General features: G+C 31.0%; 8 protein-coding genes, 1 non-coding gene and 1 pseudogene across 9 annotated transcripts in view; 9 read left to right on the top strand and 1 right to left on the bottom strand.

The window, feature by feature from the left end:
• The window catches only part of LOC117921781, a 427-nt gene extending 53 nt beyond the window's left edge, over nt 1–374 (bottom strand). Inside the window, exons 1-2 of the mRNA XM_034839742.1 lie at nt 345–374; nt 1–259 (exon numbers count right to left, since the gene is read on the bottom strand). The exon at nt 1–259 is cut by the window's left edge and continues 53 nt beyond it. Coding sequence (XP_034695633.1) covers nt 1–259; nt 345–374 — 289 coding nt within the window. The remainder of the gene's footprint in view (nt 260–344) is intronic.
• A 10,345-nt stretch (nt 375–10,719) lies between these two features.
• On the top strand, nt 10,720–11,241 carry LOC117921780 (probable carboxylesterase 11). Its single transcript, XM_034839741.1, has one exon. The coding sequence runs from the start codon at nt 10,720–10,722 to the stop codon at nt 11,239–11,241; it is 522 nt and encodes a 173-aa protein (XP_034695632.1).
• An 11,530-nt stretch (nt 11,242–22,771) lies between these two features.
• On the top strand, nt 22,772–24,430 carry LOC117921779 (putative UPF0481 protein At3g02645). The gene has a single exon (XM_034839740.1). The coding sequence runs from the start codon at nt 22,772–22,774 to the stop codon at nt 24,428–24,430; it is 1,659 nt and encodes a 552-aa protein (XP_034695631.1).
• Nucleotides 24,431–42,232: 17,802 nt separating this feature from the next.
• On the top strand, nt 42,233–46,087 carry LOC117922652. The gene is made up of 9 exons (XM_034840826.1): nt 42,233–42,394; nt 42,580–42,767; nt 43,525–43,706; nt 43,806–44,090; nt 44,188–44,246; nt 44,350–44,386; nt 44,503–44,574; nt 44,857–45,190; nt 45,404–46,087. Exons 1-9 carry the CDS (start codon nt 42,268–42,270, stop codon nt 45,788–45,790), a joined length of 1,671 nt encoding a protein of 556 aa, XP_034696717.1. The 5' UTR covers nt 42,233–42,267; the 3' UTR covers nt 45,791–46,087.
• Nucleotides 46,088–83,798: 37,711 nt separating this feature from the next.
• Nucleotides 83,799–84,816, top strand: LOC117922325. The gene has a single exon (XM_034840436.1). The coding sequence runs from the start codon at nt 83,887–83,889 to the stop codon at nt 84,496–84,498; it is 612 nt and encodes a 203-aa protein (XP_034696327.1). The 5' UTR covers nt 83,799–83,886; the 3' UTR covers nt 84,499–84,816.
• A 13,775-nt stretch (nt 84,817–98,591) lies between these two features.
• TRNAE-CUC lies at nt 98,592–98,664 on the top strand. The gene has a single exon. It is a non-coding gene; the product is annotated as a tRNA-Glu (tRNA).
• A 10,921-nt stretch (nt 98,665–109,585) lies between these two features.
• LOC117921778 (F-box protein At5g07610-like) lies at nt 109,586–110,820 on the top strand. The gene has a single exon (XM_034839738.1). The coding sequence runs from the start codon at nt 109,630–109,632 to the stop codon at nt 110,818–110,820; it is 1,191 nt and encodes a 396-aa protein (XP_034695629.1). The 5' UTR covers nt 109,586–109,629.
• A 5,045-nt stretch (nt 110,821–115,865) lies between these two features.
• Nucleotides 115,866–118,902, top strand: LOC117922563 (expansin-B15-like). The gene is made up of 4 exons (XM_034840709.1): nt 115,866–116,108; nt 116,208–116,320; nt 118,132–118,331; nt 118,422–118,902. Exons 1-4 carry the CDS (start codon nt 115,916–115,918, stop codon nt 118,753–118,755), a joined length of 840 nt encoding a protein of 279 aa, XP_034696600.1. The 5' UTR covers nt 115,866–115,915; the 3' UTR covers nt 118,756–118,902.
• A 9,196-nt stretch (nt 118,903–128,098) lies between these two features.
• On the top strand, nt 128,099–134,504 carry LOC117921418 (quinone oxidoreductase 1-like). Its single transcript, XM_034839257.1, has 5 exons — nt 128,099–128,307; nt 129,228–129,369; nt 131,172–131,398; nt 133,435–133,692; nt 134,122–134,504. Exons 1-5 carry the CDS (start codon nt 128,266–128,268, stop codon nt 134,446–134,448), a joined length of 996 nt encoding a protein of 331 aa, XP_034695148.1. The 5' UTR covers nt 128,099–128,265; the 3' UTR covers nt 134,449–134,504.
• Nucleotides 134,505–143,952: 9,448 nt separating this feature from the next.
• LOC117922224 overlaps nt 143,953–144,179 on the top strand; it is a 52,553-nt pseudogene continuing 52,326 nt past the window's right edge.

The following is a 144,179-nucleotide window of genomic DNA, read 5'->3' as shown; positions in this document are numbered from 1 at the left end:
TGTCTCGCTTCAAATCATCTTTTCGAATACTAAATTCGGCTACTTTTGCTAACATGTTGTAAAATGTTTCAGCCTTATCTATGCAATCGAATTGCAATTTGTATACTTCTTCATTTGAAATACCCTTCAACACTTTCTCTTTCAAACCGTTTCCACTCAGGTAGTAAGTGCCACCGATATATGCATTGTCATTGACGACGTCCTCCTCCTTCACTTCAAACTCCCGCTTGATTGTTTTCTCTTTCACCGATTGCATCAGCTACATTTCATAAATAACGTAAAAAAGTGCCCCAATAATACTTTAACAAATTATCGTATCACTTTTGTATCAATTGATTGCATACTTGAAGATAAACCGAATTCGACAACGTCATCTATTCTCATTTTTGGATAAAAATTAAGAATTTGAGAAATTATAGAACCGGTGTAGACTGCACACGTGATAATTTTCCCATGATTTTCAATTTAAAAGGTCATATGTTGCAAAATTGATACTTGTCTGCTATAGAAAATCATAAGCAAAACTTTTTAAAATCATTAAATATCACTTAAAAATCATTATGTTGAGGAAATAACTTGTGAAAATGCAAATGTGACACCAATACCCTAAAAAGATGGCGTTAGACAATGATCGACGTCTGACATCTATATAGAAATGCACCATAATTTAAATTGACCTTAGACAACCAAGTGAAGGAATAGTTAAGGTCAACTTGCTAGACATGGTTCTGCTGTTGAGGCTAAGGTTGTAGTGCTTTTGGAGATCCTTGTGCAAGAACAATATTTCAGATTGTCCAACTTTTTAGTGGTAGGGGATGGTGTTGTTGGTCTTGATGAGCATAAAAAAACAATCGGTTCAATTGTTTGGTTCCTCGTAAACCGAATCTATTCTCTTCCCTTGCTCTATGCTATTATAATGTGGAAGAAAGTGGTTGACCTACAAATTAACCGGATGCATTTTGGTGCTGCTTAAAAAATTTGCTAGTGTCTACCGGTTGAGAAAATGTATCAACTGGTCTTATTTAACCGGTCGACCTCTACATGTTCACTGTTATAATATGTTAACAGAGTAGCTAATTGTTTGTTTTCGTTGTTCATTTCATTAAGGCCTTCATTCCTTATCAGAACGTTAGAATGTTGCCCTATTTAGGCATACTATGTTAACAAAAATTTCATCATTAAGCTTAGTTGCCATATTTAAGGAGTTTGGCAGTCACAATAATTAATACCTCTCATGCACATTCTTTAAAAACATGGAAAATCACTTTTATATAATTCTATCTAAAAGCATGGAAGCTTTTGGGTACGCCTCCAAACTTATTCCAAACTTACCCCATATTGGGAGTCAATAATACACATTTCTTAAGGTTGATTCTCTCCTTTTAAGTCAGCTGAATATGTATTACCCTATAATTTTGATGATAGTGTGATTTTTAAAGCCAACATGAATCACTTATATTAAATAAATTAATGTCAATTGTTCTTCAATATCAGATAATAATGTCATTGTGCTGGAATCATGTCTAATTAGGGGAAAGCCCATAAGAAAATTATTTAGAGCTCTCTTTTGGTAGTCTTGCCTTAATCTGCATAGCCTCAACATTAACTTTCTATACATCTCAAGTCAACCACACGCATTTCCTAACTTCAATCTTATTAAAATCCATCCAATCATTTGAAATTAAACTTGCCATTCCTTGTAGATTTTCACCTTGTTGCTCTGACGTTGTTTAGGTGTATGGGAGCTCAATATTGTCAAATATATAGTTGTACCTTTTCTTAGTTGAGCACAATCCTAATTGTCAAATTATGTCTACTAAACCCGATTGGTGAAAACAATTTGTCGAAGGTTGTCTCTACGCATAATGAGAAATTATTCAACCACTACACACTGATTCAACAGATCACTGATACATATTACTAACAATGTGTTATAGACAATCAAAATCCAAACTCTTTAACATCATTACATACCATTTAAAAATCACTATTAGGTTTTAGGAATATTTCCTCATCCATTTGAAAGATGAGGGCATTCAGCTTAAAAAATGTATTATGGATTTGTTTACCTAATCTTTATTGAGTTAAAGATCATACCGTTAAAATGGAAAGTCCAAGTGCAATGCAGCTTAACCTGAAGATTTGTCTTCTGGATGTTTTTTGTAACCTGTTCTCCAACATATAGCAGACCTCATTCAGTCTCCAAGCTCTTTACAATATGTTCCCTTCCAAATATATACTAACATATGTATGTGGTTGGTTGATGGAGTTATTACATTTTTTAATAGGTTGCCACATGTTGAAAACCAACCACCACAATGGTAAACTTGGTGGTTGATAGTTTGGATATTTGCATCAGTTTTTTAGGTGCCATTAAATATAACATTTATAGCAGGTGGAAAAGTCAGTCTAATGTGGATATTTTTTACACCCATTTGAAATGGATATATGTATAACTTAACAAAATATAAAGGGGAGATATGGACTTAATTGATAATATTGACATTTCTTAATGTTGTTTAGCCTATTTATTGTAACTATGTTTTCATACCGTTTCCTACTTACTATATTTTTTCATCAATTAACATGATTTATTTTTAATTAATGCTTCCTAATATATCCTAGATATGAGAAAGGTTAGTTAATTAGACTTAATTACGTAAAATGAGATATGTTATGATATTCTACTTATGGAAATTTTAAATAAATTCAGATTCATTAATTTATTTCACTCACCATGGTATATCGTACTTATTCGAACAATTTGTCATACAACCATAATTAATTTTAATGCCCCTATGGTAGTATATGTTAGTTAATTAAAATTTTAATCTAATAGGTGTGACTATATATTAGTAAATTCATTATACTATATTTTTTCATCAATTAACGTAATTTATTTTTAATTAATGCTTCCTAATATATCCTAGATATGAGAAAAGTTAGTTAATTAGACTTAATTACGTAAAATGAGATATGTTATGATATTCTACTTCTGAAAATTTTAAATAAATTCAGATTCATTAATTTATTTCACTCACCATGGTATATCGTACTTATTCGAACAATTTGTCATACAACCATAATTAATTTTAATGCCCCTATGGTAGTATATGTTAGTTAATTAAAATTTTAATCTAATAGGTGTGACTATATATTAGTAAGTTCATTATACTATATTTTTTCATCAATTAACGTAATTTATTTTCAATTAATGCTTCACAATATATCCTAGATATGAGAAAGGTTAGTTAATTAGACTTAATTACGTAAAATGAGATATGTTATGATATTCTACTTATGGAAATTTTAAATAAATTCAGATTCATTAATTTATTTCACTCACCATAGTATATCGTACTTATTCGAACAATTTGTCATACAACCATAATTAATTTTAATGCGCCTATGGTAGTATATGTTAGTTAATTAAAATTTTAATCTAATAGGTGTGACTATATATTAGTAAGTTCATTATACTATATTTTTTTTCATCAATTAACGTAATTTATTTTTAATTAATGCTTCATAATATATCCTAGATATGAGAAAGGTTAGTTAATTAGACTTAATTACGTAAAATGAGATATGTTATGATATTCTACTTATGGAAATTTTAAATAAATTTAGATTCATTAATTTATTTCACTCACCATAGTATATCGTACTTATTCGAACAATTTGTCATACAACCATAATTAATTTTAATGCCCCTATGGTAGTATATGTTAGTTAATTAAAATTTTAATCTAATAGGTGTGACTATATATTAGTAAGTTCATTATACTATATTTTTTCATCAATTAACGTAATTTATTTTTAATTAATGCTTCATAATATATCCTAGATATGAGAAAGGTTGGTTAATTAGACTTAATTACATAAAATGAGATATGTTATGATATTCTACTTATGGAAATTTTAAATAAATTCAGATTCATTAATTTATTTCACTCACCATGGTATATCGTACTTATTCGAACAATTTGTCATACAACCATAATTAATTTTAATGCCCTATGGTAGTATATGTTAGTTAATTAAAATTTTAATCTAATAGGTGTGACTATATATTAGTAAGTTCATTATACTATATTTTTTCATCAATTAACGTAATTTATTTTTAATTAATGCTTCATAATATATCCTAGATATGAGAAAGGTTAGTTAGTTAGACTTAATTACGTAAAATGAGATATGTTATGATATTCTACTTATGGAAATTTTAAATAAATTCAGATTCATTAATTTATTTCACTCACCATGGTATATCGTACTTATTCGAACAATTTGTCATACAACCATAATTAATTTTAATGCCCCTATGGTAGTATATGTTAGTTAATTAAAATTTTAATCTAATAGGTGTGACTATATATTAGTAAGTTCATTATACTATATTTTTTCATCAATTAACGTAATTTATTTTTAATTAATGCTTCATAATATATCCTAGATATGAGAAAGGTTAGTTAATTAGACTTAATTATGTAAAATGAGATATGTTATGATATTCTACTTATGGAAATTTTAAATAAATTCAGATTCATTAATTTATTTCACTCATCATGGTATATCCTATTTATTGTAATAGTTTGTCATACAACCATAATTAATTTTAATGCCCCTATGGTAGTATATTTAGTTAATTAAAATTTTAATCTAATAGGTGTGACTATATCTTAGTGAGTTCATTATACTATATCGTACATATCAGAAAGATTAGTTAATTTATATGATTTAATTAACTTAAGTTGTCATATTTTATTTTCCTTAATATAAATTTAGTGAAATTAACTTCAATTAATTTATTTAAGGTACATCAAAAGATTTATTCATTTAATCCATTATAGGTTAAATGAGTTCATATGGAAACTATTAAATTAAAAGTGTAGCAAAAATAATGTAAGACATTAAGTTAATTAAATTTTATTAGTTCATAAACTGGATGTCTTTCCATATACTAGGAAGGTCGACCGATGTTTAAACCCAACTTGTAACCCTCAGCCCCTTTGTCTTCTACTCCATTCTTCTTCATCCTCGCGTAAGACCTAAACCCGTCCGTCTTCCACTTGAGTCTTCTTCATCCTTACACAATACCTGAAGCCCACTTGGAATATTCATGGCTCCAAAACGAGCACCGGCTGAAGCATCCTCCACCGGTAGGAAAGGGAAGAGAACGACGGTATCAAGGATGCGCAGGACCAAAAAAAAGACCTCCGACCGACAACAACCCAGCGACAGCAACCAAAACACCTCGGATGGAGCACAACGCACCACCAACAAAGGAAAACGACCGGCCGTCGAAGCAAGTGTGGAGGTTCGTAAGAAGGCCACCTTTGATCGATCTACGTTCACAACCCTTGACCTAGCACAAAGATTTCATATTCATTTTGCCAATCGAACCATAATCCCGGGTAGGAACATTGATTTTGTAAAGCTCAATTATTTCCATTTTGACGTGCTTTTCGTGAGAATGGGTTGGCTTCCTATTGTCTCTGTGAAAGAGTTTGTTTATCCTAGGATTGTCAAATGTTTCTACTGTAATATGAAATTTGAAGATGAAGGACCAATTACTACGAGCATTAATGGTGTACCGATCAATTTTGATGTTGCTGAGCTTTGTAAAATTTTAGAAATTCCAAATGAAGGGGTTTGTTTATATGAAGGAAAGAAGTGGCCACGGGTGGAAGGTTTCAAAGCTACAGAAGCTATGCAGAGGCTATGTGGTTATCCGAAATCTGGTAGACTAACTTCTCATTCATTGACCGTGTTGAGTCGCATCCTACAACACATGATATCGTACATTTTCATCCCTAAAGGAGGCCATCGAGACGATGTATCTTTCTTGGAGGCGTTTTTGGTTGACAGCATTCTCACAGAAAGAAAGGTTAATATGGGTTACATATTTTTTCGGCATATGAAAGCTTCTTCATTAAGCGAAGATTCAGTGCTCCCATATGGCATGTTTATCACAAAGATTATCAAATACTTCAATGTCAATTTGCGGAATGAGACCGACGAGAAGCAATTGAAATCATTTGATACATATAATGTAGCTTCACTAAGGCGCATGCATTTTGTTAGAAAAAAAAATGGTTCATGGGCAAGGAAGTTGGTTGTCCCCCCTTCAGAGGTGGATGTGTCTTCGGACAACGGGTCCTCCGAAGATGACGAAAATGAAAATCAGACTGTAGAGGCAAGAACTTTTGAAAATGCAAATGTGACACCAATACCGTCAAAAGAGGGTGTAGGAGCTACGACGGATGCATATCATCCTTCACATATAGGTCGGAACGAGGCTGAGGCTTTGGATAACCTGACAACCCAAATTAGCTCTCTTGGTACCCGCTTAGAGGAGATGACCTTAGCCAATGATCGACGTTTGACATCTTTGGAGACTCACATTGATGGCTTCCAAGAGGAATTCAAAGTGGGTATGCAGGTTATACGAGGGCAGCATGATGAGATGATGGCATTCCTGCGAGGCCACTTCCCACTTCATGGCCGATACCATATTTGACCTCTTTTACATTTTGCATAGAAATATATTAAGTAACGTTTGGGGATTTTTTTTTTAACATTTGGATTATGTAATATGTTTTTCTATTTATGACTTCATCTTAAGACGTGTTTTGTTACTTATAGGCCATTGACAAAAATGGCATTAACGTTTTCCCTCTATGCTAGTGATGGGATATGGATGATGTACTTGCGTTTAGATTTATGGATTAAATTATGCATCCCTATATTGTTATTACAAAGTTTTTTTTTTCATTTCCATTAATTTCATATTCGTTGTGCATCTTATGGAGTAAAATGAGTACCTTCCTTCATGGAATTTGACTAAAGGGTTTTCGTTTTGGTCAAATCTTTCTTTGAGGTGTTCCTCCCAGGAATTTTGCTGCTTTTCTGACTATGATGGTTTGGTTTTCAAGCTTTTCATCTAATGTGTGTTTCTTATGGAAGACATTCTTGGTTAAAATCCTTATCATTGACCGATTGATGAAAAAAGGGCATGTCCTGAAAATGGTGTTGTTTATGCTGTTAATGCCAGTGTTCTACTAGTTGTAACTTACTTCATTGCATTGCTCTCCATCTTTGGGAGACTATTTATGCTTTGCTTCATCAAGTGAAAGATTCCCTTTTTAGTTATATGCTAGCTTTATTTGAAAGAGGAAGCAAAAATCTAGAAAGCTGTTGTCTAAATGTTGAAAAGTATATTCCTCAGGTCTTTGGTTTAATTGTTCAATGATTTTTTAGGGAGGTGGATTTTTTTCCTTAAAATGTTTTGAATAGGCTGTTATTGGATTGACTTAATGCTTGGGGATTTTTATTGCTCTTGGTCTTCTCCTTTGGTTCTCTTGTTCCTTTGTGCTTCCTAGGATACCCACACCCATCCCCAACCCGTGTTTTATTGGGTATGCCTCCTTTTGATGTTTTTAATATATATACTTGCTTAAATTTGTCAAGATGGAAGGCAATTGAGTAGAAAATTGTAATTTGGATTTGGGGGACTAGGAACATTGAATTTATCAAAATCATTGAGTAGAAGTTGGATCCTTGAATTAAGGATTGAAGGAAGGATATAACTGGAACCGTTTTAGAGGTGTATAGTTCACTGTTAGAGTTGAATGGGAACAAGGCTGTTGGACCGGATGGTTTCTCTTTGGATTTTTGGAAATTGAGTTATGATTTGGTGAAAAATGAGGTGATGGGTTTTATTGAGAAAGAAGAAGATAAGAGAAAAATATGACATCTCATTCTTATTGATGATGATGAATATTTATATACAAACACATTTGAGTTGTACTATAATTCAAACCTTATCTTCCACTCTAATTGGTTTTGTGTTATGAATAGAATAAATAATTTACAAACTTTAGCTTTAGAAACTTAAAAAAGATTTAATGAGTTGCATTGTCTTATATAAAGGAGTGTGGATGACTTTGGTTACTTTAGCTTTGGTTACTTAGATTGATAAGGATAATCTATCTTCCAGGAATTATATTGGTTTTGTTTGATTGCAAGCTAAGGGCTTCGCTGGTGATGATGCATAGTTACTCTTGATTGGCACAACATTTGTATGCTGCATAATCACATTGGCAATGTCTACCGGTAGAGATAATTACTCTATCGGTAGCACCTTACCGGTCAACCAGTACACCCTTAATTTTGTAAGTTGCAATATGATGTAGTGAGAAGCAACATGTGTTTGTGCTGAAGGCTAAATAAGATTTATATACATATTTCCTCACTCCTATGAGCCCTGCCTAATTAGGCATGAATGAAGCTCATGTTTTCATGCTCTATATTTGTTTTCCTTCTTACATATTTGTCATGTCATGAGTTTTCTCTTAAAAACCTAGAATATATCTAGAAATCCTAAACTTAGTGTCTCATCCATTTAGAAATCCTATCAATATAAAGACTTATCTTCTTATAAGAAAACCTTAAGACAATTTCATCTTCTATAAAATAACTCTAAACTATAATCCTTAACAAATAGAAACTGAAACAAACTATGAATTTGAGGGACAGTCTAACAATATTGATTTTTCCATTAGTTATGCAATATGTAATTTGTTTTACTTAGATTACTTGTATCATCAAATTCTTTTCTCTTTATTCATAAAAACTTTTCTACGGACTATATGAAATAAAAACCATAATCTTTAGAATTTTTTATGGCTAATGTGAACATTTTGAACCATTGAACCCTGCTTTATAAAATTGGGACACCTTCTTTTAATTGAAAAGCCATGTAAAATGTACGGCATTGAACATATTTCTGATGATGTTTCCTTGTAAATATGAGGCTCCTAACATTCAAAGAAGTCTACATTGCTTGTAATCTTAAACATAATATGAACCTGTAATAGTCCTTACTAGTTGCCTTGGTATTTCTTTGCTCTTCCATGTTACATGTAAAGGTTGTAGACGTCAAGGAGTCTACATTAAACCTCTAAAGTATTTATATTAAACTATTTTTAAGTTAAGAACTAAACCACTTTTAAGTTAAATATCATTGATAAATAGTGTTAGTATATTCAATAAATATAAATTACCGAATTTTTTTATTCTTTAATATTTACCAAACTAGACAAGTAGTCATCACCAACTTTGATGTATGCATTGTATCTTGCGGACCTATCATGTTATTAATGTGCCTCATGTGTCAAACTATTTGGTGCTAAGCCTAATCCAAAATGATCTCACTCTTTTAAGTTTGATTGGCATAGTTAAGTTGGAAGAAAATGTCCGAAAGAGTTCTTGTGACTGTTAGAATTATGTAATGAATGTAAGAATTATTTTCTATTAATTTTAAGAGTTCTTGTGACTGTTTTTTCCTACTTTCTTTAATAGCAAATGTTCTTAATATGGAATTTTATCTCATTATTTCTGTTATTCAAACCTTAAGGAAACAATTTTTTTGATTGGTAGGATGGATTTCATTCTGTCATCACATTTTATCGAGAGGCATGACTTCTTTTATTTATGAGATGGCAGAATCTGAATTCTGAGAAATTCATTAGGTATTTTGCTTCAGAAGACTACATAAGAGGAAAGATAATTACAAGTAAACTAAAAGAGGAAAGATGCTAAGAAGATTAAAATTCAATCCACATCTATTCTTTAAAATAATGAACATGAAGAGTGATGAGTTTGATGATGTTATCAACAAAAGCAATCAAGATATATTAGAAAAAAATGTTGTGTTTTGCATCATTAAAATGTGGTAATTGAACCCAAAGAACAATTGAATCTTCAAAATCCTTGCAATCAGAAGCCATAGAATGAAGAAATCAATTGAGATTCACCTCTATGGTTTGTTATTGAAGAAATCAAGGATGTAAATTGGTCTGAATCTCATGTTTGCTTAGAATCACACCAAACTCTAAAAATGGCAGATGCTGAAATAAATTGCTGAACCTCCAATTGGAACAAATTTAACAGTGAGAAGCCTGAGGAAGATGGTTGTGATGATGAGTATCCCTTGAGGTGACAAGTGCTGATGGCACTACCTCACTTCACCATCCATAAACTAACATTAGCAGTTGCTGACTTTCCTGGTCCTCCCAAAAAAAAAGAAACCTGCTCTGGTTTTGCATGGCCCCACTACGAAGTTGCCGATGTCATTAAATCCAGAAAAAATAGAGAAGGAAAAGTGGTGCTGACTTCCTTGCAAACTGTGAGTGGCTATTCCCACATTTATTAAAACTAACAAAAAAAATCAATTTCATATTGATGATGTGATTAGTCCTCACTTTTCGTGTTGTGCATTACTAATGTATAAATGGCTCATTGAATTACTATAAATTCATTAACTTCTGAAGCACAATTTGGGATATGCTGGTAACCAAGTAAATGCCTGTAGGTTCTATGAATTCATTAACTAGAAATTTCTTTGGTATTTTTCAATTTGGTCATGCCAAACAAATGATTGTGAATCAATGGGGTCAACAATTCTCTGTACTCCATAAGCTATCATTATAATTTCTTTGGAATTTGTCAATATAGTTATGCCAAACAAATGATTGTTAGTCAGTGGGGTCAACCATTCTCTGTATTCCATAAGCTATCTTTGTACTCATTATGCTTTGTTCTGTAAGCTATCTTTATAGTCATTGTACTTTGTTATTTTGTTTTACGTGTAACAATGCATCTTGAAGATCACTAACCCGGTCCTGCTATTGAAACAAGTGTGTTCTCCTTGGGATGAGCTGTGGTGCAAATATTGTAGGCTATGTGGCTTGGAGGTCTGTAAAGGCAAGTAAGCTTTTAGACCCTGTTAAGGTAGTGGCCCAAATTCTGATGTACCCTTTTTTCATTGGAACTGTCCCCACAAAATCAAAGATTAAACTAGCTAACTCTTACTTCTATGACAAAGCTATGTGCTTGCTTGCATGGAAACTCTTCCTACCTGAAGAAGAAGTGAACCTAAACCACCCAACTGCCAACCCTCTGATTCCTGGGAGGGGACCACCCATGAAGTGCATGCCTCCAACACTGACAGTTGTGGCAGAGCATGACTGGATGCGAGACCGAGCCATTGCTTATTCAGAGGAGCTCCGGAAAGTTAATGTGGATGCGGTCCTTCTTGATTACAAGGATGTTGTGCATGAGTTTGCTACCCTTGATGTGCTCCTCAAGACACCACAGACCCAAGCCTGTGCTGAGGACATTGCCATATGGGTCAAGAAGTATATTTCACTAAGAGGCCATGAGTTTTCTTATTGACTATGCTAACAAAAAGGGGAATAAGAGTATTCGTAGAAGGAAAGGAATATGGTTAAACACCTATAGGAGCAGTTAGCTGATGTAAGTAGAGCTTTGCATAGTATCCCTTTCAGTGGGCTGAATTTTAAAATGAGAGAGTAGTTTACTTGTTTATATCAAAAGTTTGTAGAGTATAGCATCAGGCTGTTCAATTTATCTGGTTTTCTCTTGTCATTACTGTAAAGATAAGCAATTTCTTTTTACGATGGTGCAATTATTATGATTTGTGCGAACGATCATTTATTCTTTTATTCATGTTCTTTATGTCCATGTTGAAATGTGTTATTTAACTAAAAATTGCATCAAATGCATTTCATTTCCCTTCTTTCTGATATATCTCAAAGGAGTATACTTTTACGAACAATTTGTAATCCCTCTGTACCCTGATTCTCCATGGCAGAATATACATAATGTTATCTTGATGTCAGTAACCCTATATTGGCTGCTCTATGCACTATTTGATGCATTGTGCACCTATATCAACAGCTTCTGAATACCATGGAAAGACACACTTACTACATGGCAAGGACAAAATTGCCTTCCCTTGGAACCCAACAAGTCACACAAGAAACAGTGTGGTTTCATGTCCTGGTGTGCCCAGGTGAAAGGAAAAAAAAACAAAGCAAAACAAGAGATGCTTACCGTAATTCAGAAAATGACAGTCATGTATAGTTAAAAGTAGTGTCCTAAGCTGAAGGGAACATGGGGAATGTTATTAAATTCTGAAATCTTAGGGATTCCACGAAGATGGCAAGGCATATCTGTGATTGCTCTATGCCCAACATTGCTCTATGCTTTGCTTGTAGCAAGAGAACTTTCAACCCATTTCTTTTTGCCTCCTTTCCTCAGTGTGTGTGTATTTCAAAGGTACTCTAGTTATGATTTGCCATATTTTAACTATCTCTCTTTGATGCTTCTAAAGGAGTGTTCATATATGTATTTGACAGGTTCTGCATTTGTGAGTTGTCATCTCTAAGGTAACCTTAGCAACACATGAACATTGAATTAGAAGAGGTGCTTCATTTTATTATTTTCCCAAATTTCTAATTGAACAATATCTTGGCCATTTTATTTTCTCAAGCATCACTCTTTATGTAAGTTGGTTTCAATCAAAGTTACAATGTTTTCCAAAATATTTGTGGGCAAGTTGTGTGACATTAAGTTTAATTAGTCTTCATAATCGTCTAAGGATTTTACCCTTTTTATAGGTCTCCAAAAAGGAAAGTAGACTTGTGACTAGTTCCTTAGGGATTAGGTAGTTTAGTCTTAGTGGGTGAACAATACTACCTTTTTATTTGGGAAGGGCTCAAGGTTGGATGGTTGGAGGGTAGTACTTTGGGATAGTCTGTTTGTGTCCACTTCATCGCCCTTTAACCTTCGCTTCTTATTAGATAAAGAGTTTGAAGAGTGGATGTTATTTTTAAGGAAAAGGGTAACAAGAAATGATGATTATTTGAGTGCTTGTTTATTGTCTTGGTCCTCTATTTGAAGGACCAAACTTCAAAGGTTAAGTTGTTTGTTTTTTATGAATTATCTATAGTGAAGTAGTTTTCTATAGATGTTGAGCTTGCCGAAGCTAGTTTAGTATGAAGAGTCATATTAGGGTGCGAGGCATAAGCAAAAGTTAACGTGGAGACCTTGGTTGTTAAGGGCTTGGTTCGTGATTATGCAACTCTTTTGAGATCTATACATGATAAGGTTGGGTTTTTTAAGGATCACAAGATCCATTTGGTGTTTGATGTGAGCTTGTCTGTGGGTAAGCCTATGTCTTGATCTATGTTGGGAATAGTAACAAAGAGAAGTCATTTGTTGTGATCTCATCGCCATATCACATACCTAAATGAAAACAAAATGAAGTATATTAACCGGTCGACCGGTTATCTTCTACCGGTTGCATACTTATCTCAACCGGTAGCCATTGCCCCTTTTGGTTGCTGCATTGTCAAAGGGGCAGTGGCTACCGGTTGAAATAAGTAGGCAACCGGTAGAAGATAACCGGTCGACCGGTTAATATTTCCTTGTATAAGTTGTAATTTGCTTGGATTCCTCCATAGATTCATGTATTGATAGGTCATTTGGTATTTTGCTACATGTAATTGCTCTTTCTTTGAAGAGACATCATTGTGGTAAACGAACATTCATATAAACCAACCTTTAGTTGCGTGCAAGTGGTTATATATTTTATGAGAAGGTGCGTTAATAATAAAGGTCGAATTGAAGGCCTTAAGGTTGAATTTTTGTCCTCCTAACACGGAAGTTCAAAAACAGTAGCACACAAGGTAGGGATAATCCAATAGGTATAATGTTAAAGACGATGGTCAATGCAATGACACTCGACTAACATGGTGGTCAACTCTATCAGGTAATATATGCATAGGGAATAAAATTTGTTTGGTGTAAGTGATATGAATTTTATAATTGAAAATGTATGTATAGGGATGAGTATAGCTGAATGTTTACTCTTCCATATTTAAAATACATTTACACAAACTAAGGATTATAAGCATTAGAAACCTCTTAATCCAACTTCAAGTCTTCAAATTGTGATCTTGTAATGCTCGAACAATCATCTATTGAGTAATCATGACATCCTCGTACATTGTGATGAATAAGAAGTCAAGGTCTATACAATTTGGGTTTCAATCCTCATAGGTTATCCATACAAACTTAATAAATGAGTCACAATGATTATAAGTATTTAAAACCTCTTAATCCAACTTCAAGTCTTCAAATTTTGATCTTGTAATGCACGAACATTTATCTATTAAGTAATTACGACATCCTTGTACATTATGATGAATAAGTAGTCAAGCTCCGTAGAAATTCGATTTCATTTCTCGTAAGTTTAAAACACACTTGGACATGTCAAATGAGCCAAGCATCCTCCATTGATTGGGTGCAAAATAATTATTTAAAAATTCATTTATATAATTCTTGGTATATATGGAATATCATGTCCTTTTCATGGCATTCCATGATATTTACTCTATTTAGGAGCCTAACATGACAAGATGAGAAATTTCACTTACTTCGAATAAAATGAGAGCGGAATGAAATTAATAAATGATAAAAGGAAAGGAAATATTTGATAAAATATTAAATTAATAATAATTAATTATATTTATATTAAATTTAAGTGAGGTGAATAAAATTAATCTTAGAAAATAATGATGTTGAAATTTCCAGGGTTGGATTGAGTTTGGGTTCTTTGTATTAGACTTGAGCAAATTGGGTCTATATGATTCAACATGTACTTATATTTTTTGTAAAAAAACATTTTTTTTTTTTTTTGCATATTTATACTAAATTTAAAAATAGTTTGGGATGATAATTAAAATGGCAAAAAAAAGTTATGTATCTTTGTAAAAAAGGAAAAAAAAAATTATAATTTGATATTATTATTGTAACATCTACAAAATTAAATAAAATAAATTTATTAAATAAAATAATTTAAACTATAAATGTTATAAAAATATTAAATTGGATTTGGATTAGGTTTGGGTTGTTCGAATTTTTATTTGTATTTCACCTTAATTAAGTTTGGAAATAAAAAATTGTACCCAAAGATTAAAAATAATTGTCGAACCTTATCCAAATTAAGGTTGGCTTAAGTAAGGACAACTTGCCTAAATTGCACCTCCTAATTCCGATTATCCAAAAAAGACTTGATAGCCTATTGAGGAAAAAGAATCAAATCTCAATAACCCCTTAAATGAGGATTCAACATAAGTTCAACATTTTTTAAAGAAGTCAATTTTGGAAAGACTTTGTGGGATTGAAAGAAACTAACAAAAACAAACAAAGGTACAAAAACTGATGCATATGGTGGTAGCATAAGGTTATATAATTCATTAGTTACTTCCAATGCTCATTACATCTTAAAGTCACCGACATCACCATTCAATATTTTTTGCCTCACTTTTGGTCAAATTGCTTGACCACCATGATACAATTTAAATGTTATCTATTTTGGATTTAATATAGATAATATCTATATAAAATAGACCGTTATAAATAATTTCAAAGCAACTACATGGTGTTTACCTAGAAGATGATTGATTCATTCCAATAGGGTATGTTAAATCGATGCAAGAGAATATGTACACAAAAATATTTTAATGAAAACATTCATATTGCATATTATAGTTGTGCTAATTCTTATGAGAATATGAGATCGTACAAGATGAGTATTAAATTGCTTGAGACACAATGGTTCAGACCAATCGATGCTTCATCATACATGTTTGTAGTCACACTAATATATTTGAAAGGTGCTTTGTAATATATTTTTTTTTTTGTGATTTTTTATTTGTAATGATAAAATATATTGCCCTATAAAGTTCAAAAAACCCGCTTAATCTTTGGTCTCGTCGTCACCCCTATGTGTCATTATTTTTTCCAATTGCCCTATATCCGCTAGGCTAAGTAATGCGCATGGGTGAAAGTAATAGTGTCTTATACATTATGAGGTGGGGTGATATCATCTCATGACTGATTAATAAGGTTATGCTAGGACATATGAAAAGCCAACGCATTGGTGGTAAGAAAAATGTATTTTTTTTCTTTAATTTTGTTTCCTCTTATATTCAAAACTCGCAGCTTCATTCCCTACAAATAATTGGTCAATCTATGTCATTATTAGGTAATACAATTTGAGTGTATGAATGACCGGATCAATAACATAAACAACATGTGAAAGATATTCGCATACCGGTCGACCACCATATGAAGCGGTTGAAATTTTTTTTACGACCGGTACACACTGCCCCTTTTGGTGCTTCAACATAAGATTTGGCAGTGGTTACCGGCTAAGACTATAGGAAACCGGTAGCACTGTACTGGTCGACCGCTTATTAGTTAATGAAGTATGGTGGTAAAATGTTGGATTCATGCATAGATTGTTCTCGACAAATTCAAAATTTTTTGGACATCATATGGTTTGGATGTTGTTTAAATAGGTTTTTTACACTTGGGAGGTGGTCAAATGATATCTAAAAAAATCCAAATCCAAAAATACTAAAAAATTCACAAGGGTCCGAAGAATGTGAGGAATCCTCACATTCTTCGTACCCTCCCAATTCTCCACTTCTTTGGACTTTTTAAAATTTTTTGGGACACCATATGGCTTGAATGTTGTTTAAATAGGTTTGTTACACTTAGGAGGTGGTGAAATGATTTCCGGAAAAATCCAAATCAAAAATTACTAAAAAATTCACAAGGGTACGAAAAATGTGAGGAATCCTCACATTCTTCGTACCCTCCCAATTCTCCACTTCTTTGGACTTTTTAAAATTTTTTGGGACATCATATGGCTTGGGTGTTGTTCAAATAGGTTCGTTACAGTTAAGAGGTGGTGAAATGATTTCCGGAAAAATCCAAATCCAAAAATACTAAAAAATTCACAAGTGTACGAAAAATGTGAGGAATCCTCACATTCTTCGTACCCTCCCAATTCTCCACTTCTTTGAGTTTTTAAAATTTTTAGGGACATCAAATGGTTTGGATGTTGTTTAAATAGGTTCGTTACACTTAGAATGTGGTCAAATGATATCCGGAAAAATCTACATCCAAAAATACTAGAAAATTCACAAGGGTACGAAGAATGTGAGGAATGCTCACATTGTTCGTACCCTCCCAATTCTCCACTTCTTTGGAGTTTTTAAAATTTGTTGGGACATCATATGGTTTGGATGTTGTTTAAATAGGTTCGTTACACTTCGAAGGTGGTGAAATGATTTTCGGAAAAATCCAAATCCAAAAATACTAAAGATTTCACAAGTGTATGAAGAATGTGAGGAATCCTCATATTCTTCGTACCCTCCCAATTCTCCACTTCTTTGGACTTTTTAAAATTGTTTGGGACATCATATGGCTTGGGTGTTGTTTAAATAGGTTCATTACACTTAGGAGGTGGTGAAATGATTTCTAGAAAAATCCAAATCCAAAAATACTAAAAAATTCACAAGTGTACGAAGAATGTGAGGAATCCTCACATTCTTCGTACCCTCCCAATTCTCCACTTCTTTAGAGTTTTTAAAATTTTTAAGGATATCAAATGGTCTGGATGTTGTTTAAATAGGTTTGTTACACTTAGAAGGTGGTCAAATGATATCCAGAAAAATCCAAATCCAAAAATACTAGAAAATTGACAAGGGTGCGAAGAATGTGAGGAATGCTCACATTGTTCGTACCCTCCCAATTCTCCACTTCTTTGGAGTTTTTAAAATTTGTTCTGACATCATATGGTTTGGATGTTGTTTAAATAGGTTTGTTACACTTCGAAGGTGGTGAAACGATTTCCAGAAAAATCCAAATCCAAAAATACTAAAAAATTCACAAGTGTACGAAGAATGTGAGGAATCCTCACATTCTTCGTACCCTTCCAATTCTACACTTCCTTGGACTTTTTAAAATTGTTTGGGATATCATATGATTTGGGTGTTGTTTAAATAGGTTCGTTACACTTAGGAGGTGGTGAAATGATTTCCAGAAAAATCCAAATCCATAAATATTCAAAAATTCACAAGTGTACGAAGAATGTGAGGAATCCTCACATTCTTCGTACCCTCCCAATTCTCCACTTCTTTGGAGTTTTTACAATTTTTAGGGACATCAAATGGTTTGAATATTGTTTAAATAGGTTCGTTACACTTAGAATGTGGTCAAATGATATCCGGAAAAATCCAAATACAAAAATACTAGAAAATTCACAAGGGTACGACAAATGTGAGGAATGCTCACATTGTTCGTACCCTCCCAATTATCCACTTCTTTTGAGTTTTTAAAATTTTTTGGGACATCATATGGTTTGGATGTTGTTTCAATAGATTCGTTACACTTGGAAGGTTGTCAAATGATTTCTGAAAAAATCCAAATCCAAAAATACTAAAAAATTCACAAGAGTACGAAGAATGTGAGGAATCCTCACATTCTTCGTACCCTCCCAATCTCCACTTTTTTTGAGTTTTGAAAACTTTTTGGGACATCATATGGCTTGGGTGTTGTTAAAATAGGTTCGTTACACTTAGGAGGTGGTGAAATGATATCCGGAAAAATTCAAATCAAAAAATACTAAAAAATTAGCAGGGGTATGAAGAATGTGAAGAATCCTCACATTCTTTGTACCCTCCCAATTCTCCACTTGTATGAAGTTTTAAAAATTTTTATGGACATCATATGGTTTGGATGTTGTTTAAATAGGTTCGTTACACTTAGAAGGTGGTCAAATGATTTCCGGAAAAATCCAAATCCAAAAATACTAAAAAATTCACAAGGGTATTTCGTACCTTCCCAATTCTCCACTTCTTTGGACTTTTTAAAATTTTTTGGGACATCATATGGCTTGGGTATTGTTTAAATAGGTTCGTTACACTTAGAATGTAGTGAAATGATTTCCAGAAAAATTCAAGTCCAAAAATACTAAAAAATTCACAGGCATACGAAGAATGTGAGGAATCCTAACATTCTTTGTGCTCTCCCAATTCTCCACTTCTTTGGAGTTTTAAAAAATTTTAGGGACATCAAATGGCTTGGGTGTTGTTTAAATAGGTTCATTACACTTCAAAGGTGGTGAAATGATTCCGAAAAAATCCAAATCCAAAAATACTAGAAAATTCACAAGGGTACGAAGAATGTGAGGATTCCTCACATTCTTCGTACCCTCCCAATTCTCTACTTCTTTGGAGTTTTTAAAATTTGTTGGGACATCATATGGTTTGGATGTTGTTTAAATAGATTCGTTACACTTGGAAGGTGGTCAAATGATTTTCGAAAAAATCCAAATCCAAAAATACTAGAAAATTCACAAGGGTACGAAGAATGTGAGGATACCCTCCCAATTCTCCACTTCCTTGGAGTTTTTAAAATTTGTTGGGACATCATATGGTTTGGATGTTGTTTAAATAGGTTCGTTACACTTAGAAGGTGGTCAAATGATATCCGAAAAAATCCAAATCCAAAAATACTAAAAATTTCAGAAGGGTACGAAGAATGTGAGGAATTCTCACATTCTTCGTACCCTCCCAATTCTCCACTTGGTTGAAGTTTTTAAAATTTTTTGGGACTTCATATGGCTTGTATATTGTTTAAATAGGTTCCTTGCACTCAGGAGGTGGTGAAATGATATCCGGAAAAATCCAAATCCAAAATACTCAAAATTCACAAGGGTACGAAGAATGTGAGAAATCCCCACATTCTTCGTACCCTCCTATTTCTCCACTTCTTTGGACTTTTTAAAATTTTTTGAGACATCATATGGCTTGGATGTTGTTTAAATTAGTTTGTTACACTTGAGAGGTAATCAAATGATATCCGAAAAAATCCAAATCCAAAAATACTAAAAATTTCATAAGGGTACGAAGAATGTGAGGAATTCTCACATTGTTCATACCCTCCCAATTCTCCACTTCTTTGGAGTTTTTAAACTTTTGTGGGACTTCATATGGCTTGGATATTGTTTAAATTGGTTCATTACACTTAGGAGGTGGTGAAATGATTTTCGAAAAAATCCAAATCCAAAAATATTAAAAAATTCACAAGAGTACGAAGAATGTGAGGAATCCTCACATTCTTTGTATCCTCCCAATTCTCCACTTCTTTGGAGTTTTTAAAATTTTTTAGGACATCATATGGCTTGGGTATTGTTTAAATAGGTTCGTTACACTTAGGAAGTGGTGAAATGATTTCCGGAAAAATCCAAATCCAAAAATACTAAAGAATTCACAAGAGTACGAAGAATGTGAGAAATCCTCACATTCTTCGTACCCTCCCAATTCTCCACTTCTTTGGAGTTTTTAAAATTTTTTGGGACATCATATGGTTTGAATGTTGTTTAAATAGGTTCGTTACACTTCGAAAGTGGTCAAATGATTTCCGAAAAAATCCAAGTCCAAAAATACTAAAGAATTCACAAGTGTACGAAGAATGTGAGGAATCCTCGCATTCTTCGTACCCTCCCAATTCTCCACTTCTTTGGACTTTTTAAAATTTTTTGGGACATCACATGGCTTGGATGTTCTTTAAATAGGTTTGTTACACTTGGGAAGTGGTCAAATGATATCCGGAAAAATCCAAATTCAAAAATACTCAAAAATGCACAAGAGTACGAAGAATGTGAGGAATCCTCACATTCTTCGTACCCTCCCAATTCTCCACTTCCGACTTTTTAAAATTTTTTGGGACATCATATGCCTTGGGTGTTGTTTAAATAGGTTCGTTACACTTAGGAGGTGGTGAAATGATTTCCAGAAAAATTCAAATCCAAAAATACTAAAAAATTCACAAGGGTACGAAGAATGTAAAGAATCCTCACATTTTTCGTACCCTCCCAATTCTCCACTTGTATGAAGTTTTGAAAAAATTTTGGGACATCATATGGTTTGGATGTTGTTTAAATAGGTTCTTTACACTTAGAAGGTGGTCAAATAATATCCGAAAAAATCCAAATCCAAAAATACTCAAAAATTCACAAGGATATGAAGAATGTAAGGAATCCTCACATTCTTCGTATCCTCCCAATTCTCCACTTCTTTGGACTTTTTAAAATTTTTTGGGACATCATATGGCTTGGGTATTGTTTAAATAGGTTCGTTACACTTAGGAAGTGGTGAAATGATTTCCGGAAAAATCCAAATCCAAAAATACTAAAAAACTCACAAGGGTACGAAGAATGTGAGGATTCCAATTCTCCACTTCTTTGGAGTTTTTAAAATTTTTTGGGACATCATATGGTTTGGATGTTGTTTAAATAGGTTCGTTACACTTAGAAGGTGGTCAAATGATATCCGAAAAAATCCAAATCCAAAAATACTAAAAATTTTAAAAGGGTACAAAGAATGTGAGGAATTCTCACATTCTTCGTACCCTCCTAATTCTCCACTTTTTTGAAGTTTTTTAAAATTTTTTGGGACTTCATATGGCTTGGATATTGTTTAAATAGGTTCATTATACTCAGGAGGTGGTGAAATGATTTCTGGAAAAATCCAAATCCAAAAATATTCAAAAATTCACAAGGGTACAAAGAATGTGAGGAATCCTCACATTCTTCATACTCTCTCAATTTTCCACTTCTTTGGACTTTTTAAAATTTTTTGGGACATCATATGGCTTGGATGTTGTTTAAATTAGTTTGTTACACTTGGGAGCTGATCAAATGATATCCGGAAAAATCCAAATCCAAAAATACTAAAAAATTAACAAGGGTACGAAGAATGTGAGGAATTCTCACATGCTTCGTACCCTCCCAATTCTCCACTTGTTTGAAGTTTTTAAACTTTTTTGAGACTTAATATGGTTTGAATATTGTTTAAATAAGTTCATTACACTGAGGAGGTGGTCAAATAATTTCCGAAAAAATTCAAATCCAAAAACTAAAAAATTCAGTACATTTTGAGGGTGTGAAATGGATCGAAAAATTCAAAATGGAAATTTGCCGAAAAAATCTGTGAGGTGTGAGGGGTTTGGATTTCCATATTGTTAGTAATTATACATTTTTCGTATTTTCAATATTTCAAACAATTTTTTTGAAAAGCTAAGAAATAATTTAATCATATATTCTCAATTAATAATTAGTACACAACTAATTTAATTTTAATTTAGTATATATTTTATAAAATTTAGTTCTAGTTTTCCCATTTTTTTAACTTCATAAACCAATTATATTGCTTTTCACACTTCAAATATTCGTCAAATTTTGTCAACAAATTATTTGATGTTAAAATAAATTAAATTTACTTTTCCTTAATTTATAAATTATATCACCAAATTCTTTATTTATTTTTTTTATTTATTTTAAATTTAATTTTTATGTGGGGTTTAATCACTTTATAGTACAAAAATAAATAAACTGTAATTTATTTTTTCAAAATTTTCTTTATTTTTCTCTTTCATAAAAAAAATTTCCTAAACAAAATAATTACATTAAACAAATTTATAATTGGTTAATGTAATAAATGTAACAATGTGTGTTGCATGGGAACCGGTTGGGTGACTTGAAGAAATGGTTTTGTTTATTTTTTTTTTTAAATTTAGCATGCCATGTGTCTCTACCCTATTAACCCAAAAAAATGGGTATGATACTGAAAAGTGCTTTTCGGTCCCCTAGCATAACCCAATAAAAAAACAAAGTGATATCTTTAAAATTCATGTACCTAACTTGTACTCCACTCATGTACTTTCCACGGCCCTCAAAAACCTTCAATTTGGGGTTGCAGAATACATTTCTACGTCTCCTTTTTTTCACATTCATACCACATGCTGCCTAACTGCCCTTCTGAACTAAGTACTTCAAAGAGAAAAACAAAACATGTGGAAAACGCATTCTCATTAAAGTCCATCAATCATATCCCCTACCAAAGAGAAAATCGCTTCATTCACGGCACGTCTCATAATATATATAATAAAGCCTCATTTTCCTAACTCCGTCATACCTAATACACCACATTCAACTGCCAACTCCACCAAAAGGCAAAAACTTCCTTCTCTTCAATCCACCATGACCTCCAACTCTAACCCAAGCTTTGATGAGCTCAGGTGGGTGATTGAGATACGTAGGACTCTATATGAAGAGCTAGAAGAAGATAGTGAAGTCCCCGTGAACATCTACAATGTGCCCAAAACCCTAATGGCTGCTAAGCCGGATTGCTACGTTCCTCAAGAAGTTGCACTGGGGCCTTATCATCATTGGCAGCCGGAGCTCTATGAGATGGAGAGGTATAAGCTTGCAGCAGCGAAAAGAACTCAAAAGCATCTCCAAAGAGTGAAGTTTGAAAGCCTTGTTGATCAGTTGACCAAGCATGAGGCAAGGATTCGAGCTTGCTACCACAAGTTCTTGGAGTTCAATGGTGATACCTTAGCGTGGATGATGGCTATTGATGCCTCTTTCTTGCTTGAGTTCCTTCAAGTCTATTCCATCAAGGCGGGTTGGTTGCTGAACAGAGTTTCCTCCAGGATGTCACACCTAGTTGATTATGCCGGGACCAAATCAGCTCATAATGCGATTCTTAGAGACATGGTGATGGTTGAGAATCAAATTCCATTGTTTGTACTGAGGAAAGTGTTAGAATTTCAGTTCCCGACTTTAGATCAAGCTGATGATATGTTGCGTTCAATGTTAGCCGGGTTTGGTGAAGATCTTTGTCCGTTTCGGATGAAGGAGGACTTGACCCAGGTCCACGTTGAGGAGCAAGCCCACCTGCTGGACTTTCTGTACCATATCATCGTGCCAAGATCAAAAGAACCATCTGAAATAATTGAAGTAGAGAACGAAGATGAATCAAAGGAGGGCCAAGAAGGATCTTTTGGCGACTCCAGTTATGTGCAACAGCTATTTCAGATAATTTGGAATCTGCTCTCAACATCGAATCAAGGCCCAATAAGTCTTCTCAAGAGACTTTTATCTTCCGATCCAGTAAAAGTCATACTGAAATTGCCTTGGAAAATCATCTCCAATCTCCCCGGGTTTTCCGTCTTGAAACGACCTGTCGAATATATCTTCTTTTCCCAAAAAAAAGAAGAAAACAATCCCGAAAACGGGAACTCCAACTCCAACAGTAACATCATCAAACCTCCGCTGATAGAGGAAATTGCCATCCCTTCAGTGTCGGAGCTCTATAAATCCGGTGTCCGCTTCTTACCTGCTAATGGAAGCATCTCATCCATCACTTTCGATGCTAAGACGGCCACTCTTTACCTCCCTACTGTTAGTTTAGACGTAAACACAGAGGTCACTTTGAGAAACTTGGTTGCATATGAAGCATCAAATGCATCAGGGCCACTGGTTATGACTCGGTACACTGAACTAATGAATGGGATAATTGATACCGAGGAAGATGCCAAGATTCTGAGAGAAAGAGGTATTATTTTGAACCGATTGAAGAGTGATGAAGAGGTGGCCAACCTGTGGAATGGGATGAGCAAGTCCATAAGGTTGACAAAGGTGCCCTTCTTAGATAAGGTGATTGAAGATGTGAACAACTATCACACTGGCATATGGAAGATTAAGGCCGGAAAGTTTATGAAGCGTTACGTGATTGGTTCATGGCAGCTCCTAACGTTTGTCGCCACCGTTTTGATCTTCTTGTTAATGACATTGCAAGCATTTTGCTCTGTTTATAATTGTCCTCGAATGTTTCGTGTCACCACCGATCTGTAATGTTTTGGTGGTTATTTTTTTTTTAGCAAAACAACCATGATTTTAAATTTATTTTTTATATTCCCTATAAATTTTGAACAAAGGTATTTTAAATGGTTTTAGAGAATACTAAAACTAGTTGAAGTATTTTAATTTGTAATAAAAAAATTAGTATTCTACCTCGGTATTTTTTTTCTACTTTTCTATTTTTTATAAGCAAATATATGAGTCGGAGCTTGGTTACTAGTTTGTTACGATTATCCGAGCAATTCTATATATGATCTGCTCTCTCTCATTTTTTTCTTTTTTTCTTCCCCTTTTCATTTGAGGGCTCGAGGAAATCACTGGAATGCCAACAGTAGACAGGTTATTGGTACCTCAAATACTTCACTAATGAAAGATTCTGGTAGCCCCTTTTATCTGCATAATGGTGATAATCCAAGTCTGGTCTTGGTCTCACACAATTTGACTGGATCTAACTACAACACTTGGAGTCATGTCATGCTCATGGTGCTCATTGTGAAGAATAAGGTTGGATTCATTAATGGAAGCATCGATCGTCTAGCCTCTAATCTTCTCCTTGATGTTTTTGAACCCGTTGCAATAGCATGATAATTTCCTGGATTCTCAATGTTGTCTCTAAGGAAATAGCAGATAGTCTCTTATACATTGAAAATGCTTTTGACATCTGGATCGATCTTTGTGATCATTTTCACCAAAGCAATGGTCCTCAAAATTTTCAAATAAAAAAGCAACTTATTGCTCTTAATCAAGGATCTCTTGATGTTAATGGGTCTTTCACTAGATTGAAAATTCTTTGGGATGAGCTCAAAGAATATCAACCTGTACCTATTTGTCAATGTGGTGGAATGAAGTTATGGATGGATTTTCAGCAACAAGAATAGTTATGCAATTTCTCATGGGACTTAATGAATCTTATGCTCAAACTCATGCTCAAATCTTAATGGTGACCTCTTTGCCTTCTCTATCGAAGGTGTTTTCTCTGATCATTTAGGAAGAATGTCAACACACTATTAATTTTATGGTCTTAACTGAAATCCACTATTTTCTAGTGACCTCAAAACGTTTGCAACAACATCTTCTATGAGTTCAGCTTCCAATTCTTCTACAACAACCTTGGCCAACAATTACAAAGCCAAACCCAAGCGAGACAGACTTCTTTGTTCTCATTTTGGTATGCAGGGCCACACCATTGACAGGTGTTATAAGCTTCACGGATACCCACCTGGTTATTATAATCCAAAACCCAAGTCTACATTAACCAAAGCTCATGTGAATCAAGCACCTTCTACCATGAATGAAAGTTCAACTTCGTCTGAAACCTCTCTTAGTTAATTAACTCCCTCTCAATGTCAACAGCTCATTACACTCTTAAGCTCACAGTTACAGGGCAATTCTCACGTTTCTTCTAAATCGTACTAGCCTAGACCCTCGATTTGCAGCCTCAGTAGTATTGTCTCTTCTTCCTCTTTTACATCTTCTCATTCTTCTATTTCCTCCAAATCATGGGTTTTGGACACAGGAGCTACTCATCATGTATGTTACTCTTTGAGTTCATTTACTTTTCCATTCCAGCTACTAATTCATACATAAAATTGCCAAAATGGTCATTCAGTTCCTATTAAGTGCATAAGTTCAGTCCAACTGCTTGACAATTTGCTCATATCAGATGTGTTGTTTGTGCCTGATTTTCATTTCAATCTCATCTCCATTAATGCTCTTACTAAAAATCGTCAATTCTCAATCAATTTTCTCACTAACTCTTGTATTATTTAGGACCATACTCAAGGCATGGTGATTGGGATTGGTAGAAGATAAGCCAATCTCTACAATGTTTAATCCTCAAGCTCTAGTTTTAAGTTTGCATATGTTTTAGAAAAGTGTAATAAGATTTCACTGTCATAGAATGATCTCTGGTATTTTCATTTCGGTCATCCCTCATATGTTAAACTTTAAATTTTAAGAAATGAATTGAATGTTTCCAATTTGTCTATTAATCCTGATCATTGCTTTATATGTCATTTAGTAAAACAACGAAGATTACCTTTCATTTCTTTAAATAATTTGTTTGCAACACCTTTTCAACATATTCACTATGACATTTAAGACCCCTTTCATATCCCCACTGTTGAAGGCTACCAATATTTCTTAACAATAGTTTATGATTGTACTCGTTTTACATGGATTTATCTTTTGCATACAAAATCTGAAGTGATAACAGTCTTTCCCACCTTCTTTTCTTTAATTCAAAACCAAGTTGAGGTTTAAATAAAGTCCGTTTGATCTGATAATGAGCCTGAATTTCTGTCTCTGATTTTTTCTATAAAGAAGGCATCATGTCTTTTCATTCTTATGTGGATAAGCCACAACAAAACTTAGTAGTTAAACGAAAGTACCAACACATTTTGAATGTTCCCAGGGCTCTACACTTCCAATCACATTCATTTAGGTAATTAGGGAGATTGTGTACTCATTGTTGTGTATCTAATCAATAGAACACTATCTTCACTTTTAGCGAACGAAACACCTTTTGAATTACTATGGAACAAGAATCCTTTCTTCAATCATCTTCTAACATTTGGTTGTTTGTGCTATGCCTCCACTCTGCCTTATTATCACACAAAGTTTTCTCCTTGGTTTACATAAGCAATTTTCCTTAGATATCCTACTGGATTCAAAGGATATAAGTTGCTTGATTGGACCACTAACACCACATTCATTTCTAGAGATGTTTTTTTATGAAAGCATCTTCCCCTTTTAGGAAATGTGTCAAGATCCTTCTCTACCTTTTTTTTTTTTCTGATCGTGTTTTACCAATTTTCTCTTCCATTGAATCTAGTGTTTCTTCTACCGATGTGTCCTTTAATCTCTCTATAATTTCAATTCACCACCTGTCTTTACTTCTTGTTCTTCTCATGTCATAAAGCCCCCATCTTATCTTAAAGATTACCACTACTATTCCATTTCCAATGGTTCTCACTCCACCTCTCATTCCTTGTCCAATGTCCTCAGTTATAAAAAACTAACTCCAAATCATTGAGCCTTTGTTCATGTCATTTCTTCTCATGTTGAACCAACAAGTTTCTCCCAAGCTACTACATTTCCAAAATGGTAATAGGTTATGTCAATTAAACTACAAGCTTTAAAGAGTAATGTCACATGGACCTTGACCACCTTGCCACCTAATAAGCATCCAATTGGGTGCAAGTGGGTTTATCATATTAAATTCAAAATCAATGGTTCCATAGAACACTACACATCTAGTTTAGTGGCAAAAGGACAAGAAGACATTGACTACTTTGACACTTTCTCTCTAGTGGCCAAACTAGTTACAGTCAAAAAGTTACTTGCCTTAGCTTCCATCATTAGCTGGAGTTTGACCCAATTAGATGTCAATAATACTTTTTTGCATGTTGATCTTAATGACGAAGTGTACATGAACTTGCCACCTGGTTTCTGTTGTGAGAGAGAGCTCACTTTGCCTGTAAACACTATTTGTAAACTCCATAAATAATCTTTGTATGGAATTAAGCAGGCCTCAAGGCAATGGTTTTCAAATTTTTTGGTATGATTATCACCAAGGGTTTCAAGCAATCAACTACTAACAACTCTCTTTTTGTGAAATATAATCGTAATTCCTTCATGGCATTGCTTGTATATGTTGATGACATTATCTTAGCTAGCAACAATCAGAATGAGGTGGATGACTTAAAGAAGTTTCTTAATGAATGCTTCAAGCTCAAATATTTTCTAGGGTTAGAAGTTGCTAGATCTTCTAAAGGTATTTATCTTAGCGAAATACACTATGCTTTGCAGCTCTTATCAAATTCAAACTTACATAGATGCAAACCAAGCAAAACACCAATGGATCCTAACACCAAGGGATTTGCAAATTCTGATTGGACCTCTTGTCCAGACAACAGAAAATCTGTTGGTGGTTTTTGTATTTTCATTGGGGATTTTTTGGTTTTATGGAAATCAAAGAAATAACAAACGATATCAAGATCATCAGCTAAAGCAGAATATCGATCCTTGGTAAATGTAACTTGTGAACTAGTGTGGCTTCTCACTTTGCTTAAAGATTTGCATATTGAACATACACAATTTGCCTTGCTATTCTGTGACAACTAAGCAACTTTACACATTGCAGCCAATCTTGTGTTCCATGGATGTACTAAACACATTGAAATTGACTGCCATTTAATGAGAGAAAATGTACAAACTGGTGTTATCAAAATGGTACATGATTTCTCACAACACCAACTTGCAAACCTATTGACTATACGTCTCTATTCTACTCAATTCATTTATCTTCTTGGCAAGATGGAAATTCACAAGATTCATTCTCCATCTTAAGGGGGAGTATTAAAACTAGTTGGGGTATTTTTGTAATAGAAAATAGTATTAATTTTACCTTAGTATTTTTTTTTCCTACTTTTCTATTTCTATGAGAAGTAGATATCTAAGTCGGAGGTTGTTACGAGTTTGTGACAACCCATTCTTCAAGCCACAAATATAAAAAGACTGTATGTACTGTTCTTTTAATAAACAAAAAACAAAAAACAAAATGCTCTCCCAATTATCTTTTCTTTGATAGAGACATTTTTTCAAATAAAAATAGTTAATTTCATCAAAATAATAATTCTAATGCACTTAATTTCAAATTGATGATATCTAATTTAATATGAAAAATGAAAAGTAAGAAGGAATTTAAGTTTCTTATTTTTGTAATGAATTAGTTATTTTAGAAAAGTAATTGTGATCTGTAAATTAAGTTAAATTTGTAGTTGACATGAAACTAAGCAATGGAATATATGTAATTGTTTTTGTTGAATAATCCATTTTTATTTTAAAGAAACTACAATTTTGTTTTTGAAAAACCAAAAATCCAAAAGGGAACACCTAGGGGTTGAATGGTTGTTTTTAAAATTTAAAATATTTATATGTATTATCCTCAATTTTTATCCAAAAGTGAAAGGTATTAATCAAGTGGTTTAGGAAGGATTGGTAGGATTGAGTTGGGTAAAACCTTATATTTAGTTTTTATTATTCATAATGGACGTTTTCGATCGGTTATATGTCCATAGTTTTTTTTTATCTCTTTGGAGGTTTTCCACATTAAAATTTGGTGTCATTGTCTATTTCTCTCAATCTACTCTTTGACTTATCTTCAGTTTTTTATATCATTGGTTAATTGGGCATATATGTTGAATAGAAGAAAAATGAGTTGAAATTGGTGTGATTATCCATTAGGTATCTTGAATAATTTTTTTGTTCATTTTAGTTAATGATATTTTGTAATAATTGGAAATGAGTTAAGGAGATAATTGTTTTTATGAATTAATCTTGGTGAGTGTTGAAAAATTTGCATGTGACTTGTATTTGAAATTTGTTAAGGAAGTGTTGTTGCATTCATACTTGCTTGTGAATTTTATGATTTGTTGAAAAGTTGGAAGAGAAGTTCATAGATATTGAGAAATTCCAAGATTAGATAATTTGTTTTGGGAGTTTTTTTGTTTTTTTTTTTAATTGTTCAACAACACTTATTGACCTCCCTCCCCTCTCTCTTTCTCCCCTAGGTGTAGTCCATCATTGAGATTCATTTTTCACTACTAACCTAAATCCACTATACAAAATCAAATTACACAAATTTACTTGACCGCTTTACTTTAAAGATTTACTCTCGAGTACCTACATTTTGATTCACGTCCATAATGCAACAACCCTCGATTGCTCTAGTGGACCACTTCAACCTCATTGAAGGGATGAATGTCTTTAACCCAAGATTCAAATATCAAATCTTTGAATGAGAGATCGTGAATAGTGTGACGTGTTAGGCTTTCTCTCTAGGAGACCCTTTCTAAAGAATGAAAGGTCTCAAAATGATCTCAATGTGATCTCTTCTAAATCTCTCCAATCTCTAACCCTCAAATGATTAATAGAGAGGTATTTATAGGCAAAAACTTGAAGAGTTTTGGTTTTGGAAGAGTTCTAAATCAAATTTGCTTGAAAAATCTCAATAATATCAGCATCACCACTCGAGCCAACTAACCTACCCCTTGAGCGCCTCGAGCTTAAGCAATCCTAAGTGTTTCAGGCCGCCTAAGCGGTCCCACCATTTTCAAAAAAATCAATTTAAAATCATTTTAAGTTCAAAACAAAATTGATTATCTTTAAACCCCAACGGAGCTTAACTTGTCATAAGCCAAACCTTTTTAGATGTACCTGTGACTTCCTGGTTAGATGAACAACAAGTCTTGATCTTCAATGTAGAGTGAATCACTATCTAAAAAGACTTTTATGGACAAACATTAAAAAAAAATTAAAAATAACTAACATAAAAACAAGACTCAATATCCTAATAGTTTTAGCTTTTGGTATTATTCATGTGATAAATAACTTTTGGTATATTTTAGGATCTCAAAGTGTAGTTTAACTAAGTGAATATTTTTAGGAATTATTCATGTGATATAACTTTTGGTTATGCCATTTTAATAAAATCTCTCTCTATATATGAAAATTGATTTACTTGTAACCCTTATTTATTTGCTCACTTATTTATAATTTGTTCATCTATTTATTATGTTTATTTTGCTCATTTTCTTATTTCTTATTTATCTTTTTATTTATTTCAACATTTTATCAATGAAAGTTGGAATCTTTGATATTCATTACTTTGGATGGTTTTATTCTTGTAATATTTTATTTGTTATTGAAAAATTTAGAGTCCAATTTGCGGATAAATTGATTCTTTGAACAATTTTTAAAAAGATATTGCATGGTCTAAATTCATTTTTAGTCATTTTACTTGGATTATTTATGATTATTATAATATATTGAGTTCTGACATTATTTTAAAAGCTATTAACATGTAAATTAACATCCTTCATATAACAAAAAACTTATCAAGCACTGCATAAGTTATATCAAGCACCCATCAAATGTCAAGAGAGTTTGTGCGCACTAAAAATTGTTTGAAATATTGTTTTAAGTGCTTGTATCTTTTCTTGGTTTTAAATTTGTATTTTTGCTCCATTTTTAGATATATTGGTTTTTCTTGGCTTATTTCATTGTTCGACCTTTTTTTCACAAAAAAAAATGAAAGAAATCCACAAGTCTATTTGATATCTGATGGATTATTTCATGTTGATATCTTTTATGATATCTTATTGTTTTGCTAGATACATCAGATTACATGATTATTGAATAAATGGTTTGAGATTGATTTTTGATATTGAAATATGGATAAAATGATCATATTATATCATTTTATCTTCTTTTTTTTCTTTTTCCCACACATTACTTTTTATAGATATTATTGTTTAAGCGTGTGCAAAATCACAAGTTCTAGACTTTAGGAATTTTGTAGATTTGTATATATTGAAAATATAATGCCTTGCTCCCTTTTATGTAGATCCACTTTAGGCCCAAGGGCTTCTAATGGTTTTATACAAATTAAAAGGAACTCACTATTTATATAGTGTTAAAAACTTTTTCATTTATCTAAATGAAATATTATAAAATCTCCCCCATGTAAACATATTGTACTCATTTTGTCACAAGAAAGTCTCAAACTAGGGTCTAAGATTGGATTTGATACAATTTGTAAAGACAAATGATGCAAATATTGATAAATATGGATATATTGCTACTTGGATTTTATGGATATATAAAAAATATAGATAAAATATGAAGGGATATTTTAACAAAAATATAGGTAAAACGAATATTGTTCAAACTTCAAGGAAATGGTTGGAAATTTTTTAAAAAAATAATAAAATAAGCAAGAATGTGTATTTAAAAGTTATTTTCTAAGTATAATTGACATAGGTATGATTAAGAATAATATTTATCAAATTCTTTTAGAAAAAAATGTATTAATTCATTTTAAAAATTAAAAATAATTTTTATTAAAACATATTTTTTACATTTAAATAAAATAAATAAATCAATTTATATAAAATATTTTATTTGAGATTTAATTTATAAAATTTTATTATAAATTTGTAGTGACAACTTTTTGCTATTGACATTAATTTATTTAAATTATTTAAATAATTACAAATTATAGTAATAATTTATCTTATCAAATTAATATTTTAAAATAAAAACTTTTAAAATTAAATAAAAGTAAAAAGATAAATATAAAAAAATTAAAAGTGAAGTGATAGTAATTTTTTAAAATATGATTAATGAGATAAATATGAAAAATAAGTAAATATAAAAGGATAATTAAAATAAAAGGGCAATATGAATTTCAAATAAAAGATAAATTAGAAAAAATAATTAAAAAAACAAGGACGATGATTTTTTTTTTTTTTTTAAAAAACACGAATAAATATGTAAAAAAAAAAAAAAAAAGGATTGGCTATTTTTAAAAAAAAAAAATCAACAATTAATCACCAATTTTTTTGCTCCTCACATAGGCTATTTCTTGTTGCCGATTGTTTGAGGATTTATCAGTTAGAAACTAATATTTCACCAATATATTGGTGATATTGCCGATTTTTCTCCGATTTTTTGGCCAATCAATTTTTGGTGGCTGATTTCATTTCAATCCCTCCTAATATCTAATATTTCGCTGATATTTCACTGAAATATCCCGATATTTTCACCTATGGTAAAGACTCACTCCATTCCATGTAGATATTGTCTACTCTAAACTTAATGAGTCTTCACAACTTTAAAATACGTCTACATAGTTAAACTGAGTGTATATATAGTGTCATGACCTTTTTCCTTATTTGATATGAGATATTATAATTTTGTAATGACACACTTCCTTCTATGTAGGTATTGTCCCACAGGTCTCAATAAACCCACAAGACTTTAAAATGTATCTACATGGTTAAGACAAGTTCATAAATATATAATTTTAGGAACTTTTTTCCCTATTCAATATAGGATATTACATTTACCCTCTTATGCAAATATTACGGAGTCAAACAAACAATGAGAACTTAAATTATACATTGGGCTAGCTCTAAAAGAGCTTGTTTTAGTGTATTTGAGACACTCATATTAGGCCCAGTTCTTTAGTTTGATGTTAATTCCTTAGGAAAATTTATTTGATGTGTTTTCTGAGATTTTTGCAATGTTAAGGCAAGATTGGTGTACTTTCAACACTTCATGGAGAAAGACATACTAATAGCACACTTCAACTTGAGTAGGGTCCCCAATAGTACACTAAGTAGAACCTAATATAGATTATGCATCCTAAGAACTCCAATCCAAATCACTTAGAAAAGTACACTTTTAAGTGGTGGTTTGAATTGCACACTCAAGGGCTTGATCTATACTACATACTTCATATTGCACACTAAAGGGACTTAACTCAAATTGTGCACTTCCCTTAGGTGCTCCAACAACTTCACACTCGTCAAAACTTGCCAAGATGGAGGCGTACCACATTACCCCATCTTACACATAACTCACAAAGCCCACCCTAAGAACCATAAGTGTGTTATTGTTAATCAATAAGCCTAATGCACATCAGCAACCCTTGATACGTGATTTTGTTCAATATAGCATCATAACCCCCAGTAATAAAGTGTGTTCTCTCCCTTAACTATGAAGTACACCCCATATAGAAATTATCTCAACTTGTAGCCTTGATAGCTCCACCTTGCAGACATGCCACATCTTCCAATCATTTGCACACTCATCAAAGTTGTGTAGCAAATAATGCCCTTGTTCTTATTGATCCATCATTACCACCATGTTGCTATATTGAAAAGATAAGAAGTGTAACTGCCCAGTCCATGCATACATTTCTTGATTGATGGTTGAGTTGACAAATTAGACCACCAGCATGGGTAAGAGGTTTAGCTAACTAGGGACAACTTTAAAATAGTAAGGGATGGGAGATATTTTTGTCTATAAACATGGGAATTGTAAATAAACAAAGGAGAGATGGGATCAATAGGGAAATAAGTTAGATTGCTTTAGTGTTTCTTTTCCCTTTCTATAATTTTTTTTTTAGTTTAATGAATCTTTTATTTTTATTTTTTATGTCTTTTTTCCTATGTTATGAGTTTCTTTTTGTGTCTTAATTTCTTGATCAAAGGGGTGAAATGAGCTAAGATTCTAGATTTCACTTTAGTTCAAGATTGGTTTAGTTGTTGTTGGTTGAAAGGGACCTTGGGGCAATGGTTACAAGGACCACAAGGAGTTTCTATTGACTTAGGCCAAAGGTTATGAGGACTACAAGGAATAATCACTAGTGGACCTATAGACCAAAAAAAAAAAAAAAAGCTTTATGACATAAGCATAAACCCATATAAATCATTTGATTGCAAGGACCCAAAAAGAGCAATCAAACTGAGTTGAGCTTTTAATGAGGCAGTTGATGCTTATGTCAACCAAAACCATCCAGTTGGTGTAAACCCAAGACTTGATCCTAAAGCCATAAGCACAAGTTCAAAGTTTTGTCGTTGAGTTAAACTTAAGAGAAATAAATACAGTCAATTTCTACTCTTGGAGTTCATCATCATTTTTTTTTTTTTTCTAAGTTCCCTCTCTCTGCTAAATATATATATATATATATATATATGTTCCCTATGGAGATGACCTAATTGTTATACAACTGTTAGTCATTTTTATTTTTGGTTCAAGAACTAAGGGTTTCAATAATTAATTTGGTTTAAGTTTCGTTCTTGTAAAACTTCATTGAAAATAATTTTATAGATTTTGTCTTAAACCAAAGACACATCAAAGCACATTCCAAACTAAAAATTAGTGTTGTTGTTGAGGAACTTTTAGCATTAATGTGATAAAGGTATTTCGGCCCTAGCAATGCACCAAAAATATTGACAAGGAATGTTCTTATTAGCTATGTTAAAGGTATTTTTACATATACACTTGCTATTTTTGCCGCTTTGTAGGTATATTTCACCCATTATGCATCATCTTTTTATTTCTTTCTAGTTGCACTTACTTTATCCTTTGTTACTTAGTTTATTTTTCTTTTTTGGTTATTTAATCCAACACTATTAGTGTTCTTCACTACGGTGGATGATGTGTTAGGAAAGTATGATGACTAGGAAACCTAATCTAAACTAATAACTCCTTGTTGTCTACTCCCATAACACATCAATCAACAAATCATCCTGGGCTTTCAAACAAAACTAAATTTTCAATGGTAGTAGTGGAAATGCAATGAATGATGAATTTTGTTTTTCTTTTCCTTCTTTCTTCAAGAGAGAAAGAGAGAAAGAGAAAGAGAAAGAGAATATATATATATATATATATATATATATATATATATATATATATATATATATTATTTTTCACTTTTCTTACTATTTTTTTTTTTTAATCTATTGCTAATATTTTTGTTTTGTAGAAGTCCATTAGTTCCCAATTTCACTCAAAGCCCACAATCTTAATAGAAATCAGGTATGAGTTTCTTTTTGCTATTTTTGGATATCATCCTTCATAACAAAAGAAAATTGAGACCATAGTGTAGATACGATTAAGCACCCATAAAGCGTTACACCAACTATGCATCGTGAAAGTGTGGTCTAAATTGTGAACCAGGGGTAGACAATTCACATGGTGTACTTGGAGGAGTGGCTAAATTGCGCACCTTTAAGTGACTATTTGAAATGTGCACTCAAGAGCGTGGGGTAAAGCCCACAATTCAAATATGCAATTAGAAGTCTTACTCTTAATATGCAATCCCCTTCACAGGGAACCAATTTATTTCCCTTGATCACTATGCCATTGCATTTTCTAATAGCCAAAACTCCTTATTCCTTGACACAAACTTAGGAAGGAGAGACTCTTTTCCAAAATGAACTTTGAATGTTTCAATGACTTCTCACATCCCCTGTATCAATGCATTGGTTGAGATATAGAGGAGAAGTAAAAAAGTCATGATTTTTTTCTGTAAGGAAAGAACTCTCAAATTTGTAGGCGCTTACGCACGAAAACACCTAATAGTGCTCTACTTGATCTAAAGCTGATATGACCCAAATATATGAGGGTGAGGAAGAAAGGGAAAAGGGTTGTAGGTGTGTGTCCACGACAAACTATGAAGACCGAGGCAACACCACTAGCCTCTGTAGTGCCAACACAACCCAACTCAAGCTCAATATGCATTTAAGTAGAGGACTAAGTTGATCTAAGTTCTTTCAAGGCCAAAAAATAACTCCTTTGACACAGAGGGTGATGACAAGTTGACAAACAATTGTATAGAATATCACCCATTTGTGAATGCAATGCATAATATTGAGTCTTTCAATGAAGTTCAAGACAGAGATGTAATTTGTATGCGAATTGATTGTTAGGGGATTTGGATTGAACATTAATCATACTAAGCATGAATATTTTTTTGTATTGCCTTTTGTGACTACTAAGTGATTACTAAGTGTATTGTATTGCTAAGTTATTACTAACATACAATGATATGCTCACTGATGTTATGGTTTTATTATTTTATTCTTGAAAGTTTTATTTCTTCTATTACATACATTGTCATTGTAACCAAATACAATAACTTATGCATTTCATGTTTCTTTAATAGGTCGAACTTCTTATCTAGCTTAACTGATGTAGTTCAATAATTTGCTTATATCCACAATTTCAAAGGAAATTTATCAACTTTATAAAATAAATTTTAACTATGATGCAAATTATTTCATTGGTTAATCAAATAATATAAAAGCTAATATTTAAATAAGAGAACTCTAACAACTTACTCAAATAACTTTAATAGTAAAATATTTTCAAGTAAAATATTTTTCAGTGCTTTATTTTATTTGTTACAATATTTAAATTATTTTCAAGCACTAAATTATCTACTATAATAATATTGAAGCATCAAATATAAGTAGAGAAAATCCTAAAAAAATATAATGGACAAATTAACTACTATAATAATATGAGCAAATACTGGCAGGGGAAATCCTAGCAAATATAATGAAAATTAAATAAATAAATCCAACAAATAAAATTTCTTATGGCAAATGGCATATAGATTTAACAAGTCAAATTTAATTTAAGAAAATTGATTATGTAACCTAACTCTTGTCCTTCAAATTTTAGAAACAGTATTCCCTTTTCAAGTTTCAAATAATAATACTACTAATAAAGTAAATTAATTTACTGAATGGTGACTTTGAAAGGTAAAAATTTGTGAATTTCCAAAGCCTATGCCTTTTCATATAAAGGTGTCAAAGATCTTTATAAATAAAGTATATATAAGTATTAATTTATTTTATTTGATTTTTCTTTTATATTTGTATTTTTTTTCACTTATAAGGAATAATAACTTTTAAAACTAAATATGTTTTCTTACGTTCACTAAAACTTTAAAATATGAAAAAGTAAAAAAAAAAAATTAAAAAGAGTTAAGAAGAGGTGATCTGGTTTGGTAAGGCACATGATCACATATCCTACTAAAGTTGTTATTGCCTCCATGTTAAAAAATCAATAGTCACTCAAAAATTCAACCTCGATTATTAACTTCCAACAATGTCTCCTCTATGGGCACGTCTACAATAAGACTTTGAAGAACTCACCCCCGACCGAGTTACCCAAAAAATATGAAGATTTAATTGGAAAAAAAAAAATCTTTGTAATATTTTGATTTTTTTTAAAAAAAAAAAAAAGGAAAATCATTTAAAGAAATGAAAGGATGATTGTTGCCCGAGTTAGACACAAGGCCAAAAAAATAAAAAATAAAACTTATATCAATGGGGTTAGATCAGAGTTAGACAAGAGAAGGACAAGATTCACACAAGAACAATAAATATTCCAAATTGAATGTGAAGAGTCAAAAGACTCACATTATCATATTTGGATGTTAACTGTACCTAAATGATGTTAAATAAAATCCCTGGAAAATATATATGTAGTAAGTTTTTGGCAATACAAGAAGACCAAAAAACACATTATTGCCTTATAGAGAATGAGATTTAATCAAATTCCACATTTGAAAAAAGGGAGAAAAAATCTGCCAACAAAATCATTTAAGATTTTTTCTTAACAAATTCCTTTGTATTTCAAATATTGGATATTTTAATTTAATCGTTTTCCTTTATCTTCAGATCTCTTTCTTTCAAATAGAGTCTAAAAGCTTTCTTCTTCTTCTTCTTCTTCTTCTTCTTCTTAATTCTCTTATTCCTTTTGCTGTTAGTGCAATAGTAAGAATTAAGATACAAGATGGATTTTTAAAATGTTAAAATAAATTCCATTCTAATTCTGTAACTTTTGATGGAATGAAAATGCATTTTAAAATGCCTTCCAAAGTCCATATAATCCAAATTACAACCTTTAAAAGATGTGAACAAACTTGTTTATTATAATGGACAAGATTTTCTCTTTCAGGAAACTTTTTCTTACCCAGTACAGGAAGGGTCAATTATATGAATGAATTCTTTTCACATTTTCACTTAATAAAAAGTTTATATTTTCTTAAACTCCTAATTATGATATTTGTTGGACCGTAAAACCTAAATCAGTTTTATTGTACTTCACTCAGGATGTTGGCGGTGAGTTATCCGGTTAGCTCTCGGGGATCGAGCTTCCTGATGAGCTCGCAAGGATCAAGTTGTCCAATTAGCTTGCAGGGATTGAAGGAGGCAGTGCCCCCTGGAGATTTTTTTTTGTCTTTTTTATATGTTGATTGACGAGTTTGCCCTATTATATATTTAACCCTTTTATTTTAGGGTTTTGATTTTTTAGAGAGAGTATGACCATAATTGAGAGATTTTTTCTCGAGAGCTTCACCTTTGTAACTCTTTTCTTTCATTCTAATTAGCGTATTGTTAAGTGTTGGTACACTCTATGGATGTAGGGATCATACTGATCGTCGAACCATATTAAAAATCTTGTCTTTTTCTTTATTTTATATTCGTGTGTATGGTTTGGTTAACAATATCTTTGCTTGGCATATAATTTCCATTTAAATTTTTTATTTTTCTCTTTCAACTCAAATGAGCTCTAATTTGATATATTAATTATAACAAGTAGTGTATAATAGGGGTGACAATTTGTGTTGGTGGGTCGTATTTGTATCATGTCAAAGCTTAAGTATTCTACTACATAGCTCAATCCAAACCCAATACAAATAATAATTGTGTCAAAAATATAAACCTATATACTACTTAATTATTAAACAAATAACACATCTTATAACTCATTTAATAATCGGGTCCTCCTATTTAATAATCAAGTTAAGTTAGATCTTGTATATGTCTCTATGATTAATGTATCAACCAAGCATGTTTATGATTCAATTGACCTATTTATTTAAAAATAATTTTAAAATGAGTCAAATATGAGTTAAATGGTTTAAAAATATAATTAGGATAATAGCGGGATTATTAAATGAGTCAATATGGGTCAAATTCGTGTTATACAAGTTGACCTAAAAATTATCTATTTATTAAACAGGTTATGTTGGTTAATACAAATTTGATCAAAACTCATTTATATTCAACCCAAACCCATGAAAAGTGTATTGGGTTCGTATTGTATTCATGAATTATGTCAAACTTTATCAGTTGTAGTGTATATCGAGGATAAATGTTAACATGTGAATTCATATAGTTGTAGAAGTACAAATACAAAAACTCCTATTGTTATGATATATTAATGATAATAAGTGTCTAAGTAGAAGTACTAGAAATTATTATTGATATTATGCCATTCAATTCTTGGAATGTTTAAGCTATATTAAATAAACTTATAAAAATAAGGATCGTTTTCATTTTTTTATAAAATTATAATTTATTTTTGGGGGTAAAAACCATGAATCCTCTTATTAAACATATAAATATATTTATTTCTTTTAGGGAGAAAGCATGAATCTTCTCATCTTTTCAAAATATGGTGGATACTTGATATTTAGAGTATGTTTGATAGAGTTTATACTCAGAAGTGCTTTAAGTGTGTTTTCTTGAAAATGTTTTTAGAAAAATCACATATCAAGTGCTTATTTAGAAAACACTACAAGTGATTTTTCAACATTACAAATGATTTTTTTAATTCTTAAAAGTGTTTCTTAAATTTTGTCAAATACCTAGTTTTTTTCCAAAAATATTTTTTTTTAGGCTAAAAACACTTTCTAAAATCAATGCAAAATGGACTCTTAAAGTGGTGAGTTTCTATTTAGGTACTTTAGTATAATGTGTTTAAGAATGTTTCTATTCAAAGTGCTTTTAATGGAAGTTTTTTTTTCTTTCTATGAAGTGTTTTTAGGATAATCATCTATCAAATGTTCCTTTAAAAAATACTATAAGTGATTTTTCAATATTACAAATGATTTTTTAGATTTTTAAAATTGTTTCCTAAATTTTACCTAATATTTTCAAGATCAGACTTGTCATTCAACTAAAAAAGTTACTGATTAAAATAACTCATGACATCATAAATATATATTTTATATATTATTAAAATTATAAAAAATTGAAATAAAAATAATAAATTCTACCTAAATTTTGACATTTTCTACTCTATTTATTGAGCTTTTTATTTATTTTTTATGTTAGTCACTTTGTGAAGTATTTGGAAATGTATAATTTTAATTTTTAATTATTAATATAGTTAATAAAGGAATAAAAATATTTATTAAAAAATAAATATAAAGAGATTTTTTCCATAATACTAAAGATGAGAGAGATTTCATTTTTTGAATATTAAATATTATATTTTTATTTTAAAAATAAATTTATTTCAATTTCGGTTCATTTCATAAATCAAATAATAACATGGTATACATGTTATTATATATTTAGTTGAAAACAAAGGCCTATTGTGAGGACTAAATATAGGAATAGTTTGAATTAAAAAAGGAAAAAATAAATAAATTGCAAGATTCACATGGAAGATTTGAAATCCAATGGGTTCCTTGTTGACGTGCAGAGGCAGTGACTCTGGAGACGTCAGTTGCTCCGACATGGTGTAGTCGGAGACATGCAGGGCGGAAAGGGAGCAAGGTTGGGGGAGCTAACATACAAAGAAAAACGTCATTTTGATGGAAAAAAATTTTTTAAAAATAAAAAAAAATCTGTGAACCGTTCTGGTCATGGGAAACCGGCCGATTCACTGGTCTAATCATCAATTCCGATGGTTCAAGGCCAATCCAGCCTTTGGACGGTTCAAATCACATAATCAAATCGGAACGGTGATCAATCAACAATTGGACCAGTCGAACCAGCCGACAATTGAACTGTTCAGACTGGCGGCGTTGGACCAATCGGTCCGATCCGGTTTTTAAAACCATAATTTTACCAAACAACTAAGGGTTTTTAAAAATAAATTAAATTAAAAATGCTTCTTAAAATTACTACCAAACATTTAGTGATTCAAATAAAAATATTTTTAATATTTAGTGCTTTTGTCCATAACAATTCTACTAGAAATATTTTTAGAGAAAATAATACCAATCAAATGCTATTTCAAAAATCATTTAAATGATATTTTAAAATCTTTAAAATTTATTTTTAAATATTAGAAAACACTTCTAACCATTTCCAAGATATGTTTACCCGCCCTTAAACGTTTCTTTTATCAACTCCTTGGCATATTTATATAAATTGTTTTTAAGGACAAACTATGTTGTGAAGTTTTACAATAAAATATAGAATAATTCTATGAGACTGTTCTTGGCATATTTGGAGAGGGCAACTACAAATATCCACTCTTGGAGTGTAGTTGAAATCGTACCCGTCTTTGCCGTTGTTCCAACTACCCACTTCTCTAGTATAACGCCAAAAAGGGGTATTGAACGGCACCGTGGACCTCTCCTTTTCGCCAACACATTTTCTATATATTGCCCTCTACTCCACACAGAGATCCAACTAAGCTTTCAAAAGCAGAAACCATTAATCATGGTTTGTATCAACTCAAATTCATTTCTCCTTCTAGCCACCTTTATTCTTATTTCTTCATCCTTTTCTCCACGCTGTCATGGAGAGAATACTCAGTTTCCTCACCGACACGCCATGCACAGTGAGGGTATTTTTCTCTCTTTTCTCTTTTCCATCGTTTGATCTTCCATTTTCTTTCTGGGTTTTCTGTGCCAACCGTTTGGTTGGCGAGAAACTGAGGAAAGTACACGAATTTGGACACGCGGTCGTTGCTTCTTATCATCGAATGTTGTTTGTTTCTGGGAAATGTTTACCTTTTGCGTTTCTGCTTAGGGATGGCCGATTTGGGTGGACATGGTGTCGTTTTCTTGGAAACCGGGAGGTCAGTTCTTGAGAATGGCGACTCTGAACGAAACCCATCTTTGATATTAGCCGCAAAGAGAACGAAGAGGATAGACCCACTTCATCATTTCAAGTACTATAAAGGCGGATGGAATATCAGTAACAGAAACTACTTTTCTGTGAGTTCCTTCGAATCCATGATGCCTTGTTTCTTTGAAAAATAAATTAGTTGGAGTTCAAATCGTTTAAAATTCAAAATTCAAACCAACATTGATAAAATTTTCATCACTGAAAAAGTTAATTCCCAATATTTATGACGGCTGAGATTCAAAAGCCACACTCATCCATAAATTAACAGAGTAGAATTCAATTTCTTTCCAAATTCTTCAAGATTGCCATTCTTTCTTTTTTTTTCTTCCCTTCTTTCAAATTCTAGAGTTAATCATCTCACCAGGATTTTTTGTAGGTCTCACCCATGTTTGATGGCTTGTTGATTGATAGAGTGTAAAAAAAGGAAAGGAACTAAGCATTGAATTTTAGCTTTCTTTGTTATTTGGAACACCCTTAAAAAGACACCTGCACTTAACACCGGGTTTCAAGTACTGTTTGGCTTAATACAGGTGAAGTTTTCTTTTTTGGAATTTATATAATAAAGCATTCACAATTTTTTCTCCTACTCTGGTTTCTTACTAACCAAACAGAGAGGATGCTAGTTTAGGATTCTGACTTGATAATTCCATTGGAGTTTTTTGTTCCTGGCTTCTTCAACCTTCTCTCATCTGGATTATGCTTGGATTGACCTTTAAAAAATTGTCGTAAATTGTCACTAATCTCTGTTTTCCACTTGGCCTTTATCAATTTTTGGTTTTGTTCTTGGGTTGTTTGTTTCTTTCATTTTGCATTTTTCTCCCTCTAAATGTTTGTTTTTTTGTGCAGTCTGTGGGGTTCACTGCTGCTCCCCTGTTCCTCATTTCCGCATTCTGGTTTCTGGGATTTGGCATGTACTTGTTGATCATCTGTTTACGCCATTGTTGCAGCCAACGACAGCATTATGTCTATGAAAAAAAATCCAACGCTCTCTCCCTTAGTTTCCTCGTGCTTTTCACCACTGCTACAATGTTGCAATCTCTCTCTCTCTCTCTCTCTCTTTCTGTTGAACCTATGTTTGAATTGACCCAGTCTAACTCCAGAATTGTTTTTGATTGATCACATTTCAGTGTTGGATGCGTGGTTCTATACACCGGTCAGGGAAAGTTCCACAGTAGTACAACAAGTACACTGGAGTGCATTGTGAAGCACTCAAACAGCACTGTCCAGAATCTTAAGAATGTATCATACTATCTTTCTACAGCCAAGCAGCTTGGAGTGGACCAATATTTCATGCCTTCCAATGTCCAGGCCAACATTGACAATATCCAAATAAAGATTAATGCTTCTACCACCTTTCTTGAAGAAAAGAAAGATAGCAATCCAAATAGTATACAATATGTTTTAGATTCTGTGTGAGTAAAAAATTTTCAAATTCGTTCATTATGTATGTTCCTTACATGATAACAGGCTTAATTTTGATATAGAGTGGTCTATGGCTATGTGTTGCAGACAACTAGCATTAATTATAATTGCTGCTGTAATGCTCCTCTTGTCCCTCACTGGTTTCTGTAAGTGAATTGATCTGTTCATCATTCAAATGATCGGAGTTTTAAATTATATAAAGCCATTAAGGATTTTGTCTCACTTTGTTTCTGTGACCATTGGCTGCAGTCTGCTCTGTTCTCAACCTGCAGCTTCTCGTATACATGTGAGTCGCATAACTGCTCTTATTTCCAATTTGTTACCTTTTCCATGCTGTTTCTGAGGCGTATCAAGTTTTAGCTCTGCAAGCGCTAAATGCTTTTGGATTTCATATGATTGCAGTTTGGCAACCATAGCATGGATTCTCGTTGCGGGCACATTTATCTTGTGTGGCGTATTTCTTCTTCTCCACAAGTAAGTTCTGCTGGACCAAAATTATGTTACTGTCCACTTGTACATGTAATCACTTAGGCTTTTCACAGTAGTGGATCCACAAATGAAGATCAATTGATTCTGAGATAGAATATGATAGTTTTGTCGTAAGCTACTATAAAATCCCTTCTGTTTCGCATGAGAGTGTAAAGAACTCTTTAAGGTTCTGTTATCGTTGCAAAGGGCAGTTAACAAGATCAGGGCTATTGTTATTGTTTTTAGGCCAAAAGCCATAATCAGAACTGTTTCTTCTTTACATTCCAGTGTGGCAGCAGACACGTGCGTTGCAATGAACGAGTGGGTTCAACATCCCACAGCTCGTACAGCTTTAGATGACATTCTCCCTTGTGTGGACAATGCAACCGCCCAAGAAACCTTGGCTCAAAGCAAGGATGTGACCTTCCAATTGGTGAATGTGGTTAACAACTTCATCACTAATGTGTCGAACAAGAATTTCCCCACTCAAGTGAAACTGGAACCTTCGGTTTCCTACAATCAGACCGGTCCATTGGTGCCTGTCCTCTGTAATCCATATCAACCGAACAAGACTCGCCGGGTTTGTGAAGCTGGTGAAGTAGACTTCAACAATGCCGCACAGGTAAGCTGAAACAACATATTACATAAGAAACACAATGGTTTTTTTCCAAGGAAGAATGACTTGTAATTGAACCTCCTTTCAGTTTTTGGCTATGTATAATTGATTAAGTAGACTATTTGGGAGATTGGGAGAACCAAATTCTTTTTATCTTAATCTTGTTCTGTGGAAATTATCCATAACAAAATTGCAACTCTTTCATTGTATTTCAAGCAGGAATGGAACAAGTACCTCTGTGAAGTTTCAGCAGATGGTATATGCACCACTCCCGGCCGTTTGACCCCCAAATTTTACAATCAGATGAGTACTGCAGCCAATGTGAGCACTGCATTGTATCACCATGGGCCATTCCTTGTTGATCTGCAAGATTGCCCTTCTGTTCGAAGAACCTTCACTGACATCATTAAAGATCATTGTCCTAGACTGAGGCGGTATAGTGAATGGATCTACATTGGGCTGACTATGGTCTCATCTGCAGTATTGCTTTCTTCGATCATCTGGATATCCTATACAAGACTGAAGCGTGGTAAGGAATATATCAGACAATATGCAGATATGCCTTCTCAAGATTCTCTACAATTACAGAAAGGAATGAAGAAGTAGCTTTGGAGTTCATGTTTTTTACTCTCAAGTTGGACTGTTATTGTGGAGTTTGTTGTTTCCAAGTCATATATATATACATGTTAGTTGGATTTTAGGTTTTGTATGCTTATTCTGCTGACATCTCTTAGCTTGATAGTTTTGTAACATCACACCTTAGACCATTCAGACAATTAATGTTTTAAGATTATACCACCTGCAATAGGAGGTTGGGTCTGTATTAAGGTCCCTTAAACTTGTAGCATGTTTGTAGTAGATGTCTTGACTGTACATTAGTTTTTATTGGGTTTTATCCCAGAGTTGGCAATGCATCTAGTGTGGCTCTTCACCTAATCCATTCTGAATGAGAAAATTGTTTTGTTGCGCATTCTACCTCTTATAAGAGGTTTTTCCACCTGTTGTGCTCAATCTTGTTTTGGTTGAAGTCTCTATTTTCCATCACCAACAGGAGCTATTTTTATATTAGGGTATATTTTTGACAACCATGGAATTGGAAGACACTTCCACGTTCATAGTAAAATGATCTAAGAAGCTAGACTCATGGATACTAATGATCTGAAATGTTAGAAAATTAAGAAGCTAATTCCTACATTACAAAACGGATTGATACAACCTCGAATAGAAGAAAATGACTGAGAAGAAGAAAGTTTTCTACAGTAGGCAATGGATTGATACAGCCACCTGCACCCATGTAGTGAGTCAAACTAGTATCCATTGTTGGCTGTAGTTTCAACCTAAGAACAGAGGATGGCTACAGAAAGAAAATGGAAGAGTAACACCTGGAAACAGAGGAATTAAAAACAGTCCACCAAAAAAAAACTGAGAACCCTTTCCTATTTCACTTTGTATTTCTCGGTTCTGTTGTTTTGTTGTACAGTGTGCAGTTTTCAAAACCAAATGCAAAGAGATTTAACTTGAATAAATCTCTCCACAAAAGCATGACAACCACTCAAAACATAAAAACAAAAAACTTATTTTTACGTACATACAACCCAAACATAGTATACGCACATTATTTTACAATCCCATCCCCCCAACCCCCAACTAATGTGATGTTCCTCTACACCCAAAAGCTTTCGGAAGTGAACAAGCTTCTCCAAAGGCAATGCTTTAGTGAAGATATCAGCTACTTGCTCCTCTGTTTACACTACATCAATTGAACCTCACCATTTGAAATAGCTTCTTTAATAAAATGGTACTTCACTGCAATAAGCCTAGTCCTACTATGAAAAACATAGTTTTTTGCAATGGCTATAGTAGATTTGTTGTCACAAAGTAGATTTGTTGCTTCATTTTGCTTCTCTTTGATGTCTTCCAAAATTCTTCTCAACCATATGGCTTGAGAAGTTGCCAATGAAGCTGAAATGTACTCTACTTCAGCAGAGAAATGAGCCACTAAACCTCACTTTTTTGAGACCCAAGATGTTACACCTAAACCAAGGAAGAATGCAAAGCCCAATGTGTTTTTCATGTCATCAACACAGCCACCCCAATCACTATCACAATGGCCAATTAGCTTCATTTTAATATTCTTGAAATCTTTTATTTCAAGCTTTACCGTGCCTTGCAAATATCTCAAGACTCTTTTTGTTGCTCCAAGATGTAGATGACTAGAAGAGTGCATGAATCTACATGATGTCAAGTCTTGTTGTAGTAAGATATAGGAGATTTCCAACAAGACTTCTAAAGTGAGTTTCATCAACCATCTTCCCTCCACCTTTCAACTTTTCATTCACAACTAAAGGAGTAGATACATGATTGCAACCAGCCATGCCAAACATTTTGAGGATATGTTCATCATACCTCTTTTGGCAAATAAACACTTCATCTTCTTCTTGATAGACTTCAATTCCCAAAAAAATAATGCAACAATCTCATATCACTCATTTCATATTTTTTTCATCATTTCTTTTTCGAATTTTCAACCATCTTCTCATCATTTCCAGTAAAAATCAAATCATCAACATAAAGAGCAACAATAAGGATTTCAGAATTACCTTTGCTCTTCAAATAGAGGGTGGGCTCACTTTTGCTTCTAATGAAACCATTTTCAATGAAGTAGCTATCAATTTGAGTGTACCAGGCATGGAGAGCTTACTTCAAACCACATAAGGCTTTCTTCAACTTGTAAACTTTGTTTTCTTCACCATCAACAACAAAGCCTTGAGGTTATTTAACATAGATTTCTTTCAACTTTCCATTCAAAAATGCAAATTTTATGTCAAGTGGGTACAACAACCAACCTTTTTTAGCAGTCACTGCAATAATAGTTCTAATAGTATCAAGCGAGCAACTGGAGCAAAGGTCTCATGGAAATCAACACCCGGTTGTTGTGAGTAGCCTTTTGCAACCAATCTAGCTTTAAGCCTTTGAACTCTACCATCAAAATAGTATTTCACCCTATAAATCCACTTCACCCCAATGATTTCTTTGTTTTTTAGCTTTTCAACTAGTTGTCATGTTTCATTTTTCTCAATAACATCAATTTCTTTTTCCTTTGCTTTCCTCCAATCTTTTTCTTTTATTGCCTCTTCAAAACTTTGAGGTTCAATAATGTAAAAATTGCATCTCTCATAAATGTCACTCAAACTCCTCATTTTTCTTGGAGTTGAGGATGGTGATGATGAACTTGAAGTTGGAAACTTAGTTGAGGAAGATAAAAGGAATTGATCTTGGGGAGTCTTGAGGTAATGAAGTTGAGGTACTGTCATTTTCATTTTCAACAAGTCTTTTTTATTGAAGTTCACCAACAAAAATTGCTTTCTTCCAAATTTTACCTTATTCCCAACTCCAAGAAGCTTTTTCATCAAAAATAACATCTCTGCTTATGATCATCTTGTTGGTTTTCAAATTATATAGCCTATAACCCTTTGACTATGAACTATAACCCATAAAGAATCACTTTCACTTGTTGCATCCAATGTGCTCCTCCTTTCCTTTTATGCTTGTGAATAACCTAAGCACCCAAACACTTTGAAGTGTCTTACAAATGGCTTTCTTCCACCCCATGCTTCAATTGAAGTTTTGTTTGGCATCTATTCAAAAGATACATAACAGTGTTAACTGCTTCACCCCAGAAAATTTTAGGCAAGCCCTTCTCATATAACATAGCTTTAGCCATTTCCATAATTGCTTAATTTTTCCTTTTAACTACTCTGTTTTGTTGGAGTATATACAATAGTAAGCTGTCTCTCAACCCCTTCATCTTCACAAAAATTAGCAAATTGGCTTAAAGTATATTCCATTCCTCTATCACTTGTCAAGGTCTTTATGTAGCAACCACTTTGCTTTTCAACAAAACTTTTGAATTTTTTGAAAATAGAGAACATTTCTGATTTTTACTTCATGAAGAACACCCAAGTCATTCTTGTAAAATCATCAATAAACAATATAAAATACTTGTTATTGCCTTGATAAGGTGTTGACATGGGCTCACATATATCAGTGTGAATTAGCTTCAATACCTTCTTTACTCTCTAAGCAACTCCCTTTGGAAATGATTGTATATAATCCTTCCCAAAAGCACAACCTTCACATACTTCATTCTTTTCTTCAATGGTGTTAAGCAATCCTTGTACCATCTTCCTTTAACAAAGCATCTTCTATTAAAGTTCAAGTGCCCAAATCTTCTATGTCACAACCAAGCTTCTTCAACATTTTCCATTCTCAAAGACACATTTTCAGCATATTTGGAGACAATTGGAAAGCTTATATTTTTCTCTATATTTATGATTTTCTTCACTAAATTTCTTCTCTACTCCTTATCATAAATAATGCACTCATTATCTTCAAAGTGAAGTTTGTACCCATGTTCTACTAGTTGTCCCACACTAGTACAAGAAGAACATCTTTGATGTTCTTGGTTCTCACTTTAGTTTGGATGCCAACTATGTCTTCCCTTTGACATTCACTAATCACCACCTCTGGATGAATCACTTCTATTTTCATTACTTATAGTTTCCTTCAACATTTCTAAAGTTAAGGCTTAATTTAGATTGGAACGCACTTTCAAGTGTTTTTTCAGAATGACTCAATAATCTCTATTCATGAGTTTTTAAAGACCCAAATAGCTCTTGTACACTGAGCAATGAGAGATCTTTTGTTTCTTCAACCACAACCATAATTGGGTTATATTTATCAAGTAGGTTGATCAAAAGTTTCTCAATAATTCTTCTATCACTAATTTCTTCATCATATGACTTCATCTGATTTACTAACTCCATAAATCTAGAAGAGAACTCATTTATAGTTTTATTCTCCTTCATTTTCATATTTTCTAGCTCTCTTCTTAAAGCTTGAAGCTTTACTGATCAAGTTCTTCTATCTCCTTAGAACTCCTGTTAAAGGATGTTTCATGCTTCTTTAGCTTTTGAAGTTCTCGTAATTCTTGGAAAGATGTTACCAACACGTTGTTGAATAAATAAGAGAGCTTTTGCATCCATTATTTTCAACTCTTTCAACTGATCTTTTTCAACTCTCCACATGGAAGCATGACAACCACTCAAAACTTAAAAATAAAAAACTTATTTTTACGTACATACATACAATCCAAACACAGTATAGACACATTATGTTACATCCATGATCTCGGGAAAAAGTTGGAGGACTTAACATTTGAATAGAAAATTAACTATTTGTAATAAAAACATATTCTCAAAAAAAAAAATTAGTGGTCGATGCCTTAAACATGCTTTTCAAAGCATAGACTACTCATCATTATGAAAATTGTGTTTCATTATAAAATGCATAATTTTTTTTCTTGTTACTTGTTCAATGCTAGACAGTTAGAAGAACTTTGTTGTAACTATTAGTAAACTCATTTCAAATTGTTCACTATCAATTGAAGTTTGTCATAAAACTATTTTTTTCTCAATGAATTAAGAAAAATCAATTACAATTTTCTTTATGGTATCATGTCACTTTAAGGTTTTAAGCTAAGTGTAAACCACAAAATTTATCCCAATTTTATTTTTATATTATTTTTTAGCCCAATTTTACTTTTAAAATTAAATCCCGATTACATATGTTTTTTTTTTTACCCACTCACAATTTAAGTATTGGTTTTTATTATTTTGTATATTATTTTATTTTATTTTATTATTATTACTTTTTATTATTATTATTATTATTATTATTATTTCTTTTCTTCCTTTTCTTTTTTTCTTTCTTTTCTCTCTCTCCTCTCCTCTCTCTTCCTACCTTCCCAACCACCCCCACCCACTCTTTCTCTCTCATGCCCATACCCCTCACGTGAAACCTATACCCCTCTTCTCTTCTTTCTTCCCAATTCTCTCTACTTTCATGTTTGCTTTTTCTTTTCATTTTTTGTTCCCATTTTTTGGGTGGTCGTCTCCTCATCTCTGCTCTTCATTTTTTTTTTCTTTTTATCTTCTCCCTACTCCCCCAACTCCCACACACGGTAGTGGCCGACCCCTATTTTTTTCCCTCCCCATTCCACTTGCTCTTCTTCCTCCAAACACTACACTACCACACATCCCCTCATTTCCTTCCTTCCATTTCTTTTTTTCCTTTTTCTTTTTTTTTATTTTCTTTTTTTTATTTCCCAAAAAAAAACCCATCAATCTCTCTCACCGTCGGCAGGACCATTCATGACATTGATATGTACATGTATGTTTCATCTATATCCATCTTGATTCTCCTGCATATGATATAATATTAATGTATAGGTCATAATCCATATAACAAACAATCATATATAAAAAATGATCATCATGAATTTTCCTCCTTTTAATCATAAAAATAACAAAGATAGGGAAAGAAAGCAAGAAAGATCAATACAAGCAAGAAAAAAAATGTATTTATAGTTGATATCTTAATGTTTGCAATGGGCGGTCTCAATGGGTGTTTGAGCATTTCTTTATAATTTTCCTTTTTAAATCTCATTTTCTTACCCAATAAATTTATGCGACCATTATATGTCTTATTTATGTCACTATACTCCAAATAACTTAATTGTACTTATAATTTGTCTTATGAATGAATCAATCATGATCTTAAGTTTTCAAAACCATTGTAAATCTTTCATAGCATATAAAGTCAAATCTGGAATGCATAGAACAAAATTTTCAACTTAAACTAACTAGTCTAGTATACTAACGAATTTTAATCTTAGTTCCCAAAAGGGGGAAGTGGGTTGAATAGGCAAGCCTCTTCTCATAGCCCAAGAATTCGATTTTTAAGATATTGATTAGTTCTTTGATCAATATATATAAGCAATAAATAAAGTGAAAAACAAACTTACACAAGTTACGAGATGTGTACATAGAAAAAACACTTATAAAATCTACTAAAAACTCTATAGATATAAAGACTATAGATCCATCAATCGTAGAGCAAATTTATTAATTCAAAAAAAATGAGCACACAATTTTACCTTGGAAAAGGATCTTATACTAGCCAAAACATACACTAGCCTTCACATCTACAAAGCAACACCCACATGCTCCTTAGTGAATGCCTCATTAATTTGAGGAGATGCAATCAACCAACATGGGCAAATTTGAGCAAGATAAAAGCTTTAAAAGTGTCAAAGATTTGTAGAGATAATAATAGTAAACTCTAAAACATTGTATCATATAAAAATATAACCAATAGGTATATTTATGGATGAAAAACCCTAAAGAGTTGAGCAATGTGTAGTAGTAAAAAAAAAACCAAAAAACTAGCACAAATAGGAAAGCTTTGCAAAAAATATAGCATAGATGCTTGAGCACTCTTTATGGGCGCTTGAGCGCTCTTTATGGGTGCTTGAGCTCTATGATCATTTGAGCACTCCTTATAAGTGATCGAGGACTGCTTATTAATTTTGGCTTTTCCAATTTAATTGCAAGATTGTTATGAATCAAAGCTCATAATATATCTTATGCATATCATTACAAGCCAAACAACTTAATCATACTTATTTGAACAACCTTGTGAATCAATTAGCAATAATCATGTGTTTTCAAAGTCAATGTAATACCCGATAAGTAAATAAATTCGAATTCAAGAATATTTGAAATAGAGTTGTCAATTTAAATCTATTTGTCTATCGCACTAATAGTTTTCATAATTTGTTTTCAAATTTTCAAAGAAAATAAAGGATTTTGATGATTAAATTACATCTTTTTTTAATCAAATATGAATTTTTTTTCCTCTTTATGGTTTGCTTTTAAGAACTCATTCATATTAGTTTTGGAAAAGAATAGTGTGTTTGGTGTTTTTGAAAAGAATTAATTTTTTATCAAATATGAATTTTTTCCTTTTTATGATTTGTTTTTAAGAATTCATTTATATTAGTTTTGGAAAAGAATTGTGTGTGTTTGGTGTTTTGGAAAAGATATATTGTAATGAATTACTCTCAATTATGTAGATATTATCCACTTTATGTCAAATAAACCCTACAATTTTAAAATCTAAGTTAAAAAGAGTTTATACATATATATAATACCAAAAACTTTTTCTCCTATTCGAGTAAAATATCACAATTACCTCTTATGCAAACAAACATCCACAATATCCTTGTTATATCCTATGAAATTATGGGATTAAATAGATAAATAACCTTTGTGAGACCAAACAAACTCCCACATCGGGATGTGAGCCAATATCTTCAAAATGCCAACTTTCTACAAATAGGGATTAAAACATGGTCATTGCAACATTGATATCTTCAAAATGCTAACTTTCTACAAATTAACAACAATGTGGACAACGGTGAGAATAATTGTATGTGAAGGATGAGAGAACATGGTGGATTGGAAAAAGGAGTAATGATATTGGGAAAATTAAATTAAAAATGAACAATTAGACAAGCATTAAGGATGAAGAATGTAAATTGAGAAATTTCAATATTAGATTCAACCAACGAAACAGATAGGAATAAGAAATTTTAGGATTAGACTTTAAAAGAATTGTGGAATTTATATCATTTAACATTATTTAATGATTTTTATTTCATATATGAATTTTTTATATTTAATTTTATTTAGTAATTTAAATTTGTAACAAAAGGATGATAAGTAAGATTAATTAATTTAATAAAATTTGTAATAAGGATAAATTAAGAAATAATTTTTATTCCATAGGGTATTTTTATCATTTAATAGTTTTTAAGTTAATTAAGATTAATACATTTAATAAAATATAATTAGGGTATGATTTTTTTTTTATGTTATTGTATATCATTTATATATATAAAATAATTCGTACTAAAAAGCCTAATCCATAAAAATTTCGTACCATCCAACCAATTTTGGGCTAGCCGTTTTGGCCTATTACTTAAAATAGTTCTCAATCTTAATAGCAACAAATGAAGCCTTTATAATATTTGCACAACTCACTAGACAACATTATGGAGATTGAAAACCATGGCACCCATAAAAATGAAAACATCTACTACTTCACCAATTGTTTACTCAATAGCCTGAGAGGAATCAACATGGGAGGGGACAAGATCAGGAAACATGGTGGGAAAACGTGAGCACCACTCTCTGCCTTCAACAGAATCAACACCTACCACTCTTCTAATTCTATGTGCTCCCACCCCGTCAACTACTATGTACAAAACCACACATTCATCACAAAACTTCAAAAAAATGCACTTTGGTTTTGTCATTGGTAAAAGGAGCAAGAAAGTTCAACACCCAGATGAATCTATGTGCTCCATTTCTTTAGTATAAAGCTATGCAAAAGAATTCAACAGAATCGCCAGTCCTGTCTAATATTTCTATGTGCCCAAGTATTGTATAGTGTAATCAAAACCATGTAAAACTTCACACCTTCCATAAATAATGGTTCAAAGAGCACCTGGTTTTGTCATCGAAAATCTGGCGCATATATGTAGACCTTCCCTCCTCACTGTTTTAGTCAAAATATAAAGCTGCATGCGTGAGCAAGTGGAGGTCACATGTGTCAAGCTCTGGCTATGTGGTTATTAAATAAGGAGCTGCAATCACAAATCCATTAACCCCATCTGCGTGCTATGTGACAGACAAACAGGTCCGCTACAGGCCAAAATTTCCATGAAAATGAAGTACCTAACCTTGTGTTCTAGGGTTTTTCTTTTCATTCATTTCAAGGAAACAAAGGGTTTTAATTTTGAAACCAAGGGGTTGTCTTTCCAATCTCTAGAATTGGATTGATTTTTGAGATTTCCCCCTTGATTTTTGAGAACAGACTGAATCAACCCATGCATTGAATATAATGAATCCCAGCTGCAGTTGCAGTGATTTTATTTTCATGAAACATTGAAGGGCAAAAACAGCTCAAATCAAGCTTTGAACAACTTTTAGTTTATGTTTGGTTGCCAGGAAAGAAAAGAAAAATACAGAAGAAAATAATTTTTTTATATTTGGTTTTATTATAAAAAAAAAAGTATAAAAAAATCATTTTCATGACTTTTTCATGAGAAAATAAAAACAACAGGTGAGACTTTTCATGACTTTTTAGGTAGAGAATGAAGTTGAAAGTGACTTGCATGAATTTTGACCATATGAGTATGGTATAGAGAAACCACCCTTTTCATATTTTTTTAAAGAAAAATAACTAGCAAACGTAGGCCATCATACCTAGAAAATCTAAAGATGGTGCTCTCACATGCTTGTCTAAATTTGTCAAATCTGTCATGGAACCTTATATCTAGATTACCACAGTGGCTATGTTTGTATATAACCACCTCTTTGTGAATTGGGATACCAAATCCCAACTAATCAGAACCAACTGGTAGCCACTTGATCCAAACAAGACAGCCCAAATTTGTTGCAATGAAAGTGCTTTTGGCATACCCAACCTTCTAAGTTTAGTTAGGTTATCAAACAAATTTTAGAACTTCTATTTTCAAAATGTATGTACTTTGAAACAAATAGTAGCTTACGTTCTAAATAAGTGATTTTCCAAATTCCTTTTTCAAAGAGTTCATTGCATAAAACAACAAAGTATTTATGATTATAGTACTCATTCATGTCTCGCATGCCAGGGCATGTGAGGAGCCTTTTTGGATAACCCTTCTATTAATTTTCATAAATGAGCCAAGAAAATGACTAAAACCCCATTCGGACTTTAGTGCTACCTCGAAGAAAGCCAGGGCTAATTTGGTACAAGCATTCAAAGAAGCTACAAATATGAAGGCCCGTCTTTATCCAGGCTTAACACAAAAAGGAATCAAGGCAAACCAGTGGGGAACTGCATGCAGAAATGGCTACCAAAAACTCTTCTTCTTCAAGGACATGTCTTTGCTCTCCCACTGCCCACCCTGGCTCATTCCGGTGCAGCCTCCACAGGGGCTCTCTCAAACCTTGTGGCAGATCAACAGCAAATATTAACAGGTTGGAGCCAAAGACGGTTACAAAGGCCAATCTTCTCAAGGCTTTCCTCATGCAGATCATCAAGCCATCTAGCCATGATGCCCGAAGGAGGAAGAATTTCCAGCCCAGGCCGACCAGGTTTTGTCTCATGAATAGCAGTGGAGATGGGGTGGCAGTTTCTTGATCAGAAGATTCTCTATCTCCACCGATTTTTCTCTCATATTTTCTCTAGGGATCATAGGGTAGTAGATTTAGCTCTAGAAATTTAGAAATTGGAATCTTCAGTTGGAGATGTAGGATTATAATTAGTTCTGATTAGAATTGAATTTTTACTTTGTATAGATGATAATAAGAGAAAAAGTTTCCCACATGGGTGTTGTCAATATGGTGGCATTCATAGCCACCAGATCCTTGAGGGATCCATCTATTTTTCTTCTTCATTTTTTCCACCAGATCCTTGTTATTTTTCTTTTTGCTTTTTGACTTGAAGATGAAAATCATCTCAGGAGCGAGCCTTCTGCATTTCGCCATGGAAGGAAATACCACATTTTGGTGGTGCTTCTGTTGTCCCTTTCCCTAGCTGTTGAAACGACAGCCTTATTTATTTTGAGAAGTGATTCGCCATGGTAAGGATAAAACAATATATATGGCTATCAAATCCAATATGGGGCGTTTGGTACGTGGGAATTGGGAGTGAGAAGGGGTATTTATTTTTTTTCTCCCTCACTCCTAATTCTTTGATAACTTAAATGATATTTCAATTCATCCTGATTATGAGTATTTTGATATTTTAGTATAAATTATTTTTAAAAATTAAAAAAATAAAACAAATTCGATAATTTATTTTAAAAAATAATTTTTCATTTTAATTCGTAGAAAACACAAATTATAAATTTAATATATTTTAGATAAGTTATTTTTAAAAATAATTTTTCATGCCAAAAATTATAAATTTAATTTATATAATGTAAACTAAATTTAATTCATGTCCAATTAAAAACAAAAATAAATTTTTAATTACAAAAATTAAAATTAAATTGTTTTAAATAAAATATAAATATTAATAATATAATAAAATTATAAATTATACTTTTATAAATATTATAAAAGTATATATATTAACATTAATTGATTTATTTTGTTAAAAATGAATAATAAATAATTCAAAATTAATAATTTTTAATAATATTTATATGATTTTATATCTTTTATAAATATTATAAAATATGCATATTAACATCTTATAAAAACATAATTATTTTTTTTAAATACAGAATAATTATCAAAATTAATAATTTCTAATTCTATTCTATTTTAAATGAATTTAAAAATAAATAAAATTTAATTTTTTTCAGGTATAAATGACCCAAAATTTTTATTATATGCATAGATGTATTAATCAATTATGGAGATGACAATCTGAATTATTTTATTTTATTTATAATTAATTAATCAATTTTTTCTATTTCAAATTATTCTTAAAAATTACAAGATTTATTAAAGAATTTAAAACATTAATTATGTATATTATTTTTTATAGTCATTATATTTTTTTTCGAAGTTTTAAATTATTTTTTAAAATTATTAAACTTATTATTAAATTCAATATAAAGTCTCAATTTAAAATTCATTTTCTCTAGTGAAAAAAAAAAAAGAATAATTCTCTATTTTATTTTGTTTTTAAAATTATTTTTAAAGAACAACAAATAGTAGTATGAATTTTTTTTAAATAATTTTATTTTTAAATCACATGCCTAAATATGTTTTTATTAGTTAGCAAAAAAAAATCTTAAGGATATTTTTAATAAAAATTAAAAAAAAAACCATATATACTAATACTATTGGCGATTTACTTCTTTTTTTCATTTTCGTTTCTGGTTTTACTTAACATTAAAATGAAAACAAATTATTATTTCAACTTTATATTCCTATATGCATCCAAACATAAGAATGGAAATTATCAAATTCATTCATAGAAGAAATATGAATGAAAACAAAATATTTATTTTCATTTCTAATTCCCATGTACCAAACATGGTTTTACTATTTGATTTAAAACTTCATACTATGAACTGGTTTTACCATTATTTTTCAAATCTTTAGATTAAAATTTTGGAAATAATTTTTTAAATTGTATTTTCATCTACTTTTGTTTTTGTATTTGTATTATTAAAATTTGATTAAAAAAAATAAAGAAAGCATCAAAAAAAATTTAGACAATTATGTTCTTTCTTTTTATCCAACCTATTTTGAAAATAATTTTTAATCTGTTTTGGTTTTTGTATGTATATTATTAAAATTTGATTTAAAAAATAAAGAAGCATAAAAAAAAAATAAAAAAATAAAAAAAAATTAGACAATTATGTTCTTTTTTTTATCAAACTAAAACCATCAAATGTCTTTACACTAAAAAATCATAAAAACTCACCAAAAGCCATTAAAAAAATGTTTTTTATATTTGTTATTGTTATATAATACTAAACATCTTTTGATTTATTTTTTTTTTTAGAAGTAAAATACAAACTTAGAATCACTAAATGTATTTAAAATTATATAAAAATTTAAAATATAATTAAAAAAACATTTATGTTTTCCACCTTTAAATGATAAAGATAAGCTTGTGTCAAAATTAATTAGTATATTGCTTTTTCTCTTTAAAATAAACTCCAAAATGTGATTATATTTTTTGCCCATAGCAAAAAGTGAACTCATGACTTATTAAAACATAGGTGTCATGGGGATACACTTCTTGTTTTCAGTTTTTTTTTTTCACAAAAAAAAAAAATTAATAATAATAATAATAATAATAATAATAATATTGTAGACCCCTCTTGAACCCAGGGATTTTTCTCAGAAGAGCTGGCAGCACCTTGGAGGAGTGAGAGACCTCTTTCTACCAAGAGCAAGCTGCATGGACGTGTGGCAAAAAGCATGGCTCACCATGGTGGTGGTTGAAGGTGATAACATCCTCCTTGAACAAAGAGTAGGGAGCATGAGAAGCTAGCATGAAAAGAAAGAGCATGGGAGGTTGAAAAATGGGGGAAAGCAGCCTAGAAGCAGAAAAAACTGGCTAAAAATGAGTCAACATTGCTTATGAAGAAGACCCTCAGGTATGACTGCCATGGGATCCTTTGTTTTTCTTCATTGTTATATAGTCTCTTTCTCTTTTCTTGATGTTTTCTATGGATGGCTTGACTAGGTGCTTAGTTTTATGATTCCTATTTGGTTTATGGGTTTATTGTTGCTATCTCCTTCATTTTCTTTGGAGTGGTTTGAGAGCGACACAACTCCGTTTTGGCTTCACTGTGGATGATCTTGGAAGTTTTTCTTTTGTTTTCTTTTCCATGGGATGCATTCTGGTTCATTTTGTTTTTATCCTTTGTGCTCTGTTTTCTTATTGTTTTCCCCTGTTTCTGATGTCTGTCTACAGGGAGTTGGACACAGCAAAATATAGAGCATTAAGAGGTCGGGGGCAATCATGGGACAAGAATATTCATGGAACTTGTTTTGTGGGAAGGTTCTCTACCGTCTTGTTGCTGGGATTGGGATTGGTTTTCATTATAATCCATCTTATGAATCTGCCATAGATTGGGAAGAGAAACAAAACCAAAAAGGAAAAGGCATAGAAGTTTCACACATGAGTGAGATTGCAATTGGTAGTGTCTTCATTCCTCGCCACCACCACCCCTTCTCAAACCACTCCAATATATAAATCATTTTCATAGCCCAAACGGCTGTCTCTTGGCTTTCAGCTTTCTCCTCCATTGTTCAACTTCAGTTTCGCGCTAAAACAACCCAAAAGTGGCAATTGATTCTTTTTTATGTTTTTCCTATTTTAATTCAAAATGGTAAGCAGATTCGGATTCGGGGAGACCCATTTTTCTTTGCCTTTTACTTTTTCTCACTTCCCCATGAAAACAAATCGATTGGCTTCAAGTTTTCTCGATTTTTTTTTTCTGACCTACCAATCAAGCTATTTTTGCTTTCATGCTGGATTCGGGATTTTTTTAATTCTTAAAATATTTAGGAGAGGAGAAAGCTTATGATAGACTTTGTTGAAATTTAGAGTTCTAGAGAGAAAGTTTGGGCATTTTTGGTGAATGTAATGGAAGAAGAGAATCCATTAGATACACAAGGCAGAGAGATCAAAGATGATGGCACTGCTGGCAGCAATAACGGTTTTCCTAGTGGTGGTGGCAGCAACTTTGCTAGTGGTGGGGCTGATCAGTTGGGCACCAATGAGAGCAGCAGCATGGTTGATGGTGCTGGGGAGTTTTCTCCGGGTGAACCCGCCACAAAAAGAATTAGGGCAATGTCATTTGCATATATTAAGGAAAAGAAATATTATAGCATTTATTTATTTTAAAAAAGTAAATTCCAATTCTCAAATTTTAATTTTTCAAATCTTTAATTCTTAAATTTAATTTTCAAAATCTCATTCTTCCAAATTTAATCCTCAAAATTTCAGTTCTCAAAATTATTCTTTATCCTCACGTGTCAAAGTTTGATTTTTGCAAATTCTCTTTTAAATGATTCTCAAAATTCCGGTTCTTCAAATAAATTTGTCAAAATCCTAATTTCTTTCAAATTTAATTTCCAAAATTCAAATTTTCAAATTTAATTGTCAAAACTCCTATCTTTAAATAATTTCCAAGATTCCAATATTTATAATTTAATTTTAAAAAAAAAAAAAAAAAAACTTCAACTTTCCAATAATTTTCCAAAATTCCAATTTTCCAAACTTTCATTTTTTTTTTTTAATAATTTCCAAGATTCAAATTTTCATAATTTAATTTTCAAAACTCCAATTTCATAATAATTTTTCAAAATTCCAATTTCTAAATATAATTTCCAAAACTCCTATTTTCAAATAATTGTCCAAAATTCCGATCTTCAAATAATTTTCCAGACTTCAATTCCTTAATTTAATTTTCAAAACTCGTATTTCTTTCAAATTTAATTTTTAAAATCTCAATTTATAAATTTAACTTTTAAAACTTCCGTTTTTAAATAATTTTCAAAATTTTGATTTCCAAATTTAATTTCCAAATTCCAAAATTCCAATTTTCACATTTATTTATTTAATTATTATTATTTTCATTATTATTTTATTTATTTATTTATTTATTTATAAAATTCCATCTTTAAATAATTCTTCAAAATTCCGATTTCCAAATTTAATTCCAATTTCCAAAATTCCAATTTTCACATTTATTTATTTAATCATTATTATTTTCGTTATTATTATTATTCTATTTATTTATTTATTTTTAAATTTTCGTCTTTAAAAAATTTTCAAAATTCGGATTTTCAAATTTAATTTCCAATTTCCAAAATTCGAATTTTCACATTTATTTATTTAATCATTATTATTTTCATTATTATTATTATTTTATTTATTTATTTATTTATTTATTTATTTATTTTTAAATTCCATCTTTAAATAATTTTTCAAAGTTTCGATTTCCAAATGTAATTTCCAATTTCCAAAATTCTAATTTTCGCGTTTATTTATTTAATCATTATTATTTTATTGATTTATTTAAAAAAATCATCTTTAAATAATTCTTCAAAATTCTAATTTTTAAATTTAATTTTCAAAACTTCCATTTTCAAATAATTTTCAAAATTCCAATTTTCAAAACTTTAATCTTCAAATAATTTTCCAAAATTCCAATTTTCAAAACTTCCATCTTCAAATAATTTCCAAGATTCCAATTTTCATAATTTCAATTCTCAAATAATTTTCAAAATTCTAATTTCTTTCAAATTTAATTCCCAAAATTCCAATTTTTGAATTTAATTTGCAAATCTCCAATTCTCAAATAAATTTTAAAATTCCAGTTTCTTTCAAATTTAATTTTCAAAATTCCCATTCTTAAATTTAATTTTCAAAAACTCTAATTTATCTCGAATAGTTTTAATTCCGCTTTGGTTTTCAAATAACCTTCTATTTCTCTTGATTTTACATAAGTAAGAATGAATTTTTCATAATTCCAAAATAATGAAATTTGTGAGATCAATTCATTTAAGATAAATTGGGCTTTGGTGGGAGCCTTGCATATGAGTTTTCTCTTCTGACTGTCGAATCTTAGTCTTGCTCTTTGATATGCATGTAATAATTTTATACTTGAGCTAATATTGTTTCCATGATAGCACACCATTATTTGTTGTTAAAGTACGATCTCACTCCTATTTTGCTTATTTTGATGCATGATTCACTTTATTTTTTAATTATTTCATTAGTATCTATTAATTTCCTCATCAATTGCCACATCTGTCACATCCTATTTAGTAGAGACTCGTTTTTAGGGACTTAGAGGGGTGTTTTCGGTCTTTTACCATACCTTCCCAATAAGTAACTTGACATGCGGACCCGACTCGGTTTTTCACAGACCTGTTTTTTCCAAATAAGGAGTCACACTAAGGTTTTTTCTTTCTCATTTTGTTTTCCCTTTAAAAATAAAACAAAATTAAGTGACGACTCCAATCTAAAAAATAAATCATTTTTTAAATAAAAAGCGAATTCGTTATCGAGTGGGAACTCATCATGCAAATGCGGGGTCCATAAATATCTATATAAAATATAAGAATTTTTTTAAACTCGCTTTAAAAATTTTGACTTTTAAAATTGTTTTAAAGTTTTAGATATTAAAAAAAAATTGATATTGTTATAAATGTATCCGGGTAATTTTTACCCATAAAGACTTTTGCTTTTCCTCTACAGAAATAAAGATTACAAATGAAAAATACACCTCAAAGTTCTTTCAGCACTTTTATTTTTCATTTTTGTTTCTTTGTTTCCATATTTCTTTTTATTCTCTAACACGTTATTAGTATGAAAAGTCTTCATAAAATAAAACTCTTACAAGCTCTTGTAGAAGAGTATGTGCGGAAGATTAAAACACTAAGAAGAAGTAGAAAATTGAGCTACTAAAAGGATAAATCTATTATCAGAAAATCTCTTATTTCTTATATAAAAGGTATGTGATAAAATTCCATTTTTATTTTATTTCTCATTTAATTTATCTTATTCAAATGTAGAAACATGTGTAAATATCAATGTTTTCATAATTGAATCAGTCATTGAACCTGAACAATTACCGATTCACGATTCACGGGTCGAATCGATAGTTAAATCACAGAAGAACCAATAACATCATAAATATACAATTTATATATTATTAAAATTAAAAATAATTTTTAAAAATAAAAATAACATCATAAATTCATTTGATAATTGAAAACAGAAATTCAAAATATTAGAAATTTAAAGAATCAGAAATTTTTTATAAAATCAGGTTTTTTTTAAGTGAGAAATATGTTTGATAATAAAAAAAATTATTTGAAAATTAGATATTTATTTTAAAATCAGAAAATTATTTTAACATCATAAATTTTAAAATTTAGTTCTAAATGAGAAACTTATTTTAAAATCAAAATTTTATTTTTAATTGAATAAGATGATTCAAATCAAAATTCATAAATTTAAAATCAAAAGTATAAAATCGCAAATTTAAAAAATCAAAATTTATTTGAAAGTCAAAAATATATTTGATAGTAAAAAATTTATTTGAAAATCATATATTTATTTTAAAATCAGAAATTTTAAATTTTATTTTTAAATCAAATATTTATTTTCAAATGAATAAAATGATTCAAATTGAAATTCAGAAATTTAAATTCATAAATTAAAAATTAAAATCATAGATATAAAATCACGTATTTAAAAATCATAATTTAAAAAATTACAAATTAAAAATGATACAAATATCAAATAAAATAATTAGATAAATCAAATGATAAATATTTAAATAATGAACAATGGAGTCGAACAACAATTACAGCTCCCGTCAATGGAGTCGTCAGCATCCCAATCATCAGCATCAATGTCATCCATCGGCGTTGCGATCGTCCATCAGGTTCAGCGCAAGCCTACTGGCTGGAGGTGTCAAAGGTGACGGTTTGAGGGAGGCTCCTAGATAGGGCAAAGGGTGGTTGAGCGTGGGGCAGAAAGGGTTGAGGCCTGCAAAGGGAGATTTTTACCAAGACGAAACAACATTGTTTCGATGCAAAATGCATCAATATCGTTTTGGAGTTAAAAAAGAGAGGAAAAAAAAAACAATGAACTATTCGGTTCATGGGAAACCGCCCAGTTCACCAGTTTGATCGCTGATTTTGCCAGTTCAGAAGCGATTCAATAGCCAAACGGTTCAATAGAGTGTGACCCAAACCAATTTGATCACCAATCGACAGTTAGATGAGCTAGTCCGATCCCATTTTTAAAACACTAATAAATACTAACCAAAAAATATATATTTCTTTTAGTCATAAAAAAGGAAAAAAAACCCATAACCAAAAGTTATGAAAAAATTATAAAATCTCCATAACTAGAACTTATATGAGAAATTACAAAGTTATAAAAACATAGCCAAAAGATATGCATGTAATTCCTAATTCATTTTAATTATATTGTATAATCAAAAGTTTTACAAAACAAAATTGTCTAACCAGAAGCTATATAATGAATATTTTATAGTATAAAGTTATATGTAAATTTTCATATTTTTGTTGTGACAAAATTATTCATAGCTAAAACCTATTAAAAGCTATTAAGATCACCCAAGGGAATACTTTGTCTATTGAGAATACCTCTTGCTACTAACTTCCATCAATAGTGATCCAATTCAGAGGGAATATACAACCACCTTAAGGCCTCACCCATAAGTTAAAGTCACTACAAATTTTGGCACAAGCTTAGTATCCTCTCAAGGTTGAAAGTTTATACAATATAGCACCTTAGTGAGATTGATCGATCAAGACTACCTAATAGCCAATGTGTTATGATTCACCAAAGGTCCTATCCAATGTATAACCATACAATCTAATGCACTCACTAAGGGAACCTCATCCCAATCACAAAGACTAGTCATCCCTCTAATTAGGAGGTAGCACTATAACCTTAAATGGATTGCCCAAGTCCATGAACCAACAATGAATTAATCTTCTACTTATAAAAAACCCATGACTTAGATTTTTCATTCTATTTCTTATACACCCAAGTCATATACAATGCAAGATATGTCACGTTAGAATGCTCATAAGGTATAATGTATGAAATAGGATAGATAAATTAGGAAATAGGAATCGTATTAATAAATAATAAATCCAAAATTGTTACATCAATGTCATACTTCTTAAGACTCTATCCTAACACTAAATAGGACATTTTCTTTGTTGTAAGGATGATGAGTAGATATCAATCCAATCTAGGACTAGAGCATTGGACAATAGTCAAACATATACTCAAGTATCTTATGAGAATGGGGGATTATATGTTAGTGTACCATAGTGATGAGTTATTACCCATTAGGAATACAAATTCAAACTTTCAATTTGATAAGGACTCTCGTAGGTCTACCTCTAACTTTCTTTTTTCTATAGGTGGTGCAATTTGTTAGGATAAAACCCTTAAAAGCATGATATAATATAATAAACTTTTGAATTTTATTATTTATTAATAAATTTTTAGTTCACTTTTATCCATCCTCATTCTATGCATTATACCTTGTAAGTATTTTAACGTGCATCTCTTACAGTGTACATGACTTGGGTGTATTAAGAGTTGCACGAAAGATACAAGTCATGGATTCCTTACAAATGGATGACTTGTTCACAACCGGTTCACGAGCCTAGGCAACCCATTAGAGGTTATAGTGCACTACCTCCTAATTAAAGAAATTGTTGATCTTGGCTATTAGGATGGGTTTCCCATGGTGAGTGCACTAGTGTGTATGATTACACATTAGAAAATACCTACAATGAGTCATGTCATATGGTTATCAAGCTATCATGACTTCATAAAGCTACTACATTGTGTTATCTCTCAACCTTGAGAGAATACTAAGTCTATGCTAAAGTTAGTAATAGACTTGGCCAACGAGTGAGATTGTAAGTTAAGCATATATTCTCTATGGATTGTGTTATTGTTGATTAAAATTAGTACTAATAGGTGTTTTCAATAAAAGCATCATGATATCTCATGGGATTTAAACAGAGTATCCTCTTAGGTAAGGAGGTGTGTTCATGTGAACTATAATCATAATAGTTTCTTAAGTGGAACTTGACATAAGCTCTTAGAAAACTAAAATATGTCAATTGAACATATAATAGGAGAATCTATAACTTAATGATAGTAGAGTTAGTTTTAAAAGGTTTATAGTTTTCACCTTGTTAAACTATGGGCATAAGTTCATTGGAAAACTGAGCGCAATGGATAATAGATCACAAACCCGAACACTTAATGTCTCATTGTTATTTACATAGGGTACTAAAATGTAATTGATTTTCTATAGTGGGATGTTGAATCAACTTTAAAATTGAATTCTAAGGGAGTCGATACTATCCTATGGGTTCCAATGGTCTCCACTCAAGTTCATATACTTTGATGGCACAATTTATAAGGGTTAGATTAGCTCTAGGTTCACTTTTGTGCATAAGAGCATTTTGGTAATTATGCAATGCACGGGGGTAAGTGAACAAAGTCATTAGAAACTACAAAGTATATGAAGATTTGAAAATGATCTTCATTCTTTAATCAAACAGAAATTACATTTTAAATAGACTTAAGTTGAACAAGAGCTTACAACAAATTCTAAAACCTACTCCTAATATATTTGTATTTTAGTTTCTATCAAGTAACTTGCTTTATTTGAATTTAAAAACAAAAGATAAAAAAATAAACTGATAAGTCCTAATCTAGACAAATGAAAATAACAACCTAGAAAATTAAATAAAACATATTGACTTATTCAAATTCTTCCTAAAAACTAGATCTTATCTGCTAACAGTCCCTCTCAAGCTTGGCCATAAATGTCAATGAGCCCAAGTTTGCCTACTAAGTACTCAAACATTGGTCTTGAGAGACCTTTGGTGAGTATGTCTGCAACTTGTTGGTCTGTAGGAATGTACTACATGTTGATTATTCTTTTTTATAGTTTTTCAGTAATAAAGTGTTTATCCACCTCCACATGTTTGGTTCTAGCATGATGGACTAGATTGTGTGCTATGTTGATTGTGACCTTGTTGTCGCAATAAAACTACATAGAGAACTCACAACTAATCTTCAACTCTTCTAGCAACCGTTTTAACCAAATTGCTTCACCAATACATTGAGCCATGACTTTGTATTCAACTTCAACACTGTTATTTGCTACTATAGACTACTTTTTGTTGCACCAAGTCACTAAATTCTCCTAAAGACGTGTGCAATACTCAAATGTTGATTTCTTATCATTGATGGATCTTGTCTAATCTACATCTGTAAAAATTTTCGTTTTTTTGTTTCCTTCTTTACCAAAAAATAATCCTTTCCTCTAAGTCTTCTTAAGATACCTCAACATTCGATAAACGAAATCGAAGTGTGTTTGGCATGGTGAATGTATGTATTGGCTTACTACACTTACTGCGAAGGCGATGTCAAGTCTTGTGTGTGAAAGGTATATTAGTTTTCCCACAAGCCGTTGGCATCTTCCTTTATCAACCATATCTCTCTCAATCATTTTTTTTTTTTTTTTTTTTTGCCTCCTTGTTCAATAAGATTCTCTATTGATTTGTAGTTGAGCATATCTGTCTCTTCTAACAAATCTAGTGTGATACAGAAATATCATTCTGATTTCTTATGACTTCCATTCCCAAAATGTATCTCAAAGTTCTAAGATCTTTAATCTCAAACTCTATTGCCATCAATCTTTTAATTTTCTCCATTTCTTCAAAGTTGTGTCCAGTAAGTATTATATCATCTACGTATGCTATTAGGACTATGATTTTTCCATCTGATGAGTGTTTAACAAATAACATGTGATCATTTTGCCCTTATGAGTACTCATGGCTCTTAATCACCTTCAAAAATCTATCAAACCAGGTGCGCAAAGACTATTTTAGCCCATATAGTGATCTATTTAACTTGCACACCATTCTGTCTTTCTTATCTTCTTTAAAGTCATGTGGGAGACTCATATATACTTGTTGGTGTGAAACTCATATATACTTGTTGGTGTGAAACCTTTTGCAACCAGTTGTGTTTTGTATTTTTCAATCAACCCATCTGGTTTGAATTTGATAATAAATATCCATTTACATCTTACTACAATCTTGTCTTGTGGTAGTTTCACCAAATGCCATGTGTCATTCTTCTTAAGTGCTCGCATTTCTTCAAGGACTACATTTTTCCATTCAAGATATAGCTAAGGCTTCTTCCATTGACTTGGGAATATTAACACTAGATAGATTTGTGGTAAATGCACGAAATGATAGAGACAAGTTATCATATGACACAAATTTAGAAATCGAATGTTTTGTACATGATCTAACACATTTCCTATGGACAATTGGAACATCTAGTGTTTCAAAAATGTTTTCGAGATTACCTAAAGATGAGAGATTAGTTCCTAGCATAAGTTCGAATTCTAGATAGTGCATAGAGTTCATGAGCATCTTGTTTCCTTGAGAGTAAACATAGAGCTCTTGTTGATTAGGAAGATTGAGATCTCTCCCTATTTCATGGACCGGTATTGCTTGTGTTTGTTATGGCATATTCTTGAATGGTGGTATAGTTTTGGATAGGGTGAGCTTAAGTGTGATAGGTGTACGTAGTAGCAATACTCTCAGTCTCAAATGGGGTAAACTTGAGACCCACCATCAGTAGAACCCCCTATTTCTTTAGACCTACCTTCAATTCAGCCCCTTACCTTTTTAAACCCACCATCAGTACAATCCCCTACCTCTTCAGACCCACCATCAATGCAACCCCCCTACTTATTCAAACCCACTATCAGTACAACCACCTACCTCTTCAAACCCAATTTCAGTGCCTACTACCTCATATGTCAATCCCTTTTCATTGTACCTAGATGTTTCCTTATCTACTCCACTAAGACTTGAGTTTAGGACATCAGTTCTACCATCACCAAAGCCATCTATATTTGTCCCTATACCTATGCAGATTGACACATCTACTCAACTAGATTAACCCCCAGCCATTTTGAGGGGTAGGTAGGGCCTACGTCAACCTAGATTGTTACCTCCACCACCACCTCTATTTCCAGCTCCATCTCCATCACAGACAAATGTTTTTCATGTGTCACATGTAGTACCTGCTACAATTAGAGAGGAGCGACCAAAAAGAAAGAGAGTACCAATTACACATAGGTTCTCTCCTTGTGGAGGCATGTAGAATTATATGTTTTTTTTTTTCCACTATATAAATGTTTACCGGGTATTTTTGTAACTTTGATTAAACTACTAAAAGTTATATTTTGTAGTAGACTTTTTCTAATTAATTTCATTAACTAATTTTGTCAAAAAAATCTATATATGGCAACTGCGACTTAAGAGTATACTATTATTTCGATAAAGATAATTTTTTTCATAATATAAATAAATTAATATCTTAAAAAATAACAAATTAAATATCTTAAATTAATAAATTATACAATTTTATATATTATTTATATGTTATATAAATTTATTATTTTAAGATTATTAATTTATTAATAAATAAAATATTCATTTGTAATATCTTGTATTTATCAATTTATGTTTGTTGAAGTAATACTAAATTCATAAGTTTAAATATAAATAATTTATTATTAAAGTATATATTTTTAATTGAATAATAAATTTTAATTTAATAGTTTTAAATTAAATTTGAAAGTAAAAAAAAAAATTAACTGAAATCTCAATTGGCAACTACGGCTTAAGAGTATATTACTATTTCGATAAAGATGAATTTGTCATAAAATAAATAAATTTATATCTTAAAAAACAACAAATTAAATATCTTAAATTAATAAATTATGTAATTTATATATTATTTATATGTTATATAAATTTATTATTTTAAAATTATTAATTTATTAATAAATAAAACATTCATTTATAATATTTTCTATTTATCAGTTTATGTTTGTTGAATTAATACTAGATTCTTAAATTTAAATATAAATAATTTATTATTAAAGTATATTTTTAAATTTTCAATAATAAATTGTAATTTAATAATTTTTAATTAAATTTTAAATTTAAACAAAAATTAACTGAAACCTCAATTGGAAATTGCGGCTTTAGTTCAAAAATGAAGTCTCGATTGTCAATTGAGGTTTCAGTTCAAAAATAAAGTTTCAATTAACAACTGCGGTTAGAGTTCAAAAACTGAAGCCTCAATTGACAACTACGACTTTAGTTCAAAAATAAAGTCTCAGTTATCAATTGAGGCTTTAACTAAAATTATAATATATATATATATATATATATATATATATATATATATATATATATATAAGCCTCAATTGACAACTACGGCTTCAGTTCAAAAATAAAGTCTCAGTTATCAATTGAGGTTTTAACTAAAATTATAATATATATATATATATATTTATGACATGACTCCAAGGTCAATTTAAACATAAGTTTCGGTTAGATTCTTTTTTTTTTTAAATAAATGGGCCATTTTGACCCAAAACTCAGCAAATAATGTGTAACCGACACATTTATGACATGCAGCTGTCCGAGTGCAAGCCATTTGAGTGTCAAATCCTAATCGGGTGCCAGGCTACCTGGGTGAAACACTTGGGCGTAACCAACCAGCTAGCTGCTGGTCCTATTGCCCACAGCAACTACCAACTCCAACGATTGTGAGGATTGTATGAAGAATCAAATTGTCTTGTCATTCCTAGACGATGCATGTAGGGTTTTGGAATAGCTAGGTACCATGAAGATAACCTAGGAAATCAAAGCTAAACATAGAGTCTAGAATTGTGCTCACCATGATGAACAGTAGAGCTGAGCAAGTTTCATAGGTAGTTGGACAACTGGGTTGAAAGAGATGGGATTGGGAATATTAGCAAAGAAATTGGCTTGATTATAACAGAAGTAATGGTCGAGCCCTTAGAGGTGTTTTAGCCATAGATTCAGAGAAGTAAATAAAGAAAAAGCAATTGGTAGTCACGTTCATGAATAGAATTTATGTTAAAGAAAATGCAACAACTTACCTCAAAGTCATTCATCTATTAATTATCTTATCTCATCTTATTAGGTTAAAAGGTATTTAGGAGCCACGTCTTTTTCTCTGAGCTCATAAGTCATAACATTTATTATGGGTATAGAGGGTCTAAATTATTGCAGTATGATGGAAGCCATGGCATGTAAAGCTCCATTGACTCAGCCTTCTGAATTTGGAAATCTTCCTACGTATATTTAATGATATTATTATAAGGACAAGTTGGACTCCAAACTTCTACGGAGTTGACTACAAAATACTTCATGCGGGCGCAAAGACTTTTAGCCTATAAACTCCGAAGTGAAGTCATAATCTTACACTCTGTCAAACAAATGCTTCGATACAAACTTAATTAGCACCAACGAGGCCCATGGTAGCCTTGGAAGTATTGCAGTAATTAGGATTTAGGGGTGTAAAAAGATGTGGTTTAGTTGGTTTTTAGAGGAAAAATTAATCGAGTTGATATGCTTAGTTTATACTTAAATCAAAATCGAACTAACCTTTTAATATTTGAAAAAGTCAAACTAAAGATCGATATAATTTGGTTTTATTTATTTATCTAATGTAAGTTAATTGATGTGTTAAGTCTAATTTATTTTTAAAAGTAACTTGGTTTGAAGTTAAAAATAATATTTGTTAAATTTATATCTCAAAATAAATAAATGTATTTAAAAATTAGTTTAATCATAAACAAATGATAATGAATTACTTTGTTGGAGTCTATAAAATATGCATAATGATGAAAATTTAGAAGAAAAAAAAAAATTATCAAACATTAATGCTATGTTTGATTCCTAAAAAAAAATATTAAAAAAAATAATTTTCTTATATTTGATTTTTCAAGTAAAAAATACAAAAGAAAATCAAATATAATTAAAAATTTTCAGATATATATATATTTAAATTATTTAATCTTTATATTATAAAGGCAAATAAGTAAAATGAATTTGAAGAAATATATAAAAATAATTTATTGAAACTAAATGTATCTTATATATTTTTTCATTTTTTTATTCTCTTCTACTTTTTCTCTCTATTTTCTTTCTTTCACATTTTCCCTCAAATTTTATAGGAACCAAACATTAACCTAAAGACCATAAACCACTAGAGGTCAAAGTCTTAAAATGCCAGTTTGATTTGTTTTTATCGACTATGAGACAAAAAAACTAAAAATTGAATCAATCAAATCAATTTTTAAAAACCTAAAATCAAATGAACTTCATGGTCGTTGAAAACTAAATCTATTTGATCAGGTCCAGTTGAATTGGATCGATTCTATTGATTTTTTTTTTTTAATTTTTAGTTACACCCCTAATTGTAAACCTATTGCCTCAAATTATTCACATTTGTTGTGATTTAAAAGGGTTTGATACTAGAAGCTTTGAATGATTAAAAGCAAAAGCAAAAACAAAAACAAAAAAAATCTAATTATGATTATTTTACTCATTCTAAAACAAAACAGGAAACACGTAAAAAGTTCAGACTATATGACTAATTCTAAAGAATTAACAATCATTTGAATAAGATTTTGGAAAACTTTCAAAGAGTTGATACCAAAACAAAGACTGGAGTTAAAAACTTTGAAAACAATGGTCTCACCTTAATTAAACCATTAGTCATTGCGATTAGGGTGATGACCACCAAGCTTTAGCTTCAAATATTTGAAATTTGGAATGGTTGAGATTTTTGACCAAATATAGAATCTTTTTTAAATATGACCTTTAAAAACTATTTTCAAATTTATAATACTTTGTGAGGCATAAAATAAAATAAAAAATTAGAAAAAAAATTATTTAAACTTAAATCTTAAGGTTTGAACTATCAATTTTTATACATATTTTATTAAAGAAAATTAGAAAAATATTTTTTAAAAAAAAATCATTTGAAAGGGAATGAAAAACCCAATTCTATGACTAAATCAATGTGTTGATTCTGCATTTAAGTTACACAAGTTGGTGCAAGAAGGGCACTCAAATTATTAGGGTTAGACCCAATGACCTTGGAAGTCAAGAAACCAAGCTTGGTTGAATGTGACAGATGAAGGGTAGAAGCTTAAAAAAGGGCATGGACTTTGACCAATCAGCCATCCATGTGTGACCTTGCCCTTCATTGTTTAGAGTGCCCAATTTCACATCTCTCCATGCTTTCCCACCATGTGAGGGAACCTTCCTATATTCCAATACCTCCCATGCACATGCCATGCACATGCATCAAATTGAATCATCATATCATTTACACAATAAACCACTACCTACCAACTACATATTTTGTAGTTGCAAATTAAATCCCAATGACTGCAAATCATAGTTGAATGGGGTGTTTGAGTCTTACATTTGAAAGAAAGTAGGGTGGAAAATAATAGGATGGAAGAAATTTTTAAAAGTGAAAAACAAATTTTCAAAGTTGTTTTCTTTGTACTATTATAAAAGGATCCTTTTTCTATTGTCAACATAAAATTGGTTTTAGAATATGTTTGGTAGTAATTTTAGAAAATATTTTAATATTTTTAACACTTAAATGATAAAATTTTTCAAGTATTAAAAATATTGGAAGCATTTCCTAAAATTATTACAAAACGGGTTTTTAATCTTAAAATTAAATGTATATAAATTTATCTAAAATTTGAATATAAGTCAATATAAAAATGTATTTTAGAACTTCAAATTTTAAATAAAGGGTTAAGAAGGTGTTCGACAGTATTTTTACTCAAAATATTTTTAATGAAAATATGTTTTCTTAAAATATTTTTAAGATAATCACTTATCAAAAGTACATTTAATAATTTTATGAAGCTCTTTTAATACTTGAAAGATAAAAATTTTTAAGTATTAAAAATGTTGGAAGTGATTTTTAAAATCACTATCAAACACACTTCAAGTGTTTCTCCAAAAAGCATTAGAAGTGATATTTTAATATTACAAGTGATTTTTTATTTTTTAAAAAGGTTTTATAAATTTTACAAAAAAATATACTTTTTTTTCAAAAACTGTTTTTTAAACTAAAAACAATTTTTAGAATTATTATCGAACAAAGTATAAGATTTTTATATCTTTTATATTTAAACAAAATCTTCAAACTTTAAAAATGTAGGAATGTTTTAAAACATTAAACCAAGCAACTTTCTTAAGGTGTGATTTTATTTTCCTTATTTGTAAAAATGATTAAATAAAAAAATTAATATATTCAAATATATAAAAAAACACTTTTGCTTAAACCAAAAAAATTGTTTTCTATTGCTAAAATTGGGAGTACTATTGAACTTTTAGGGAGATGATTTGAGTTATTTGGTCAAAATTCAACTAATGAAACTGAATTTTCTATATCTGATTTAGAAAAGAAAAAAAAATCAATGGAAAAACCATCCAGGTGTTTCTTTTGACATAGAATTTGAGTTAATGAAAAGTAGGAACCAGACAAGAAATTTTTAGAGCATGGCCACGTGGCATACTTTTCAACCATGAACCGCCAACCAGAGTCAAGAAAATATTAAATTAACTATGGAAAACCCACCTCTAATCACACAAAATAATATCATTTTTTATCCCGAAAAAATTCAAAAAAAATCAAAAAATAAGAAACACGTGTAACCAAAGAATGGAAAACTGATACGCATGGCACGCATGGAGCCCACGAAGATTGTTAAAAAAGAGAGTGTTTGAATGGGTTGATGTGGCTTTTATTAACGACAGACCACGTATGAAAGGGACTCTGAATTATTTTATGTCTTGTGAACGAATAGGCGGTTCGGCATTTGACCCAGTCACTTTAGTGTAGTGTGTTGTCAAAAAGGTGGTGGTGGTGGTGGTCTGATGCCGACATTTGAAGATTGCGTTGCTGCTGGCTTGCTGGGGTTGGGTGAATGGAGACTAGTAATAAGTCGGTTGTGGGGAAGAGGAGTCTGTTAAGGAAGCTTCAGCCTGATATTATAGAAGCTTCGGTTGTGGTCTCTGGTCTCTGGCCTGTGGTGGGGGCGCCATTTCAGCTCGTTCTTTATTTCTGTGGTTGCTATTAATTTGATCCAACGCCTCTACTTTTCTGCAGCACAGACCATAAGAAAGGTCGAGAACTAAGAAACAGGGAGAGAAAAGAAAAAGAGAAAAGGGAAGGAAGAACGAAAGTATTCCCTTCACACCCCCTCTCTCATGGAAGCATTATTCTTTGCTGAATACGGCATCACGTGCAGCTCACATGATTTTCTTTTTTCTTTTTTTTTTTTCCATTTTTTCTTTTTCTTTTTTTACACCCTCCAACTTTGAATCTTGTAAAAGTATTTAATTAAAACTTCAAATTTGGGCCTGCAATTTAGAAAATAAATTTAAGTTTATTCCAATTATTACGAAATAAAAAAAATAAGCAATAAGAAACAAAACATAATAAAAACATAAATTTATTCCTGTATCCATCGAGTTGATCCCTTTGCTATCATCACATACCCCAAAAAATTCTCATAATTTTACCTTCACCACATATACCATACTACAAGCTTTTCAAGTCCAACAAAAAAAAAAAAAAAATTGGATTACCTAACTCTAAACACCAATAAAAATATTTCTAAAAATTAGAAATCATTGCTAATTTTTCTATAATCACTCTCAAACAAGATTTTAATTATTTTAAATAGGAGAAAAAAAAGTAATTTTAAATATGTAGATGTAAAAAATAGATTTAAAAAGAAATAAATTATTTTTATATACTACTGAAAACTTATTTCAAAATAATTTGAAAATATATAAATTTTTAATTAATTTTAATTATATTTATATTTTTTATAATAAAATTAAATATGAAAAAAAATTAAATCAATCTTCTTTTACTTGAAAATATTCACCAAGGTGATTCAAATCCGTCAAGATTCACTCAATTATTAGTATGTTCGGTAGTTATTTTAAAAAATATTTTTAGGATAAAAATACTTTTAAAGAAAAATCAAATATTTGACAAAATTCATAAAATATTTTTTTAAAAAAATGAAAATTTACTTATGGGTGATCCCCTCAAAAATACTTGTAAAGAAAATATTTTTACTAAAACTACTTTAAATATAAATAGCCTCAAACACACTTTAATTATTAAGTAGTGTCAAATGCACTCTAAATTCAATTAGTTTAAAGTGGTATTCAATTTTTTTTACTTAATTCTAAATAGAACTTAATACTAATTAGTATTTAATAACATTAAGTATTAAGTTATTTGGTTTTTTATCATTTTATTTCTATCAAATATTAAGAAAAAAAATGTATGGGTTCATGTTAATTATGCTGGTTGATTTTTAGTATTTAAAAAAAGTCAAATATTTTGATGGTATTTGTTTTTTTACTTAATTTTAAATAGAACTAGAAATTAAATAGTGTTTAATAATGTTAAGTAGTAGATCGGTTGTTTTTATAATATTTTATTTCTATTAAGTATTAAAAAGTAAATAAAAACCTAACATGTTACTTTTTTTCATTTAGAAAAATTCAAATATTTTGATTTTTTTTTTCTATTCAACCAAAAATTTATAATAAGTCATAAAAAAATAAAAAGAAAAAAAATAAACTACATAAAGTCTAAAAGCAAAATACTTTCAAAAAAAAAAAACTAAAAAAAAAAATAAAACAAACACCATTTTCAACTTTTTCTACTCAATTAAAAATTTTAAGTAATAAGTCAAAAAATAAATCATTAAAAATTTAAAATTAAGTCATTTTTGACAAAAACTTAAAAAAAAAAACAAACAACACCTAAATTTAATTCAACTATAAATAAATCAATTATCAATAAATTTACTACTTATTATATTCTTAAATTCATTTTAATAAGATTTATACATTAATTTTAATAATTTACACACAACTTGTACCAAGATTCAAATATCGGTAAATACGGTGCTTGGATTTTATAGATATATCAAAAAATTAGACAAATATCCATGGATATTTTGACAAAAATATTAAGGTGAAAATTATTCAAAATTCACAAGAATGCTTGAAAAACTCCAAAAAAAATGATAAAATAAGTAAGTAATGTTATTTTTTTATGAAAAATTGATAAATATTATATTTAATTGTACATATATTATTTATCAAATTTTTATAAAAAAATTAACATAAATTCCTTTAATATATTTATATTAATTTATTTTATAAATTAAAATATTTTATTTAAACATATTTTATTACATTTTAAATAAAAAATTAAATTGATTTATATAAAATATTTTATTTGAGATTTGATTTCTAAAAATTTATTGCAAGTGACAATTTTTCTATTAACATTAATTTATTTAAATAATTAAAATCATTACTAATTTATCATATCAAATTAATTTTAATTTATAGAATATTAGGACTTCATTAATTTTTTATATTGTAGCAATTTTTGAGTAAAATTATATTTTTAATATTTTAAAATAAAAACATTTTAAATTAAATAAAACTAAAATGATAAAAAAAAAGAATGAAGTGATAGTAATTTTTTAAAATAGTATTAATGAGATAACTATAAAATTTAGTTAAAAATAAAATGATAATATAAATTTAAAATAAAAATAAATTGAAAATAAATAATTAAAAAATAAAAATAATAATAAATATTTTTTTAAAAAAACTTACAAAAAAATCTCCGATATTTCCTAAATAGGAGTATCGCTTCACGCTTGATTTTTTTGTTGTGTTCTAAATCGATATATCGATGATATTTTGATGATTTTTTCGATATTTCTCCCTTTGAGCTCGTTCGATATTTGATATATCGGTGAAATATCCGATTTTTCAAAACGATTTTTAAATTCATCTCCAAAATTATATTCCGCTGGAATTAGCTTCACATCAACGGTGGATCAATTGGCTTCACTCAATACGGAATACAAGGACAGAAATCTCAAACGCGCGGCCAAACGCAATCAAAATAGAATCCAAATCCGAATTTGGATAAGATCAAGAGCCGCATCCAAACAAGCAATGAGGAACAAAGCGAGTGACACCTGTAATGAAACCTGGGCAAACAGCCGTAAGGCAGAGTTTTCGTGGCCGGCACACAAGTCAGAAGAGGTCAACCGTAAGCGGAAAAATCTCAGAAAAGTCCAAAGGTGACATGTTCGGTCCACAAACTCCGCAACACCTGGCACCACGTGTCCCTTCTTGCCGCTCATTACCCGCTGCTGTACAAACTTCCAAATCTCCACAAACTGCCTCCTAAACTAATAAATTATTAAAAATATTTAATAAAACTTATTATCTCGAAGAAACAAATATTAGCGAAGATATTAAGGATGGGTACATTTAAGTTGACATGAATGGACAACAATGGCCACCATGTCTAGTGATTAGAACACCCTGCCATTCACTTTTGCTAATATATATTCAATTTAAATATGTTAAAATTTATTATTAAAAAAATTCTAATTATTTTATTTTAATTTTTATTTAATTAATTAATAAAAGTATAAAACCAACATTATAATTTCTTAACAAGTCTTTTTTATATCATTTATATGATAATTAAATATAAAAAAAATCATATATGTATCTTCATTTATTTAATATTATTAAATATATTTGAATTAAATAAATTATAATTTTAATATTAAATATATCATCATTTATCTCATTAATCCTATTTTAAAAATTACTATCACTTCACTTTTAAATTTTTTATATCTATCATTTTAATTTTGAATATCTTTATTTTAAAATATAAATTTATTAAAAAATACTAAAATATAAAAAAAAAATAATGAAGTTCTAATATTTAATAAATTAAAATTAATTTGATTAGATAAATAATAAATTATATATTAAGACTCGTATATTCTTACTTACGATATTTTTCTCTTTAATTATATCTATGTCAATTACACTTATAAAATAACTTTAATATATGTATTTTTACCATATTTTACCTAGAAAACTCATGAGACTTGGTGAGCTAACTAACATGCATATGGTTTGAAACTCCGCTAATTATGAAATCTAAATTTGTTGAAACAAGAAGTCAATACATTGAATTTGTCATAATTTCTACAATAATTGATTCGATATTGATTTGGGTTCACCAAATCTTAGGTGTCAAACTAAATAAAAGCTCTTAGAGATGGTGTGTAAGCGCAAGTTCATTGTATTTTCTCATTTTAATATAAATGATATGACATGACATGTAAGTATGTGAACATGGTGATTTCCTTTTTCTCGTCTTGTTGAACCTCTCACTTTAATCATTCAACCTAATTAGTTTTGTCGTGCTTATCATTTATGGGGTTTGATTCATAATTAAGATACATCAAATCCATCTTAATCCTTTAGGGTATTGATGCTAACTTATTAAGTATATTACTATCACAATCTTTTGTCAGATATAACACTTTCAAATACCTATGATCATCGATACACAACTATTTTAGAAGAATTTTAATTTTTACTTAACAAAAGTAAAAGCAAAAGAAATCATCTTCCATGAGCATAACCATTTTCAATGGCCAACATTTAATTGAAGACATATAACTTGTATGGATAATACGACAAAAAAAAAGTATTGACACAATTATAGTTGAAAACCAAATATAGCAAGCATCTAGTCACGTGTTAGGAAGAAACAATTTTGATGATGTATTACTAAGTTCCAAGACATGTGACATTTTATTATTAGTCAAGCTAGAGTAATAATTCTCGTGTATAGAACACATTAATGTTGCAAAACAAGTATCAATATATTAAATTGTTATTAAAAATAAAAAAATAATATCTTTAGAAATTTCATTTATATTATATATGTAAAAAAATTTCCTTTACTTAGGACCTGTTGGATAACTCTTATCCGTAATATTTTATGTTCCCAAAACAAAATAACAGAAAAAACGTTTGATAATAAAATATTGTTTTGTATCTTTTCTTCTTAAGAATATAAAACAGTATATTTTTAGAGAAAATCCTTTAGTTGTTTTTTGTTATTTTCATTTATTTTTTGAGAGTTATTTAAAAATATATATATATATATATATATATAAACATGTAAAAATAAGTTAAAAACATTTTACGTTTCAAACAGACTTTTGTTATATAAAACATCAAAGAACAGTTTTTTAAAAACTATTCTTAAAAATTATTTTTTAAAACTATTTAAAAAAACAATTACCAAACATGTCCTTAATTTTCATTAAATCATTGCATCAAAGTTAAAATAAAATTTATAACCAAAATAGGTAAGTCTAAGATGAGTCTAATATAAGCTCCTGAATGACTTAGTTTCAAATAGTTAAGGGTTAATTTCGTTTACATTTTTTAAGATTTTGACCAGATGCATTTAGTCCCATTTGTTTGAAATTTCAACATATGTCTCCTCAATCATTCTCATTTTGTATTTTCGCTCACCCCGTTGTTAATTCAAAATAAGAAAGGTGTTTGATGAATTTTCAAACCATTAAGGGTTAACTGTATTTATTTAAAATTTCAAGGAAAGTAGGTGAAATTAAGCTAATAGTTAATCATATGAAATTTCTTAAAAAAATGTGAGAAGTCTTTTCCTTTAAAAAGATCCTCATTAATTTTTGTGAATAAAATTTTCAATAAGATCTATTATTTTTTTTAAAAAAAAATTATTCTATTATAAAATAAGAAAAAAACACATTTTAAAATTAAATGAGAATAAAAGTATTTCAAAATGCAAGGAAATTTATATATTCCATTTATTATATTTTTAAAAAATATCCCATATATTTCTTGATATTCCCATCCCTTAAAAACACCATCAAATAAAAAATACACATTTAAATTTATTTTTAAAAATTGAAAAAAATGCCAATAATTCAAAATATAAAAGAACTTTTAATATATATATATATATATCATACAATAAAAAAAAGGGAAGTGAACCGTTGGCTCAACCTTGAAAGAAGGTATCATTGAAAAGGCCAATCATGATGTGGTAGAATAAATAATAATTTTACAAAATTACAAAAGTAACATTAGTAGATAAGAGTGTGCCCCCATGTCACTTTCGTTATTATGTGGGAACTCTTTTCTTGGTTGTAATACTTTATCATTCACTTTAAAAAGAAGATATGAAATTAATTTGTTTTACAAAAGAGAAAAAGGGTTACTAAAGAAAAATTCCATATCTTCTATTTTCGTTTGCCAAATATCTTATGACTTAATTTTCCCTATTCATATTTTGTTATTATCAAATTCAAAATTTTAATTTAATGATATACTTTATATGTCGGTTAAAAAATATTTTATAAATTAAGGTATTAATTTTTTTTCCCATTTTAAATTTAAAAATATTGAATGCATCCAAAGAAGCACTTATGCTTCCAATTTTCCTTATTTTGTTACATAATATATTTTACGGAAAGATATCTTGGATATATTTGGTTCTTACAAAGTGTTAAGAAAATAAAAAAATATTTTAAAGTAAATGATTTTCTCATATTTGGTTTTAATATGAAAATTATGAAATAAAATAAAATATAATTAAAATTAATTAGAAATTTATATATTTTTAAATTATTTAATTTATATATATATATATATATATATATATATATATATATATAAAGTGAAATGAATTTGAAATAGTGATTTTAAATATTTTTTTAAATTTCTTTTATTTTTTATTTCTTTCAACTTTTACTCTTTATTTTCTTTTCTTCACATTTTTTTTCTCATTTTTTGAGAACCAAACATAACAAAAAAGGATTACAATTATAGAATGTTGATACCATTTGATAAAAAGAGTATTCAAAATACAAAATAAGCACCTTATACCTAAAAAAGATAATAAAAATAAATGTAACTATTTAATTAAAAATTGTGTTCTATATATTCTATGAATTTGTTAAAAAAAATTGGTTCAACCAATTAATTTGTGACCTTCTACCCTTTTTTGGGAGGTGGGTGAGAATCAGGAATTATGGCCTATTAGTACGTACCATGGCTTAAAAAAGAAAAGAAAAGAAAAGAAATTGCTGGCTTGGGCATCACGCAGGGAAGGCAAAATCATTACGGCTCATAATAATAGCTTTCAAAAAACAATGCATTAATTCAAACATGAACCCGATTCTAGTTTTCTTTACTAAAAAAAAGTTCTATTATCACTTTTATTTTTATTTTTATCTTCTTCGACCCATTTAGACATTTGACAATGATTCTCGGTAGTATTTTTACCTTAAAAAGTGTTTTTTTTTTTTAAATTAGAACTTATTTGACAATTGTTATAAAAAATAATTTTATATTCTTTGTAATAAAAAACTAAAAAATATTTTATAATAACATTTTTATTAATATTTTTAATTAATAAAAAAAAGGTATTTAAAAAAAACATATTTTAGTTATTTTTCGATTATTTACACTTGTTTCTTAAGAATTGTTTTAAAAAAATAATTATACAAACATATAAAATAATTACAAATAATAGATTAGATATAAAAAAATATTTTTAAAACATATTTAAAACTATTTAAAATAGGTTAAAAATATTAGATTTTCGAATAAACTTTTGTTATACAAAACATCAAAAGAACAATTTTAGAAAACTATTTTATAAATTTTAAAAAACACTTTTAAAAATCTAAAAAATAATTTATAATAATTTAAAATATTTATAAAAAAAAATCATTTGATACATGATTTTCCTAAAAACACTTTCAAACAATTTTTTTTTACCATAATTTATTATGTAATCAAAACTTTTATTTAATTTAGAAATAAAATTATAATAGTTATATTTGTTTAAAGAGAGTAATTCATAAAGCACATTTTCTTTTTTTAACAATTTAAGAAAATTTCACCATTCAAATTAAGAAGTCCAATTTTTTTTTTTCTATAAAAATCTAATTATTTCCATGTCTATTTTTTTCCCTTTTATTCTATTTTCATTTATTTTATTTTAATTTATGAAGAAATCATGTTGTGATGAAGGCTTTTTAACACTTTTAGCCTTTTAGGCATGTTTTGTATTTAAATTTTAAAAATTAATTCCTAAAATACATTTTTAAAGTTATATTGGAAAAATAAAAATATGGCCACTAGAATTGAATCCTTCAACGCTTCCGGCGTTGCTGATTGGCGCATTAATTTATTTCAAAAATTTTAAGCGTGACAGACGGAATTTTCAGACAAGATTAATTTCAGGGGAGAATTACTTTTAGATTTGGAGGGTGGTTTCGTCCCACCACTATATAAAAAGGCGGTGGAATATTCCATATCTGACGACAATGAATGGCGTCTTAGTAATTTCCGGAAAAAAAAACCATGGCTTAAATATTAAATTTCTATACGTGGCAACTGCGGAGGGTGCCCAAGATCTTCTGACGTATGGCGCCGGTTTCGGCGCTCAAGGCTTTCGAAACACCCTCTAAGCCCATTCTCATTCTTTCGCGTGTGAACTAGAAACTCCTGATGCGGAAGGTTATAAATTATAATTTATATGTCATGGATCTTTATTTTACGTGATGCCACGCTTCAATGATCGCGTGGGTGTCTGGGTCGAAAACAGCCCATAGCTTTTTTACGGGCCTTTGAAACCGGTGGACCCGAAAGTGAAACCCTAACCACGTCGCGGTTGCACCCAACCACTAAGGAGCCCTTGAAAATCCTGTTAATTACGATTCTGCCATGGTTTTGAAATCCTATATAAAGCCCTCTTGAGTCGCGCAACGTTTGGGAAACTGGAGGCCCAAACAGCCCTTTCAATAAATATTCTCTCTCTAGATTCTTCCCCCCTTCTTGCCCTCTACATTCTCTCTTTCTCTCTCTACTGATATGACAATGGCGAACTCTTCAAGAAGCAGATCAAGAGGACCCATTCTCCAGAGATCGTTATCTCCATCTGCTGGACGCTTCTGCTCTTCCTCGATCTCCTCTACTTCAGCTTTCTGTTCTAGCTCCTCTGATTTTTTTAAGCGATCCTCTTCGCCCACTCGTGTTAACCTATACCGCGGTGTCTCGTCCTCTCCGTCACCGTCCGTACGGTTTTCAATCGAACGCCAGACATCTCCTAGACGGTCGATTTCGGTGTCGCCGCGGGACCAAGTGGTGAGGAAGCAGAGCACTGGGAGCAGTCATCAGAAGCGGACGTGCCTATGTTCCCCTACGACGCATCCGGGCTCGTTTCGTTGTAGTATGCACAAGAACGCGAACACCGGCGCCGGCTCCGGCTCCGGCGGCGCGTACCAGTCGAATCGGTTGAATGCTCGGAGATCGGCGATGACGAACTCGCTGGTGAGGATTGGGGGAGTGGAAGGAGACTTGGTGAAGAGAGCGTTGTCGGCGTTGATTCGGCCGTCGTCACATCAACAGCGGCGGAGAGCGGCGTTTGAGCCGAGACTTAGTCGGCTATCGATCATGTCCATGGCCGGTTCCGACGATCTTTGAACGTCGGAGACCTTTTTTTTTTTTTTTTTTTTAATTTTGTATAGAATTTTTTTGAGAGGTTTTCCAACGACGTCGAGGAAGCGAGTTGCCAGTGCAGAGCGACTCACTGGGTTGACTCAATACGTAGAACTTCTGCTTCTTTTCCTCTTTAAAGAAACATCTCCGATTGTACATGTTTGCAGCCTTTGAGAGCTATTGAAGATTGCTATTCATTGCATACTTTTATTCTTTGTTTGACATCAGAAATTTCAGAAGGAAGAAATATGATTTGAGATCGATTTGTGAATTATCCGGTAATTTTCAAATCGATGACCATAATTTGTATGGCTTGGTGCGTGATTTTTGGATTTGTTTAATTTTGAGTAATTTTAATTTTAATTTATTATGGGGAATGGAGCTTTCCCGGCGAAGAATTGGTATGTTCTTGGAAATTATGGAAATATCATTTTCTTTTTTCACAATTTATAAATTTATAAATTTACAATAAGAAAATGACATTTTAATTTTTAAGACATTAATAACAAGATGCTCATCCTTGCCCTTCCTCTTCTCCATTGCATTGTATATCTGCCATTTGTGCTAGCCTCGTTTGTTAAAAAAATTCCACCTTTTTTTCCTTTCTTACTCGCTCCTCTTTTGGTAACAAAGTACCTTTCAAATATAAAATTTCTTTCCTATGCATTAAATTAAAAATTTTAAAATATTTTAAGAAAATAATTTTGAAAAGAATATTTTTTTCTATATGAATTTATTAATTTAATTAAAAATTATTTTTAATAACTTAAAATATATTTGACAATAATTTTAAAAAATATTTCTGTCATTCCTAATACTTAAAATTTTTTATTTTTTAAATATTAAAAATATTAAAAACACTTTCTAAAATGATTGCATCCTAAGATAATTAACTCTCGTAAAATTTGCTTATCAATATATATTCTCAAAGTTGGAACATGGGTGGGTTTGACGAGTTAGGAGGCTAAGCAATCCCTACTCCTAGTTAGAGCTGGAAATTTTCAAACCACTAAAATCCTAGACAACTTGGGTTCTTACAAGTTTCCATGGCATATCAAACAAAAGGGCTTGGAATGAAATCTCATGATATCCGTTTCTTTTGTCAAAATTTAAATTTTCATACAACATTAAATTAAATTAGAGAGTGTTTAATAAATCAATTTAATGACTTAATAATATATAATAATTTAATTTAAATTATTAAATAAAATAAACATATTTGATAAAATAACTTAATATTGTAAATTAAAATTAGATTGAATCAAAATAATTAACTTATTTGTAGTCTCAATTTCTCGTACCTCATTTGCTCATTTCTAGTAATAGTATATTTTGCAACTATATAATAAATATTTTGTCATTGTTATCAGATCAAAACTTAGTTAATCTCGATTTTAATGATTACTAAATAAGGTTTAGAACTCATAATTATTTTTATGTGTGATTAGAAAAGAAGATTTTCTAATAAGCAATCAAAAAGATATATTAAGCCTTTAGAGGAGATAAAAAAGGAGAAGACTTCAAAGATTGGGCATTTCAAGTTTAACTTCTAAGGTTTTTTTGTAAGGTTGTTAGTACACTGAGATCATATTGTGTTTTATATTTTATTAATGCACCTAATTCCCCTAAGTTCCCCCAAGTGTTAAATTGATTTTATATTTTCTTAAATTGAATAAAAAATTGATATGCAAAAACCTAAATTTTAATTAAATGAAAATTGTTTTAAGAGAATTTTCAACTGCTAAGGAGTTCTAATTAGATTTTTCCAAGATTTTTTATCTTAAAAACTTACAGAGACTTTAAATTGATCAGAGCCTCATGATAATTGATTGAGATTGATCGACTAAGGGGGTTCTTTTGCTCCTCAAAGGTCTAGAAGGTTGTTGCAACTAGTTAAGGGAAAACCACAATTGGTTGTGGACTGGTTGAACGGATTGAGCAATGGATAACTCAATAACTTAGTAACTAATTCAACTAATAGGTTAACCAATTGACCTTTTCTTCTTAGAGGTCTAGAAGGTTGTTGAGGCAAAGCCTTGATCGAGGAATGATTGAAAATGATTGAAACTAGTTGAGCAACGTATAACGAGCGACTTATTGGCTAATTCAACCAAAAGGTTAAATGGTTTACCTAAAGCTGTGTTTAATAATTAGTTTGAACTTCTAACACTTATTTAAAGACTTCAAACTTCTTGTATTGCTAAGAGAGGAGTATAAAATCATTTTTAAATATTATTTGAGCCTTAAAATAGTGTATTTGAGTATACCTTGCTTCAAAACTTACATTTCATTTTAATGCATCTCAATCCTAGTTTATTTGTACACAGTTGAGCTAAAATTATATATTAGTATCAATTTTCTTTCAATTGCATGTAAGGATTATCAAATGTGGGATCACTTGGAAAGATCAAGAGTGGGATATCTCTTGAGAGGGTGCTTTCGAACTATAATCCAAAAGGGAGTTAGTTAAAGACTTAAAATTTAAAAGCCTTAGTATAAAAGATTCCTTAGAACCATAATCCAAATTTAAGGCTTAAATATTTGTTTTGAAAACCTTATTAGTGGGATCCTCATTGAGCTTGAGGAGAGTTGGATGTTGATTGAATTATGCCAAACCACTATAAAAATATCGAGTTTGCATTTTCTATATCCGTTCTTGATTTACTTTAAGCAATTATTTCATTTATTATTATTTGTTGTATTATTACTCAAATTGTTCCTTATATTCATGATTGTATAATTTGTAAAAAAGAGATTAACACCTAATTCACCCTCAATTGGGTGATTATGGTAGACTAATTAGCAAATAAATCAATAATAGTTATGTTATGTATTTATATACTTTAAATATGAATGTTTAACAAAAACAAAATTTATTGGTAAATAGCTCAATATAATGATTTAGAATAAACTTTTAAATTAATTTTATTAAACAATTTTAATTCTTAGACTAAAAATCAAATAATAAGTTTTAAATTAATAATTTAAAAATAATTTAATATAAAATTAACTTAAATCATTAAATAATAAGTATTATGATTTACTAAACTCCCGATAAAGTTCAGTTAAGCTAAAGTAAGTTTTTAATTTTACTCTCCTATCTCCTTTATTTTTTCGATTCCCATTATTCTTGCACTTATCCTTTCTCAAACCGAGTCTTAATAATTAAAAAGGGATCCACAAAACCCACCCCATTAAGAAGGCTTGGTTGGCTTTATGATAATTACTTTAGCAACAATATGTAGGCCTGCATTCTCCTATGCCACTTACATTTTTTATTATTTGTTTTGTTGTTTTCTTAGATTTCGTTCTTTAGCAAAAGATATAAAGGAAGCTCCAATTTCAATTTTATTTGTATTTTAATGGAGTCCACCATATCTCATTTCTGCTTTCATAGAGATTTGAAGCAGAGGGCTTTGTGCCAATATGATCAATTATAATAAAATAGAGTTTGTGGCTTATGATGAGTCATGCTTCCCACCAACAAACAATGCCCCAAATGACCCGCCAAAGGTTTTTTTTAAATCCTACCTTTATTTATTTTATTTATTTATTTTTTCTGCTATTGGTTTTTATAAAGCAAGAAGTCAATGCCAAGATTTTGACCAAAAAAAAGAAAAAAGAAAATCATCAAATCAATCAACTTCTCCTAACTTAAGCTGAATTTGGATTTTTCAAAATTCATTAGTTATGAGATGAAAAATGGAAAGCTAACATGAAAATATAAGGAAAAAATAACCCTAATTTTTTTAAATTAGTATTATTTTTATTTTAAATAATTTGAAATACATGTATTTTTTAATAACTCATGTAACTATTTTTTAAAATGCCCTTTTTATTTGTTTTGTCATCTACAACAATTTACATCGAATGACTTTTATTTGTTATATTATCAACAACAATTTACGTGGAGGAGTCTGATTGTTCATTGATGTTGATAATATAAAAAGTAAAATGAGTATTTTAGGGAATAATTATAAGACTTATTAAAAATACATGCATTTCAAATTATTTTTAAATAAATGAAGATAATATTGATTTAAAAAATTTGAGATTCTTTTTTTCATATATTGTTATATTAGTGAGTCAAAACCCATTTTTTCCTATGAAATTTTGAAATTATTAATTTTGTTTTTCATATTATTTTCTTTTCTTTGATTTGAAGCAAATCTTACTAAAATTGGATAAATTATCTTTCTTTTCATAATTTTTTTCCAATTTAAAACTAAGAGTATGTTGAATGATGTTTTTACTTAAAGTGTTTTTAATAAAAACATTTTCTCTATAGTATTTTTAAGAAAATTATCTTAAAAATATCTCAAGCGTTTTTCTTAAAAAATAGTATGAGTGATTTTCAAACATTATAAATAACTTTTTTTTAGATTTTTATAAGTATTTTAAAACTTTTTTCAAATACCTATTTTTTTTCAAAAACACTTTTTATATTAAAAATGTTTCTTAAAACTATTAATTTATCTTATATTCTTATTTTTTCATTTTTGTTACGCTATCATTTTTTGAAAAAATATATAAACCTAATTTTTCTCCAAGCTAAATGAATTGCATCATACGAGATCATAATTATTTGCTAAATCATTCTTCTTTGATTTAATATAATTAAATCTCATTTTTTTTTTTCAATTGATTAAATAATAAGCTAAATCGAATCATGATCCCATCATCTTTTACGTCACTTAATAGAACAAAATAAGCCATTTATAAAAGTACATGAATTTCTAACATTTAAAAATATTCTTAACCCACTATTTTGTTATATTAGAAACTTGTTTGTTTTTTAAATCAATATATTATAATATTTTTATCAATATATATATATTTGATAAGAATTCAAAAAAATCTTCCAACCTCATCTCTCCATTTTAAATTGTCTTCAACCATTCATAGAAGGGGATTAAAGTTTGTAACATCAATGCAGCTAACATATATTTCAGAGTGGGGTATAGATGCATGGTTTGGTGCTGACCATTTCCCTAAAACAATGCCCAAAAAGAGAATAAAATTCCTTTGATAATGAAAACATTAATGTATGCATTCATGTCACAGAAGTGGAGACTCCTGTCTAGCTGTGCCACAATTTCATTGTCTTCATTACTGGAAACTGGGCCTGTACATGTGGTCTCATGTCAACCTGACACATCCTTCCAAGAATATAAAATCAAGACCACACACCTTTACTCTCTAGCTTCCTTGATATTCTAACATTAGCTTTCAACCACAAACTCTACCTAGAGGGCCTAGACTGATTTAACTTTAGGCTCCAATATGATGTGAGTTTAAATATATATGCTCATTAATCTCGAACCCAAAAGAAATTACATCTACAAAATCTTGATGTAATTGAAAAATTGTAGGTGTCAAAGTAGTTTTTGGTGGGTTGGACATGCCCTAAAAGGAATTTCAGTTAGGGTTCAATTGGGTGGTTTCGGTTGCCTAGTCTAATAGTCATACCCCTACTTAAATTATCTGATCTAATTTATATACATCACTAGAGAATCTGCCCCAATTGAGATTTGGTTAGGCCTAGACACTAAAAGTGGACATGCCCAATACAAAATTTTGATGTTTGTCCATGTCAAGGTGACAAAAATTGACCATCATGGTGATGCCTATGATATCAAATTTATGCCCATCTAGAGATTGTGGAATTAATTCACAGTTGCTCCGAATACGGTACAACTTAACAGGCACAAATGACTTTTAAGAAGTATTATAAGTGATTTTTTTTTAATTTTTTAAAGGTAATTTTTAAATTTTATCAAATAATAATAATTTTTTTAAAAGCACTTTTTATATTACAAGTTTTTTCCATGTCAGAAGGACTCCAATGTCCTAATCTTAGCTCTTAGAACAAATCCCCTCTTAACCGTGAACTTCATTATCACCCTTGTTACAATATGTATCTGAAATTTCAGTACAACTAGAAAATGAATAAGCATCACCCCTTCATAACCAGACAAGAGACAAGACTTTCAATGTATTGAGAAGCATCAAACCACCCTAGTCTTGAAGAAGTTTCAGTCTCACAAATCTCCTTGAAAGTCTTACTCTTGAAATGATATCCTATCACCTTACCAGGCATATGAAGAACTAGAACTGACTCATTCTCATTTTCTCCTCTAACAATACATAGTACCGAAAATGAGTAGTAATTGAACTCGTATAGATCAAGGTAGCCTTGTAACATCTTCGAAAATGAAGCCGTGACAGAATCAAGATGAACTCGAAACTTCACAAACCAGGCGGAGTGATCTCTCTCCATCTCATATTTCGATAAGGAGTAAGTAGCCAGAATACTCCCCCAAGTATCTTACCCTTCTCTCATCTTACTCATCAGGAAAAGGAGGCATCGACATTTCTTGAACCATCTCTTTATTTACATCCAAATACAGCGAAGAACCTCTCTGGCTAATCCAGTGAATTGCACCATTCCAGTAAACCCTATTGTGGAAACTCATTTTCCAATGTGCAGTGAAGGGAACCCCAGCAAGTCTTCAAGAGTCGGCCGCCACCGATGAATACATCTCAATCTGATGCTGACCATGAGGTGATTCACAGCTTCGCACGCCGACCACTTTATAGTGCTGTGATTTGGAAGGATCAAAAGCTAAATTGATGCCAAGAACAGGCCTGATAGCCCTGCCATGAAACTGGGAAAGTGTTGTGAATTGTTTGTTGGTTGGATTGTAGATGTAATACTTGCGCTTAGTCTCATTGGATTCGATGCAACAACAACAGAATAAGCCATTACAAACCTGTAAAACATCTAGACCACTAGGGTGAACCAAAAAATAGAGAGATGTGAAGGGGGCGCTGGTCTGGAAATTCATTATTTACTGCTATCATAAAATATAAAATTCAAATACAGATTTTATATGTATAATGCGGATTTTTTATTTCAAGAAAAATTCAAATAGACCTCGATATCCAAAATGTTAAAAAAGAAAAAAGGTAGACAAATTTATGTTATAATATTTTGTTTAATTAATCATTAATTCACTAAATGGTTTTAATATTATATTTATAATATGGATTTTTGTTTCAAGAAAAAATTCACGTAGACCTCAATATCCGAAATGTTAAAAAACAAAAAAGGTAGATGAATTTATGCATAATGACTTAGAAACATCAAATGCATTGTCATTTTAAAAAATTCAATAATAGGTAGGAGGCACAACAACATCCTCATCATTGTGTTAGTCCTAAGGATTGACCAATAGTATGTGATATTTTCATTTCTAATGAGTATCTAAGCCAAGTAAAACTTATTAGTTATAATAGTTATAGTTTTCACTAATTATAATATGCATTTTAATATTAAGATATTATATTTAAATGCAAAGTAGAGATGACTAAACAAATGCAAAGCCAATCTTCCGATCCCTTAACATCTAAATGAATACTACAAACTCTTGATGAGATCTACATTGACGTACTTTATCTTAAGTTTGGATACATTCGTAGTCTTGTATAGTGAGGTCACAAAATCATCTAGTTAGCAGTTAAGAAAGAAAGAGATCACCTTGTAGAGTAGGTTGAAGAGCAAGGACAAATTATTACTTCATCGTAGTCTTAGTTGGCAATGTTGATGCAACATCTCATGCTTGAACCAATGTCTTCATAGGATCCTCCTCCTTCATGGTAAGTTATGTTTTAGGGTCGTAGAAAATGGTTATCTTATTGATGACGTTGTAGTCATTTGAAGGGTATAGAAAGAAATATTATATTATTGTTATTTGTAGAAAGGTAAATGATAAAACTAATAACATTAGAACAAATTTGCTTTAATTGTTCTCATTGTTTTATTATTAGTGTATGTAGACTCTTAAATTTGTCCTTTGCCAATACAATATAAGCCTGATCACTCTTGGCCCATCCTAGGCCCATTTACTCCTAGCCTAGTCCAGTTCCCTCTTGACCTACAATGATTTAGGCTCTTTTGCTCTTAACCATGTATGTTCATGCATGTCCGTCATATTTCTATTCTTATTTTATTTTATTTTATTTTTATTTTTATTTTTCTTATTCTTTTTTCTTTTTAGTCTTGAATTTTCATTGCATATTTCTTTTATTCATGCGTGGAAAAGAGAAGAGAGGAGGTTAAATTTGAAAAAAGAAAAGGGAAAGTGAATAAAAAAATCAAAGTTTTAATTGGGTGAGAAAAGTGAAATATTCTAGAAGACAAAATCCAGGAAGGAGGACAAGGTCATGTCATGATCTCGGCTCTTTCAGGTATTTTGATCTTTTATGTTTATTTTTATTTTTATTTTATTTTATTACTTTTATGTTGAGCTTATTTTATTTTAATATATTTAAAAAATTTGTATTCAATATTTAGTTGGATTATGTCATTGAAATAAAATTGGATATTGAATAAACTACAAACAATATGAATGGATGACGTCAGATAGAGATTTGAAACCTGAAAATTTTTGGGTTGTAATTTATTTTAATATTTTTATGTAAAATAATTCTACTTTTGTGAATAATTTTTTCCCTTAATTCTTAAAAGATTTTGACTCACACTTTATTTCTATTAAGTAAGGGTGTCCACTGGGCCATGTCGGACCAGCCTGACCTAATGTTTACCGAGCTATTACGGGCCAATGTGTCGGGTTGGCACGACCCACTTAAATCATGTTGGGACGGGCTGACTCATGCAAACCAAATAGGTGACCTGATACGGCCCATAAGCCTGTGGGCTAATCGTGTCGTGTTGTGGCCCATGGGCCACTCACTTTGTTAAATTTTTTAATTTAAATTTTTAAGTCATTTTGTCTTGATTTTTTTTCATTATTAAATGAAATTTCTTTTTATTACTTTAAACCCCTCTAATAATTATACTTTTTATTTTTTGTACACCTATAATAATTATACTATTTATTTTTTATATTTATATTTATCGAGTTTGTAATTGTAAAATTTATGAAAATGTTAACTTCTTGTCTTTCAAAATAGTAAAAGAATTATATTTGAATTGGTTTTTTATTTTTATTTTATCAAAATAAAAATAAATTTTAAATAATAGAATATAAAAGGAAATGAAATATATAAAAAAAGTTCTTTAATTCAATATTTCAACAAATTACATGAAAAAAATAAGAAAAAAAAAGGTGAGAATTGCATCACTATAGTTTGAGTACATCCAGACTAGGTTGACACCTACTCAACTATCAATCATATGCATTACTTAAAATTTAAAAATTAGTTACATTTAATAGATTTAAAAGAAATAAATAACATATAATTCCTCAATTATCATATTATATTTTATCTTCTTATTCAATCTTCATTCTTCTTTTTTTCATTTTTAATTGTCATCAATCTCTTGAACATCATTATTTGTATTGAGATCCAATTTCTCGAAGTCTTCTTTAGGTTCATCTTCTAAAGTTTGAAGTCTCATGTGTCCATCTTTCCAATTCTTCAACATGTCAAGGCTTCTAGCATCTCTATTGCAAGAGTTGTCCTCTTGTCTCCTATTATATTTGCAGTTATAGAAAAAATAGATTCTGATACTATAGTAGATAGCAATGGGGTTAGTAGATTACGCGCCATTTTAGATAGCATAGGAAAAGTGAATTCATGAGATTTCCACCACTTCATAATATCAAAATTTTGTACTTCATTAGGGGATAGGCATGAACAATAATCAGTATCCAAATATTTTGAAAGATCACACCTACTTGAAGGACTAACTTGTTGCTTTTCCTTAGCTAATTGTATAAAGAATGGATCATTTCCAAATGCAGATGAACTTACAGTACTTGAAGAGACACTACCATAATTATTCTCATAATATTTATATAAGTTGTTTAATTGTTTGTATATTTTACCTTTTGCTTTAGGTGGTTGTTTCATACAAATAGCTATAAAATTTAAAATGTTTTCTACACCTTCAACCTTAATCCTTGGATTCATACAAACAACTAAACAATAAAGTGGTGGAATAGTCTTCCTATATATATATATATATATATATTTTATTTTTTTTTCATTTGTACACATATTTCATTAAGAAGGAGATATTCCCTATATTGTTGAAACACATCACTCATGTTGCAAATACATCTTAGTGCTATATAAGATGTAAAAGTATATACAACATAACACATGTTAGTAGTATCATAAAAAACCTTCAAGAATTTTAAAAAGAAAAACCTTTCTCCCAATCATCCGAAATTATTGTAATTTCACTTGTCTTACTATTGACATAATTTGATAGTATGTTATAATACTCTACACAAGATTTTAACATTAGGTAGGTAAAATTCCAACAATGACCAATATCACGATGGAATTTTCTCTTCTTCAAACCTATTGATTGACATAAAGTATAAAATTCTTGTAATTTGATAGATGAATAAAGAAATTGTGAACTAGATCGGATAACCAATAATGAAGGTGATATTAATTTTAAATCATCTCGTTTTATTAAATTAATTATATGACAAACACATCTAACATGAAATATTTCACTTAGTGGACCTTTGATAATTGTTTTTACAAATAAATTTATGACACTTTTATCATTTGAAGCATTATTAAAGGTAATACTAAAAATTTTGCTGTGTATGTCATATTCTCTAAAAACACTTGTCAAAGAATCATATATGGTAGACCCATCATGCTGATGAAATATTTGACGAAAACCTAATATTTTCTTTTGTAATTTCTAATTTGAATATGTATAATGTTATACATGTAAAAGGATCATTACTTTGATTAGTTCATATATATGAGGTCACAAATACAATACCACTATGATTTTTAAATTCTTCAATTATTAATTGTTTTTCATTTTTGTAACATTTAATTACATTACTTCGAGTAGTCCTCAAAATTCTATGATAGGCTGGTTGGGCATACTTGTTCATGAAATGTAAAAATCCAGAATATTCTCCAAAAGTCAATGGAACCCCATACTAGTTACCATTCTAGCTAACCATTTTCTTAGGAATTATTGATTGTATATAAAGAGGGACATTGAAGATGTACTAGATCTTGTTTCATTTTGACTTATTTAGGATTGTCTGGGGTCTAATGTAGCATATTTTTTGGTATATTGTTTGACATGTCTTCTAAGGTGACCTATGCCACCACTAACTTTACAATTATATGTTTTTTTTTTTTTTTTTTTGCAATATTTATATTATGCTAGATTTTCTACCTCTCATCTTGTATTTTGTCCATTTATTATAGTGAAATGATTCCATACTATAGATGTGTGTCTACTAATCCTAAGTTTTTTGCTTGTGGCATTGAGTTGGGAAAGGTTAGAGGGAGGGACACTAGAGGAGGTGGGGGTCTCGTTATCTTCAAAAGAATTAAATTCATTACATGCATCAATACCAAAGTCAAGGTTTTCAATATCTAGGTGATGATGATCCATTTTTAATTTTAGAGGAAAAAAATTAGGTAAAAGGAAGAGAACAATTAAATGAAAATATAGAATTAAAATAAATAAATGAAATAACTAAATATAAATACCTCAACCTTGTGATGATGACCACTTATAGAGTTAGATGATTTCTTTAGCAGAAAAGAACTTGTAACTAATGAATACTTGTGGATAGTAGATAACTTGATGCCTTGAATTAGAGCACTTGTAGAAAATTTAAACTTAGAAAATTGTGGAAAGTGATATTAGAGAGCATTGTAAACAATATAAAAAGAAAGAATAAAGAATTATGTGAGAAAGAATTAAAATGAAGGGTATTTATAGAGAATTATTGATGAGTCATTTACTTATTTACCCCTAAAACTAGTTGCTATATAGTTGTTAGGAGGGGTATTATAGATATTTGACATAAAATATTCGTAGTAAATGATTTACTTAATTATCCTTTAAACTAGTCGTTATATAGTTGTTGAGAGAGGTAATATCAATATTTAACATGAAAAAAGTAAAAATAACTATTGATTTACTTTTTTACCCCTCAAACTAGTTGTTATATAGTTATTAAGAGGGGTATTATATATATTTGATATGTAATAAAAAGAAAAAAAAAAATAGAAATTGATATTTGAAAAGGCCAAGTAGGCTGACATGACAAGTCGACATGATGGGTCGGTACGATTGGCTGGCATGATAGGCCGACAAGACGAGTTAGCACAATGGGCCAGTATGATAGACTGGCATGACGGGTTGACACGATGGCACGACGAGCCGTCTCCTTAGGCCCATGTTGGTTGGCCTGCTACAGTAATTTGGTCGTGTTGGCTCGACCCGGTCTTTTGATGTGCTAGGCCATAGGCCAAAATGGGTGGCTTGGCCAATTGGATACCTTTATTATTAAATTGTGTTAGAATATTAAATTGTTATTTGATCAATAAATCATGTTTGAAAATTTAAGTTGTTGTGTAATTAATAACTCATGTTGGATGTATCAATTTTCTTATAATAGTTTATGTGAAATTTTTAAAAGAGCCCATATTTGATAAAATAGTTTGTTTTAGATAAATATTTTCAAAGTTAGATTAATTAGATTATTTATTTGTGATATAGAAATTGATTTTTCTTAGTTATTTTTCAAAAGACGTAGTGGTTGTTTGACAAATCAACTTAATAACATTAAGTGACTTAACGACTTAATTTAAGTCATTAAGTAAATTATGTATGTTTGGTAAAATAACTTGATGGTATGATTTAAAGAAAAAAACAACTTTAAATAATAAGTAAAAATAATTAATTTATTTTTAAATCCATATTTACATTTTATCTTTTTATTTGTATTTCCCCTAATTACCTCTACGATTTCTTTTGTCACTCTACGACTTTTGTTGTCACTCAACCTTCTTTGCCTGATTTATAATTTATAATAATAAATATGTTAATTTAATAATTTAAAATAAATTTAAGTTCCTTTTATCAAACAACCTTAAACTCATTATTTTAAGTTAAATTATACTTGATGTTATTTTTTTTATTTCAAGTCACACCATTAAATTATTTTACTAAATATATTTAATTTATTTAATGACTTAAATTAAGTTATTAAGTTATTAAATTGGTTTACCATCCATTAACTTTATATATATATATATTATTTTGTTACATGTGGTGTTTGAATTTTACATAGACAAAAATACAATAAAATAACTTGGGTTAAATAAAATAAGTTCTTTTAGTTAATATTCGTTAAATTTGTTTTCTTTTTTAATTTACTTATTACACCTTATTTGTAAATAACCTTATTTTGGTACATAATTATCATCTAAAATTAAGTTTATCTTTATTTTCTCTTTTTTAATAAATTGCTAATTTGATAATAAAATTATTTTGTAACATTTTATGTACAATTTTCAAATAATTTAAAATATAATAATATAATAATACTCAAATAAAATATTTTTGGTGATTGATGAATTGTTATATTCATTATTTTGTAGTAATAAAATTAATTTTATTTTTTAAAACATAAAATTCTTTTTAGTTAATAATTGGTGAATATCACTTTTTCTAAATCATAAACATAGAAACTAATAAAAATGTCAATCCCAAATTTGATTATGTTAGTTCATTTTTGTTTGATATATTTTATAAATAATCCACCATGCTCTATGTCATTGTATATATTTTAGAGGTTACTTTTTTATTATTATTTTGTGATATTACATTAATTGATTAATTTTTTCATATATACTCCCCAATACACATTAATTTATATTATTTCTTTGTATTTCATAATTAGGAACATCCAACGGTCATTTTTCAAAATCAATCTCAATTATCCACATTTTTTTCTTTCTCTTTTTTGTTTATGGACATTCCTAAATTGTGAATAAATTTGTTTTTGAGTGTTTGGAATTGATATTTATTTTGCTCATTCCAAATTCAATAATCTAATATTTTAATTTTATTTAATTTCATAAAAGTTTTTAATAATGAAACATAGGGATGACTTCTAAAGAAGTTAATTGTAAATTAGTGTAATTACACTTATAGTAGGTGTGTTTTATGGTACATAGAAATGATAGGTATGCTTAGATTTAGAATATTTTTAGCCTATAAAATTTTTTTTCTTTGAAATTGCGTTTTTCTAATCGATTAGACAGGATCCGTTGTAGTCTAGTTGGTTAGGATACTCGGCTCTCACCCGAGAGACCCGGGTTCAAGTCCCGGCAACGGAAACCGCTTTTTGTTTTTTTAAAGAAATTTGTTCTTTGTTGGGCTGTTTTCCTGGGCTAATTTTTTAATTTGTCCTTTCTTGGGCGTTACTATCAGGCCTGTATACCTGGGCTTACTTTGAGCCCTATAGTACCATTTCCAGTTTTTTTTGCTGGGTTAAATTCCCTTATGAACTCTATTTATATGAAGACCCAATTTCCATGGGCACTCAATACTCAAGAGTCTATAATTCAGGCCTTCCTTCAATTGATTGTGGAAACTAAAAGTCTTTTTAAAAGCCCAATTAAAAGCTGTGGGTCGGGCCACTTTAAGACCCATATTTTTTATTGTTATCGTTTTCCTTGGGTCAAACTATTTTGTGACTAATTCTTTTTTGTTAACCTAACCTACTTTGAGACTCATAGTTAATGCTCAGGCCTATTTTAATTGGTTCAAAATCTAAAATTTTGGTAGTCAAAACCTCTTTCTTTTATTTTAAAAATTTTAATGTCCAATAAACTTTGTACCCAAGTTTTGGAAAAAGATTTTTTTATTTTTATTTTTATTGACTTTTTCTTTAGGTCAAACTATTTTTCTTTTCTAAAGCTAAGGTGCTCTGATGCTTGACTATCACGGGAGGAAATAGTGCGTCTTAGGGCCATGATAACCTATTAATCATGGCATGCAGAAGAATTCGAATGAAAGCAATATGATAGGTTAGAATTAGTATAACTTGATTATTGGAAGAAATTGAATCTTCGTAAAGAAGTGGGGATGATTTGTCACACATTTTCTAACCCAAATTGTAACAAAGCAAATAAGTCTATAGGACCTTATCCTATATCTCTAATGTCATTCCGTGACACCCCAAACCCGAAGGCCAAGGGCACCATTGTTATTTTATATGTCAAATTTAAAAGCCTAGAACATGAGTGTCTAACAAATCCATCAAGTAGCTAGATGATAAATAATTCAAAATAGTAATCAAAAAATAAAATAAGATTGTAAATTTCTAATCCAAAACTAATTAAAATATTTAAATAATAAATTCAGTGAGTAATCTAATCACTTTTAAAAAGTTATTGAGATTAATTTGAATTTAATCTTAAGTCAAGAATCCTACATAATCAATTCTAAAGTTGTGTCTAATAGAACCATCATTCTTATCCTATCTCTCCACACTAATGTCACTAGTACATGAAAAGTGGAATAATAGAGATTCAATAATGAAAAATGAGGTATTGTACTAAATTAAATCTTGAGAAATATCACTTTTTTTTTTGTTTAATTAAAATCAATTGGCATTTAAACTCAATTTAATAATTAAGTTTTTTATCTTCAAAATTTTGATGCTTTTACTTTATAAACTGACATGAAAAATGATCTTAAAACTTTACTAACTTCTATATATATATGTATGTTATTTTAGAAGTTTTTGTTTATTTTTATTTTTAGTTTGTTTGATATAATGTTAATTTTTTTAAAGTTATTTGATAATTTTGGTGATGTTATTTTTTTATTATTTGACACAAATTTATGTGAATGAGATGATTTTATTTTTTTTTTTCATTGTTGTAGAACTTAGTGTTCCTTTTAGATTTTTAATCTTGTTACCAAAAAAACGAAAAAGAAAAAAAAAAAAAAAAGAAATATCAAAGCAATCATTGTTTTTAGTTGTAGATATACATGAGGGTGCAACACTGAACTTGATAGGTCCCTGTCAGAACACAATGAAAAACATAGGATACTTGACTTTCTTTGGGTGAAAGACAACCACAAGTTTGAATAAAAATCTTCTTATCTTCTTCAGCTCCACATAAACTCTTTAAATAAGGTTTCTGCAAAACTGACTCCTAGACTTCAGCTATGCAAGACCATGACTTAGCTATTATTTAGGAAACGACTAACCACCTAACCACCTATGACTATGACCAAGCAATAAAACAAAATAAAACAAATTCAAGACAATCATTTAGAAAAGACCAATTCAATCCTAAGCTAAAAACTTGGGATTTTTCTTGGGAATCCTGGAGGACCTTCTCGGTGTATCAATACTCCCCCCCACAAGTGGAACCTTGTCCTCAAGGTTCAGTGTAGAAAATTGATGCTTGAGCATCTGCGTATCTTCCCAGGTAGCATCTTCTGCAGGCAAATTCTTCCACTGCACCAAGCTTTCTTCAATGAACTTGGTACCACGCTTGATCCATCTTGTATTGACTACCGTCTCTGGTGTAACTTGAAGCTGCCCTTCATTAGAAATTGGTGGCAAATCAACAAGCGCAGGCAAAGAAGTTCCCACATACTTCTTTAAGAGAGAAACATGAAACACCGGATGAATCTTAGCTTCAGGTGGTAAACTAAGACGATATGCTACCTTGCCCAACTTTTGCTCAACTGGAAATGGACCATAGAAACGATTAGCAAGTTTTTGATGGGCACGTTTGAACACAGAATGCTGGCGGTAAGGATGCAATTTAAGTAGCACCAAATCTCCGATTTGAAACTCCACTTCTCTTCTCTTTTGATCAACCACATGTTTCATTCTAGTGGCAGCCAACTCCAAATTCGTTTTCAATTGCTGCAATACTTCATCCCGTGTAAGGAGACTTTGATCGACCTCATTAACACGTGAAAACCCATCTGCATAATGAGGAATTGATGGAGGAAGGCGACCATATAAGGCTTGAAATGGTGTCATCCCGGTTGAACAATGATAGGTGGTGTTATACCAATATTCTGCCCATGATAGATAGCTAAACCATTTTCGAGGCCATTGATGGACAAAACATCTCAGATACTGTTCTAGACAACGGTTCACCACCTTCGTTTGTCCATCCGTCTGAGGATGGTAAGTTGAACTTAGCTTCAACTGAGTACCCGACATGTTAAAAAACTCCTGCCAAAATTTGCTTACAAAAATGGGGTCTCGATCACTAATGATGGACTTTGGCATCCCATGAAGTTTAATAATATTTTCCACAAATTTTTCAGCAATCATTTTCGCAGAGAAAGGATGAGATAAAGCAATGAAATGAGCATACTTACTAAGTCTATCCACCACCACCATGATACTATCCTTGCCCTGTGAAGATGGCAATCCGTCGAAAAAATCTAAGGAGATGTCATCCCAAACTAAACAAGGAATTGGGAGGGGTTGGAGCAATCCAGTTGGTGCTAGTGTCTCAGATTTAGTCTTTTGGCAGGTTGCACATTGTTGAATGTAATCTTGGATATTTTTGTACATAGAAGGCCAATACAACTGCTAAGCTAGTCTCTTGAAAGTTCTTAAAACTCCAGAATGTCCAGCCACCTTACTGTCATGAAACTCCTGGAGCAACTGACCCTGCAATGCAGTGGGAACCACCACCCTTTGTTTGTAAAAACACAGTCCATTCTTCACTACATAATGGCCTGTAGGATCATGTGCTGCCTGCTGGAATATTTTTTTCATATACAAATCAGTTGCTGTTGCCTTTCGAATGTCATCCCATAAAGAAACCTGTGAAATAAATATTGGGTTGAGGAGAGGGCTATTGGGGCGACGAGACAATGCATCAGCTGCTGAATTTTCTTTCCCGGGTCGATATATTATCTCATAGTCATATCCAAGAAACTTAGCCACCAATTTTTGTTGCTCAGAAGTGGCTACTCGTTGCTCCAAAAAATACTTGAGACTACGTTGGTCGGTTCGAATGAAAAACTTTCGACCCAAGATGTATGGTCTCCAAGTCCGAATGGCCTCCACAATTGCTAACATCTCTTTGGCATAGATTGACCAACTACGTTTAGTAACCCCCAAAGCTCGACTCATGTATGCAATTGGTCTTCCTTGCTGAGTTAGAACCGTTCCAATTCCATCCCCAGAAGCATCAGTCTCAATTGTGAATGACTCATTGAAATTAGGCATTGAAAGAGTGGGTGTAGTCGTTAGAGCTTGTTTGAGCATTGTGAATGTAGCAGCAGCATCTTCATCCCATTTGAAGTTCCCCTTTTTGAGCAGGTTGGTGAGAGGATGAGCTAGTACTCCATAATTTCGGACAAATTTCCTATAATACCCTGTCAAGCCTAAAAAGCCACGCAATTCAGTAATAGTAGTGGGTTGTGGCCATGCGATCATAACTTCAATCTTCTTACCATCTACCTTGACCCCATGATTCATCACAATATGGCCCAAATACTCCAATTCCTGCTTTCCAAAGTCACATTTGGTTGCTTTGACGAAGAAGCTGTGTTTCTTCAAAATCTCTAATGTTTTCCTTACATGATTCAAATGCAATTCCCATGTAGAACTATAGACTAATATGTCATCAAAGAAAACTAATATGAATTTTCGGAGGTAAGGACGAAAAATAGAGTTCATTATGGCTTGAAAAGTCGATGGAGTGTTACATAAGCCGAAGGGCATAACAAGATACTCAAAGTGTCCATTATGCGTCCGAAATGCAGTTTTTGGAATGTCGGGAGCATGAACTCGTACCTGGTGATAACCAGCTCGAAGATCTAGCTTGGTAAAATAGGTAGCTCCGTACAACTTGTCCAACATGTCGTCCACTGTTGGAATAGGAAATCGATCTTTAATCGTAGCTGCGTTTAGTGCTCTGTAATCTGTGCAAAACCTCCAAGTATCATCTTTCTTTTTCACCAAAAGGACAGGGGATGAAAATGGACTAGTGCTTGGTCGGATGATCCCTACGTCCAGCATTGCCTGCACTTGTTTCTCAATTTCTGCCTTTTGAAAATACGCATACCGATATGGTCGAATGTTGATGGGTTGAGTTCCTTCCTTGAGAGGAATATGATGATCGATTTCTCATAGTGGAGGCAGCTTAGAGGGCTCTTGAAAGACATCCTCAAATTCGCCTAAAATTTGCTGCATATCTGGTTGAGTGGCATCCCAGGAAGATCCTTCCACTATTTGCACATATACAGTAAAAACCATGTGACCTTGTCGGTGCTCCTTTGCAATGGTCTCAAGTGAAGTAGCTTGAATGGGCCCTTGTATCCCTTGTAGTCTTCGTGCTTGATTTTCCCAATTGAAATCCATTGTTAGATACTGCCAGTTACAAACTACAGACCCAAGCATCTCCAACCATTGTATTCCCAACACCATGTCTAGTCCTGCTAACGGCAAGGAGTAACAAGTAAGAGAGAATGGTATGCCTTGTAAATCTATCGGTACCTTCTCAAATCGCCCTTGACACAAGAGTTGTTCCCCATTGGGAACATGGACTGTGAAGGATTTCGTAGGAACTACTGGAAGCTGCAATGTTCTTGCCACTTTGTCGCTCAAGAAATTATGTGTAGATCCACTATCGATTAACACCATTATGGGTTGGGATTTGATAGTGGCAGCTACTTGCATGGTCCTTGGGGATGCCCATCCCGTCAAAGCATGTATAGAAACTTCAAGTTCATCTTCTCTGTTATCGCTTATTTCTGCCTCTTCTTCTTTATCCTGGACCTCATCGTGGCCTTCAATGAGCAGCAGTCTAGGTCCCTGGCATTTATGGCCTAGTGTGAATCGCTCGTTGCAGTTGAAACATAGCCCCTAAGCTCGTCGTTTTTGCATTTCTTCCCAACCCAATCGTTTAGGAGCTATCGATGTTCTTTGATTGATCGAAGTGACGGCTGCCGCAGGACGATTTGGTGGGATTGGGCAAACAAATCTCCTTTGTCGAGTAAGTTGTTCATCTCTGGTCCTAGCCAAATTGATGGCCTCTTTTAACGTTTTTGGCTTGAACATTCGTATCCCATCAGCTATCTCTGGTTTTAATCCGCCCATGAAAGTTCCAACGAGAGCCTTTTGAGTCCACCCATGTACCCGATTGCCTAATTTCTCAAATTCTCTTTGGTAATCCCGAAGTGAACCACTTTGTTTTATATGTGAAAGAGCCTCATCAAAGTCTTCTCCATCAGTTGGACCGAATCGTGCCCACAGCTCGTCGACAAACATAGTCCAGGTTACGGTTCGATTTTCTTCCTTGTATGTCCGATTCAGCCATTGCCACCACTGGTTTGCTTCACCTTCCATGTGGAAAGCTGCCAAGCTCACCTTTTGATCTTCAGGAGTTCTTTGAAATTCAAAGAACTGTGCTACTCTATTGAACCACTCCGTGGGATCATCCCCTGCAAATCGCGGAAACTCGATTTTGGTTCGAAGAGGGGGTATGTTCAGATGAGAACTTTCTGTTTCTTCATGTTGGTACTGAGGCGTGTGTCCCTGTTTCACTGAGTGCGAGGAATGCGAGGGTTGAGTTGCCTTTGAGGAGAGAACAGCATCAGATAAAGCCTTTAAAGACTCTTCCAGCCGTTGCATACGATCGTTCATTCCAAGTCCAAGTCGCTGCCTCATCCTGTAAGCCTCCCACTCCCTGCTCTAATATTTCAATACGCTCTTTGTTGGTTGTCATTGTGGCTCTGATACCAATGATAGGTCCCTGTCAGAACACAATGAAAAACATAAGATACTTGACTTTCTTTGGGTGAAAGACAACCACAAGTTTGAATAAAAATCTTCTTATCTTCTTCAGCTCCACATACACTCTTTAAATAAGGTTTCTGCAAAACTGACTCCTAGACTTCAGCTATGCAAGACCATGACTTAGCTATTATTTAGGAAACGACTAACCACCTAACCACCTATGACTATGACCAAGCAATAAAACAAAATAAAACAAATTCAAGACAATCATTTAGAAAAGACCAATTCAATCCTAAGCTAAAAACTTGGGATTTTTCTTGGGAATCCTGGAGGACCTTCTCGGTGTGTCAGAACTACACCTAAAAGAAGGGGCTAGGGAATAAGTGTTTTTTTTAAAAAAAATTTAACGAGGTTTTCGAACATATTTCTCACCATCCAACAACTATTTAAGAAAGGATAAAACTCATATGCAAGCATGAATGTAACATCACTCTTCCAATAATTTATAAATATAAGTCACATGTAAATGTTTCAATACTTCCCAAAATTAATCCATAAGAACAATTATCTCCTTAACTCATTTTCAAGTACTAATTGATATCATTAACCAAAATTAATAGAAAAATTATTCAAGATATCCAATGAATAATCACACCAATTTCAATTTGTGTTTTCTTTTATTCAACTTATATACCCAAGTAACAAATGGTATCAAAAAATTGAAAATAAATCAAACAATAGAATGAGAGAAAGATACAATAACACTAGATTGTAACATGGAAAATCTTTGAAGGGATAAAAAATCATGGGTGACAAAAAATGGCCACTATGAAGGACAAAAACCGAATACAAGGTTTTATCTAATTCAAGCTTACTGATCCTTTATAGACCACTTGACTAGTACCTTTCCATTTCTAGCTTCACACCATCTTCTTCTGAAGAATACTTGAAATCTACATCAAACTTGATTTTGACCTCTTCTTGAATCCACACAAAAAGAAAATGAGTTTTCATTCAAATTCAGTCAACTAAGAAAATGATATATGAATAAATAGGAAGAATCAACCAATTTTTAAGAAAATCGGATGAAACTTTATTTGAAAATCAAGGATTAAAGGGGATTTTCTTGGCAGCCAAAAACCCTTAATTTGGTAAGAGAAGAGAGCTCAAGAAGGAAACAATTGTAGGTGTCTCTCACAAAATAGGAAGCAATTTTTTAGGTTTTTAAATTGAAAAAAGTCCTTGATTCAACGGTCAAAATATCATCAATAAATAACAACTTGGATCGATCCTAGAGCAAGACATTTAAATACTTCATAAAAAAAATGCTTCCTAAACCTCCCTAACTCCTTAAAAAAATATTTTAAGAAAAACAATAATTTGAAAAACATGGTTGATTCAATTCATTTATCTCTAACTTCAATTACATACCTTGGCCCCTAAGCAATTCTATACTTGATCTTCATTAGGCAAGTAATTCGAGGAAGGATTCAGAAAATTGAGTTAGGAAACACTTAGGAATTTTATTTGAAATTGTCAACTTAGTTAAACACTTGTAATATATAATTAAAATAAAAAGAATTATTTTTAAGCATTATGGACTTAAAAGTTTCATATTAATGATGAATTCCTTTCCTTTCCTTTCCTTTCCTTTTCCTTTGTTCATCATATGATCCATAAAAGAAATAAAATATAAAAGAACTAATAATTAGAATATTATATTACATTATGTTATTGCATTACATTAGATTATTATTTTATATTTCATTTAAAAGAAATATAAAAGAAATAATAAATTACATTAATTACTAATGTGAACAATGTGAGAGTAGAAAGAATGTGTGACAAATTATGAAAAAATTAAAAGTGAGAAATGCATAATGTGAGAAGAGATAGGAAAAATATGAGGAAGTGAACAAAAAATGCGAGAACCTCACTCTCACATTTATGTTATGTAATAAACATATAATTTAAAATTAAAATATCACAAATAATATTTTTTAATCCATAAGGTGTAAAAAAAAAGTTATAAAAATATTGAAAATTTTCAAAAACAATTGATAATAAATTTGACTAAGTTATCTCAATTTGACTAATGGTAAACTCATAAAAAAAAAAAATCTAAAATTTAAACTCTATTAATAATTAAATATTCAAATATTATTTGACCCAAAATTTCTACTTAAGTAAATTTATATTTAAATGAAAAAAATAGCAAATATTACATTAACACTTGCAAATAATTGAAACCTCTCCTATGGTATTATCTTAAAGAAATACAAATTCTTTGCTTTCCTTCTTCAAGATCCTCAAATTTAATTTATGAAAACATGAAAAAATATATGTAATCTCAATTTGATCATTGGTAAACTCATAAAAAAATTCTCAAATTTAAATCATATTAATAATTAAATATTCAAATACTATTTAGCATAATATTTCTACTTACAAAATTTACATTTATAAGAAAAAAATATCAAATATTACCTTAATATTTGCAAATACTTGAAATTGTTTTTACATATATGAGATGTATGTGTTTATACCATGGTTTTAAAAATCGGACCAGACAAGACAATTCGATTGCCAGCTGGTCATGGTTTCGGTTCAGTCTAGCCAATTGGACTAGAAAATGATTGAATCGAAATTAGACCACTTGAACCGACTGTTCGACTAGCGAACCAGACGGTTTCCTTCGAACCGTCCAGTTTAACCACTTTTCTTTTTATTTATTTTTTTTTTCCCAACAACTCATTTTCTTTCCCCTTCCTCCGCACGGTTGGTACCTCCACTATCGCCTGGACCATCGTCCTGTCAGCAACGGTACCTCCACTATTGCCTAGAGCATCATCCCACCGACAGCACACCCTCGATGCTAGGAAACCCCCCACCCCCCCTCCACTTGTGCCACGCGTTGGAAACCTCCCAACCTCGTCCCCAAAATGCTGCAAATCCCTGTCGCCAACCCCCCGCCTACAAAGCCCCGTTGCTCCATACCACTCCCCACCCTCAATGGTGTGCTAGAAAGCTTCCCCTGGTGGCAAAGAGCCCTCCCACGACCGAAAAATGTAGCAGTTCAAGCCACCTTTGACAGAAAAAATTAGTACTTGGCTGAAGTAATGAAGTTCAACTCCCTACTAAAGTATTTTGAGGCAGATTGTGTGTGGTTGGTGGATGAATCTTCGATAGAAGAAGAAATATGGAAGACTTGGAAGTGTCCCCAAAAAAGTTAGATGATGTGCTGGAAACCTCCCAAATTTTGATGTTTTATATTTAATTTCAGTCTGATTATAAAAACATTGATTTATACCTTTTTAATAGGTAATATTTACCATTTTAATATTTTTTTTCTTTTTTTTCTTTTTACTTTTATAATCACATATTTTACGGTCCTATTTTATGATTGGGGTCAAATGTTAGTAGGTACTCCAAAGTGATCATGGGATATCAAAGAACAACCTATGAATATATGTATCAATAAGATTTTAAACAAAATCTAAACAAGATTCACCGCAAAAAGCTTAACAAGATCCCTTATAAAAAAGTTGGTAAGATTCCTTGAAAAAGTTTTCAAGATTAGCGACAAAAAAAATGACAATATTCTCTATTTGAACTAAAAATCTAAAATTATGTTAATATTAATACTTTGTTGAGCCCATATAATTGCTATTGATTTTTTGAAAATTTTCATTATATATTTAGGAAATTTTGAACTTTTTAATGAACATATTGTGTTTATTTTTCTTTAATAATCTTAAATGCTAAAAGGGTCTCGATGAATCATGGGTTAATTTTCATGGTTCAATTTGTGGTTCTGAGTTCTCTACCTCTTAGCTAGTCTGGGTTAGAGAATTTCTTGTTAACCTAATTTGCAACTTATTTGATCAATAAGGTTATGTTTGGTTTTCAAAAAGTACTAATAAAAGAAAAAAATTTAAGAAAAATAGTTTTCTCATATTTGGTTTATTAAGAAAAATATGAAAGAAATCACATATAATTAAAATTATATAGAAATTTATGCATTTTAAAATTATTTAATATTTATATAATGGAGAAAAATAAGTAAAATAAATTTGAAAAAATATATAAAAATAATTTATTAACTTTAACCTATTTTTTATTTTCCCACATTTTTTCTTTCCCTCTATTTTTTCATTCTATTTTTTTTCCTTAAATTTTCCCTCAAATATTCCGAAACCAAACATAATCTAAACCTTCATTATATACCTTGTGCATTTGGAGACAGATCCTATTCCATTGTGTCAATATAAAAGCTCCTGAATTTTTATGTGTTTCTAATAATATATAATAGTCAATACTACTAGCCCTTTTCTACATTTTTATATAGAAATCAAATGGTTGACCAAAATATATGAAATTCCCCTAGCCACCTAACTTCTTACTTACTATGGAGAAAGAGTCATGGGGAAGCTGCTTCTTCAGCAATCTTTCTTCCTAAGCACACTTCTCAATTCTAAGCATACTCACCTCCCATATAACTAAACTTGCCTGACAGAAAGCATACAATAACTCAGATCCTCCTCCCATCCTCACAAATCCCAGCAATATGTTTTCCGTCAAAAGAGTCAGAATCAGAATCAGAACTCTAGAAGAATCCTCGAGCCAGGAATCATCTGCCCACATTGTAGCCTCCAATGATGACCTCCTATCGGAGCTTCTTCTTCGCCTTCCCATCAAATCACTCCTCAAATTCAAATCTGTCTCCAAACATTGGCTCTCCCTCATCACTGATCCCCATTTCTCTCGCCGCAAAAACCTTAAGCCTAACCCTGTCTCCGCCCTCTTCTTGCACCGCCCTTCCCCGGTCACCAACCTCCTTTTCAGCTTTGTTCCTCTCGACCCTTTGCAGACTAGCGCACCCTTCACATCTCTCACTTTTGTGGACCACCCTCGTGGTATAGAAATTCTACAGTCTTGTAACGGTTTGTTCTGTTGTTCCAGCGTTGATTACAATGATTCTGAGCGCAAATATTACATTTATAATCCAACCACCAAGCAATTCACAACCCTTCCTCCGCTCTGTGGCCGTTCTGTCAGGCGGGTTTTGGGGGTCAATTTAGCTTTCGACCCTTCCAAATCACACACCTACAAAGTTGTTTGCGTTCAGCGCTGCAAATCATCTTATGATCATTGTCAGATTCAGATTTATTCATCAGAAACGGGGCCTTGGAGAGTTTCTGGAGTTCCCTTCGCTGCACCCATTTCGGTAGATTTTCCCAGTGGAGTTTACTGGAATGGTGCAATACATTGGATTAGTCCAAGGGAAGCTTCACTATATTTTGATCTGAACGAAGAGCTTGTTCGAGAAATGCCAATGCCTCCTGTTCCTGATGATTCTAATGAGAGGGGGATTAGATATTTTGGTGAGTCTTGTGGCCATTTACATCTTGTGGAAATTTACGAAAGTTCTACAACACAATTTAATGTGTATGAGATGGAGAGAGACCATTCTGGGTGGTTTGTGAAGTTTCGAGTTGATCTTAATGGGGTCGCCCTGGCATTTCCTGGCATAATAGAGGGCTACCATGAGGAAGATGACTACATGTACTCATTTTCAGTACTGTGTGTTGTTAGAAGAGAAAAAGAGGAGGATTCATTTCTAGCTCTGCATTTACCTGGTAAGGTTATAGGGTACAATTTTAGTAGTAAGAGTTACCAGACCAGTGACACTGATTCTCCATTAGCATTTGGGTGGTCTTATGCCTTTCAATACATTGAGAGTCTTTCTCTTGTGTGAGGATAATTAAAGATGATGCTTCATTGTACAATTGTACTGAGACATTTAGTTTGATGAATTTGGATGAATCTGTTCATGAAAATGTTAAAATCCCAAGTACCATACTGAACTTGTAATCTAGATGTTAAAGCAAATGGTTAAATTTACATCATTCAATGAAGGTATAAAGAAATGAGATTAAATTTTTTTAAAAATAAAATTAAAATACAAAATAATAAAACTTCTAAATCATGATATTTTATAATTGGGTGGCACTTTTGGATGCAATACTAAAAAGTGTTTTTTCATAGAAAGACCCATCTGTTTGTTGGAACAAAGGAGGCATGGTCACAGTTCAAGTAAAAAGATGCAATTTATTTTAGATGTGATTTCCTTCTATTTTGAACTTAATAAGGTTTGTTAATGTTTGTAGCCCATGATAAATATGAAATTGACTCACCCTAGAGCACTAACAAGATGGGTTTGGGACTATGGCTCTACCATGCCTTTGGGCTAACTTTGGGCATGAGTTCGGGGCCAACTTTCAAGATTGGGCCAACTTTCAATCACACCCATTTAGGTGGGTGTCTAAACCCATGAAATAAAGTTAGGAGTGCACCTTAGGCGGGTCCAACTCAAGGTTTAGGTTATGTAGATTATATGGATAAGGTGTGAATGACTTAGGGGTGTTTGGTAAAACTTAATACCTATTATTTAATGATTTAAGTTAACTTTAAGTTGAATTATATTTAAATTATTGAGTTAAAACTTATTACTTAATTTTTACTTTAAATATTAAGGACGTTGAATGATAAAACTAACTTAAAATTTATTCTAAATCATCAAATTAACATATTTTTCCTTATAAATATAATTAGGGCAAAGGAGATTGAGTAGTAATGGAGATTATAGAGTAGTAAAAGAGATCATAAAGGTAATTAAGGCAAATGAGGGTAAAAAGATAAAATGAAGATGTAGACTTAAGAATAAATTAATTATTTTTACTTATTATTTAATGTTGTTTTTTTACTTCAAATCATACAATTAATTATGATGAGAGTACTTCATTCTCTTTGCTAAGCTAATTATTTTGTTGCGAGATCGAGTATAACCACTACTTAAATTGCTCATGCTATTGGTTAAGTTAGTTTTGCAAATGTTGTTAGATCCTTTAGGAAAGAATGTTAGGATAGGGTTATGAAAAGTATGACATGATGTAGCCATAATAGATTTTAGTAATATTTGTATTATGATTTGAGTTCTTCTTTCACTGTCCTTTTCATGCATTTTATATGTTGAGCATTCAAGTCTACATAACTTACATTGTATATGACTTAGGTGCATTGAGAGTTGAACAAAATATCCAATCGTTTCTTGTAAGTTGATGACTCGTTTATAACTAGTTCATGAACTTGGGCAATCCATTTGAGATTGTAATGCACCACCTCTTAATTAGAAGGATAACTAGTCTTGATCATCGGGATGGGTTTCTCATGGTGAGTGCACTAGTATGTATGGTTACACATTGAATAAGACTTATAATGAGTCACGACATTGGCTATTAAGTAGTCGTGATTCCGCTAAGCTATTATACCATATAGTCTCTTAACTTTGAAAGGATATTGAGTTTGTGTTAAAGTCTTCAATGACTTTGACCTACGAATAAGACCTTGAAGCTGTCATATATTCTCTATGAATTAGATCACAATTGATGGAGGCAACAAGCATATCAAGATAGGTGCTATGATATCTCATAAGTTTGAGACAACGTGTCCCCTTGGATGATCCTAAGGACATGTGATAAAGAAATATATAATCATAATAATTCCTTAATTGAAATTTAACATATGCCCTTCATAAGTTAGAGTATGTCATTAATCACATAGTAAGAGAATATGACACCGAAGAATGGTAGAGGTAATCTTGAGAGGTTGATAACATCCACTTCATTAGATTACATACACTAATTCATGAGGAATTTGCATACAGTGGATAGTAGACCATGGACCTAAGTTCTATTTATCTTATTCTAATATCATAAGATACTAGAGTTCAATTGACTCTTCATAATAAGTAGTTAAGTCAACTTCAAAATTGAATTCCAATGGAGATAGCATTTTCCTATATGTCCTAATGTTTTATACTCAAGCGTCTATTCTTTGTTGGCACATTATTTAAAGGATAGTTAGGTTCTTTATTCATATGTATATAAGAGTGTTCTAGTAAATATATAAGATTGCACAAGAACTTATAAATGGTCTTTTTAGATTGGGTTAATTAATTAATTCGAGCACAATACAACTAACTAATTAATTAGGACATAAAGGATTAGATTAAATAAGCTATGCTCAAGATGGGCTTAAGTGACTTAAGCCCACAAGTAAATTTATATAAAGAGTTTAATACTTTAGTCATTTTGTCTGTCAAAGAGAGAAAACCCTAGCCTCCATTCCTATAAAGAGGATTCCACTATTCTCAAATGTCAAGGTCTAGGAGAAAGTCATCGGGTGAAAGAACGTAAGGAATTCAAGATCCACACCACCCTTGTCACCAACTTGAATTAATCTAGAGGATCACAAATATCATTTTTTGAACACCTAGATCTAAGGTTTAAATATTTAAATGTTGTTATTGCATAAATCTATAGATCATTAAGATAGAGGAATCCTGATATTCAAACACAGAGGTACCTCCCTACTAGATTTTCCTATGTTGAGGCTTGAGACATAACTTTTCCACTTTTATAATTCTTGTTCTCATAGACAGTACCAAAATATAGAAGACAAAGAATCCAAAGTATGGAAGACAAGGAATCCCCTTAAAAATTTCTATGTTTTTTCCTTCTCATCCTTTGTTAATAACCAAAACTTTTCTATTCATCATTTTTCTTTAAGGCCATGATTTGTATGGGATGATCCACAATGGAAGTATGCTTAAGTAACCAAGTTGTGGCTAACAACAAATAAGGCAGCATGTTGTCATTAATTAATCACTCCATTCAGACCAAGTGCTAATCAACCCGATCGGATAGTGCAATAAATCAACTCGAATATGAGTCAAACTACATAAAATATGTGACATGTTTGGAACCCTAATACAATTTACATTTGATACTACTTATCCTAAAAGGTGAAACAAAAATCTTCCATAATATATACAATTTAATTAATTAGTAGAAGAGGGAATTGTCTCGTGGCATCAAGCCATCCACTTGGTCTTTTGGGAATGACAATGACTAATAAGATAATTTATTTATTTTTTGGTAAAATATCACATGATAAAACAAGAGCCATTACATAAAAATGATAAATAAACAGAGCATGGTGCAGTAAGACTAGAAAGGGAAAGATATGGTGGGTGAGATCTCCTTCTCAAAGGGATTTTTTAATCAAGCTTTAGATGAATAAATCCAACACTTAATCAGCATTAAATTTAATGTCCAACCAAATCATCAATGTATTATCACATCCATCTGCTTCATGGCCTAATAAAGTTTTGAAACAGTGAACCCCCGATCCAACACCAGCCGTTGGATGCATCATAAAAATCTCGGGGGGGACAAGTAACAACCAACAACCACCATCAACGGCAGAATCCAAGGAAATTTTTGTTTAGCAAAAATTTGTAATAAGAATATCGACTGGGCTCCACTTCAACCGACAGATCTATCTCTTTTGAATCTTATGCGAGTGTGATTGAGTGACTTTTTGAAGGCCATATGGAAATAATCAAGTCAAGAAACAGCCATTGATTGCATCATTTTGGTCGGCTTGGCTATGTATTTATTGAGCTTTTGTTTTGGCTATTAATATAAGGGAGAGATCGACTTTAGAAAGATAAGTCATGAGTTAAAATTCATCTTTGTTGTGATCTGAATGGATGAATTCGTGGGGGAATGAAACTTGAAGGATAAATTTGGGATTCCACTGTATTTTTTATTCTTATTTTGGCTAGACGAATTAGTGAAAATCTTCATCCTATTGAGGGTGAACACCTGAAACTTGGTTATTTCATACATGTTTTGACTAAGAAAAAAAAATTATTACCTCCCACAGAAATTGAGTATGATCAGACTCTATGTACAATAGAAAACAAATAAATAAAATTAAAGATTAATTTCATTGAGACCCGAGATTTGGTGTCTCATTGGTTTCAAATTTTGTCAATTAGAGCTCTTACAAATTTATTTTGTTCATCAAATTTATTTTTTAAAGAGAATTTAAGTTAAAATATTTTAAATAGGAGTTCTTAACAACTCTCTAAAAACTAAATTTTATTCTTTAAAAAATATATTTTAAATATAAAATATATTTATAAGGGTGTTAATCGATGAAATTTGAAATCTGCGATGGTTTAATGTATTAATAGTAAACCTTAGGGTATTAATGAAATTAACCCATAAAATTAAATATGACGGACCAAAAAATGGGTATCAACAAGGAGACGTTTCCAACAAGGAGGGCTTTCAATGCCTGTCCTATACCATTAGAATATATAACATGAGTTTGATAATTAAAAATATAAAGTAGGTAAAAAATTTCAAAGAAAAGAGAATTTCAAAATGTTAGGTAGAATGACCTTGTTTACAGCATGGCTTCTCTCAGCCGTTGCGTGGGCCATTTTAATATGATACATATGGGTTATACCAGAAAAAGTCAGAATTTCTTTAAATACCACTACAAAATAATCTTAGACAGCATCTTTTCCAGTATATTTTAATGAAGAAATCTGGGGGCTCTTATGTTTGTTCTATAAGAAAATGATGAGATAGCATAATGCCAACACTTAAAAGTCAGTTGATCACCAATTAAGACAACCGACAAGCTAGTTTAGTAATTTAAGAATGATAGCTAGGGATTTAACTCTGCATGCATCAGTCACCAATGTGGACTAAACTGAATTACTACCCACCTGAAAAATCATGTTAATCACTAATCCCAGCCCAAGAGTTAAGCTAGGTGATTGTAATATAATTAAACTCAGTGGACTGATAGCTACAAACCACATGCTTTTCCTCTATAAATACTTGCAAATTCATACCAGCAATCACAAGCTAAGCAGCCAAGAGCAGTTCACTAGGGTTTGGTAAAGCAGTGAGTGAGAGAGGGGTGTAGCCATGGCTAGGGCTCTTGATCATCTGTCTCTCTTTTCTTCTGTACTCTCCTTTTCATTTTTACTAGCTTTCCTTTGCTGTTTTGAGACTTGCCATAGCTTCAAACCCAAGTATTTTAACTTGTCGAGGGCAGGAACTCACTGGGCATCTGCAGGTGCCACTTGGTATGGCAGTCCTGAAGGAGCTGGAAGTGATGGTATTCTCCATTTAATTTCTTTTCTTTGCTAGTTAATTTTTTGACAGAGACTTTTGCAGTACTGTTTAATGATGAAGTATATATCAACAATGGGTGCAGGAGGATCCTGTGGATATGGAAATGCAGTGTCACAGCCTCCTTTCTCTTCAATGATTACTGGAATAGGCCCATCTCTCTACAAATCAGGCAAGGAATGTGGAGCCTGTTACCAGGTATAACATTACTTCCAACTAAGATACAAATACCTGAGCTACAACTAAAGTTGCACCCCTTTGCCTGCCTGATTAAAAACTGAAAAAATGTCACATATAGCATGTAAATATTAATTAGAGTTAAGTACTTGTTGGTCTGTTTAAATAAAATTATTGTTAACAGCCGATGGAAGGGCCATTGGGGTAAGCTCCAACTCTCATTTGGAGAACTATTTTTGACATTGCCATTACCTCATGGATTCGGTGGCTAGTGGTTCAAGGAATTCTCATCTGAGAAAGGTTATATACTGAGCAACACATACAGAACCATTTCTTACATTTTGCCCCACTTGTTGATTCATACGTAAACATGGGGACCATATATATGGAATGGGCTTGATTGCTTTGCATGTCTTATTGGACCTCTCTTTTTCTTTGTCGTTATATCATAATGGAGCACCACTTGCAATCCGACCCCACTCCTTGAAAATCTATGGGAGATTGCTCCTATATATCTTCCTTTTAGGTACCCTTCATCGAGCTTTAAAATTCTCTCAAAATTTTTCAGGTGTATATCACATTGAAGTCATGAGAGGTTGGTGAAACAAATTAAATGAATTTATGGATGAGGCTTAGTATATTATGTAACGTGATGATGAAACTATACATCTCATTCATAATTTGAAGAATTTAACACAAATATAATTGAAGAATCAAATGAATAAGTGAGACTCATAATAAATAATGAGATTTTTTGACTTCTTTTTTCTTTCCAAAGTAAGGTGACTTTGATGCATTGCTTAAGGTAAATTAGTGATCCAATACTTAATTAAGAAGTCAAAACTCAATGGTTTCCAATTGTAAATAATAACAAGAAACAAAGGTCAATTTGTAAACTGTTTTTTAAAAAAGTTTTTTGTTCTTTAGAACAAAAAATACAGAAAACACATTCGGCAAGCAAAAACAATTTTCTGTTTTTTGTTCTTAAAAACAGAAAATAAAATATTTTTAAATAACATCTTTTAATTGTTTTATTTTATTTTCACTTGTTTTCTAATAGTTATTTTAAGAAATAATTATACAAATATATAGAATACTTAAAAATAAAATACTAGATATAAAAATTATTTTTAAAACATATTTAAAAATAGATTAAAAACATTTTAGATTTTCAAAAAGACTTTTGTTCTATAAAAATTAAAGAATAGTTTTCAAAGAGTATTCTCAAAACTATTTTAAAGAATTGTTTTCGAAAATATTATTAAACATGCCCAAAATCTTTCTAAGTAAGACTATTTGAACACTGTTCTTGAACTTTAATTTGTTTTTGAAGTCAAAAATGCATTTGATCAACTTATGACCCAAAATTGCTTTCTATTAGATATTTTCAATTGGTTCTTTTTTTTTTTTTTTAAGTATTTTGAACAACAATTAATTGATATTTGGAGAACACACATTAAAAACTTTTATGCTACACATAATTGCTTAGTAATTTCATCTAGAATAAGCTTAGAAAACTATTTCCATGTATGTTTAAGTTCTCAAATAGAGTTTTATTTTTGAAAATAATTGAGAACTATTTTTTAAAAACAATTATCAAGAATTGTTTTTTAAAAACGTTATCAAACAAACCCCAATATACTATTATATCAATATGCTCAGGAAAAGCAACAATAAAAAATGTAATTCGAATTTGTCATTCAAATAGTTTATGCAATCATTATTGACTTTATCAAACAGCAATGAAATACAATATTAGTTGATAAGATAGAAAACTTTTCATGCTTAGATCATCTTCATATATTATAAAGATCACCGCCCACTGTTGTTAGGTGAAATGCACCAAACGTATGCATCCATCCTGTTCTGGCCGTCCTGTGAGAGTGGTCATAACAGACTTCTGCCCCGGAGGTCCCTGTGCCTCCCAATCTGCACACTTTGACCTCAGTGGCACGGCATTTGGCGCCATGGCAATCCCCGGTCAAGAAGAAAAACTTCGCAATGCCGGAGTCTTGGAAATTCGATACGCACGGTATAATGAAAAATTCGACATTTTTTAAGAGCAAAAATACTAATAACACATTCCTCTTAATTCCCTAACATTTTTTTTTTCTGCCCATAGAGTTGCTTGTGATTATTCAGGAAAAACCATAGCATTCCATGTAGACCTAGGGGCAAACCCTAACTCCTTCTCTGTGCTGGTTGAGTTTGAAGAGGGGGATGGAGACCTTGCTGGTGTTGCCCTAAAGGAGACCTTAAAGGGTTCGGGAAAATGGCGAGCCATGCAACAATCATGGGGAGCTGTTTGGAAGCTGGATGCTGGCTATGAATTAAAACCTCCTTTCTCAATTCAGTTGACATCACAATACTCAGGACAAACCCTAGTAGCAAAAAATGTAATCCCGGATGGGTGGAAGCCTGGTTCGACATATAGATCCTTGGTCAACTACCTTTGAGCCCTGGCTCAAGCTTCATGTGATGCATAGCTTGTTTTTACCAATAAGTGTGTTGTACAATGATATATGCTTTATTGGTGATTGTTTAGGTTTTCAAGTGACTAGCAAATGTATACTACAATGTAATTATTAGGTTTTCTTTTCTCATGGAATGAATAATGGGTTTTCCTTAGATTTTATAAACAATGTCTTCTAAAATTGGGGGATTTTCTACTTTATTTTCATCACTTAAAATAATATCTATCCCCAAAGTGGTTAGGCCAAATTATCTTATTTTTACAGTTGGTTTGGGAGCCAATTTAAAAGGAAAAATGAAAAGCCAAGCACTTTCTTACAAAAATTACGTGTCTAAAAGTGTCTTTGGTAATGATTTTAAAGTGTTTCTAATTTGTCTGATGTTTAAAACTTTTTATTTTATAAGTATTAAAAAAACTATAAATACTTCTTCAAATCATTGTTAAATACACTCTAACAAATATTTGAAAAATCACTTGAATTGATTCTTGAATTTATGATTTTTTTTTATTTTTTATTTTTTAAAAAGAACACTTTTTGTTAAATATGTTATAAAAAAAATATGATCAAAATATTTTTTTAGTCTATATTCAAATATTAATTGATTTATTTTTAAAAACATTTCTAATAAAAGAAGTTATTAATAAAAACATCATGAATATATAAATATTTTAACTGAAGTCACTTTCAAATGGGTTTTAACTTAAGTATCCAAGTGTGGCCCAATTAAAGAAATAATCTCCCACTTCATATCTTCTCCAACAATGTGATTAATGAAAAGGATAATGTCATTTTATGAATGATTTTCTTACCATCCATGATCTCTTTTATCTATCATGCTATTCTATGTACCCTTCACCAATTTATCATACATGTACAATCACCACTTCAATAAATATGGGCTTTAACCACAAATTAATTTGTGAAAAAAAAATGTTATGGTAGAAGATTTTTTTTTTTTTTTTTTTTGCAAAAAAAATACTTATGGTCAATTTATTGCTATTAGTAGGTAAGCAATTATTTTTAACCATAAAATTTAATTTTATAATAAAATAAATCATTTTTCTACAAAATAAAATTTGTGGCAACATGTTATTTTTCACCACAAAATAGTATTTGTGACAACATATTATTTTTCATGAAAATAATGTTTATAACTTTTTGTAAAAGGTCATCTTTTTGCTATAAAAAAAGTTCATGGTGAAAGATCACCCTCTTACCATGAAATAAAATTTCTAATGAAATATGTTTTACTACAAAAATAACATTTCAAATGAAATGGTAGATAAAAACATTTTCTTACTCATCACCAACTTTTTAAACAATAGAAACCTTTGAATAAGTCAAATATGGGTACATGCCTTCATAATTATTCACTTAGTCAAAAACATATATAAACTAAACGTTGAAGGATAGAACATACCTCAACCACCAATCCCTATATAATCAATTTTATCTTGAAATACAACCAAACAAAATCAAACACAATGAGGTATCTCTTGAGATATTAGGAATGTTTAGATATTAGGAAAGTTGAGATATTAGGAATATTGAAATATTAGGATATTAGTTGTTATTTCCTTATATCATTTTTTCCTTGTATCATTCTTTCTCATTCTTAGAATGGTGATTACCCTTTATATATACTCTGTACATAAACGAATGAAAAAATAAAAAATGAAAAAACTACAATTTATCAATTTGAAGATGGTATCAGAGTCATGGAACTGAAATCCTGGATATTTTGTCGCGATAGTAGTCCGACAGCGATCAACCATCCTAAGACAAGCCCTAATATTGATAAGTTAACCTTCAAATGTACTCACTGCAATAAGACTGGTCCCACCAGTCTGGATATCCCACAATTTCAAAGCAACAACTCTTGGTATGACCAGGAAAACAATGAGGAACCGAGGGTTTGAACCATGGACCTTTAGATCATGTTTAGGCTATCAACACTTTGTTATTAATGATAATAATCATGATCAACGGAAGAAGGATTCCAAGAAAACCTCGACTACAACTGTTGTCGAAATAAAAATAGAGGCTAATGTTGCTAAGAAAGCCTCTGTATTGGTAGCCGCTACAGATCATGGTGATAAGTTTTTAAATACTTTTACACCTATTATTAATAGTGCATGGATAATTGATTCTGGTGCTACATATCATATGACTTTTGATTCTAGACAGGTTTCACCCCTTAGACCTTCCTCACAAAAAATTGTTTCCACAGCCAATGGTAACACAACCCTAGTCATTGGGGAATGATCTTTAACTCTTACTGATACTTTGAATTTAGATTCTGTTTTAGTTGTTCCATCTTTAGATTACAATCTTTTGTCAGTTTCTCAAATCACTGCAGCCTTATCTTGTATTGTCATTTTTTTGCCTAAATTTTGTGTGATTAAGGACATTCAAACAAGACAGACGATTGGTTGTGGTATTAAGTGGGGAAAACTCTAATACTTGGACTTGGAGTCAAAGGATTCAAATAAATTGCAACAAGCCTTGATGGCAGATGGATCTGAGGGGGAGAAGAAAAAGTCTAAAATTTGGTTGTGGCATCGACGTCTAGGACATGCTTCCTTTGGTTATTTAAAAAAATTGTTTCCTAGTTTGTTTGCAAAGAGTGATATTTCTGGTTTCCGTTGTGATATTTGTGAATTGGCTAAAAGCCATCGTGCTTCGTTTCCATTAATTTTGAATAAAAGTTTGTTTCCTTTTATGGTTATACATTCTGATGTTTGGGGCCCATCCAAAGTCCTAACTTTGAGTGGCTCACGTTGGTTTGTTACTTTTATTGATGATTGTACCAGAATGACATGGTTATGCTTGATGAAGACCAAAGATGAAGTGAACTTGTTGTTTCAAAATTTTCATAAAATGATTGAAACTCAGTACAATACAAAGGTTCGAGTTCTACGTAGTGATAATGGTGGAGAATATCAAGGTTCTGACCTTCAAAAGTATTTGGAAGGACATGACATCATTCATCATACTACTTGTTCCAATACACCCTAGCAAAATGGAGTCGCTGAACCAAAAAAATCGGCACTTGTTAGAGGTTGTTCGTGCTGCCTTGATAGCAGCAAAAACACCGATATCTTATTGGGGAGAAGCAATCACATCTGCCGCATACTTGATCAATCGGGTACCTTCCAGCTCAATTAACTTCCAACCACCTCTCCAAGATCTTACTAATGTCGTAGTTGCCCCAACCGTCCTAAATCTACCTCATCGTGTTTTTGGTTGCGTGGCATTTGTGCATCTACACAAACACCAACGCACCAAGTTAACTTCCCATGCATTGCAATGTGTGTTTGTTGGATATGCATTGCACAAAAAGGGATATCGATGTTACCATCCTCCAACTCGACGAATGTATATTACAATGGATGTGGTGTTTCATGAAGAATCAATGTATTTTTCATATGAGTCTGAACTTCAGGGGGAGTACCATAAGGAAATTCAGACTCTCGATTATGATTATCATATCTCTGAGGAGGATGAATCTGGATAATCTGAACTAGTGAACCAGGAAGCGGGTGAGTTGGATATGAGTGGTCAACAATTTGGGTCCGAAGATGTCTTCACTGAAATACCAAACCAATCGTCGTCTGTTGAGGGTGTTCTTAATTTGGAACCTGATCCATTCATGAAACGGTTACCACACCGTCTTAATAGAGGTATTCCTAAACCCACATATGAACCTGAATTGTCTACCAAAGTCAAATATCACATGAGCAACTATGTGTCTAACCATCGTTTATCTGAATCAAATAAGTTATTTGTAAATCAATTATCTACTATAACTATTCCTAACAGTGTGCAGGAAGCCTTAGCTGATCCAAGGTGGAAAGCAGCCATGAATGAAGAGATGAAATCATTGCAGAAGAATGAAACATGGGAACTCGTAGAATGTCCATCAGGAAAGAAGCCAGTTGGGTGTCGTTGGATCTATACTGTGAAGTACAAGGCATATGGTAGTATTGAACAATTTAAAGCAAGACTGGTAGCAAAATGGTACACTCAAACTTATGGAATTGACTACACAGAGACATTTGCACCTGTAGCTAAGATCAACACAGTTCGAGTATTACTGTCTTTAACTGCAAACCTAGATTGGCCATTACAACAGTTCGATGTGAAAAATGCCTTTCTACATGGCGAGTTATCTGAAGAAGTATATATGGATCTTCCACCATGATGCATGGTGTTAGAAAAGCAATGTCAGAAGGTGTGCAAATTGAAGAAGTCATTGTATGGGTTGAAGCAATCCCCGAGAGCATGGTTTGGAAGGTTCACAAAGTCAATGAGAGCTTTTGGCTATCGTCAAAGTAATTCAGATCACACTTTGTTCCTGAAAAAGCAAAATGGTAAGATTATGACACTCATCGTATATGTGGATGACATGGTAGTTACAGGAAATGATCCTGAAGAAAGAAAAGCTCTGCAAAATTATCTATCAAGAGAATTCGAAATGAAAGATCTAAGTCATCTGAAATACTTTCTTGGGACTGAAGTTTCTCGATCAAGTGAAGGAATTTTTCTGTCTCAAAGAAAGTATGCCTTAGATTTTTTACAGGAGACTGGAATGTCGGGATGTCAACCTGTTAATACACCAATAGAAGAAGGTCCGAAATTGTGTGTTGAACCTAATCAAGTATCAACCGATAAGGGAAGATACCAGAGACTTGTGGGGAGATAAATGTACTTAGCTCATACAAGACCAAATCTTGCTTATGCATTGAGTGTAGAGAGTCAATACATGCATAATCCTGGAAAGCAACATATGAATGCAGTCATGCGTATTTTGAGGTATTTGAAGAATGCTCCTAGGAAGGGAATTTTGTTCGCTAAAAATGTTGATCATCATAGTATAGAAGTATATACTGATGCTGATTGGGCCGGTGCAGTGGATGATAGGTGATCTACATCTAGTTACTTTACCTTTGTAAGTGGTAATCTTGTAACATGGAAAAGTAAGAAGCAAAATGTCGTCACTCGTTCAAGTGTAGAAGCGGAATTTAGAGGTATGGCTCTAGGACTTTGTGAGGCATTATGACTAAGACTCCTCTTACAGGATTTAGGTTACCTATCTAGGCAACCAATCCGATTGTTTTGTGACAATAAAGCCGCATGTGACATTGCTCATAATCCAGTACAACATGATCGTACAAAGCATGTCTAGGTGAATAGATTCTTCATTAAGGAAAAGTTGGATGATAAGATTGTGGAATTGCCTAAGATTCGATCAAAAGATCAATTGGCCGATATCCTCACCAAAGCTGTCTCAAGTCAAGTGTTCTCAAAATTTTTAGACAAGTTGGGCATGTGTGACATCTATGCACCAACTTGAGGAGGAGTGTTGAGATATTAGGAATGCTTTCCTTATATCATTTTTTTCCTTATATCATTTAGTGTTGAGATATTAGGAATGTTTAGATATTAGGAAAGTTGAGATATTAGAAATATTGAGATATTAGGAAAGTTGAGATATTAGGATACTAGTTGTTATTTCCTTATATCATTCTTTCCTTGTATCATTCTTTCACATTCTTAGAATTGTGATGACCCTCTATATATACTATGTACATGAACGAATGAAAAAATAAAAAATGAAAAAAGTACAATTTATCAATTTGAAGAGTATCCACATGACTATTGTTCATTTCATGAGTGTCAACTCAAATTCATCTTTACAAGTAACATCAACCCTTACTATATTTAGAAAAGTAAAAAAGAAAAAAGTTGAAAGGACAACCTAGAAACAATTTTCAATCTCCTATGAAATCTTTTACCTCTTCATGATATATCGGTCATGGCTCAAGAATATGGGAAAATTAAGTTCACATTAAAGTGGTTGTGCATCTAGAGAAAGAAAAATTTTATGAGATATTGAGATGTGCATTCATATGTTAATCAAACAAATACTCAACATATATTACTCAAAACATTGAGATAATAAAATATATAATGTAAGAAAGGAGGAGACAAAATAAATACGACTTAAACACTAACTTAAAGCACTACTAGAATACTAACTTGTGACATTTATGAAAGATATGCAATTAAAAATTCAATTTACCATGAAGAATAGGCCACCTATGATGGCATCTTTGCTTTTGTAACCTACAAAATTAGTTTGCTAAGCTTAGATAATTCAGATCTCAATGATATCACAATGCATTGATGTTCATTGGTAATCTCATCCAACCATCTAGTTTGCTCTTCCAATTACCAACCTTGCACCTCTAATTGTCGAGTTTGTTCATCCAACTTGATATTCAACTTGATTTTGCAATTGGTCAAGCCTCTTTTTAGTTGTTATAAGCTCTATATGGTTGCATTGAGTTAAGATGTTAGCCACCTCACCATGACCAAGTCCTCAAACATAACCAGACTTGCTACCAAGGACAATCAAAGCAAATTTCATCTACAATCATTTGTATTGATCCTAACGTGAAGGATTCAAAGGGCTGAGCATGCAAACATTCAATCATTTTCCCCTACATTTCATATGAACTAATATCATCAAAATTTAGATAAGGAAAACATAAACATTATCATTCTAATTGCATTCTTTGCAAGCAATTTTTAATCATGTCCCTTACAACAACAAAATAATAGAGATTCAATAATCTAGTTCTAAGTAAATAAAATTCACTACACATTCTTCGACATTAGCATCAACATAATGGCATATACTAAAAACTTAATGAAAAAGATTTTTGCAAGATCGCTTTGATCTTATCCGCATAGGCTGTAGATGGACCTACTGTTCGGGATTAAAAGAAGAAGGCAATGTCATGTGCATGAAAAGAATAAAGTAAGGTTAGAACGAATAAGCTGTTTGCGACGGTTGCTAAGGAATAGATTGTAATTCACCATTCTTGACCATTAAAAAGTTGACAAATAGGCTGCTTGAGAATGACGCTATCCAGAAGTGACATACTTAAAATAAGAGAGGGGACATGCAAAATATGCAAAGAAGAGGATTTGGCTAGCAACTAGATAAGAGAAAAGGGAAAGTGTTTCATAAGAAGCTGTTAGAGGAAGGATCGAAGGAATTAAGCCATGTCAATAGTAAGAAAAAAAAAAAAGACAATCGAAAGGGAAATAAAAAGACGACACATGCTTTCACTTGTAAGTATATCAAACATCTTTTTTATGCATGAAAAAAATGTAGAAATTGAGAGAATATTAGAAACTTGAAGGTACTTACATACAAACATTCAATCATTTTTCCCGACAATTCAATCAATAAGGCTTCAATTAAATTTAATTAATTAACATTATATAAATTGAATTTAAAATATTTTTACAAAATCAAAACAGTTTGTCCAAGCAATACTTTTTGTTTAAACAAGACTTTTTGTTTTTTATTTTTAAAATCTCTTTATAAAAACAACTTACCAAGTATTCTTATTTTTATAAAACATTAAAAAAAAAAAATTGGTTTTTTAACTTAAAAACAATTTCTCAAAAAAAAAAAAACATAAGAAATCATGATCAAACAAGAAAAATAGTTTTGACAATTAAAAAAAATTATTTATCTTTAACTCATACATAATTGCAGATTTATTTTTTATTTTTTAATAAGACTTAACTTGAATTTGATTTCATATTATTAAAATTTTATAAAATAAAAGTAAAACATAGTTTTTGAAAACTATAAATTCTTTCATTCAAACAAGCCTTTTGTTTTTTGTTTTAAAAAACTATTTTTAAAACATTTTGTCAAATACTTTTGTTTTTTAAAATTCTAAAAAACTATTTTTTTTCTTTATTTTGAAAATAATTTTTAAAAACACCATCAAACCGATCCTTAAAGTTGGAAATAATTTTGAGAGATATAAAAATAAGGCAAGTGACAAATCTTTGAACAATCATTTAAACAATCACTTGATGGATACACTTTTTGATTTATAAAACCTTACCGAAATAAATTTAATACTTAAATATTTTCATTTATATAACGAAAATGAAATCGAAGATTTCATATAGTAATTTTGATTGAAAAATCAATCTATTTTATTTTGTAACCTTCACTCAATGAGAAAATGGCTCCGAACCTACTAGATCAAACCTATGGAACTTATGGAAGGGAACAAAAGGATGTTGCTCGAGTCTTCCATTATATGTGGTTAGATGTATATGGATACGCCAAATATCATTTTTAATGGAATATTATATTTGATGAATAGATATATTGCATGAAGCTTATATTTCATTTTAAAAAAGAATAAAGAATATAATGAAAACATATTATTTTATCTTACATCACAATATTTGTTATTAAAAAAAATATCAAATCTCTCATGTATAGTATTATTTGAAAATCATTTTATAATTTAAAATTAGTAAGTATTTTTTTATTAATAATATTAATAAAAATTATATGATGAGATTAAATGTAAAAAATTTATATATATATATATATATATATATATAGATTACATATAAATTTAAATTTTTAATTAATTTCCTTTTGTTTTCTTTAATGAATAATATAAAAATAAATAAAGAAAATGAATAAAAATAGTAAATTTATGATTATAGGATTATTATATTACATGTACAAGATATGTAAAAAGGATATAAGATAGTATGAATCACTTTGATAACTATTTTCTAAAACAGTTTTTGTTCTTTAAAAAAATAGAAAAACACATTTAAAAACCAAAAAATAAAAAATAAAGTGTTTTTATATAACATTTTTTAATTATTTTCAATTATTATCATTTATGTTTTTGAAAACTATTTTAAAAATAATTTTAAAAAGTATGAAAAATGATTAAAAATAAAGTACTACATATTTTTAAAATATACTTAAAAACAGGAAAAAATAAAATAAAAACATTTCAAATTTCTTAGAAGATATTTGTTTTACAAAAGATTTTAGAAATTTTTTCAAAATTTTTTTTGAAAATAATTGTAAAATAAAATTATACTCTTTATCTCATATTTAATTGAAAATGACATAAAATAAATGATGAAATTACTCATTCAATTCAATTATTAACATGACATATTTGATCGTGAGAACAAAACACAGGTTAAAGATTATAATTTAGAATTAATTATTTAAAAGAATAAAATAATCCCTAAAATTGTGAATCTAACACTTCTTAAATTTATATTTGAAAAATAATTTGTTTTTACCATAAATACCATTTATCATTTAAAGTATTCAGGCTTAAAATTTTGGTTTTTTTTTTTTTTATTAAAAAAGGGTATTTTGGTAAATGAGGTAAAAAATGGAGGGTTTATGAGTTTACAAAATGAGTAATATTTTACAAAATGAGTTTTACAAGTCAAGGATTACACCACGATAATCTACTCCCAAACCCATTTGTTTCAGGCGGTTACCAGAAAAGGCCATTACCAATTCTACTCCACACACTGCTCAGTAAGAAGGGGAAGACCTCCTTACAACCCAAAATCACTGCCAAACCAGTGCCTAGGGCATTTTGCACTTCAGCAGCTGCAACCATGGTAAAAGCCATCAGGGTTCATGAACTTGGTGGTCCTGAGGTATGTTTCTCTTTCTCCCTCTCTTTTTTCTAAAATCTCGGTTACCCTGCTTCATTAAATCCATTTGGAACAACCCCAATTCTGTGCTGTAATTCCCAATTTCATGTTTTGCCTGTTTGCTCTGTTTGGTTGCTGAGAAAACAAAAAGTCCTTCCCTTGACCAAGCCCAGTCTATGATCTGGGGTCTCTCGAGGTGGATGTTGATTTTGAGAATCCAGATCTTTAACAATTTCTTTTCTTTTCCCCAGTTTTTCTCAGCAACCGAGAGCAGGGCTACATCATTTCTATTGAAGTTCCTCTGTTTCTTGTCTTGAAAAAGTTATGCCCTTTTTTTTTTCCTTGTTTGGGTTATCTGCTAGTTGGTCATTTCTTGTAAGGTTCATGTTGATTATGGACAAATTGGGAAGATTATGTTGATCGTTGATATATTCCTAATGATTAACATTAGCTGTATTTGGAATGCAATGGTGTTGGGTCATGCTTTAGTTTGGTTAGTCGTAACAACTCGCAGACATTATATGGTGGATGAATTTGGACTATATCAATTTCAATTTTATCAGTAAAAAGCTTGTGATATGCAGTCTGCTTAGAGAATCAAAGAATGAATGATAAAAATTTCCAACATCCACTATTTTCTTTGTAAGATAAAAAGATTACTTCGGCTAGAAGCCTAAAGGTTTGTAGGAGTGATTCCTAGAATTCTTTAAGTGATTCTAAACATTTACCCTCCTTGCATTTCACTTCCTTGTTCTGCATCATGATTTCATTTGAATTGTTGACCTTTTTATTTACAATTTGCTACAATTTCCATATATTGTGTTCTGATTGGAGTAGCTCTAATTTTGGAGCACCATATATGCATGTGCTTCCAACATTATTGTTGCCCATTTTTACTTATTAGAAGATCAAAATGATGATAGGTCCTGAAGTGGGAGGATGTTGAGATAGGAGAGCCAAATGAGGGTGAGATCTGTGTGAAGAACCAGGCCATCGGGGTTAACTTCATTGATATCTACTACTGCAAAGGAGTTTATAAGGCCGCTACAATGCCATTTACCCCAGGTTTGTTTTATTTCTTCTTCTTCACTAAGGAAGAAAATCTCGTTCCTATCAAGATTGAAAGTAGAATGATGCATAAGTAGATATAACTAAGTGATTCCTAACGTCCTGGTTAGGGCATATATCATTTGTGATTGCTTCATTTGCAAGCCTAAATTTCAAATATAGCAGGGCATCACTTTCTGATTGCTTTGTCTTCCCATGTTTAATTGTCTAAAGGAAAGTATTATGACTGATATATAAAATGATTGCTTATGAAGATGAGTAAAATAAGGATACAATTGCTGATGGTAAACATCTTACCGCGAGGAATATTCTTTTTAGGAGAACAGTCAAGTGCTTCAGGATGCATTTTTTAGGGTATAAGAGCTATTATGAAACATTCCAGCCACAAAAAGAATGACATTAAAATTCATATCCTATGCAATCCCAAGTGTTCTTATCATCATGGGAACACACAAGTGTGTGACAAAGTTGTGATCATAGATAATTAAATGGAATAACTAGGACTCTGATACCATGTTAAGTAACTAATTTTCCTAAAAGCTTAAGCTTCGTAGGACTTGCCCCACAATATATATCATGCTCCAACAAATCCCATTAACACTTTAAGAATTGTTCTTCAATTTGAACCTACTGCTATCAAGGAGACAATTAAGAGCCCTTTTTGATCCATCTTTTAGCATTTATGTTCTTTACTGTTATTTGCTGCACAAAGCACTGTGGTATCAAATGTCTATTTACCATATGCGGTTCCTGTCAATACTGAGGAACCTTGATTTCATCTATATTTAAATTGAACTCATCCATAGCCAGACCATCCACCTTCATTGCTGCTGGAAAAGTTACTGATTCTCTCAACCTGCATGGCACAAAACAAAACAAAACGAAAAGGAAAAAAAAATAAAATCCTCTTTCTAGCTGGTTAAGCACATTTCTCCCATTTCAAACTGTGACAAAATCTGGGTGAGTTTTTTTTAATATCCAAAAACATGAACTTGCATCACTGTTTTAGACCTTGAACAATGTGGCCCAACTGCATATACTATTTCCTGAATGTAAAACTATTGTGATAGTGTCGCTTCCATGAGTCATCAGTTTGGGAAAAATGATTTAGTCTTGCAGTCTTGCACATCACAACCACTCTTGGTTTTATATTTTTTGTTTCTTTTGTTGCTGTTTCAAAGGATGTATCATCCTAGTACCTCTCTTTATTTCAATAAATCCTCATGTATTAGGGAAAAAAAGGTGCACAATATTGGTCCTACTGTTCCCTCCATGGAAAGTTGATCCTTCCATTATCCTTGTTATCCATAACTTTGTTTTTGCAAGACAGCCAACGAGGAGACTGAAATTTGGTACCTTAATTATTATTTTTTGCAAGATAAGTTTGGTGTTTGTTTCTACCTGTTCCCCATATAATATGGAGCCACTCTTTATCAATGAAGTGAAACTAGAAACTTATATGAAAATAAATAAATAAAAAGAAATTAGACAAATGGGCTCATGAATTTTTAGCTTAACAAATCACATGACATTTTGCATGAGCTTTTGCAAGAATTGTGGAAAGCAAGATGTTAGAATCCTAATGTAATTTTCTGTTTTGCTGTAAGGATTGATCATTGAACTCTCAAATGGATCTTTTGAAGATTGGTTTTTTCATTTTTTGAGACTTTAAAAGTCATGATATATGTGGAGATCTTAAGAATTTTTTCTTAGTGCAGGAATTTGAAATGGATTTACCATTTTGATTCTAGGTTATAAAGTGAAACTAGCTAATTTTCAAGAGTTTTCCTCTGTTGCAGGTATGGAGGCTGTTGGAGTGGTGACAGCTGTGGGCCCTGGTATAACAGGCAGGAAAGTTGGAGATGTTGTTGCTTATGCTGGTAACCCAATGGGCTCATATAGTGAAGAGCAGATTCTTCCTGCAAACAAGGTGGTGCCAGTACCTCCTTCTATTGACCCTACTGTTGGAGCATCAATCATGCTTAAGGGTATGACAGCTCATTATCTTGTCCGCCGCTGCTTCAAGGTAGGTTAAATGTTCATCCAATGGCATTTTGAGTTGGTCACAAAAATTCATTAAAATTAGGGTATGACATAAGTTTTGAATGGGAAGAAGTTCTGATTTTGTTATCCTAATCTGTGTTCATTGAAATCCTCTGAGAATATGCAAGTCCAAACGTGTGCATGTTATTATATAAATATTTTATTTAGGCAGGTGCATATAACTGCATAGTAATAAGTATGATAATTATTGCTATTATTGTCATTGTTCCATTTTTTTCTCTCAATTGTTTCAGGTTTGCTGCATGGCCTTGTTTTGATAATCCACTTTATCTATTTGTACGAGTTTATGTTACATGGACGCTTCAAAATATGTAAAGCCCTTGCTGGACATGACATGACAAGAGTTTGGATATATATTCAATAGGTTGTTCAACAAACACAAAGAACAAGTCCCTATTACACCATAAGCAACCTTAAGCTAATGTTGGAAATTTGAGACCTTAGTAATGCACTTCAATTTGAATATGGGTTAGTATGATAGAAAAGGGTAATTAGATTATTTAGCCAAATCCTTGTGTCCTAGACAAATTTGATGCTTAGACAGACACCATCAATGGACACTTGTACCGGAGTTAATGTAACATAGGTTTGAGTCAATTGTTTGTTACCTTTAATTGCATTAGATTATTTAGCCTCATCTCTGTGTCCCTGTGTCACAAGATCTGTGAATTAAACAAATGGGACACATGCACAGCAGCTGACCTCTCGAGTCCATATAACATAGGGATGACTTAACTTTTAGTTGCTTTTAACCAAAATATGGTAACAACAATGGTCCAAAAGAGTTTGGAAATATCAGGTTAAGATAATAATATAGATCCTACTCTTCATATGATGTAGATCTTTTTATGGCATGTCTATTACTTATATGATGAAGATTCTGTTAATGATTTTAAGAATTTAACATTAATCTCATGTCAAGATCATGGGCAATTTGACAATTTGATATATTTCTTTAAGTCAAGGGAATCTATAAAAGCGAAGGAAAACTGTTTGTAAATTTTTACAGAAATTAATATCTGAGGTAATGTTTTGAAATGCCAAATGTGATTTTAAAACTGCTATCTTATTCAAAATGTAAGTAGGTTGTCCATCCAATCAAACGAAAAAGAAAAAAAAGTCAAAAAGTAGAAAATAAGTATTTCACAGATAATCTAAGTGTTGCTCTAAGATAAAATAAAATAAATCCTTTATATTATTATGCAACTCAGTTCAGGTTGGTTTATAGCCAACCTAGAAGTGAACTAACCTTGCTTAGTTGAGTTCCATAAACCAAATCCAGTTTTGCCTAACCAATCAGGACAATGATCTGATTGGTTTGTTTAGTTTGAGTTGTACTTAAAAGTCTGACTTTTGTGCAGTATCAGGATTCTAACACACAAACCCCTTAAGAAATCCTAGAACCAAAATAAATCCAGTTCTTTATGTTCAGCATTTCAAGAAACCTTTAAAAAGCATGTTAACTTAGTATGGTAAAACCATATAAAAAAGCCCAAAAAGAGTCTCAGTATTTGGTGACAGCCAAACCCTTGAATAAAAGACGTGGGCTAAATCAAGCCTCTCTCTGTATGCTATTCAACAACTGTTGGAGGGCTTACATTACAAAATTCTGATGCACTTGACATGAAAAAGAGAATAGCACAATGGAACTGTTCATACATGCATTATACAGGATACTACATGTTATGTAGGGCCCAGTTTGCAGTCTAGGTTGGTTTACCCAGGTCATCCCAGAACCCAAAACCTGCATTCTTGGGTTCAGAATGTGACAAAGCAATGGCTGAATTGAATACCCTGTAGAACCGAACTGAGCCAACCCACTGAATCTGGTGGTCAGGTATCTGGCTGAACCATTTGAGAAGCAACCGAAGGAAGAAGCTAGTTATTTGTGTCTCCATCTCCACATTTTCATTACTGAAATAATTAGAAGATAGCATTATTTGCATCATAGATTCACTCTTTAGTCATTCTAAGGATCTAAATTTCTTGCCATTTCAGGTTGAACCTGGACACATAGTCCTTGTCCATGCAGCAGCTGGTGGAGTTGGGTCTCTATTATGCCAGTGGGCAAATGCCCTTGGCGCCACTGTAATTGGAACTGTTTCAACAAATGAGAAGGCAGTTCAAGCCAAGGAGGATGGTTGTCACCATGTCATAATTTATAAGGAAGAGGATTTTGTTGCCCGGGTCAATGAGATTACTTCTGGCAATGGGGTTCATGTTGTTTATGATTCTGTAGGAAAAGACACCTTTCAGGTAATGACCATTCTATTATCATGATCAAAAGAAACTACAAATCTTTCAGTTACTACAGTTTATCACAAGGTTAACTCTATTCTCATGAAAGCTAGCTCTATTCTCATGTTCTCCCACTGGCCGTATGGCTAACTCTATCCTTTTTCTTTTTCTTTTCTCCCTTTGTTCATGTGCTGCCTGTGTTTACTTTTGGGGTTTTTTCAGTTTAGACATAAATTAGAATGTTATATTTAAATGAAGATTGTCAACCTTAATGTTAAACTAACCCAGTGTCATAAAAACTGATTCTTAACCGACAGAGTGACATTAAGCCAATTTCACAACCACCTAGGGTGACCAATTTGTAGGTCAAGTTCAGTTCCCGGAGTTCCAAGTTTTACTTTAGATTTGGTGGTAAAAAGTTTCTAATTGTCAAGTTATCATATCCAGGGATCATTGGAATGCTTAAGGGCTCGTGGGTTCATGGTGAATTTTGGACAGTCATCAGGTATACCAGATCCAGTACCATTACCATCTCTGGGTGCTAAGTCCCTCTTCTTGACAAGGCCTTCCCTCATGCAATACACTGCAACCCGAGATGAGCTACTGGAAGCAGCTGGAGAGGTATTTGCTAATGTTGCTTCAGGTGTCTTACGGGTTCGTGTAAATCACACATACCCCTTGTCACAAGCTGCACAGGCACATGGAGACCTTGAGAGTCGGAAAACTTCTGGGTGTGTTGTGCTGATACCAGACTGCATTGGCACTACGTCCTGAACTCATGACTGGTAAATTCTCTAAAGGATCTATGTTTATTAGTTTACACAATGGACATACCATATTAGTTTACACAATGGACATACCATTTGAGGTCATGTTGGGGTTGGTTTGTAGTTGGTGGCCTGTGAAGGTCAGTCACATGTGTGCAAAAACACAATTATGCAGACTAGAAATGGATTCCGTTGCTGCTTGAATTCCCTTCCGGTCGAGTTGAGGTTATATGTGTGCATGAAATATATGTATAGAAGCACTAGTTGATATGATGTCAACCCATCAATGGACTAGAATCATTGACCTTAGTATTGTGGTTGATGCAGAAATTTAGGAAAACGCCAAACAACATGAACAATTCTCTTCTTTAGAAGGTATGATTGTAGTTATTTTCAAAACAAAAAGCAAAGAAAGAATCATAGGGGCATTTTTCTATATTATGAGGCATTTAGCATTACATTAAGGGGGTGTTTGGTACACGGGAATAGGGAGTGGGAATAGACATCTCATTCCTTTTCTCCCTTATTCATATGTTTGGATAAATGTTAAGAAGGTGGAAATGAAATAAAAAATTATTCCAGCAGAAATCAAATCCAACTTATGAGTCGGATTTGCATTCATTAAGAGTAGGTGGTATTCTGATTCATTAAACCTATTTGATAATATAAAATAACCTAAATTATTATTTTACCCTCTTATCTTGTTTTTCAAACCCGGTGTTTATCTTCTTTGTAAAGGTCTATCCATTCATCATCCACTTCTTATCTTTTTTTTTCCCTTTTTTTTTTTCTTAGTAAAATATAATTCTATAGCCTTTTTTGCATGACAAATTATTTAAAATTTTGATTAAAAAAAAAACGAATATTTAAAATTTTTTAAGGTTATGGATTTTATTGGATATGATACTTGTTGAAAATTAGAATAAATTAGAATTCTTTTATTTCCTCTTTTGAAAATAGGAAAAACATTTGCTAGCTTTGAGAATTTAAATATTATAATAAATAATTTTTTTTGAAAAATATAATTTTATAACTACTTAAGCATGACAAATTATTCAAATTTTTAATAAAAATAATAATTGAATATTTGTGCATTAGGTTATACGATTTTTTATGGTTAATTTTTTATTTATTGAGTATATATATATTTTTTAGTCTTATTATTTAATAACAAAAAACCTCTCAAATTTTATTTTTTAAAAATAAAAGTAAAAATAAAAAAAATATTTTAAATTATATGTAAGGATATTATTGTAAATTTATTTCTTTTTCATTTCCATTCCTATTATTATCAAACATTGGAATGGAAACAAATAATCATTCCAATCTTGCATTCCTAAGTTCATCCAAATGCTAGAAATGGAATCATCAAATTCATTCCATTCCACTAAGAAATAGGAAAGGAAACAAAATATTATTTTCATTCCCTATTCTGACGTATCAAACACCCCCTAAAATTAATAGTTAGATTACCTTCCTTTGAAGATAGTGTAAAGAAAATATTGGAACTTCTACCAATCCAAGGCATTCAAGAGTTGGAAAACTTGGTCCTGGTTGGCAACTATTTTTTAAAACAGTTTTCTATTTTCTAAAACAAAAATATAGGAAAATATGTTTTATAATTAGAAAACAATGTGTTTTCAGCCATTGTTTTTACTTTATTTTTTAGGATGATTTTAAAAAATAGTTATACAAATATGAAAAATAACTAAAATAAAAATTCACAAATAAAAGTTTTTTTTAAAACATGGAAAACAGATTAAAAACATTTTTTAAGCATTCAAGCAAACTTTTATTTTATAAAATATTAAAAAATGTTCTCACAACTTGTTTTTAAAAACTATTTTCGAAAATGTTTTTCAAATTTGCTTTGAAAGTTGGAGAGCTACACTTTTGATTTTTGATCACTAATTTATGTTTTTGTTTATTCTATTATTATGATAAATGATTTAAAACCAAAATGTTTTAAGTAAATTGACATGATTAAAATCATACTTTCTTATACAAAAGTTGTTTCACATTTTTGGCAATTTAAGATCACTTTTCACCCAATATATTTTTATGTTTATTATGTTAATTTATTTAATTTTTTATTTTTTATATATAGTTAGTAATTATCATCTCAAGTGTTGAAAGCTTCAAAGCACACCTTAGGACAACATCGCAGGCCACCCTGCCCATGGTTACATAGATTTCACATGCATGTGTTAGAGTAGGTTGACAAAAATGACCTATTTTATATTAAATTAGATATTGATTAAAAAATATATATTTTTATCTTTAAATTAATTTAATTACTTATTATTAAAAATATAAACTAATTTAGTTTTATCCTCTTTCGTTATTTATATGATAAATAATAAATATTTGAATTTTTAAACTTTATTTATTACTTATAAAAAAATTAATTTTTTTTATAGGTGATCATATTAATAGTTTCTTAAATTAAATTGTACTATATTTAACTTGTTACAAAAATGTTCAAAAACTTGACAAAAATAAGAATGTTTAAAATAAATTATGAATTTTATTTTATTGGAGTATATATATATATATATATATATATATATATATATATATATATATATTATTTTATTTTATTTCAATTTATAAAAAAAAATTATTATAGATTTTTTTTAGTGTATTAAATAATTTTTTAAAAATGAATAATTTTATTTTGTTTTAATTTTTAAATTAATTTTATGAGATAAACTTTAAAATTATAAGTATTATTCTTTAATTTGAAATGTAACCGTCAAAAGAATAAAAATATAGAAAAATAAATTAATTTCTTATTTTATAATTAATTGATATTAATTAAATTTTAATAAAAAAATCAAGATTAAGAGAAATAATTTTTAATTATTAATCAATTTAAAATAAAATAGCAGTTATTTCTATACTAAGCGTTTTTTTAATACTTATAAATGATAAAAAAAAAAAAGTAATGTAATTTGAAGGGAGAGAGAGATGACTTCTTCCATGCCAATAAAATAAGCTCTTTGCCATTTTTTGCATTCTTAATATTTATTTAAAAATAATATAATACACCTAAAATTAGTAATCATTAATAATTTTTTATTAAGAAAAAAGTCAAGGGAAATAAAATATTTAAGTTTTTAATTATTTAAAAATTTTGTATATTTAATCTAAAAAATTCTATTTTTATTAAGAAAATTTTGAGGGAAATAAAAAAATATCTATATATTTTTTCAGTTATTTCAAAATTTTATCTATTTTCATTTTTTAGTTAAAAAAATTTCTAATCACTTCTTTTTAAACACAATAAAATTAAGCACAAGAAGTACAAATATAAAGAGATAAAATTATCAAAAGCAAACTCAGATTGATAGTGGTTTGACACTTCCTTGCCTACATCCACTCTCCTCAAGCTCCTAACTGAGTAAGGATTCCACTTATACTTGAAGCTTCAACCAAACTTCTAATCACTTTTTACACTTGGGTTTCAGCTCCAATGGGCTCTTGCACAATCTCTTCAAGTCTCTACTCACTTGAAGGTTTTAACATTCAATTAACAAATTTGAATCTCTCAACCTAGCTCAACAATGGCTCAAATACAACTCAAGGCTAGGATGAATCACAAAGGTGCACTAAAGAATATGCAAATGAAGATTTAATGCACCAAAAAAATAATGAGAGCTTTTATGACAAGAACAAGTAGGCAAACATATAAATGCAAGTGTTCTCTTCTTCATAAATGAAGTGGAGCTCTTAATTTATAGGTTTCTAACCTCGGGAGCCAAAATACAGCCTCGATCGATCGAGTTGGGGGTCGATCGGTTCACTAGTCGTTGAAGGATTAAATGTTTGGCAGGTGACTATTACCCTCGATCAGACCTCGACCAGGAAGACAAATTTCTCGACCGGGAAAGAAAGACTATTGGAAAAGAGAGAGTGTTTTTTGCATCTCTCGACTGGGAAGGAGTAACTGGTTGATCGGTAGCCTAGCTGATTGAGCCGATTGGCTAGTGCCTCAACCGATTCACCATTTTTGGCCCGAAAACCTATATTTTCTGGGTTTTTTTTTTTTTTTTTTTACTTTTAGCACTTAGGTAAAGTCTTTAGGTAAAATAATATGTCAAATTTGAAACGTTTTGCCTAAGGTTCATTTGATATAACTCGAATTTTGATGGAAATGTAACTTTAATGCATAAATTGAGTTTTCAAAGATGCATGAAATGATATGAAAATCCTAAGTGCACCTATGTATTCATCTTACATATGTTTCCTATGATTAAAAGGTCTTTCAAAAGTCTTGATCTTGCATTCATTAAGTCATTTGATGAATTTCCAAATTAACACTTGAAATTCTTTAAAATTCAAACCAATTAGTAACTTAACAATAGTTTGTTATCATCAAAACATGATTAGGAGGACCCTTGGGCTAACAAAATCAATTTTGAGAAATCGATCAAATCCATACATTTTTATAACCTAACTTACCTTTAACATTCCTTTTTGGACTTGCCTGTAACAATCCAATTGAATAACTAGCAACCTTAAGTCTTCAATGAAGAGTGAGTCACATCTAAAAGGGTTCTTATGCTAGAATGAAAAGGAACAAAATTGTCAATACATAAAAAATGTCCTAACAAGAGTAATCGACGCTTGGGGGATTTTGAAAAAAAAATTCAAAAATACGACAATTCACAAATTATTTCTAAATTTACATTATTTTTTGAGTTAAAATAATTTTTAAATTATCATTTTTTTATAGTAATGTATTTTTATCAAAATCCATAATAAAGAGGTGTATTTAACATCTTTGGATTTCATTTTTTTAGAGTGGTCTATTTCTTATGCTTTATGTGCACTATTGTATTTAAACAATGAATTAAAAAAGAAAAGGGATAAAAAGGGTTATGCATATGTATTGAAAAATGTTAAGGTAGATAAGTGGTACCTATTGGTCCTTGATTGAGTTCAACCCTCTGGATGGCTACTTCAATGCCTCTCGTTCTCGATAGCTTGCAAAAGGGTATGTTTTGGTATATATTGGGCAAACACCTCCGAAGATCAAGTTAGATTTTGTATTTGATAGATTTTTGGAGAGAGTTTTTCATTCCTCGTCAGCAAGGATTTCATTTTTGGTTTCAGTTGAAATTGTTTTATGAGGGTTCCGGTTCTAGTGTTTGTCCAACAATCTTTTCTAGGGAAGGATTCTTGTGTGGGTGTCGAAAATCTCAATCCTACCATGTTCTTCCATGTTTGGGTCTTCTCTGTGTCTTTGGTGCAACTCATTCGCTAAATTTCTCGATTCAACTATCTTCTTCGATAAAGGTTCCCACATCCAGCGGCTCTTGCTACTCTCTATAGGTTTTTCATCCTCTGTTAATTTTTTTTTCTTGTTTCTGTGTGAGATTTTCTCACAGAAGAGTTGTTTTGGTGGGATTTTTCATCTCTGATTTTGTTTTGATTATGGTTGTTTGGGTTTTTGTATCTTTTGCTTAGAATCATGCCTCCAAAACATCGTGGGAGTAAACCCCCTGTTAGAGGGTCAAGCTCTAGGTCTTGAAATGGTGGTCAGGATGAGAATATGCTTATTAATACACCCATTCACCGTCCTAACATCCTAAGGCTCTTGCAAAAGTAACCATTGATTGCATTCCATTTAATGATTTCCTAACTAAGATTTGTAGAGACTCATACACCAAGGTTTATCGGCACAATTCGCTTGTTCTTGAGAGGCAATTTCATTTGGACTCCTTTAAAGACACGCCAAATTCAACATTATTTGCATAACTTGATTGGATTCCTTTATCAAGTTTGACTAGGATTGTTTATGCTCCTATTGTCAGTCTGTTTTATTTAAATATAATTGAATATGACCTTGATGAATCCTACCTCAAATCAAGTTTTTTCAGAATAGTTGTTAAGGTCACTCCAAATGTGGTAGCTAAGGCATTTCATTGGTTGATGCACCCTCTATGAGTGAATTGGAACTCACTTTGAAGCTATTGGATAGAGTTTCAGTTGATTAATGGGGAGAGGTTCAAGTAGGTCACACTAGTAGCATATCTCAACCTGCATGGGTGTTAGCAACATTTCTAACATATTCAGATTATCCATCATCTCATCAAGCATATATTTGTACAAGATGGTGCATTCTATTATCCTGAATTTTTCATTGGGAACCCATCAACCTAGTTGTTTGCATCATAAATGAAATGATACTTAGATGAGATCCTTTCATGTCTAAGTAAGAGGTTTTTCCTTATGACATTTTGATCACGAAAATTTGCTAAAGGGCCATGGTGGAATTCTTACAAATTCATTGTTTCTCAAATTAATGAGTCCCATAAATACCTCATCTTGGAATTGAAGCAAGGGACAGATTAAGGGTGCCATTTTTCCTAGGAAGAGGGTGTGCCATCCCAGAGATAAGGACACAATTGGTGAAAGTAACTCAACTTCAATTGTAGGATTAGGTGTCCTAGCTCAATTAAGTGCTAGGTTTGATGCTTCGATGCGAAAATTTCTACAAAGTCCACTTTGTTTTATGAGTAACTTTCCCAACTTCAGTCACATATGGAAAAAGGTTTATCTCTAATTGATCGACAAATGCTCTGCAACATGGATCAGTTGCAAGCTCTTGAAGATTTTTTCCACAAGCATCTCCCCTAGTTCTATTTATAGATGCTCATTTATTTTTGGACAACTTAATTTTGTCCTTTATCATTTTTTGGATGTTTTGCATTGTTTTAGACAACTCACTAGTGACCATGTTTGCCCTTTGCCTCTTTCCAAGACAAATATGGGAGGACACATTATACATGTGGATGTTGGACATATTGGATGTTGGACACTAGACACTTGATATGTTGATCATGACCAGTTTTGTATATTTTTGGATACTTGATATGATGATCATGATCGGTTTTATATATATATATATATATATATATATGGATACTTGACATGATATTGAATGCATACTTGTTTTTCTTGGACATATTTGATAATTTTGAATGGATATAGTTCTATATCTAAATGTGGATATTCTTGTGAGAATTTATTTGAAAATTTTGAAGATATTTGGAAATATTGTGTACATTTAATTGTTTCTTGCAAGAGCTACTAATGGTGTTCTTGAGATTTAATTGCAGGTTTTGTAGCACCTAGGGTGTGGTTTTGAGTAAGTGGATGGCCTTGTATGAAAGTTGGGTGAGGCTTACTTGTACTCATTCATGTTGTAAAATGTTTTGTCCCAAAATTGTGAAAATGGGAAATTGTCAATGTTGTAGCTAGGTTGGTAATTTCAAACAAAATGCCTAAGTGTCTACTAGTTATGGTCCTCTAAATCTGTTGTCGGACTACTTGCCTAATAAAGATCAAAACATTGGATTTGCTAAGAGACCAAGGTAAGTAATTGAGTTTGAGTCTATTTTCAAAATGTTGATTGTCTTGAATCACTTTAAAAGAGTTAGGAAAGCATGAGGAAAATATTTTTTGCTAAAAGTTTGATGCTACCTTGTTTCTAGATTAATCAAAGTGCAGGGGTAGATCAATCCAAGTTACCTTTACTTTGATCTTTTTCCGGTCATTGGATTAAGGGTTTCATCTCCCTTTAAAAAGAAAATTTCTCATTTCTACAAAGTAGAGAACAACAATCGTGCCTTGAGCTCTTGGTTCCCTTTCCTTTTTAAGGTTGTTTGTTTTCCAAGAAAATTTCATACAAGTCTTTAAGCCAATCTTGTAATGAATTTTCTGAAAAGAAAAATGAGTTGAATTCATTAAACATTCATCTCTCAACCATTTGGGTTTGGATGAAAACCCATTTTCTTCTTGATGGAGATTCAAGGAAAAGGCCAAGATCAAGCTTGGGAAGGACTCTAAGCATGTTCTTGAAGATGAAGGCATGGTGGTGAGGTGAAAAAGTGTTTGTCAAGTAGTTCGTGAGGGATTGGAGATCTTGAGCTAGATAAATCCTTGTACACCTTGATTTCTCTTCATAGTGGAATTTTTTATTGGTTGTAGGCCCGTGGTTTTTTACCTCAGAGGTTTTCCACATGAATTTTGGTGTTGTCTCATTGTCTCTCATTCCCCTCTTCATTTCATTTTTATTTTCTAGCTATCTTTGATAATTTGAACATCTAATACTTGGTTAAATGCTTAGGTGAAATAGATATGAGTTGCTTTTGGGTAATTTGAATGTTGTTTTTGAATATTGTTCATAGGTATATTTGAGATACTATACTCTTGCTTTTAATCAAAAATTGATTTAAGGAATTGTTTGGAAAGTGTTGGAACATGTGCATGTGACTTGCATTTTAATCTTGTTGGGGAGTGTTATTGCATTCATAGTTGCATGTGATCTTTACTTTGTACTTGAAAGTGTTTGTGGAGAAAAGGAAAAATTGTAAAAAAATCTTTAAGGTTAGATAACTTGTATTGGGAGACCTTTTAAATTGATCAATAACACATATTCACCCCCCTCTAGGTGTGTTCTATATTTGAAATTCTTATTTGGAAGTCTTTAACAAAGGGACATTTACTTTTTTGTTTATATTCAACTAAATTTTCAAATCTTATGTAGATATTATTCTTGCCTAATTTTACTTATTAGTGAATCAAAATGATGATAGGTAATGAAGTGTGAGGGTGTGGAAATAAGAGGGATAAAAGTGGGTGAGATCTAAGTAAAGAACCATGCCATCAAACTTCACTTCATTGATGTGTGCTTTCGCAAAAGAGTTATTAAGACCTATTTGGTAATTGTTTTTTAAAATAGTTTTTGAAAACCCTTTTTATAATGTTTTGTAAAACAAATGTTTGTTTGAGAATTTTTAACTTGCTTTCTATATTTTAAAAATAAATTTTATATATAATACTTTGTTTTTAATAAGAAAATAAATGAAAACAACCAAAAGTTATTATTTGAAAACATCATTTTTTTTTTGTTTAAGAATAAAAATCTATTTTTTGTTTTTTAGTGATCAAACATGTTTTCTTATTTTTTTAATACGAAAAACAAAAAAATTGTTTTTGAAAACAGTTACCAATACAGGTGTAAGGCTCTCCTATGATACTTCAAGTTTTTCCCCTAGTTATATTTGATTGAGGATGAAGTATGATAAATGAGAGGATTAGTTACGCTCTTCCATTATCCCTTCCTTCCTGCTATATTCTAAACATTGGTTAAAGGTTATATTTTACAAAATTTACATTCCTCCCTCATGTTCATTGAGTGCAAATTTTTAAATGATTAATATTATTATTATAAAAAGTCAAAATTTCATTCAACTCCCTTAAAGTTTTGGTTAAATACATATAATCCTTATAAATTTAAAATTTTATCAAATACTTCGCTAATTCTTATCATTTCATATTTTCACTCATCACGAAATAAGAAAAGTACGTAATGAAATTTGTATGGTTAGATGTATGTGGTCAAAACCTGAGGCCAGTTATTATAAACTTTCAAATTTGATAAGTATAAAACATATACATGCTGTTGTCATTGCATACATAACTTTTCCATCGTTATCGAAGAGTGAAGACATAGGAAACGTCAACTAGTTTCGTAAATGGATCTTTCAAGACGAGGTTTTCTCCGCCAGCCACTCTAGACCCATTTTTTCCAGGCCATTACCAGAAAAGACGTTTACTAATTCTACTCTAGATACTGCTCAGTAAGAAGGAGAACATCTCCTTAGAACCCGAATTCACTGCCAAACCAGTGCCTAGGGCATTTTCCACGTCAGCAGCTGCAACAAA

The sequence above is a fragment of the Vitis riparia genome, chromosome 9 (assembly GCF_004353265.1).
Source record: "Vitis riparia cultivar Riparia Gloire de Montpellier isolate 1030 chromosome 9, EGFV_Vit.rip_1.0, whole genome shotgun sequence".
Classification (NCBI taxonomy): domain Eukaryota; kingdom Viridiplantae; phylum Streptophyta; class Magnoliopsida; order Vitales; family Vitaceae; genus Vitis; species Vitis riparia.
Note: the sequence above shows the minus strand (reverse complement) of the source record. Positions and strands in the feature narration are given on the sequence as shown.

What these genes read in the sequence shown, in the direction of transcription:
- LOC117921780 (XM_034839741.1), top strand. Translation starts at nt 10,720, where the DNA reads ATGAGCTGTGGTGCAAATATTGTAGGCTATGTGGCTTGGAGGTCTGTA.
- LOC117921779 (XM_034839740.1), top strand. Translation starts at nt 22,772, where the DNA reads ATGACCTCCAACTCTAACCCAAGCTTTGATGAGCTCAGGTGGGTGATT.
- LOC117922652 (XM_034840826.1), top strand. Translation starts at nt 42,268, where the DNA reads ATGGTTTGTATCAACTCAAATTCATTTCTCCTTCTAGCCACCTTTATT. An exon ending in CAATATGTTTTAGATTCTGT is followed by an intron (nt 44,091 to 44,187) that starts GTGAGTAAAAAA and finishes TATGTGTTGCAG; the next exon opens with ACAACTAGCATTAATTATAA. An exon ending in CTGCAGCTTCTCGTATACAT is followed by an intron (nt 44,387 to 44,502) that starts GTGAGTCGCATA and finishes ATATGATTGCAG; the next exon opens with TTTGGCAACCATAGCATGGA.
- LOC117922325 (XM_034840436.1), top strand. Translation starts at nt 83,887, where the DNA reads ATGACAATGGCGAACTCTTCAAGAAGCAGATCAAGAGGACCCATTCTC.
- LOC117921778 (XM_034839738.1), top strand. Translation starts at nt 109,630, where the DNA reads ATGTTTTCCGTCAAAAGAGTCAGAATCAGAATCAGAACTCTAGAAGAA.
- LOC117922563 (XM_034840709.1), top strand. Translation starts at nt 115,916, where the DNA reads ATGGCTAGGGCTCTTGATCATCTGTCTCTCTTTTCTTCTGTACTCTCC. An exon ending in AATGTGGAGCCTGTTACCAG is followed by an intron (nt 116,321 to 118,131) that starts GTATAACATTAC and finishes CACTGTTGTTAG; the next exon opens with GTGAAATGCACCAAACGTAT. An exon ending in TTGGAAATTCGATACGCACG is followed by an intron (nt 118,332 to 118,421) that starts GTATAATGAAAA and finishes TTCTGCCCATAG; the next exon opens with AGTTGCTTGTGATTATTCAG.
- LOC117921418 (XM_034839257.1), top strand. Translation starts at nt 128,266, where the DNA reads ATGGTAAAAGCCATCAGGGTTCATGAACTTGGTGGTCCTGAG. An exon ending in TTGTCCGCCGCTGCTTCAAG is followed by an intron (nt 131,399 to 133,434) that starts GTAGGTTAAATG and finishes TTGCCATTTCAG; the next exon opens with GTTGAACCTGGACACATAGT. An exon ending in TAGGAAAAGACACCTTTCAG is followed by an intron (nt 133,693 to 134,121) that starts GTAATGACCATT and finishes TATCATATCCAG; the next exon opens with GGATCATTGGAATGCTTAAG.